This window comes from Coturnix japonica, chromosome 1, assembly GCF_001577835.2.
Source record: "Coturnix japonica isolate 7356 chromosome 1, Coturnix japonica 2.1, whole genome shotgun sequence".
NCBI lineage: Eukaryota > Metazoa > Chordata > Aves > Galliformes > Phasianidae > Coturnix > Coturnix japonica.
In genome coordinates this window covers 118936703-119040324 of record NC_029516.1, presented here as the reverse complement: position 1 = coordinate 119040324, position 103622 = coordinate 118936703, and the positions used below count along the sequence as shown (strand labels likewise).

General features: G+C 40.8%; 2 protein-coding genes, 2 long non-coding RNA genes and 1 other non-coding gene across 15 annotated transcripts in view; 2 read left to right on the top strand and 3 right to left on the bottom strand.

The window, feature by feature from the left end:
- Positions 1-4092, bottom strand: part of TMEM131 (transmembrane protein 131) — an 87143-nt gene extending 83051 nt beyond the window's left edge. Inside the window, exon 1 of the mRNA XM_015850938.2 lies at positions 3920-4092. Coding sequence (XP_015706424.1) covers positions 3920-4040 — 121 coding nt within the window. The 5' untranslated portion in view covers positions 4041-4092. The remainder of the gene's footprint in view (positions 1-3919) is intronic.
- A 5268-nt stretch (positions 4093-9360) lies between these two features.
- On the top strand, positions 9361-12789 carry LOC107307438. Of its 2 annotated transcripts, XR_004305753.1 has the most exons (3): positions 9361-10249; positions 10352-10409; positions 12342-12789. It is a non-coding gene; the product is annotated as an uncharacterized LOC107307438 (long non-coding RNA). The 2 variants fall into 2 exon arrangements; XR_001552405.2 differs by lacking the exon at positions 10352-10409.
- A 19988-nt stretch (positions 12790-32777) lies between these two features.
- On the bottom strand, positions 32778-35116 carry LOC107307493. The gene is made up of 2 exons (XR_001552422.2): positions 35025-35116; positions 32778-33235 (listed from the first exon to the last, which is right to left on the bottom strand). It is a non-coding gene; the product is annotated as an uncharacterized LOC107307493 (long non-coding RNA).
- Positions 35010-93672, top strand: VWA3B (von Willebrand factor A domain containing 3B). 10 transcript variants are annotated; one of them, XM_015850969.2, is made up of 29 exons: positions 35011-35220; positions 36845-36931; positions 38518-38742; positions 40748-40842; positions 43196-43446; positions 45230-45389; positions 48833-49002; positions 50834-50958; positions 56931-57044; positions 61356-61552; positions 62158-62312; positions 63544-63682; positions 65052-65183; positions 66916-67014; positions 68708-68890; positions 71250-71377; positions 72643-72812; positions 73650-73814; positions 75090-75129; positions 75244-75400; positions 79259-79377; positions 81532-81582; positions 83375-83594; positions 87579-87699; positions 87993-88117; positions 88460-88600; positions 89090-89187; positions 90312-90370; positions 93322-93672. In XM_015850969.2, the coding sequence occupies exons 2-29, from the start codon at positions 36892-36894 to the stop codon at positions 93483-93485; spliced, it is 3843 nt and encodes a 1280-aa protein (XP_015706455.1). In that variant the 5' UTR covers positions 35011-35220; positions 36845-36891; the 3' UTR covers positions 93486-93672. The 10 variants fall into 10 exon arrangements, with proteins under 10 accessions (XP_032297482.1, XP_015706455.1, XP_015706447.1 ...); XM_015850961.2 differs by having other exon boundaries at positions 90135-90370; XM_032441600.1 differs by lacking the exon at positions 93322-93672 and adding an exon at positions 92233-93268.
- LOC116652794 lies at positions 69378-69496 on the bottom strand. The gene has a single exon (XR_004306015.1). It is a non-coding gene; the product is annotated as a 5S ribosomal RNA (ribosomal RNA).
- Positions 93673-103622: the final 9950 nt, after the last annotated feature.

The following is a 103622-nucleotide window of genomic DNA, read 5'->3' as shown; positions in this document are numbered from 1 at the left end:
CTGCTATGAAGTCTGGAGGGGCTTTGTCACGCCGGGCACCATACAAAGTTCCATTAGGAGTTGAACCATCTCTACAGGCAAAGACACCTCAACCTGCCTCATGCAAGCAATGAGACCAGACACCACTAAAGGATAAAGAGATGCAAAGGAGGAAAAAAAATTATTTCTAGATAACACAATGCCATGGAGAATACGAGGTCTCAGCTTCCTGTTCACTGAATTACGATGCTTGCTTATATTTAATTCAGCCTAAAAATTTTGCAAATGCACATTTACTAGATCAGGTTGCCCAGGGCCCCGTCCAACCTGGTCTTGAACACCTCCAAGGACGGGGCATCCACAACCTCCCTGGGCAGCCTGTTAGTGACTTTCCTCATGCTTAACATGCTACTACTCCATCTACCACAGTGTTCACAGTTTGACCAAGGTAATTCTTTCTGGATCACATTTTGATTGATGTCAGGGTTAAAAAAGAGTATTAACATCAATAGCTGTGTGCTTATATTAGTTCTGACAGTAAAGTATGAGAAACGAGTAGTGTATGGGAAGAGTTTGTTACCTTATTGTAAGCATGTAAGCTTTCTCCCACATCAGCTTCCAGCATTAGCTTACTTTTCATACTCACATGAAGTATCCTGGGTTGCCATTTTAGATATCAAAAGCAAAAGAATCCTCAGGTTTAACAGCACACACATGGAAGACATTCGTCCTCAAAACATAATACTGACCATGGGGTTTAGAGTACTATTATGGCTTCCTTTACCTTACACCCAGAAGGATATTGTGCACTCCTCTCCACCAATTAAAACAACAACAAGAACTGCATGCTCAAATAGAAACTGAAAGTTGGCCTCAAACCACGTGGCAACACAGAATGTGGTAATTACACAAGAAAAGGAAGAGTGTACTACAAAAAGCCTGAAACCGTACTTGCAAAAGAAACTCTTATGTTCTATTTTTGCTCCTCCCAGATAACATGAGGTTCTTGGGGACTAAATGCACCATTTTCTTGTTGCTATTCTTTTGGGTAATCTGTGAACCCATAGCAAATGACAAAAACAAACTACATAACTTCAACTTTCTGCTCAGTCTCACTCATTCCTCAGTGACATACAGGCACTAAGGGCTCAGCCAGGCTACAAAATAAGAAGTAGCACATCACTTTTTGGTCTGAAACTGATGTTTAAGCTTTCCGGCCAGCCTACATACAGTTTGATCTGCTCTCATGTTTCCCCCACGTACTTTCAACATGTTCATACTTCTCTAGCGCAGAGAGCACGTAGAGCAATATCACTGTCCCCCATGAGTTCGATTCACAGTCTGTATACACAAAGGATTGGAGTTTTGTTTTCCATTGTTAGACAAATGGCAAAGCTGGTTATCTTCCACTTTTAACCTCCACCTCCTTAACTAACATTGGGGACCAGAAGCAGACACATCAACCTGGGATCCATCAACATCATCACAGAATCACACAGAATCAATTGTAGGGGTTGGAAGGGACCTCTAGAGATCATCGAGTCCAACTCCCCTGCCAAAGCAGGCTCCCTACACCACGTCACACAGGTAGGCGTCCAGGCAGGTCTTGAATATCTCCAGAGAAGGAGACTCCACCACCTCCCTGGGCAGCCCGTTCCAGTGAATCGTGATTCTTCTCACTTGTGACAACTCCTACTTGAGACACATGGAGGAATCATCACTCTTCTGTGCATTGGCTCCATCTTTCCCCACACTTTGCCCCACAGACATGCAAGATGGAAGGAAAAAAGAGTTCTCCATCTTCATTTTTCTCTTCCTTTTATGAGATTCTGATTGTTCTTCTCTCATTTCTGTCATCCATCTGATCCCCTTCTCTTATCGCCTTTTGTTCTGTAGCATCTCCTCTGGAATCTGTACCACACACACTGAGTGTCTTCATACAGTCACCTTCACCTGAGCTCAGCAGAAATAGGACAGGAGCAAGAATTCACTGCCTCAGTTCTACCTCCTCTCCACAACTTCCTTCCTGCAGCTCTAGTGAGACATGCATGTCCACATCTGAGGGATTCAGATGATATTCCTATTTTCTTACTTCCTGTTTTCAGCTACGTCCAACCAGCCCCACCCCCAACCCCCGTGTTTTTTGTTTTTAACTGTGCCTTCCTATGTTTGACGTCTCACAACCTAGTAAGAAAGGTGCTGAACAAAGGCTGAAACACCCTCCTCTCCCTTCCCTTCTCATGAACTACCGTTTCCTTTCAAGCTCCTACCCACTGTACAGACTGGTCCTTCCTCTTCCACGCTCAATTACTGCAGAATGCTGCAGAATGCTGCTCTGTTAAGATCAGCGGGACTGGATCTCACAAGCCACTGTCTGAAAAGGACTATTTGCCTTTTCCCCTTCTTCCTGGAGCTCCACATACATATTGCACTGAAGAAAACACTCGAGTTTTCAGTGGTGCCCCACACGTAAGCAAACCTAAGGAATCCATGAAAAATGAATTGGAGAAAAAAAATCCAGAACACAAAACCATGACTTATTAGTAAGTTTAAACATACTATTTAAAAGTCTACACCCAAAGGATAAGTCTTAAATAACAGGTTGTACGAACAGAAAGAAATCAGTGCAAACTCTGCCACTTTCTCAAAGGGCCTCAACCACAACCATTCGAACTCTGAATCCAGCACTGCCTTTGTTTACCCAGCAGTGCCAAGAGGCTGGAGAGAAAAAGCAGCAGCTCCTCCACACATCAACAAAACCATGTCACAGCAGAAGCTGTCACAGCTTCCAGGGCTGCATCAGTCCCATCACATCAATGTACGGCATCACTGACAAACCTTGTATACTCACACACACATGTGAAGGAATGCAACCAAAGTCAGAGTTAAAAATAGATGGTTCTGAAGTATTTGAATGAGAAGGTAGAAAAAGGCTTATTGACCTTTATTACGATACCTGCATGGTTACAACCCGTTCCATCCCCCAGGTCTGCTCTGGAGACACACTCACTGTCTCAGAATCACACAGATCACAGAATCACAGAATGAGCCGGGTTGGAAGGGACCTCAAGGATCATGTAGTTCCAACCCCCCTGCCTGGCAGGGCCACCAAACATACACATTTACTAGATCAGGTTGCCCAGGGCCCCGTCCAACCTGGTCTTGAACACCTCCAAGGACGGGGCATCCACAACCTCCCTGGGCAGCCTGTTCCAGGGCCTAACCACTCTCCTAGTGAAGAACTTCCCCCTAACATCCAACCTAAATCTTCCCTCTTTCAACTTAAAGCCATTTCCCCGCATCCTGCTAAAGCTCCTTGCCGAGCTCCCACTCTACGTCTTTCCTCTTCTTTATCCCAACTCTGCTTCGCTCTCTGCCCCCCCTCCGGTACCTCTCAGCCTCACTACGCCCCCCGCAGTGCAGCCCCGTGCTCGGAAGCAGCCCCGTGCCTCCCACCCGCCGCACAGCCACGCTTCAAAGCGAGCCGTGAGTCCGCAGCGAGGCAGCGCAGGAAGAAGCCACCCTCAATAACGCCGTGCCGTTCCGCTCGGGGCTCTTTTCTTCCCCTCCCCGCACCACGGAGCAAGACACGGCGACCCCCGGGCTTCCTCCGCCGGACCCCATTTGACTTTCGACCAAGTTCGGGGCGCACCCCGAGACCGCAGCCTCCTGTTCGCCTCGGCCCGGGCAGCGCTGGGAGCCGGCCGCGGGGCAGCCAACTCGACGCTTTTTCTGCTTTCTCCTCCCCTCTCTCCTCTTTAAAGGGCGGCCCCATCCCCGACGCTGTCAGCGAGGCCGACCATATTCCGTCTCGCCCCCTCCGGGGCGCGAGGCCCCGTGGGCTCCATCATCCTCCCCACGGCCAACAGCCGCAACCGCCGCGGCCGAAGGAAGAGAACGCTGCGATAAGAAGAAAGGACGGAAAACGAAGGGAGCTCACCTTCCTTCTCGGCCCGGGCCGCGTGCAGGAGCACCGCCAGGACGAGGCGCAGCGCGGCCGCCCCCCAGCCGCCGCATTGAGGGAAGGGAGAGCCGGCCGCCGCCTCCCGCCGCGCCGTCATCGCGCTGCCGCAGCCGGTGCGGGTCCGCCGCGTTCTCCGGCCGGGCCGCGGCGAGCGCGCGGAGGAGCTCGGGGAGGGGCGGGGCGGGAGGCGGGAGGAGCGCAGCGCGGGCACGAGACCCTGAGGGGCGGGAACAAGGGGGGGGAGGGAGGCGCCATTTTAAGTGTGGGCAACACGCTTTTTTCCTTGGCAGTGTTTGGTTTAATTTTTCTTGATTTTTTTTTAAATTTTCCCTCCTCGTTGTTGTTATTTTTTGCTGAGATTCTGTGGTTTTGTGCACGCTCGAGCCTGCCCGCGGCGCTGTTAATCTCGCCTCTGTGTCGCTATCCCGTCCTTGTGGAAGCTCAAGGGCTGCTCTCATTGTTTCCCCACAGACCCGCTCCGAGGTCTTCTCTGCCCGCTCTCAAAATGGAGACAGTGGGACTGCGCCTGCGCTCTGTCCTGCGGCACCCACCCCACCCCCCTGGCACCAGCGAGCCCTTTATGGGCTGAAATTATTCTTAATATCTAAACTGAACCCCTCCTGGCACAACTTAACGTGTTAAATGGCTCATTCAGTTGCTGTGTCCAATCCCCACCTCACCACAACCTCCTTTCGGGTCGTTGCAGAGTGCGATAAGGTCGCCCCTCAGCCTTCTCCACAATGAACAATCCCAGTTTCCTCAGCTGCTCCCCCATAAGACTTGTGATCCAAAGCCTTCCCAGCTTTATTGCCCTTCTTTGGATGCACTTCAGGGCCTCAGTGTCTTTCATGTAGTGAGGGGCCCAGCACTGAGCATGGTGCTTGGATGGGTCCTTGGACAGCCTGGTCTATGGGAGGGTGTTCCTGCCCCCACATGGGTAACTTTTGGGGATCCCTCCCAATAAACCCATCTGCATCACAACCTGAGGAGGAGCTTGAGGGTCAGTGTGAGAACACAATGGTATCCATCAGCTGAGGAAGAACACAACCTCCCGCTACCCATTTTAACAATATCTGTGGTCTTTGGATCTGTGAAATATGGGAATCAATCATTCACTTCCCAATCATTCACTAAGATCAACATCTTAGATTGGGTTTAAAGTTCTTAAAGATGAGGTCCTATTTCAGCTGCCATAGCAACGTAATAGATTTGGATAGTATGGTAGATCCAGAGTCTCAAAGGGACTGACTGATGTACAGAGTAAATAAAAATAAGTACATTTGTTATGGTTCTTACATAGTTGTAGTATATGCTGTTCTTTACTGTCAGAACACCCCAAAGGCACATTGAAATTGCATACATTGTTGTTTTCTTGAACTATGGCCGTAGCATCAGGTAAGTTTATTTTTGAGGAGAAAATGGAAAATTAATGGCATTGGATAAAAGTTTGTCACAGTTAACAGTGGTCATTTCCAGAAGACACTGCTTTGAATTAAAGGCCTGAGTGTAAATACTAATCTCTCACACTGCTTTTTTTTATTAACCACTGCGTTGAAGCAGCACATATGTGAATGAGAGACTTGAAAGCTCATGAGTCCCTCTTAACATTTCTCAGAACCGCTCAAACCACAGTAAATATGAAGCCAGATCAATGCTGTGAGCAGGAGCCACATGTGGACTTCTGTGGGGAACAGGTATGCGAATCAAGGAACATAAATCACACTAAGAACTTAGAAAGGCAAACAACAGTCTGTGAGTAATCATGATTTTACTTTATTAACAAGGCTTCTACTGTATACACATTGCTTTTCTGGGAAAATAAGTCAGCTTTTTTCTATTCTATTTTAAACTCAATGTTGCACAACTGAGCAGCCAGACTTTCTCATTCCAATTCATTCCACCTCTAAAATGAATGGGAACTCTAATGAAACTAAGACGTAAGGATGGTAAAATCTGCTTTTGTGTCAAAATGGAAATACCAACAGTGTTATTAAAAAAACAAAAAACAGAGGGTCTACAAAGTAAAGGAGAGAACAACTGTGAGTCCTGCCATTATGGTATGTAAGAATCTTACAGCATAAAAGTAAAGGCAGTTTTAATTATTTTATGCAGAGAATGTCTTTCTCAAAAGATATTTAGATATTTAGAAAACAAACAGCTCACAGTGCATATTCTTCCTTTCATCTTTATCCAGAACTCCTACTGTTTTCAGTCAAGAGTTCTGTGTGGAAAAAAAAAAACCAAACCACAATACAATATGGTTCAGTGTCTGTAAATGATATAGCAAAAGGCATTCCGTTAATTTATTTCTGAATTAATCTGGTTTATATTATTTCGTACAAGTTTGAGGCTCTGTGAGCTGCTTGGTTGATGTGTGCTGGGCATACAAATAGTAATGTTTGGATATCACAGTATTATATGAGCCTGTTGAACTCTATTTTTTTAATACAAGTCTCCTACTAAAAAATAACATAAGAAAATATTATGGAATGTAAGATATGGTTCTTTTTGAGATGTACTTCTGTAAATAAACAAACTGCATGAATTCCGAGACAATGAAGTTTGACAACTGACTAATCAGATGAAGAAATGCACAATTCCATTGCAGAACACGTCAGAAGGGCTCTGTAATGGGCAGCCTTAACTCTGTAGCTGTTGTCAATGTTTTTAGCATGATTGGTAAGAAATAGTAGACTGAACACAGGAAGGTGTGTGATTGGGCTACCTTCAGGTCTGCCTCCATCCCTGGAGGCACTGAAGGCCAGGCTGGATGTGGCTCTGGCAGCCTGGTCTGGTGGTTGGCGACCCTGCCTGTAGCAGGGAGGTTGAAACTAAATGATCTTAGAGGTCCTTGATCTTGAAGACAACCCAGGCCATTCTACCTATCATTCAGCATTGTCTACCCTAAGTGGAGGACTGTGTACTTGAAGACAGCAGTATTTACGGACCTAGAGTAGTTAAAATATTTCTCCTCTGAACGCCCAAAAGTCAGCTTCCAACTGTCATGGAAGCTACCTTCATTGAGAGTTTAAACTCTTCTTCTGGGCAACGAACCAGAACTGATAAAATAAGGGCGTGCATTTTCTGTCCTGCCATGTTTGCAGTGGACTCAGGAGGTTCTGGGAGAGTTGGTGGAGCGGTCACTTAGAAGCCAGAACCTCAATGGCTGCTGGTGTTCATAAGAGGTTATCTGTCAGACATCCATTCATTCTTCTGTCAGTACAAACTTACTCCTGGTAGCTTGTTTATTATTTCATGTTCATTTTAAATTGATTTAATTAAAAAAATATAAATATATATACTATTACTTCCTCTGCAAAGCACACACAAGTCTTGCACTTCGCTGCTAAGAGGATTTTCTGATATTCAGTCTCCATCCTCTTTTCCTTTACTCCTACTTACTCCCATATATAAAAGCTCAAGTATTTTCTCCCCATCTTCAAGGTTTATATTACCTAAGTTTTTGCTGACTGAATATATGCCTCCATCTACCTCTCCGTTAACAAAACTAGATGTATTTAGCTCTTTTAACCTTTTTCTATAAAACAGCTCTTCCGGATAATTCTTGCCACTGCTCCTTAAATTGCCTCATTTGCCTTGACATTATGATGGATTGCAGAGAAACGTTGCACATACCAGCATTCCATCTGCTAGGAAAAAGTTGTCCTTTCAGAAATGTTTCAGTAAGCTCAGGCTGCCAAAATGAGTTTGTGTCACTTAAATGTTTTGCATCACTTGGCTGTATTTTTGAGCTAGTACCAGGCATCCCAAAGCTGAGCTTACTGCTCTGTGAGTCTGTGCCTTATCTTTTACTTGTCATTACTCTGCAGCCCTGGGTACTCCAATGGACTTGTCAGCTAAAGTCAAACCCTTCAGCTGTAGACAGGTAGCTCAGGACTCCCTCTGCTTTAATCATCCATTACATCCAGTTAATCACTCAGGTGATCGTACACCTAATATAAAATCCAAGATACATCACAATTTCTGTTAAACCACTGAAAGAAAATACCCTTTAGTTCTTTAAGAATTTTACATCCTGTGACCTAAATGTGACCTAAACCTAAGCCAGGTTTAATTCCTCAGATAAGGGGATGATCAACTTCTTATCAGTCTTGACATTTATGACACCTACTTGTGCTGAGAACCTCCTTTCAGCATTACCATGATAAGAGCTGTGACAATGTGTGATTCTGGCTTACTAGATTCCTCATATAAAAGTAATTACACAGTATTTTGACCACAATAGTAGAGTTGTAATAGCACTATGGTGAATTGTGATGTGAACTGTTTTTGTAGATACAGCACACAGGAGTGAAGGGGTGCTGACCAGAGGACCCTGACAGGCTCAAGAGGTGGGCCCATGCTGGGCTGGAGGGCTGGAGCACCTCTCTTAAGGAGACAGGCTGAGAGAATTGGGGTTATTTCACCCGGAGAAGGCGCCAAAGGAGACCTTAGGTGTTCCAGCTACAGGGGCCTATAGAAGAATAGGAGTGGGATTCTTTACAATGGCATGAAGTGATAGCACAACTGGTAATGGCTTTAAACTAAAAGAAGGGATATTTAGATTGGATGCTCCTGAAAAATTATTCACGATGGTAAGATGCTGGAATGGATTGCCAAGAGAAGCTGTGAATGTCTCATCCCTGGAAGTGTTCAAGACCAGAATGGATGGTGCTTTGGGAAACCTGATCCAGTAGGTGTCCCTGACCACAGCAGCGGGTTGAATTTGTATGGTCTTTAAGGTCCCTTTCAACCCAAACCATTCTATGATTCTGATTCTATACATATTTGGAAAGTTACACGCAATAGACATTCGTCTCATTAACACATCTCTAATTCATGTTTTCCTGCTGCTTGATCTATGTCATGCAATTGCCATAGCACAGTCCCTCTCTCAGACTTATGATTCCAGCACCAAGAGTCTTGGTTGGTCTGATATGGGATGACCCATATTGGTTTGATATGTAAAAGGCAAAGGCACCTCAAGGAGTCTAGCTTGTATCCAGCTGTAGTTCAGTGGCATGAATTCTCCATGTGGAGTGACTGTGCATATCACTTTTGCTCAATCTAAATTGTTATCAGTATTCTTGTACCCTAACCATCCAATGCAGTGCTATGCAGTGCGACATAGTGAAGCTGGCAGATAAGGCAAAAAGGGTTCAGTCCTGACACAAAGCCCAGCCTAATGGAAGACCTCAACATCAGATTAGCTCTGTGCTTAAGAGCAGTATTGATGAAGTGAATTGCTCACATATAACCATGTATTCATCAGATGTCTTGCTAGTATGGTCCAGATTTGCCATATTGAGTTCCCAAGGGTGGACTATTGCAGCCTATTTTAGTTGTAAGCACAATTGTATGGCCTTGATAATGCTTGGCAACCTGGCAAAATTCCTTAACTGATGGTGTAGCCAATAGATGTTCCACTGTGACAGCAAGGTATGCCATATTTATTCCTCTCATACACTGATTTAGGAATGCTGGAACTTTGTAGCATGACGCTACTGTCAAGGCTGCTGTGGTTCCTTGAAGACCTGCAGAGCAGAAAGTCAAGGCTGTTGACATGGTATCACAGTGTTGTACCCACAGAAACATGGATAGGTGATAAATGTGCTAAATTCTACATGCTGATTTTTTTCTGTTGGAATAGGAGCCTTTGCATGCAGAAGCAGTCTAGTGATGCAATAGGACAGAGCAAAGAGGAAGAAACAGAAAAAGACTAGGCTTAATCTGAGGGCTGACCAACCGCCTTATTCAGTCCAAAGATACGTAAGCTATATTCCTAAGTTCCTCAAGCTTTCCAGAATGTTGAAACTTCTGATTTTTGGGGTTAGATGGGATCTCACCGAAATAGTGATATATTTGACTATGTGTGCATTTTCTGGTGAGCACGTCCAACATCACTGCATTGAGCTGAATGGAGCACTACATCAGAGGCAGTGTCACCTGTGTGTTCCAATTACTGTGTGGGCCACTTATCCTCAATGAAAGAAACCAAAGCCAGAGACATCCATGCATGGAGATCAACTTGTGGGAAGAGGTAGGATGAAATTTTTATGGTATAATCTGTTTAAATGCCTTAAAATTTGGAAGCAGATCTGTCTGCTTGTTCCTTCCTTCTGTGCTTTCGATGTTTCTTCTCCAGCTTTTTGCAGTCTCTTCTGGAGGAGCTTGAAGAGTTTGAGGATTACATTCTTCTCTTTGCCCTTCAGACAGCTCTAGATATTTTCTCCATCTGAACTGAGTCATATGCTACATGATATGAAGACTGAGTAGGTGAATGTCTGGATTTTCCTGTCCTTTCAGGTAACTCATATTATCATTGAAAATGTCATTCTTGGTATAGACTTTGGGTGTGCACTTCTTCTTTTTTGGTCTTATGTTGCGTCTTTCATTTCTCTTTCCGAGCTGGATTATATAAATTATGGTTCTTCACTGTTGGCTGACTTCCCTTTTCCTGCTGTGGGTAAGCATCTCTTTCAGTTCTGCATGTTAAAATAGAAAAAAAAAAAAAAAAAAAAAAAAAAACCCAAAAAAAAAACCCAAAAACCATGAGACCAAAAGTAGAGTAGACTCTCATGGTGCAGCTCTGTAGCCTCGAAAGGACCTTCAGTGATATTTAATTGCAATGGACTGATAGAAGTTGTTATAACATGTCTCTAAGTGCTTATGATCTCCTCTCTCACTCTGGGGAATAAAGGCTCTCAAGGAACAACGTAGGGATATTTATGGGTGAGAGTTAGTTCCGAGGTCTATAGACCACATCAAGTACTATCATTTGAGGCTGCGTTCCCTAAGTTTTGCATTATTTGCAGCCTCTTCATGTTCAGATAGGAGGGTTACCTCCTCTATTTCACCTTTCAGAGGAGATGCCAGGCCTTTCAGGGCAGGTAAAGGAGAAATGACACCAGCTGGTCTAGGATAATACAGCTCTTACAAGAGGCTGCGTTTGCAGTGGGGGGTTGAGCTGTCTTCAAACAGGTTGTAGCAGGCAGCTTGGGATCTGGCTACAGTTCCCACCCCTGTCTCGTCTGAATTGAATTAACATGTATTCCAGTCCTGCAAAATTGTATCCAGTGTCTACCAAATCTCAGACCTGAATAAACTGAGATGTGGCTGGGTGTGAGACATCCCAATCTTTTACTGTACAGGAGAGTACAGAAAGATTCAAAAGACAAAGCACTCACTTGGATGAAGAGCTGTGCTGGGTTAGTGTGCCAAGGAAGCCTGAACTGAGGCTCCTGAATAAGTGGTTGATTTTCTTGAAGAATCTTGTTCTCAATAAGAGCTGGCTGCTCTTCATCCAGGTGCTGCTCTCCCACCAGCAGCAGCCAATCTGTCAGCCTTCCCTGTCCAAACTGAGATATGGGTACCTTAACATGCATCAGGATGGAGGTGATGTTTTCTTCAACGAAAAGAATGGGGTAGAGTGGAGAACTCAAAACATTTTGGGTTCAAAAAAAGACAGAACATTTTGGCACCAATGCCCTCTTTGAAGATGAAAGGACCCTATACATTCCTTTAGGGGTATATCTACATGAATTAATGTGGATAGTTGCTTGCCTACTCTTACACTCTGAGCTACCAGGACACAGGCCAACTCTGATATGAAAACTGAAACCACTGTGCTTATATTTACCATAAGTACTCTCTCAGCAGGGCTTATCAACACAGTTCTTAGCTTTCTAGTCAGTGCAGCTACCTAATATCCAGATCAGTCTGGCCTGCATCCAGCCAGCTCAGACCACAAGCAGCTGCATGCAGTGCTCCACACAGACATATTATCCTCACTTCCATTTCTGTCTGGTGACTTACAGTAGGCAGGTATCACAGTGGCTTCTGCAGCAGTTGTACATGGCTAAGAACAACTGGGCAGTCATTCTCACAACTCCTGTGACAGTGACATCCTTGGTATTTAATTTCATGGCCTGTTCAATTAAAACTTAAAAATGAGAACATGCTGAAACTAAAGGGGAAAAAAAATAAAAAAGAAAACCAGCTCTAAGCTATTATTTATTTAAAATCACTTTGAAATGAAATTAAGCTTTTCAAAGATGAATAGGTTTCTTGTGGCTCCAAAACAAACAATAACAAAATCCAAGCTTGCTTGTGCAGCAGTGATTGAGGTGGTGAATGGTGAGGAGATGGTCACAGTGGGCTGAGCTGAATAAAGCATGCCAGCAAGTTCTTGAAAAACCCATGTAGGAGGGAGTCCTGCTGCAAATCTGTAGAGTGATATGACTCAGCTTCATTCAGATAAGGTTTTCGTAGGGAAATAAGAGACGAAACCTCTGATCTTGCTTGCTGTCATATAAAACAGGGTTATAAATGGTTCTGCTAGTGTCTTAATCATAGCTTCCAAGTAATTTTTTGTTGCCAACATTCCTTTGCGTTGTAGTGTACTTTGACACAGCGCTATTGCATGTGCTTCAAGAGAATTCAATGGCTCTTCAGTAAGAAACTTGATGCCTCACAGACCACCAGAGATGGCTGTGCCAGAAGGAAGACAGTACATGAAAAGTGGCCAAGTGGACTTCCTGGCTGGGGATCGTGCAGCTGGCCATCAGCCTGCTTTCATAGAAACAGAAGGAGCAGAAACATCCCCAGAGGACCATTTGGGCAAACAATGACAGATGGATCCAGGCAGTCCAGCTTCTCTCTTAAGCAAAGTCTGCTTGTATTGGAACTATTCAGAAAGCCACACCACGCTTTAAAGGAAACAAACAAATAAATCTACAGGAGAAAAAAGAACAAACCAAGACACCAAATTAGCTGCCAAAGTACAAGCTTGCTGTTATAACCAGCTGTTTAACAATAAAGCTGCAGGAAACGTTTGTTCCCTTGCATTTGCATAGTGCCATCCATACAAGATGGTCAGGAGCTGGAGTGGGCTGAAATTGACTGTCCAGGGATGTGGTTGAATCATTGTCCCTGGAGGTGTTTGAGAAACATTTAGATGTTGTACTGAGGGATATGGTTTAGTGAGGAAATGTTGGTGGCAGGTGGACAGTCGTACTGGATGATCTTGGAGGTCTCTTCCAACCTTCGTGATTCTATGATTCCACGATAGAAAGGTCATTCAGTAGCATAACCAAGAGTCCGAACCCTGCTGATTCTGCGATGTCCAGAATTGGCAGATACTAATCTCTTGATCTATCCAAAAAACCCAATTATTTTTCATCCCTTCTGGTTTACCTGCTTATTTTTTCCTAAAATATGCAGAAACATTCTTGTGTTCCTAAGTCTTGTGATCCATTTAGAGCCAGGAAACTGAGATACAGAACGGTTGTGCCGACAGAAAAGAAGGAAGAGGGAACACCATTGCTTTGAACAATGCTATTTATATAGAAGACCCATGCTTTTATAAATGAAGATATGAGAAAGCATATTTCTGAAAATACTGCACCTCTTAAAGTCCTACAGTGATATCCTGTGAAGTTTTCAGACTTGTTTGATGACTGGCCTTGGTAACTCCAGTGGCTGCTTATATAGAAAGCAGTGTAAGTTTCTGGAGAACAAGTGAAACCCGAATTATTCATAGTTTAATGTGTCATTTCTTCTCTTGCTTCATATCTTTGAATACGGTGTCATTTTTAGCTCTCCAAAACACACAGGCACCACTTTCATTTTTGCACAACTACATATTTTAAGGAGGATGTTTAAACAGCGCTGGCAACTTTGCATTTCTAAATGTTAACATTCTGGTTTTCACCTAAATAAAGCAGGGTTTGCAGTGGAAAACCCAGCGTGTAAGCTCATAAGTATGGTTAGAAAGAGTATGTGGAAAAATGAAAACATGAATTAAAAATATCCGTGTTAAACTTGGGCTGTAATGCCTGCCACAATTTTACTGTTACTGATGCATTTGCTGTGGAGAGCAGAACACTAACATGAGGTAAAAAAGCACAGGAATTAACTTCTAGCTATTCCAGCAGGGCAGAGCCCTGTGAATCACACTATGAAGCACAGATCAAATGCTCTTATGCAAACATCGTACTGTGTTGGCACTAATTCTCCATGCACCCTCAGAGGACTGATGATGTGGCATTCCCCAAGTGCACATTTGCTTTGTGTAACTGTGGGCAACCGCTCTCAGGCACAGTATGCTAAGTATAAGCATTTACATCCTCTGCTATGGGGGAGCAAAAATAGAGTGGGAAAAGCAAACTCTGAAGGTGGCCTCGTGCTTACCAGGCCACCTCCTACATGCCCAGTGGTCGTGGCTCCTCTAAGAGACAGGATGACCTCCCTCCTGCACACTTCCATCCGATCCCACAGAGATCTGGGCATGTCCTACTAGGTCTGCATCATGCAAGGACTTCAGAGCCACATCTCTGGCATCACCTGAGGCTTCCCAGCTGTCTTCTGCTTCAGTGCAGTGTTGAGGCCACATCTCCTGTTTCTCGTCAGTGTTTAATTTGCTGAATCAGTACTCAGTGAACTGATTCAGACCCTAGTGTTGGTGACTAATGCCAGACACTCCCTTCCTTCTAGGCACCACCTCCTCCACACTCCTTAACCCTGTTCAGCCAGGGAACTACAGAACTGGAGACCAGCTGTGCTCTCTGTTCACCATGGCTCTGCTCACCATGTGAACAGGTGGTGACAGATAAGGCCTTATCCCCAGGTGGTTAGTTTTTATTCACATAAATGTGTCAATTAATATCTGTTTTTTTTAAATTATTATTATATATATATAAGGTCTGTGTAGTTACAAGATCATAATCTTTGCACGCCCTATAGTTTACAGGGCTGTTCTTGAAAAGAGAGACTGGGTAGAGTGAAACTATTGTTGTTTCTCTCCTCAGTCAGATGGGATCAGATGTAGAATAAGGCAGATATCTTGGGAATTAAAACTAAATGATAGCTGTAGTTTTATTTATGAAGAGCGGCCTTATACCATGTAGAAGCTTAAGACTTCTAGGAACACTCTCAGTAAAAATTCTGGCCCAACTTCCTTATACCAAAGCATAACATAATAAAAACACAGAGACATCCTACTAAAAAAAACCTTACAACATCACCTCTGGGTGCTCTCTGTACTCCTGGTACAACTTTTCACTACTTTGTTTAGCAAAAAGCTAAAAGCACAAGCAGTGTGATCATTGCTGTGATCTCCATGGCTCCAGGAAGGCCACCGGTCTTTGCAGTCTCCAGTGTGAGACTGCCTGCTCAAGTCTAGGGGATATCACAAATTCTTATTCTGTCTATCAATGAGACTAAAATGCTTGTGCTGGCCAGACCCATCTGTTATGTGCAATTTGTGTCTTGAAATCTTCTGTGCAGAAGCCAATGGCATCCTCGACAAGTTTAAACCTTCTAAACCAACCTTCTAAAAAAGCTTCAGAGTTCCTCGGGCTTGGGCTGGATCTTTCTCTGTGGCTTTTCTTAAGTGTCTTCAGTTTTCATTTCTGGAGTTAGATAATTTATCATCCTCTGAAATGTTTCTGGTATATCATGAATATGAAAGTTGCTCTGCAGAATTTGCAGTCATTTGTGCTTTGCCTTAATTTGTCAACGTCACTGAAATTGGATGACCTGGGCTCCAAATCAGAACCAATGAAGATATTTTGCTTTTGACTGTAGTAAAGTGGGTCACTATTTTGAACTGCGTTTCTAGTAGTTATTTCAAAGCTTTGACTCATTTCTTGGAGAAGTCATGGAAGGTTTTTGGTTTGTTTTCTTCTTCCTTCATAGTTGCACTGCAGGAAATTCAAGACGATGCAGATGTGGCCAGGCCCCTTTCTACCACCCAATGTAATCCCTCACAGTTATCCACTAAGACAAGAAAATAATGTAAGGGCACGCTGTGATGTGTCACCCGATATTATAACTGTTTGCAGTGCTCAAATTCTTGCAAATTTAATGAAAATGGCACCTAATAGAACTTTAGCTGATACTTTTTGTCCCTGTGAATGTTTCCCTTCACCTTATACAAGATGGGATGTTTCACACTTTTTTTGCCAGGACACGCTGTGGAACATTTGGCTACTGTCCTTATGGTCTGGAAATGTTAATCACTTGTTTTATTGTTGTTGTTCTTAGAGCTCAATTTCTTATGCCTCGTGAGGCCGTATACTGACTAGGAGAGAACCTGACTGCGCAGCTGTAGTTTCAAATCCTCCAGCAGATCCACTTAGGAGTAGTATTGCACAATGACCTACTTCAGAGCTAGCAGAGGGAGTAATTCATCTTTGCCACTCCATACTCATCCTAGAAACATCTGAAGCCTAAAGAACTCCCTGAAGCCATATCTCTTCCTGCCAGCTTCCAGTGGGGGGCTTCAACACTGTTCCAGAGCACATTTATTCTGTCAAATAGCCCACAACCCCTTCTGGGCCCTTACATGAAGGCAACTTTCGCTACAGTAGCAGTAGAAATACTAATCACAATATGATCTGACAAACTTCCACAGACTAGAGGTTTAAAGGGAGATGATTTTCTTTCTGTGTCAAGCAATCATTAATATTTCCCGGTGCTCTTCTTAAAGTATGTTTTCTTCCCCTTTGTCTCTTAAGCATTTTCCATGGATCAAGGTTTCACCAAATCACAGCCCAATGGCACCTTGCCTTTTCAGCTATTCACTTCAGCAGAGCACAGTATGTGCCAGCTTTCAAGTCTGTTCTTTCTCATGAAGAACACATCTTAAACGCATAAAACTATTAGGGAGTATCCGGAGAAGGGCTATGAAGATGGTAAAGGGTGAGACATATGAGGAGCAGCCAAGGTCCCCTGTTGTGTTCAGCCCAGAGCAGTGTAGGCTGAGGGAGAGCCTCATCGTAACACACATCTCATCAGGAGGGGAGCAGAGGGGCAGTACCGAGCTCTCTCTTTGGTGACAGTGACAGGGCCTGAGGGAATGTCATGGAGGTGTGTCAGGGGAGGGTCAGGTTGGGGATTAGGAAAAGGTTCTTCACCAGGGCATGGAACAGGCTGCCCAGGGCAGTGGTCACAGCCCCAAGCTGTTGGAGTTCAAGGAGCATTTGGACAACGCTCTCAGATATAGGGTTTAAATAATAGGTGGTGCTGTATGGAGCCAGGAGCTGGACTTCATGATCCTTGTGGGTCCCTTCCAACTGGGTTATTCTGACTGTATGACTCCATTCGTTGCTGGTGGTGTGCCAACAACTCTGTAGCTCTTGGTTTCCTGCATGAGCCTTCCCTCCATTTGGGCCACTCTACCTCCTTTGGCTTTTGTCTCCTCATCATCTGCAAAAGTCCCATCTGGCTTAGGACCCCCTAAATAAATTATTTCTTTCAACTGGCTCATGGGATTCCTGGATGCCTATGAACATGTTGCACTTGGGCTTCCTCCAAAGCTTTAGTCACTTCACTAGAAATGATTCCTTGAAATGCTGCATCTGGTCTAAATGATTCACCCTGAGGCTGGGAATTCACAGCTGATACCTTTATATTTCTGACTCTGTGTTTACAGCTCATTCCACAGCTTGTCCACTGCATTACCGGTTACGTTATTTGTATTGGCTGACAACTACAAGTTGCCTTTGCTAAACCTTACCTAAGTAAATGGCAATACTAGACTTTCTGCTGGCCTCCCCCTGGGTACATCTTCTCTGCATATTACTCACTCTGAATTTGGCAGAGTAAGTTCTACTTCACTTAAACCATCTTCTGATCTGGGACATTTAGGGAACTCTCAGTAAAAGCTTCCTCAGTGCAAATAAATCTCTACGTAGAGGCTACCCTGCTTTTGAGTGTACTGTTTATTTGGCATTTCCAAGGAGCTGGATTTCCACTTTTTTTCCTTCCTCCACTTCAAGTGCTTTGTAAGTACACCACCTGCATGCAAAAAATTCACAGCAAAAGGCTTTTGCCTTTCCATCCAAAAGCATTGTCAAGATGCTGTCCTGCTGTCCCTTTACTCTCAGAGAACAATAGCTTAGTGACAGAAAGTTCTCCTTCTTGTGGACTACAGATATCTTAGGAAAAATGCTGCTTCTATTTTGAGGCTGCTGCCATGATTAAAGAGTAGCAGAAGGCAGCTGTGGAAAGGCAATACCTTTTGGAGGAAGTGCTCTCTCTGCTAATTATTTTAAACTACTTTTTCTCTTGCCCATCTGGAGGGGATTGGAGGCCACTGGGGGAAATAGAGTAGCTACAGAAGATAGAGGTAGCATTAAAGCCACGCAGAGCTTTTGTGCAGAGGAAGTCCTCATTAGAGCCAAAGCAATGACAAAAGACTCACATGGCTTCTGAGTCTGAATCCGGCTCTTGGGCTGGGACCTGGACCTGAAAAGTTATGCTTTTAGGTGACCAAGCTCGTTGCTAAAATACTCTCCTTGTTAAGCAAACAGCAACCAAGGCCGTATGCCAAACCACCTTGTCCTCACCGTCATCATGAAAGAACACTGACTCACACCTTTGCCAATCTGGTTTATGGTTGCCTTGTATCAGAGGTTAGGAGTGTAATCTAAGGCACCGGTTCAGGTGGGTTACCAATCCCTTTGCAATAAAACAGTTATTTAGACTTTGTCACCAGTGTAATAGATATCCTTAGGAAGAATCAGAATCAGAACATCAAAATTGTATGCAATGCCTTTTTCCCTCTTTTTTGACCTTCTAATGGCAAAGAAAACCTAGAATAATTTCTTATTGTCTCATTTAGCTTTACAAGCTCTGTAACTGTAGAATGACTTTTGTACAGCCCAACAGCTGACACACAAAGACAAACAACATTATTTTATCATTTCTGTGACTCACTTGACATCAGTCCACATTTAGTCATACTTCGAGGAGTATATGGATAGGTAGAGAAATCTGTTCTAGTTATCAAGCAAATGAATATTTTACTTCATTTTATTTATGGTCTGTATCTACCACTGTAATAAAATTTAAGGAAAGACTGAGACCAGTGACTTGCAATCTCAGATTTATAGGAGTCACTTTTTTTTTTTTTTTATTCATTTATGTCTGCCTTCCTTTCTCTGAAGGGGATATTGCTTAGTAAGCAGGGTCTTCTTGACTCAGGAGTAGAAATGTTCTATGCTTGGCTGAGACCCCTTCTCAGTGCTTGTTTCCTCCTGAAGGAAGGCTAATTTGCTTCATTTCTTTATCAGTTTAGAGTGAGTTTTTCCATCATTCCAAGCATGAGAATTACCAATCCCCCATTGCCAAAGCTATCTGAGATGTGCATGGCCATCTGCCATCCTCTGGGGCCATAGTACTGTGTGGATCCAGTGTTTTCCTTTTGCAGAGGTGGGAGACGATACATTGGCAGCCTCCAGCCCTGCTGCCTGGCACTCTGTGTGTCTTCTGGTAACCTTGCATACTGTAATCTTATCAATCAAATTCTCTGATGAAAGAGGAACCTACAAGGTTATATAAGGAAAAAAAAAAAGACCAAACTATAAATGCACTTATTTTCTAAAGTGATTGACAGCTCAGTCATTGCTCCTCTTACTCATCCTACCAACTTCTAGGCACTTCTTCAAGGAGTACTGTATAAAACCAGTATGCTGCAAAAAGCTTCATGCTGCTGAAAAACTGACTTAGGCATTTTTCAGTTCTTCTGTTCCATTATTATGAAATCAGGAGTGAATTTCTGGCTTTTCTGGCTGCTCTATTTAGAAATCTCTGCTGATATCCAACTGTGTCAGCACTAGTGAGAAGCATTATCAACCACAGCGTCGGTCTTTTCCCAGGTAGAAGCTGGAAAACAAAATTTTGCTTTCCACTCATCTTCCTCCGATGAGTTTCCACACCTCCATTGTCCCAGTTGACTGCTGATCAAATTTTGGGTGTGATCTTCTTTTGGATAAGCAGATACAGCTGAGGTTTTCACGCTGCCTGGATTCTCTAATTGGAAAAATCTTAAGAGAAACAGGGGAGGCTACCAGACCTCTTCCTGTCATCTGTAAATAATTTTCAAAGACTACAGAGAATATTGGAGACATGTCAAACTTTTAGAAACTTCAGAAAAAGAAATTGGAAGATCCCAATGTAAATTTCAAGTGTTGTGTGCTATCTGTCCTGGGAGGCCATAATGCAGATCAGGCCAAAAATGAGCCCATCAGTGCTGTTTTTTGTTTGTTTGCAGACAGAGGGTCATATATACCAAAGTGTAGGGCAACCTTGAATGTAAGGTGATGTTTCACTCTTTGATTTAGAAGAAAAAAATATATAAATAGTAATGTGCTGGAAATTCCCTAAATATTAAGCCAGAATCATCATATGTTCCACCCACCACCTCTTGACATGGCAGTTGCTGGTTCCATGTGAAGTCCAGAAAAATCAAAGCTGTTTTGGATCAGCAAATAGACACTGTGCTTCTTGAAGAATTGAAGAGTATTTCCAGGAAGATTTCTAGAGAGAAGTGTACGGAAATGTCAGTAAAGACTTCGTCAGTTAAGAACACATGGTTTTGCAGCTATGATAGATGGATAATGACCAGAATGCTGCATGATGGCAGTGACATAGTTTATGAGATTCTACAGCATAGCCCATACATGGGTGAAAACAATTATATCAGCAATTGAAGGTATGCCGTATATCTTGTGAGCCAGTGCTCACAAGTTTTTTTTTCCTTGCATCAAGTGATTTATGACATTTTCCACTCTTGCCCTTCTCCTCCTTTCAAATGACTGTGTTGGTAGCCATCATGGAAGTATTTAAGACCATAGGCTTCCTGAAGTCTGAAAAATAAAAAAGCAAACAAACCCATCTGGTATGTGTATATACATGTACATGCATACACCCATGGGTATATGTACACATGGTATGTAAGGGTGCGATCTGTTGTCTGTATGGAGAGAAGGAGGGGAAGGAAAGAGAAAGACTTAAACTTAGTCTACTTTTCTACTCTGCTGTTCTGTTCTGGGGCTACCAACACAAGAAGGACATGGAGCTGTTGGAGCTGATTCAGAGGAGGGCCACAAAGATGATCAGAGGGCTGGATCACCTCCCTGATTACGATGGGCTGAGAAAGTTGGAGCCTGCAGAAGAAAAGGCTCTGGGGGCCCTTATAGTGGTTTTGAAGGGGGCCTACAGGAAGGCTGGAGAGGGACTTCTTATAAGGGCATGTTGCAACTGGCTTTAAACTGGAAGAGGGTAGATTTAGACTAGATATTAGGAAGGAATTCTTTACTGTGAGGGTGCTGAGACACTGGAACAGGTCGCCCCACAAGGCTGTGGATGCCACCTCCATGGAAGCATTCAAGGCCAGGCTGGATGGGCAAGCTGGTCTAGAGGGAGGTGTGCCTGCCTACAGGAGGGAGTTGGAGTTAGATGATCTTAAACGTTCCTTCCAACCTGAACCATTCTATGATTCTATGATAATTTCTAAGCCAGTCTGATGAGTATTTGGAGATACGCAGACAGTTCAGAGAAGAATCGGGATGGTGCCAAAAAGATCTGTCTGCTCTGAGACTGTGCATGTAGGGCTGTTGCAGTCACTTGTTCCATGTGGGCAGCTTTTCATGTGGAAGCAGGTGTCCATTTCTTCCAGCACAAGGTCCCAACACTTCGATACGGCAAAGTCTTTTGCCTGCACTCCATTTTCCCAGTTGTAGAAGCAAAGTTTGCGTCATGCTCTGTGAGGTCAGAAGCTCGGGATCCAAAAATTGCATTCTTCTTCATGAGTAAACTTTAGCATGATCCCAGGTGACTCATTAGGTTGCCGTGTTGTAAGGCTGGGCCACTTATGACAACGCTCTCTTAAATACTGGCTGAGTTTTCTGAGGAGGAAATGTGTGAAGAGCATAAAAAAATGGCATCCTTTCAGCATTAAATATTTAAACATATTTTTGGACAAGGTTTGTAACTCTGTATGTTGTAGAATTTCTTATTTACCTTTTTTCCTATCTGCCAAAATAAATTTTAAGGAAAAAATAAAAAGTAAAATTATATATTTGTTAAGAAATAATCTTTCCATGCAGTATATTCAGACTTTTTTCATCAACTTGTCAGGATTGGTTTTTACCAAGCTCCTTTTGTGGCTATGACAAATTATGTCTTCCAGATCTGATTATTCATTAAATGTCTGCTGTGAATTTCAGGCTCCCTAATGCCTAAAATACCGTGCATGTTTAATGGGGCTAAGAATTAAAACGCGCTCCTTAATTTTATTTAATTTATGTCATAAAATCACAGAATTTATATGCTTAGGACTATACAGGACACATCAATTAACAGTGCTGAGCTAATTAACTTTTACAGTAATTTTTTTGATGGCAGTACATAAAGCTTCAGACCTGAAAGAAATGCCTGGACTGTTTATTGCTGAGATGAGCTTAAAAGGTTTGTTTTGATTTCAGGTGGGCGCATTTTAATCCAGTTTTGAAATAATTAATGAACGACTGTGCTTACTGCACGCATCAGAATGATGCAATGATGGAGTTAAACATTATTTTGGAGTATGATTTCCCACTGCTTCTTGAGTGGCATAATAAGGTCTTTGGAAGCTCACTTCAAGACTCTGAAACACAAGCATTGCTGGGCTATAATGAACTACAATGTTTTGTTCTCTAGCCATAGGCAAGCAGGATCAGGGTTCAGGTTCTTGCTAGCTGCTGCTCAGGGCTCAGTGCTGTTCAGTGCCTGATGTGTGTCAGTGTCTATGGGGAGATTCCCCAAGTTCCTATAGTTTGCATGAGAACTATGTTGCACAAACCGCAATCAGTACATTATTTTCGTGTGCCTCTTTCACCACAGAAAGTTATTTTATCCTTTCCGACATGAAGATGGCATCTCACACTTCCTTCTTTTTATTAAAAAAAAAAAAAAGAATGCTCGTCTCTGTATGGATGACTTTATTTTCTCCATTCAAGGTTAAGAGAGAACCTAAAGCGCATCTTTGTGCAATATTTGCATGAGAAATTATTTGTAGCATGCACGCAGCCACCTCTCAATTAGACTTGCTGGAAACACCCTCCCCTCTCAACACAGCAAAAATGTAAAAATAGGCCTCAGCATTCAGAGCGTGATGTTATCACTGCTGTCTTCATCAGCTCCAGCCCTGTCATTTATGACAGCTGAGCAGTTCGCGCAGCACAGGCTGAGAACGCACCAAGAGAAATACAATGTTGGTGACAATACAATTAGATTAATAAGCCAGCGGGAGGATGCGGTGTGAAAAACAAGTTTAATGGACAACACAATCACACAGAGTCATTGCAAGACATCATTTCAACTTCCCTAACTGTTGTGTGGTATACAGCCACTGCACGGTCCTCCCTTTACCATACCTACAGCAAACCACTAAGCCATATCTCCCAGCTCCCTATCCAGACGCCTCTTGAACACTGCCAGGGATGGCGACTCCACCACCTCCCTGGTCAGCCATTCCAGTGCCTGACCACTCTCTGAGAGAAAAAGTTCCTTCTTACGTCTAATCTAAACCTCATCTGATACAACTTGCGGCCATTTCCTCAGGTCCTATTTGATCTCCAGAAGTCCCTTCCAACCCCTGCAATTCTGTCATTCTGTGATTTTCTGTTCATTCTGTGATTTTGAGCTACAGCTACCGCGGGTGCTGTTAAAAAGACCTTGCTGACTGTTTCTGAACTGAAAATCAGACTTTGTAGGCAAACTCCTTTCAGGGAGATTAATGTTTAGTTTCAGTAAGTTACACTTCCTGCAGACCTTTTATCAACAATTTCTGTGGTTATTCCTTATTCTCTCCTTTTTCCCCCGTAACACTTTCCTCAATGGCATCCTGTTCTGCATGGGAGAACCCTCTTGAGGCAATCTCATCTTCCAGTTCCAGCAGTGCACTGCTGCTGCTTCACAGCTCGAGTCAGGCACGTGTAAAACAGCAGTTACATTAAAAATCTAAGAAATTGTTTTGTGTGTATTGGATGATTTTCCCTTCTTCAAAACCAGATCCCAATCTACAAAGGGCACTAGGACTAGGATCCAGTGGGAGCCATTGTAATATAAACATTAATTAAATGTGTGACAGTAATGACACACACGCCCAGCTCTGGTTCTCTGGTGTGAGTTACCCAGCCTCCAGCGCCTCACCATCTTGCTGGTGCTCGGCTTTGTTTGCGTGGCAGACAGTAGCTGAGAAATGCCTTGTTCTGCTTTGTGAAGCTGGTGAGCACAGCTGCCAGTAGTCACATAAATAAAATAGTGGGCAGCCAGATTTCTGTGGTACAGTCTGAGATGGAAGCCACCATCCAGCAAACAACAGGCTCTTACTGGCAGTAAAGTAATCCTTAAATGCTAGATCTCCATTGGCGCTGGACTGAAAGGACTCAGGCAAAAGCGCTGGCTGGCATTCACAATCTTCAGTGTGAATTTTGCCACTGAGGAAAGGAGTAGGGTCTGCAGTTAGGGATGAGTGCATTGAGAAGCGTGTCAGCTCCTTCCTCTTGCATTTTGTTTGCCTGATAATGCTTCTTTAGGAAACAGGAAGGCATCTTTTTGATTTTGGTTTTTTTTTCAGAACACATGCATTTTCCCGTGCTTGTGGAAAAGGTAACAAGCAATGGCCTAATTTAATGCAAATTGAAGGGATTTCCTAGTGAAGAATGGTAATATGCACAGCACTGCAGTGAGAAGGGAAGACCTCCACTGCAGCAGAGCTATAATCACCACATGCTTTCAGTAATTGCCAGGAGCTGGTGTTCATGATACCGTGTGATCTTCTATACAAAATCTTTTAAATCGCTCCCTCTCAGCCATTTTCTCCAGCCCTTCCCATCAGCCTTTGTTATCTCCTTCCCTCAGCAGCACGTCTTAGAAATGAATGCAATTCTTATAGCCCAGCATTCATGAAACTGATGGCGCAGACCCTCTCTAAAGAATAAAAAGGAGTGAACTGCAGATGACAATGGTGTGAAGCGGGCTGTGGACCCAACTCCCTTCCCTAAACTAAAGTGAGAACAACCTTACCCACACACTGCCTTGCTTCAAAGCAGATTCCTATATCTCACAGGTGATACTCCATGTTCACAGTTACTCCTCTTCCCATTTTCTCATGTTCTTCAGCAGAATGATCAACGAGGCAAGTTCAAAATGCACATAGATATCAAAAGGGACAGCAGCAAAGAGCACACAAGAAAATTTTAGCTGGCTTAAAAATATAGTAGCATCTTAATAATGGCATCTGGAAAGTTCCACAGGACTGTGCTAAATGAAGCTATCACCACACTCCTTAAGGTTTTGTCTGAGAAGTGTTTTTATGGAGGCTCTATGCAAGCATTAAGTCCCAGAGCTGGGCATTTTTGTGTTAATTTTACTGAGTGCGTGAAGATGAAAGTGATGACATTAGAAAACCATTAACATCTTCCCAATGGAAAAGGAAATGATAAGAAATCAGTTTGCAGTTTTCTATAGAAATATTCCAAGCAAAAGACAATGTAAAGGTCCATACAATTGTAATTAATTAGAATTAATTAAAATATTTAATTAGTTTTTTAATTAATTAAAACAGTTTTCAAAAGATCTGCTGCTGATGTGGGAATGAATAAATAAAACCAGGAATACTGTGTAGTTCCCTGGTCCAGAACACTCCATCTTAACTGTGCTTTGCAAATATTAACTAGTGGAACTGTGACATCAGTCTGAGATGAATGTCAGCATGTTTCATTACCATTAGTGAGAGGGAAGCAGAAACAAAGAGGGGCTGGGTGATCTGCATAGAAATAGAAATGTCCCGACGCACATTCCTTTCCTTCCTATGTGAAGTCGACAACAATGAACCGAAAAATAATGTCTGCATTGCACCTGCACGTACGTCACGTGCTTGTCAGTGTGCTATTTTATTCTGAACGTTAGCGCCAGCCAGGCCATACACCAGGCCATGCATAGAATGTTATTTTTATATATGCAGAAGTATGAAGCAGTAGCCTCTTTTTTTACTACTGCATGTTAAACTTCACCACAATTATTGTACTTAACATGCAAGGTAAATGACCAGTTTCTTAGACTGACCTGAGTAGTCAAGTAAATCAGAATTATTTAAATGCTGTAATATCTCTGGCTGTGAAAACAAAGAGCATTTTCTTCTTACAGGACACAATATTCTTTTGCTTCAAGAGAAGTAGAACAGATGTTTGTGTAGCAGAATAGCTGCTGGTCTTCACTTTGCATGTTTTCTAATATCTGAAAGCTATTCCTCTCAGGACAGAATGCGCTTTTGAGTTAATCTTCAACCAGAACAATAACACACTCTTCCAGTGAAAGTTTGGGTCTTTTCTGCGTACCTGGAGTGAGTGCTCACAGTTAATTGCTGAACCCCAAGAAGTAAAGCAGGAGAAATGAAAGGCTCAACTTTCCTCTTTTATTACCAACTGCTTTACAGAGTTGATTGTTTACCACCAGTATATATGAATCAGTTAAACATTTACTTTTGTGGTGTAGACAGGACAACGGTGTTTAACTCCAAAAGGAACAGAACGTGAAAAGTACAGTGGAGAATATCTGGGAAATATGCATTGTTACTGTAGATAGTTTTCAGGCTAACTAGAATTCACTTACGGAATTACAGTGACTTCTTTTGTTATTAAAAGTGCGTTTTACTGAGCAGTAAGTAAAAACAGAGGGAAGATATAAAGTAAATCAGAATGGTGAAAAGCCTGAAGGTGCTAATAGGCTGTGCTGGCTTCTGTGTTTCTCTGTCTGTCAAAAACATTAGTCTTCCCTTGCCAAGTTGCCTAAACCTCTTTCTTTCCCAGAAAATTCCTATGATGTACTTATGAATTCCAAGTATGAATATCTTCAGATTGATGGATATTACAGGGCAAGGCAAAACAAAGCAAAAGTAGCATAAAAATAAGCAAAAGAGAAGACCTCAACTACTCAGTAGTAGTTGTGTCGCCCCGTGTCACCTCAAAAGCTTGAAAATAACTTAACAGAAAGAATACAAATGATAAGAGCCAGCAGCATTTTTCTAGCTGGCTACATATCAAACTGGCTTTGGTGCTTTTTTTTTATGACTAAACCAACAACTTCTTTGGGGTTGAGACCCTTTATTTTATCAGCACAGACCAGTAACTGCGAACACAGCATGCAACCACAGCTTTATTTAGGTATTCCTTTGCAGTGCCACCTCTAGACTAAGTTTAACCGCATCTGAAGCCCAGCTAGATACCTGCAGGAAATGCAATAGTGGTGTGATTGCTATTTGCAGATGTGTTATACCGAGCACCCTGGGCAGCCTTGGTGGAACAAGGTCTTTAGTGCAGGATGCACAGCGTTGAGATGTGAAATGGTGGAAGGTATTGTTACAGTGCTACCTTAAGCAAAGCAGAATAAAAAGCAAAATATATTGCCTCAGTGTAGAAAAATAAGTCTCTTGGGCTTTCGCAGTCTTTCAGACAGATTCTCTCCTTATTTCTCTCCTGAATGGTGCTTTGCGTGGTATTTTTGTAATGATAAATTGATCCTAAACTTCTATGAATTAAGAAACAGGACACAAAGTTATTCATTTTATGGATGAGTAACAGCTGAATCACAACTGACTTGAATTGGCAGACTCTTAGAATCTCAATTCCAAGTTAAATTCCAAAACAAGAAGTCATTCAAGAGAAAAAAAAAAAAAAAAGAAAAAAGAAAAACAACCCAAACCCAGCTCTGAGATTTCCCATGGAAGGAGATTTTTGGCCTTTTTTTTTTCTTTTTTTTTTTTTTTTTTTCCCAGGGTAACATTCTGGATGACGTATCTGTTTTGTTCCTTGCAAGTTTTTCCTTAAGGCCTTTAAGCTGCCCAAAGCTCTGGCTCTTTCCCATGCTGTGACATGGGAAGGCCAGGAGCAAGGGGACTGACAAGAGCCTGATTTCCTCAGATGTTCAAACTGCTGAGAAACCCAGCTCTTGGAAGCCCTGGAAAAACCTTCCCAAGAGCATCTTCTTTGGAACCTGGAGCCAGTTGACTGTGTGATAATTCATGGGACAACGTGGACTAATCACAAGGGCCTTGTCATTTAAACACTCCAATTACTTCTTTTTTCAGCAGCAGCCTCTGCTCCTCTCCACATCCCACAGCGCATTCCAGGCCTACCACGTTAATTGGAAGTCTATTCCCGTGTGTGGACTTTAATTAGCACCTGAGGGGAACAGACTGGTGCCCTGACTCAGGTGCACCTCAGAGTGCTCCATAGGGTCCCATGGGGCTGCTCATGAGGCAGGTAGTGCCTGGCTCAGGTGCAGGCCTGCAGGGTGCTCCCAGCCACCCCCATAGAACAAGGGGCCCCACTGAGTGGCCAGCACACAACACAGCCCGGGGCCCTGTAAAATAAGAGTCATGCCAGCTCTTCCCATTATTTTGCTTGAGTAATGAGTAATATGAGTGGCTCCTGATTTTAAGTCTGTGAGCAATGTTGGAACACTGTAAAATCTGGGATTGTAGGCAGCCGTGTAACAAGTTAATAACTTCGGCTATTACGTGACTCATCTGTAAAATGGGCTGTGAGTTATGAAGACACACACAGACTGTGGAATATTACAGAAAATTAAGACTAATGTGACATAGTTACGATAGAAGTACTGGAGCGGGAAACAATGGGAAAAATGGGAGGGGCCATAGCTCCGCTGATTTACTTAATTACACTCCTGCACCCCATTCCCAAAAGCAGGGCACCAGTTGGTCCCAGCACCTCTTGCCAGCCCTTGCAGCCCTTACAAGGGGGGTGTAAAGCTCCTTCCTCATCTGTGTGTGCTGAGAACCCTCACTCATAGGACAGCAATGTCCCATTGGTGGTCATTGCAGAGTGATGCACGTCCTTGTCACGACAGGTCAAACCCCATGTGGCAATCTGAGGAGGGGCACAGCCCACGTTATCCATCACCCCAACAGCATCCCGGCTGTGCTGGCTGGCTCTGAGAGACACAGATGTCCTGCCAGCAGAGGCAGCTTAAGATCAGCATGTCAGCAGGTACTTCATGGAAGCTGTTATCTTTGAATTATTTCAAAACTTTAATACGTACAGGAGTAGGCAGTATATGATATGTTGTGAAGAGTAATTGAGGGTTATTCTAATTGTGCTCAGACTGGAAAAATAATTACAATGCACTGAAGCCTCTGACCTCTTCTGAATGAGCTCAGTGGTAGCAACAGTTTTGAAAGTGCTATAGGAGGAGAGAACTGATTTGATTTAGACACGAGGTCCTGCCTAAAAATACTCTAAGCAACACTTCCTTCAAAAATGAAGCACAGATAAATATGCAAAGAGGTGAAAAAACTGTCTCAAGCTCTTAACATATTTATTTTCTTGTTTTATCAAAACGGCACATTGGATTTTACCAACACCAAATCTATTGTTACAACTCCGTATGTTCTAAAATATAACATTAATAGTTTTAATGTCTCCTGAAGAATCTGATGTGACCCATGTGATCTGAAGGGGCTGTGTGTCTGCCAACAAAGAGAAAGCCAACCCTTACATACAGTCTTACATTCTACAGATTATTGTAGAATCATAGAATATAGTGATTTGAAAGGGACCCATAAGGATCATTGAGTCCAACTCCTGACTCCACACAGGGCTGCCCAAAAATCAGACCATATGTGTGAGAGTACTGTCCAGATGCTTCTTGAACTCCAGCAAACTCAGTTCTGTGACCACATCCCTAATGAGCCTGTACCAGAGCCTGGCCAGCCTCTGGTGAAGAACCTTCTCCTGATATCCAACCCAACACAGCCCCATATATACCAGACATACATAAATCAGATATTTTTTAATATGTGAAATAAATGTCCAACATACATTTTCCTGGGTAAAGAGTTATCATCTATGATACATGTATTTGTCCAAATACCTCCTATCATTAATTTATGTAGAGAAATTAATCTACTGCACAAAAGACAGGCCTGGTCAGAAAGCAACTCGGAATAAATGTTGGTAGCCTGACATGCCAGTCATTTATTCACAACCATTTCAAATCTGCAGAACTGCCCACGTTTCCTGCCTGTTAAGGGTGCACACTGTCTAGGTAGGTAGAGCACACACAGGTCTGGAGAAGTGGCTGCCTCACTCTCCCTGCTGACTTTGCATGGGATCAGGTGAGGAGCTGTGACTAATCCTGTTTCATCGATGATGGAGTCACCTGAGGCTAATCACATCCTGCAGAGAGGGGCCCAATGCCCAGCAGCATGACTCCTGCAAGCTTCACTTCCAGTTAAGACTTTTTGATAATGCCATGACATTATGGCCTAGATGAAAGCAAGTAATTTAGCTTAAATATTTTTTCAAGCTGTTCGCTGTCTGTTTACTGGTTGAGGACCAGATGAGTTCTGATTGACTTTATCTAAACTGGATAAAGCTGCTTTTACTGCTGTCCAGAACGTGATCTTCTAAGCAACCTGATGTAGCTGTAGGTATCCCTGTTTTTTGCAGGGGAGTTGGACTAGACAACCTTTAGGGGTTCCTCCCAACACAAACGATTCTGTGATCATACTAAAATTCCCAGCCTGTCCAACCTGGGAGCAGCTTCATTTATAGGTCTGTAGTGCTGAATTTGCTGCTCCTTGATGCTACGCACCTTGCAGAACTGTGCTTCCTTTCATCCATAGCCACTTCCTGCTTGCCCCCACCTGCAGCTGCAGTAGCTTTGGGGGCTGGTGCCTCCTTACACTGCCTGGGCTGTACTTTTGGCAGTGGTCTAAGAGTAGAATACCTCAAGTCTAGGCTTGATTGCAAGTCTTAACATGCCTGGTTCATTGTTATCTGCTCTGCAAGATGGGCAACTTTGAAATAGAGTATTTGCTTTTAACATTCGGTGGCTTTTGTTTGTTCATTTGTTTTCTGGCATTCTCAGCATTCCCATTTTTCATAGGTTTGGTCATGGTAGCAGGGATTTTTAGGGAATGCACATTACAGAAGGCAGACAATGTGACAGAAATATACGTAACACCAGTGTGCACTTAAAAAATAAAATGCAGTAACATCATTCCTTGTGTGTGTGTTGATGGTGTGATCTGAGCATGAATGGCAGGGTCGGGACACAGCTAGATTGCAATGAATGTCGTATGGCTTGGGGTATTCATAAATACAACCCGTCTGTTTTCATTATAAATGGATGTCCTTTGAGCTGGATTCAGTCTTGAGATCCTATCAAAAAATTGCCTCCAAGCTGGCTGGAATCCCAGGGATTCTGAGGTATCCTGTGGCTTTGTTGCACATCAGAGCTCCCAGAGCTTTCACATTATACTGCCTGCATAGACCTCAGTTTTTTGGTGGCATTCACCTCATTTACACAGTTCTTTACGAGTGCCCTGTGCTGAATCAGTTTCCATTAACCACTTTGTGACTGCTGCTTTTTCTCCTTAGAGCTTCAGAAGAGCCAAACCTTCCCTTACTGGAGGAAACAATTCATTTGCTATCTGCCTACTACATCACTAACTTTTAACTTGGGCTTATCCTAGTATACTCAGTTTGCTCATTTATTTGCCAGCTTTTGAACATTTCTGCACAATGTCAGATTTTTGAGCTCTTCTGGGACTCAATTCAAATCACTTCAGCTTAAACTTCTGTCCCTAAGTGCATGTGAACAATGTCCCAAATGCCTCTCTATGTTCAGCATTGCAAAATGTGTAAAATGGTGGAAAAGGGGCATCTGAACCCAAAGTAGGTATTAACAAATGTCTTCTTTGCTTTTATTTCAACTCCTCCACTGAAAATTTCCCCTCGGATGCAAATTGACCCAGTCCCTCTTTGTCTGTTGAGGAAGGCAGGAAGCACTTCCATGCAGCTTACACCCATGGTCCTCCTTCCAGTACAGCCTTACCAGGATGGGCACTGTGCCTGCCAGCATACTTCTGTGCTTGTGCAAGCAGCCACTTGGGAAGAAATGCAGGCAGTACAACTAAGGCAAGATCACCCTGCAGCAATGAGGAGTCAGCAGCTTTCATATCTTTCATCCTCTGTTCCAGAAGACACAAACACTCTGTAGGTAGCAGAGAGTGGCAAACCCAGATGTGCAGGGCTTGAAACTTGAAAGGTCATGGAGCACTGCTATATTTAGTTGTGTTTATTTGTTTGTTTGCTTGCTTGCTTGCTTTTTATTTCTCATTGATCCGTTGTGCACTGTCCTTAACAAAGATATCACTTCTGCTGCTTGAATTCTCCCTTCTCCCTGACATTGCACATCAGCCACATGCCCCTGAGCCCTTCTTCTGCCTCTGGCTTTGCCCCCTGAAGTTTTAGTTTACTCCTGTTGCCATTTCCCATCCTCCTTTCTCAGCAAATAGTCCCTATTTTTTAATTTCATGCCACTTCTCAACCATATCCCCTACTGCTTTTTCTCAAGGAGGTGCCTGAAGGGTGAGAACAACTTACACCCATACACCTTAAAGTGGTATTTAAAATACAGCATGCCTTCGGCTTGCTAATCGTTACATTCTACTTATGCTGATAGACTGAATTTTTATGTATGCACTTTCTGTAGCCAGTCACTGGAAGATACATACAGCCAGGACAGCATGAACCCAGCTTTTGTTGTCTTCCTTATCCCTTGCAACTGATTCCTTCATCCTCGAGAGGGAGTCAACAGGAAGTGTGACACTGCAGGGCAGGATGTGGGACAGCCCCGAGCTTCCTGGTGGAGCATCATTCCTAGTAGTACCCTGGCCACTGCCATGAGCAATCTGACTAACCCAGCACGGGAGACTCTATTCATACAATACCAACTACACTAGGTGCTGCATATGTAATACTCTGCATGCATAAGGAACACCTGCACATATGTATGAGATGTTGTTCTAATTTTCTAAAAGAAGAAGGGAAAATGTTGAAGCCGGAAAACAGAGAATGGATCATCTTTAGATTTTGGTTGGAAAAAAGGCATTGTAAAAACTAAGCAAACAGTTTCATGCTGTAAGCAGGAACACAGAGGAAATGCTGACATTGCCTATTTTCAGCCATGGGAAAAGAAAATGATGAAACTCTTTTATTGATAGGTGAAATATTCTCAAGTCAGGACAACATTATGCTTGCCAGTGCAATTCCAGGACGACGTTATGCTTGCCAATGCAATCCCAGTACTTTGCTTCATGATGCGGTCACTCGTGAATGACATAACAACAGCATGCTTTCCACCGTCTGTATCGCTGCATCATTCAGCCTAAAGGTCAGATGACAGCACAGCTCCACGGCTCTTTTTATAGCCTCAGTACAAGGGGTGAGGTCCTGCTCCGCAGTCACTTGGATCCCTGCCTCCTCTATTATCCAGCCTTACCTCACCCCGTGGCAGCATCTGGAGAACTCATTCCTCTCTCCAGCATGAGCTGAACGGTGAGCAGCGATCAGGCGGGGCTTCCACACCAACAGAGAGCTACGTGTATCTGATGTGCTGGAAGCATCTTGTCATCTGTCCTGGGAAGATCACTGCCTACAAAACAACAGCAGGTGATCAGGAAACTGGCAGGAGCTCCAAGTCACTTGCCAGCCTTTGCCCTGGGCTGTGTCAGGCTCTGTGTCAGCTCAGAAGTGCTGTAGCTCCAGTTGTTGTAAGGAATGTTTTCTTGCAACATGTGCTCAGGGCAGCCAAGCCCAGAGTGAAGGTTTTTGGCAGACTCTACATAGGCAGTCACAGCACACATAATCGCTTTTCTTTTAATCCATGATTAATACCTTTACAGACATTTAGGCATGAAGATAGATAGGCTTATTCTGTATAATGCAAAAAAAAGCTACCTAACCAATCATATTAGGTGTGTGATAAAAGAACTTCCACTGCTGGAAGAAATGGAAACAAATCAGGATATGTATTTGATTAATTTGGGGGCACCTACTTATAAACCCATCACACTTTAACTTTCAAGAGAAACTTTCAAAGCACCCTCCTTAACATCCAGGTCTGTAAAGCAGCTCGTGCTACTACAGTGTCTGAGAGCACCCTGAGAACACTCAGTACCTACTATTTTTAATGACCTAATGGGAAACTGTTTCCTGGCTGAGAAATAAATGTCTTTTCTATACCTCGGGGGAATAGTTGTGCAATCAAGAACCATTCGTCGAGTCCTGGCTCGTCCTCAAACCTTTGCTTCCAACTGCAGGAGAAGCTGGAACTCAGCTTCCAGCCAGAAAGAGGTGCTGGTAGCTGAGCCATTGGCCTTATAAGGCACTTCTCTGTCCTATCTCTGTTTATGACGCCGTCTCACAAAGCTGCAGCCAACAGTGGGACACGTGTGGAGTAACTGGGCCATGTGCTTGGGTTGGGGTTTCCATCTGAACACGGGTAGGTAGGTAAGAATGATTAGTCGATCCTACAAAGTAACCCATCTTTTATTGCTTTATGTTTGCATAAATAATGTTAAATAAAGGAGAACTTGTGCAGATCTGTATTGTTTGTTGCTTGGATGGAAATTATGCTGACAAATGAAAACATTTGTAGTCCAAGCACTGCCTAAACAAACCTGTTCTGTGCTTTTGGCTTTCTGACAGGAGCAGGAGCTCTTTAATATTGAGTTTGGGTTTATAGTATGCATTATTATTTTATTTTTTTTTTGCACTCCATTGGAATGATTTTCAGCCAGGCTTCTCCAGCAGCATGCTACATCTGCTGTGCTGCTGACTGGAACAAAGGACACACAGCTGGTTTTAGAATCACAGAATCATTAAGGTTGGAAAAGATCTCTAAGATCATTTAGTAAACCATTCACCTATCATCAGTATTGCTCACTAACCCATGGTCCTCATGTGCCACAGTGTCGTTTCACCCTGCAAGTGGCTAAGGAGCACACAGTCATTCGCTTACTCCCCCACTTCCCAGTGGGATGGGGGTGAGAACTGGAAGGAAAATAAAAATTAAAAAAAAAAAAAAAGAAAAAAGAAAAAAGAAAAGCAACTCGTGGGTTGAGATAAAATTATTTACTAAGATAGGGAGAAGGGTAATAGTTATGGCTATGTCTTTGTGTGTATAGCTGTCCCCTCCCAGCTCGCTGGGCCCTTTGCTAAGAATGGCCTTGGCTCTGTACAACACTGCCCAGCAGCAACTATCAACATCGTTGTGTTATCAACGTTGTTTTTCTCCTAGAACCAAAACATTGCACCACACCAGACACCATCTCAGCTGAAATTAAGGCACACATCCACACGGTTCTTGTAGTCTGTATCCTTAACAGAGGGGCAAGAGAAATAAATACATTAACAAAGGCTAATAATAAAACACCACATACTCAAGGTGTGGGGCTTGAAGTCTTGCAGTACCAGAAACCTCAGTGAGGTTTCTCCGCGGGGAAACGGACCAGAAACAGGCACAATACCCGACATGCAGGATCCAAGGGGGCGGGGAGGCCGGGCCGTAGCAACCGGGCCGTCTCCAGGTCAACAACAGGGAGGAGACAGCGGCCGCCATGGCACTGCCAGAAGCAGGTGAGGGCCGGGCCATGGGGGCTGTGGTGCCCCATCCCTGGAGGGGCTCAAGGCCAGGTTGGATGGGGCCCTGGGCAGCCTGAGCTGGTGGGGGGCAGCCCTGCCCACAGCAGGGGTTGGGGCTGGGTGGGCTCTGAGGTCCCTTCCAACCAACACCAGTCTGTGGATCTATGATTGTATGGGCTCAGCATGCACAGCCACTTCTGTGACAAGTTTGCAGCGCATGATGGGTGTGTGTTATGCTTGGATGAACTCATGCTCACCTTTTGAACATAGTGTGCTTTGGTTGAGAATCTGGGTTGGTGGTTTTCCTGGTTGTCGTCATTTCTGAACTTGCACACTTTTCCCAGAGCTGAGGTAGATTTGCTATTTTCCACTGAGGCCGCTCCATGGCCTTTCCAGTGCTTTTTTTCATGCAGTGCCAGCACTTCACACACAGGTGGTGGTTAAAGTGGTCAGGAAGCAGCGCCGGGCATCCAAAGCATAGGAAAATCTGTTACCACACCTCTGGGCATATGCAAAATGAGACTGTGTCTGGGATCTGCTCTCCACCTGAACTGTGTGTCAGCAGTTACCATCAGGATGCAGCAGTGCCACTTCTGCACTGCATAAGGAACGCCATGAGTCTCGCTGCTGGCACCGTCTGCCTCAGCTCCTCTATGGCAAATGTTCCTTTTTAGTGGTGGAATGCCAAGTTCTAGCCACCCAGGTGTTCTTATGCTAGCAGGCATCTCTGAATGCTCGGGTGTTAGGATGCACTGTAACTCCTGGCTTTTTAACTTCCTCCCTACCTTTCTTACTGTTAATGTCCTTACATATGAGGAGGAGAAAGTCTGGAATGGTTTATATATTTCTGTATGGGTATTTTAACCCACATGATGGAAATAAATATATCTACAAGAGGAATAAATAGCATGTTCAAATAGCATGTTCACTTCTACAAAATAAAAAATATATATATATATAAATAAAATAAAAATAAAAATAAAAATAAAAATAAAAATAAAAATAAAAATAAAGAGGAAGGAGGTTATGCAGCCCTGTTATCATTTTATCCCATTTTGGCCTGCATGACAGTAGCTAGCAGCTGGCCTATTGGTGCTTCATAAAAGTCCCCGATCCTTTCATTTTATTAAAACAAGAACCAAAATGCTATGTCTGAAAGCAGCACATGCAGCAAATATTTGCTACCTTGCTTCCTCTGGCATTTTATTTTCTATTCATATGTTGTCTTTCAGTCACAGTCAGGCCTTATACCACATACATGGACAGGTACACAGGCATAATTCTTTTCCTTTGTGAATCATCTTGTGGTCTTACAGGCAAAGTTATGAATCTCTTCACAAAACTGCATCTGAGATAGTGCCAGGATTACTCAGAAATGGGATTTTAGAAAAAGCAAGGTATCATACAAAGCAATAATAGAATATAATACAATTTACAATTAATGCTAACTTAAAGGGAAGGAAGAGAAACCATATGACCAATACCCACATTCCCGTTTCAGAGTATAAGCATGGAGTTTATTATTGCCTGGGCTTGTGTGCAGCTGGTTCCAGATCATACTGACCTGTTAAGGACAATATTTTAGATTATTATTTCTTATTTAATAACAATTCCTCAGGTTCTTAAGAAGAAAGCAAAGAGGAGCTATCAGTCGACAGATCCATCATGACTGGCAACTTGTTTAAGACACTTGCCTGGAGTGACTGTAAGTGTTTCAGGACTACATTTACACACATTGTGTGTTTTCCTGGGTGATGTAGAGTTTTCTTTGCTGAACTGTGGTGTGCATGTTGCTAGCTGTGTTGCTAGCATTCTGAAGCTGTGCTGGTCTCACCCATGCTCTTTATAGGGTGCTGTGCTGGCCTTTTTTTCTGAGGAGGAAACTGGGAACAACTGCTCAAATGAGTATAAACAGTGCTTGACTATATACAAAGCCTGAGCAGCTGCAAACCTTCACCTGTGTCTCCTTAGAGTTAACATCTGTCGTTACTGCTTCTGTACTGAGAGGAGGAGGAGGGCTGGTAAGATGCCAGCAGCCTCTGTCGGCATGCCAACCCAGCACCCTGCTGGTAGCGCTGCTGACTGGGAAGGAGCTGGTGCCAGCATATCCCATACAGAAGGCTCTCACTGAAGGATGATTTCTGAGAATATGTTTTCATTTCCTCTACGTGTGATTAACTGAGGAACAAATCTGTCTAATAAACCTTTGTAACCAGGTCAGTTGTTGGAGTATCTGATTTCAGTGGTGAGTTCTCCATGGTATTCCTTACCAGACTGAGGGTTATTTTTAGTCATTAAGAAGCACCCTTCTTTATGTTTTGGAGCCATTTGATCTGCACAGTATATTTACATTTCATCTGGCTTATGGTAAATGGGAAGTGGAGGGCTTGGATATTCCAGATAATGTTTTTGCTGGGGAAAATGGCCAGAAACATCAAATGTCCACAGAAAATAAACTTAGATACAGCAAGGGTATTTTAATTGAGCAGAGTATTTTGGGAATGAACAGGAAATACCAAAGTCCTCCTAGAGCCTCTGTGCTGAGGAGCAAGAGAATTACTGTTGTCACTTCCATTTTTGCCTCAGCCACTCTAGGCACTGATCTGCCTCTGCTCCCATTTTCAAGCGGAGATATCCCAGCCATCTGTAAATCAGTGCTGAGATACATTCATTGTTCTGCAGAACTTCATTTAAAAATGGACTTTCATGTCCAAGGAATCCTGTGTGTGCACATGATCCATCGCAGCCTGGAGCAGATGCTGCTAGTGCCATTGTTTGCAATTGTGATAAATGATGTGAGATGAGGGAGTTTCACCAGCTTCTCAAATCAGGATCTGCTGCTAGCAGCACTATTGCTTATGATAGATGTTGAACATATTGTTAAGGGATCCTTGTTTATTGTATAATGCTTCTAGTGTGTATGTTGTGATTCTCTGACACTCTTTGGATGCCTCCTACAAACTCTCATTCCCAAGATTTAGGAGAGATGTCATAGGAGCTGGAAGAAATGCCAATTGGCAAACTGGACTTAGCTTTGTTTGGGCTTGGATTTCAGCACGAGAGACATTTTCTTTAATGAATTGAAGGTGAACACATACAGAGGGGCAGTAAGTGTATGTGTAGAACTGAGAGCTGCCTTCCAGATTAAGACTGTTGCCCAGTATAACAAAGGAAAACAAGAACTGAGCTGTATGCATAGAGAGTACTGTGCTATATGGTAAAGAAAGCAAAGAACTGAAACGAATCTTTTTTGTTTTAAATGTGTTATCCCTTCATTTCTCTTTACAACAGATGCCTTTGATTCAAAGTACAGACAAGACCATGAGAATTTAAGTTTCCATGAGGACCACAAAAAGAAATCAGGAGAGAAGAAAAGGAGTCTGACAGACAGTCAGTGGGACATGGATGTACAGCCCCTCATTTCGTCTTCTGATTGGCTTCAGCTTCACGGGCTCAAGAGAAACAAATTGACTTTGTCTCAGATTTTGTCACAAATCGGATTCCAGCACAGGAAAGGTATTAGACAAATCAAACAAGCAATTAAAATAATTTTTTCTGGAGTGTATTGCTCATTTTGAACCCTTGTGTCCACTGTGTCATATTGTCTCTTATCTTACAACAGTGGCAGAAAGGGAAGCTGTATCCCTTGTTTCTGGTGTTGACAGTTTGGAGAACTGTGGAACCCCATCTCCTTTTGATCTGAGGACTCAGTACCCAAATGGCTTTTCTTACTGATCTGTGTAGTTGCTTTCTTTACTTCAGGCTCCAGTTCAAGTCCTCCGTAAGTTTAGCTATAGCTGGGAAAGAATGTGCAATGCTGAGGCTCTTAGTCTTTTGCCTGCATATATAATACCCCACGAGACTGCCCATTTTTAGATGGCAGATGTAATATACGCAGTGCCATAATCTGAAATCTACTAATCATCCAGGCTCGCCAACTTGTTCAGGAATATTATTTCCAGGAAACCAGCTTCAAGAAAGCAGTTCAATTTGATTAGAATACAGGCCGCTTTCTGTGCAAAATCAGGCTATAGAAAAATGTTCCTTTGCAGCTATCTGACAGCTGGAGGGGAAGAGTTTGCTAATAATTATTAATCACTGCCATAATAGTGCTTTGCAAGGCATGGTAAAATATTCTTTTCTTTGAAGAGCTTACTGCCTGAGAAGTAGGAGTTGTAATGTATTGCAATTGTTCTAGGCTGCATAATTTAAGATTTCAGCTGGCTCGTGGCCATGGGACATTCAAAAACCAGCCGTGCAGATCCTGGAATCCTGTGTGCTGTATATGAAGAAGAAGCTGCTACGCGGGGTTAATGCTGTTTCAGTGTAATTTTAGGAGCAGAACGTACTAACTTAGCAGGGCAGCATGCTGTACAGAATAGCTGCTTTCTGACGTTAAATATTTCCCACCCCCCACGTTTTCCTATGAGTGGAACTACTGCAGAAGATTTCTAGCTACTGAAAGAGCAGAGTGCGGCCTTTTCCTTAGTTGCACCCACTTCTGCACCCATTTAGTTGTGTAAGAGAACAGCATTATCTGTCCCTGTTTTTGTATTTTGTTTGATGAGCAAATATTTGCAAGTCCTGTTGTGAGGTAAGTGGATAATACAGAAGTTTAATTGCCTAAACCTTTCTTTTAGTAAAGCCACATGGATTTTTTTTTTGCCCGTAAATAGTTCAGTGTGCTTTTCCCCACACTTCTCACTAAACTGATAGGCAGAGGCAAGAGCAGGGCAGCTTTAGGAGGAGAAAGTGAACCAGGAGGCAGAAGCAACCACAGTCCAGACAGGATGAAGTCCTGCAGTGTATGAGCACAGCAGGCAGAGCAGGGTGCTGGTAACAGCATCCAATGACACTCCCAGGTGAGGTGAGGTGACAAACAAGCTCTAGGGTCCAGCTAGGGAGTGCAGCCAGGAACAGGAGATGGAGCCAGAGACAAGCCTGGAGACAAGGCTGTAGTACAGAGCTGAGAGATCCAATCAGGAGTCCTGCACCACCAGGACATGAAGCAGGCACATCTTGCCAAACAAGCAAAGACTGGGTGCCTAGGCCTGAGCACTCTGTGGGTGGGTAGAAGCCTCAGGCAAGGCTGTTCAGTGTAACCCAGGACTGTGGATGCCCTCAGCACCCCAACATAAACATAGGCAGAAAAAAATCCTAATTTGATGTCACTTGAATTTCTCTTAAATTTCTGAAATGTCCAGAGATCAATATGGATGCATGTGCCTCAGAAATGAATACTATGCATGCCGATCTGAAGAAGACCTGAAGGACACATGTACTTTGCTATGGGAGAAGATCCTTCTCATTCAAAGCCTGACATATCTAAAGAATCCTCATTCCTTTAAAAAGATTTCCCTCAATTCTGATTTTACACTTTCGTAGAAAGATATTAAGCGAAGTACACGACAACAAGAGCAAGAATTACTCTCCTTTGGACTGCATGTGCCTTAGAAGAACAGAACATTGTGAAAGTAATCCTGATGATTAATAACTTGTTCTTTTGTAACCTTTACTGTAGATTATGTGACCACTTTGGGGAAACCTGTGGCTTCTCGGTATGCAGATGGTCTATTTCCTCAATACACAAGAGCACACGATGGCAGCGTGTATAATGTAAGTGGAACTGACTTGTGGTAGCTTCCCTGTGCTCTTAGAACTTCTTATCTCTGTAAGCAGGATGATATGACTATTATGTCTCCCTGTGACACTAAATACATACATTTGTTGTGTGACAACTTCATCTTTTGATCTATTTTTTTCCCCTGTTTTCTGAAATATTAGTGATAGCAGTAGAGAAGCTAGATATCTTTTTGTGTTTTTCCTTGTGGAGTCTCACACTCTTGTCTTGGTGCAGCACTGCAGTAAATCTTTCCATATAAGAGGGCTGCTGTTTCTAAGCAACATTTACTCTGTTTTGAAAGAAAGAGCACTTAAAAAGAAGATGCTCAGCTGAGGTTTTGGTGTTTTTTTTAAAGTACTTGTAGTCAATAAAACAAACGGGGATGCTGAAATTAGACAACATAATGTACTGCCATTGCCAATGCAAAATGCTGCTTTGCTCAGTGCCAGTGGGTCACAAAAGGCTCTGCCCGGTCTATAGAGAGCTAGCTGGATCTCTGCCCGGCCTCATGTTCTACGGAATGTCTTAGTAACAGCTGCTGGCTGTCCCATTGTTGAGAGGATGGATCGGACTGAAGAGATACTCATGTGAGCTAGAAGGGGAGAGAGTTAATTCATAAAGGATTTTACAAAAACAAATAGCTTGTCATTAAAGCTCCTGGTAGCTTGAATCTTTTCTGAGGCACCAGGTGTAAAAATGGGAAAAGAACTATTTCAAGGATCCTTCATCCCTCATTTTTTATTACATTAATCCCATATGAAATATCTACATAACGTCTTTTAATCATAGGACGTATATGGAGCAGGGGAAAAGACATCTGTGGTAGTCTTAAAGTGCCTGTGCCATTATACAACATCTGGTGAGACCTCATTTAGAATATGGTGCATGATATTATGTGCAGTTACCACAGGGTAAGAAGCAATTCCAATTGGAGTAGGTACCTGGAAGACTTGTAGGATGGTTGGCAAGGGAGTGCTGGTCCTGTAAGAGGTCTTGGTTGATGCTGATGTATTTAGTTAAGGCCTAAGAAGACTGAAAAATGGTAGACTTAAAGCACTTAGACGCTTCCAGAAAGGCAGATTGCAGGCACAGTGAAGAGCTACTATTTTCTATGCTCAAAGTCATGCTAGTCCAAGAATAAACGGATGTGAACTGCCATGAATAAACGTAGACTGGATGGCCAGAAGTTTTCCAACCCCTCAGAGAAATGGGAATCTGGACTGGCCAATTAGAAGCAAAAGGGTAGGGCAAGAAAAGTGCTTTATTTTAAGATGGAATTTGATCGGTGCAGTGCAGTAAGCTGCTTTGTGAGTCTGGCAGTGATAGGAAACTGGACCTTCTGAGCGCTCTTTCCCAGGCCTCCATTCCTCTGCAGACAGCCTGCTGTATGTCTGGGAGGCATTTTACAGAGCCCTAGCTAACAATAAAGAGCAGTGAAAAACACATAGTAGAGGAACGAGTTTGCAGAGTGATTTCTCTCTGAGAAATATTCTTGTTTACAAACATTTGTAGCCCCAAGGTTTTGAATTAGTCCTGGAAAGGCAGCTGAAGGCAGAAGGTGGTAGGGAAATTAACTTAAATGGATCAGAGATATTGGGGATATATTTTTACTGGATTCTGCGGTGAGTTTTTAAGCCTACAGGTCTTTTTGCACAGCCAACATTCATAGATAAGTACATAAGGAGGGTCTCCTGGTTTTTGTGCTGAATCAACGTTTTTCTTAATTTACTATTATGACATGAGAAGTTTGAGTTGCCGACTGCATTTGCCTAAGCCCCTTCCCTTAAATAGTTAAGCTGTGATGTTGGGCATTGTTAGTGAAATAATAGCACAAATAGGAAGCCTTTTACATTTCCTTTCAAATGCTAAAGACAAGGTGGAGGTTGAAGTGCCCCAACAGCAAACTGTTCACTCCCTTGTATGGCTGTGCAGCGTTTTAAGAGCCAGTCGAAATTCTGATCTAAGAAGGTACAAAGTGTCTGTGTTCCTGTTTGTTCATCCATCTGTTCTGCAGCCCTTTCTCCATCCTCGCTCCTGTTCAGCTCACTCTAATTGCTCCGGTCTTGAGACAGACAAGGCAGACAACCCACTGGCAGTGTCCCATGCTTGTATAAAAAGATTATGAAAGGCAATTAGGACGAAATGCAGCGTCTTTTCTGTTACGGCTTAGATACGTTTGTCAAGTATTTGCTTCTGAAATAGCGGGAGAAAAATGGGTTGTTTTCACTGCTACCTTGGCTGGCGTATCTGGCACTTGCAAACCAGTTACTGCAGCTGTGCTAAGCTTGGGGCTTCATTTGTGTTGTTTTAATGTTCAGTTCCTCTCTCTCCCTTATTTAAATAAAGCTGACAGCCAAAAAAGAGCCGATTCTTCATTTTGTGGAACGTCTAATGGGAGCTATTGAGCTGTATCAGCAACGAATGGAATGGTTAACCAGTGAAAGCCGGCTGATATTTGGAGTGATTCAAGAACGGCACATTGTCATTGTTTCGGATTTTGGCACTGCAGCTCCAGCCGAGTTTGATCTATGCCGTGATGCACTTACTATGGTTCTTGTGGAACAAGTGGCACAAATTGCCAAATTTAACCTCATTCGGTAAGCAGAAAAGGAGTCCATGTCTGCCTGTTGTTGGAGAACAAGAGTCTGATATCATACAGATGTGTGTTTGGATAATGTGATTTGTGTCATGGCAATATGTATAGGATTTCCACCAAGTTTAACGCGGAGTAATGCTGAGTTTGCTGCTTCCATTTAACAAAAAACCATTGTTACCCTGAGGAGAGGATAAAGGCTAACAGAAACCAAATGGTTTTGATACAAGCCTTTCACAAACGTAGCACATGTAGAAAACCAGAAGGACAAGAGACGCTTTGCAACAGCAGTAATTCACTTCTGTAACGTGTCTTAACTATTATAAAGAGAAACAGTGAGGTCCCACCTGACTGCCTGGGTATTTTTGTGTCTTCAGGCAGTACAGTTTCTGCCTTACAGCTGAACATACACTCCCCCACGTACCATAGACACAGGCACAGTCATTTGTATTTCTATAGATTTCCATGGTCACAGAAATAAGTAGTAGGACTAGGAAACAATACTGGATTTCCATAACAAAAGACAAACGCTTGTTCTTTAACATGAGTAAATGAATCTGGGCTTAGTTACAAGTAGAAAAATAGAAGCAGCTATTCAAATTTATGCATCTTTGCACAAACTCTCATTTTTATGTAAGTGTTTGAAGTCATAAGCCTGGGTTTATGTATGTGAATGGAATTTTGAGACTATGAAAAAATGATGCACAAATTGGGCCATACAAATATGGAATAGGTTCCATAAAGATTACTTTCAACCACACTATGATTCTTAATGTTTTATGCATGCTTTACCCTATAGATCTGATTGTGTTTCCCTATATTAATTCTCTACCTTAAAGTACACTCGACTTAAATAATAGGAGATGATTTCCCTAGCTTACAAGAAGCACATTAAATAATTTCTTCATAGATAATGTGCTAAGCTAAGTTAAAATTGAGGCACAGTAGTTGTGTTATTTGATTTTCCTGTTTGTTGCAGGAGGGAGATGAAGGACGAATAGCTTACAAATTACTGCTTTGAAAGAATCTGAGAATCACAGAATCACAGAATTGTAGAGAAGATGTACTTCTCTTTAGGTTTACAAGGAGATATTCAGAGTGGTGCTTGGCAGAATGTCACAGATCTTGGAACCAGTTATTTTACTGGAATCTGTTATTTTTTTATACTTTTGTCTCTTCATATGTGCATACAGAGGTATACGTGCAAATATGCTTTGTACCTCTGTAATGCCAAAGACAAAGGGCATTTGACCAATTAAATACTGAAAAGCTTGCTTCATGAATCTTACTTTGATGGGCAAATGAAGATCAGCTCTTTAAAAAAAAAAAAAACAACAAAAAAAACCAGAAGTAGGTTAAAATGATCTGATATGAGGGCCAAGTCTGGGAAAGAGAAGCCAGATTGCTTTTGTACACCTATTAAATATATATATATATATATATACATACATACATATACATACATACATACATATATATATACATACATATACATATATTTTATAATAAATGTGTGATAAATAACCAAAAGGACAAACATGAATCAGGATGTGTAAAGTTCTGTAGCCCTCTTGGATGTGTTTTCAACAACTGGCTTAAAAAATAGTTATTTTTCTAAGAGTTTCATCTTAACTCTACTTTTATTGCAAGTGTAGATTTAATATATGTGGTTTATTGTTATTATTACTTAACAGTCCATAAGAATACTGAGAGTAGAAGAGCTCCGACATTTTGCTTTGTCAGTACTTTTCTCACTACTTTTGATTTATAGTTAATGTCACTTGCAGGGCTGCTGAGGATCTTATGAAGTGGCAAGAGAAATCTGCTCCTGTGTCTGAATATACCATAAAATCTGCTGTTAAGTGGCTCTGGAAGCTGGACCACACAACAGCTGCCAGCAGTACCACCTCTGCTGGAGCCCTGGTGGAAGCCATGAGTGATGGGATGGTAAGCTCATACATCTTTTCAGAAGCCTCAAGTAAATCCAAGAGTATTCGGTGCCAAACTGGCTACTGTGATTTGCCCCAGTGAAATGTGAAAGTAAATATTAATGGGAGGATTTGGAAGGCTTTTTCTGTGGTCTTTTTGTGCTTTTTTTTTGTTTTTTTTCTTTTTTCTTTTCCCCAACAGTAACTGTGTGCTACTTTTACTGATGGCTTTCCTCTGTAAATTTACTGTATCATGAAGGTCAAATCTTGTGTTTTCTTTTCTGGAGCATACAGAAAAATATACAGTCATTAGAGGAAAAATACCCTGACTTCCACTTTCTTTGCCATCTGTGTTTTTCAGGGCTTCAAGTTCTTGAAAATATTCCTAGTATCAACATTATTGAAGACAAGGAAAGCATTTTTATTTTGTTATGTATCCAAAATGCTTTTGAAAAAAATAATTGTACTTAAAATCCAAAATATTAAGTACAGAGATTTCTTTATGCATTTGTTGTCAGCAGGAGTCTTGAAATAGTTTTTTTCATCACCCAGGTTACAGCTATAATTTATTTCAGGGCAAAAAGACAAAGCGTATGCAGCTATTGTTACAATTGAATTCTGACTATTTTTCAGAGTACCGTACTGCATTATTCATTTAGAGCAGAAGTGACAAAACATAAAAGATATGTGCCATCACATGAGCTAGTCAGTTAAAAATGGTACTGTTGAAGAAAGATTTTATGAAATTGGCTTCTAATATAAATTCAGTTCCTGGCACCCAAATTCAATGGAAAATCATGTGGGTTAGGATCATTAGTTTTTGCTGCCATTAGAGTCCATGCCTGTGCACAGATCCAATCCTAACTCCCTTGTAAATTTCGTTGTGAGATGCTTTGTGAAAGAGAAGGTGGATTTTACTTGAGTTTCCTTCTTGCTCCCAGTGCAGATGAATTCTCAGCTGGATGAACCTTCCATGTTTTGAAAGTGATATTAGAGGGGAACTGAGTGAGGAGAAAATTGTGCAACAGTGACATTCTTTATGACTGCTTTTTACAATGTCCCCTTCATAAATTACGCTAGAATTTTCAGTTTGCAGTGTATTACAAATTTTCTGCTAAGAAACAAAAAGATGATATTTGGATTTCACTACTGTCTGGATGAAGAAAAGGCTTGTTGGACCTGAGTCTGAACACAGACACACAGAAATTAAAATTCTTCCAACAGTGAGGCATCTGTTATTTTTTCTAGACATTGGTGGGCTAATGGGTAATCTGGGGGAGCCTGTTTAGGCAGGTGATCCGTGTAAGACAGACTTTAATTACTCCTAAATACAGCCATTATCATTTATAACTGACAGTTCAGTTTGAGCGCAGGCTGTACTGCTGGCTGGAGGAGACCCCTTTCAGTCCTAGGCAAGACCTGCGTACTCACTGAACGGTCATAAATGACTCATTTCTCAGAACTGCTTCCGTCAACAGAAATTGCTCCAAAACAATAGCTCCTTTTTTCCCTAGACTTGGCTCTTCCTGTCATTCCATTAAGTTGAGTTTTTCTTCCACGTGTGGCAAGTCCCTAGATTTCCTTTTCTCATGACCTGTCAGTGCCAGGCTCAAGATCGCCATGCTGTAAGGCCTCAGTCCTTTGGGCTCTTCTTGCTGCAGATGCATCCATGGTGTCTAACTTTCAGTTCTACACAGGTGCCACTCTGCAAAATGTGGGTCACCCCTTCTAATGTACATCCCCTCCCATGTAAAGGTTGTGAGGATCTCTCTGTTGTGTATGGATTGCTGCATAAATTATTGTTTTCAAAATATGGAGGAATAAATGGAAAGGTCTGAACCTTTCCCCTCTGTTCTGCAAGGAACGCTTCCTTCATGGTATGATATTGCTGTGTTTATGTTTAAGTAGAGTGAATTAGAAATTTTGTTTATTTTCTTGAGGAGCTGGTTCTGCATCAGCTATTCCCAAGGAACTTCAGCATTTTAGAGACTGCAGAAGCAGGCACTTGAAGGAAGTGTGAAAATTAATACCCTTATTAAATACAGAGTTTATGAATTATTGGCAACCTTAGGAGGGAAGGGGAGAAGATGTGAATCTGAAGGAACTCAAAGAAAAGTGGTTGTGCAATCCTCATATGTTCCCCCAGGTCAGGAGCCTCTTCAGCAAAAGGAACCCCAGGACAAGAATGTTGTCCAAGGCCTGGGTTTCAGCTGGAAGAGCTGCATGCATGCTCTGACAACTATTTAGCTGGCTGAAACACAGAGGGAACCTTCCAGAACTGAACCAAAGCACAGATGTGTGCAAGTCTTGATTTATTTAGATTCTGTGCACCTGTTTATAAAGCTGATAAATGCTGTGTTAACTTTACGCTTTAATGGAAGATGTTCATTCTTTAACTTTAACATTTGTCTTTCAGTGATGCCAGGATACCTGGCTGACAACAGAGCTACTTGCTCCCAAGCAAGCACGGTCCCTTAATATAGGCCCTGACTTCCACATGGGATGCCCAGCCCCCTGTATGAGCCCTGAGAAAACCCAGGTGCTGCTGTGTTAATTTGTGAGGTTCCTGCTTCGAGAAAATGTCTTTCCAGATCTGACCAGTAGCCAGAATACTCCTCACCATATCTGAATGCAGATTTCTTGTTAAACAGCTACTGGTCTCTATGTATCAATAGATATGTACTGTGGGTATGCCATAGAGTCAATACACTATTCTTCCTGTCTTGAACATCGTTGTGGGTTAAATGTTGGTTACTTTTGTTGTTAATGTTGGTGAAAATCCAAGGAGCATATTTACTAGTTATTCATTTTACATGGTTATGTGCAGGCAGTATTAAATCCATCATAACGTAATATGCAAACAAAAAGCAAAGGGCATTTCTTCAACTTCTCTGTCTTCTTGCAATAATGTTTTCATAACATGAGTGTGTGTGTTCATAACAAACCTGTCAAGTTCCCTCTGCCTCAGAAGTATAAAAGATTCGAACTATCTGCAAATACCTGTGGTAGCATTCAATGAATGATGCATTTTTCCTTCTCAAAATATATGTTGCCAATGAAAGCGTGTCTGGTATTAATGTACATGTTGCTTTTTAGCCCTGGAAAGGCATCAGGATTGTGCCCTTTTCTTGGCTATTAACACAGTTGTCCTTCTTCACACTTTTCTCTGGTTTCAGTTAACTTCTGTGGGAAGGGGCTTGTTCTGGGCAGAATCAGGCTTGAGAGCTGTGGGCCAAGTTCTCTTCTCACTTTAGGAATTTTTTGTTGACTTCATCCGAACTGTTTGCAAAAATTAGAAGGAGAACTGAAAATCTGCAGATTTGGTAACTCACACAATGTATTGATTCTACCTAAGTTTCATACTGGTGCTCAGCACGGCACAAGGCTTTGAATGAATGCCAACTATCTATGTAAAACAGACTTCCCAATTCCTTATTTTGTTTTGTTTTTATTTTATGACAGATTGAAGCTGTTTATTACTTTGTGGTGGGTGACATTCCAGCGGACACAAAGCAGCTACTCCTTGAGAAGATTTCTGGTTGCCCCTGTCCAGTCAACACTGTATCTTTTAATGCCAGGGAAGACGAAACTGTTGTTTTTCTGAAGGAGCTGAGCCACTTGGCCTCTGGCAGGTATGACAAAGAAGGAGAAGCTTAAGATTTCAGCACTTCTGTTTTGCTGCTAGGGATACTATCTGAAGATACCTGAATATTATCCCTGTTTTTCTCATGAGGAAAATGAGACAAAGCAGCTCAGTAAGTGGTCTGGATAAGCAAAGGAAATAATCTAAGGGTTATAACTGAAGTACAGCATCTACTCAAACAGACCTTCTCTCTCCATCTATGTGCTTACTGGCTTGAAGAAGGGCCATTCCTTAGTTATATCCTGAATCATCTGTCATCTGCTCCTCTTTGAAAGTCTGAAAATTGTTTAGGAGAATGAGTGGCAACATAAAGTTTTCATCATATTGCTCTGTACTTTGGTAATATCCACAGCCACCAGCAAAGGATGTAGAGCTTTTTGGATCAAGTGTCATGCAGACATGTACTTGAAAGGTAATGCCTGTCCTAAATAGGCACTGCCTGGATCAACAGGAAATTGAAGTAGTGTTATCCATTAGGCCTTGTGTGAAACTGCAGTCCTATACCCTGCTTTTTCAATGTGGTTGGTGGAAACTGATATATTCCATATGGTTGTTGGCTACTTTATCCTGGGAACCAGCTGTGTGGCGAGAGTCAGCCTTCATCAGAATGGGATAATACAACTTCAATCTTGATTCTGATATCAAAATAAGGAAAACAAATGAGAAAACAAAAAGAGCCACGCTACCTAACTCTGGCTGAACATCAAGAGGCCAATAGGAGCTGATAAGGTGTTTTCTGCTTAACAGAAGTCGCTATACAGTTACAGAGCTGTGAAATGCCTGCTGTAGCGTTGTTTCACTGTTGTTTGTGAAGAGTGGGAAGGTCTCCAACAGTAGAAATATCCCAAATGACAGCAGAGCAATTGGTAAGATGGCAGCTGGTTAGCTCTTTCATAGCCATCTGTGTTTAGAAGTATCTTTTAAGAGGTGGAGTGTCTGCCAAAAGCCTAGACTGTGGGAAATTATGTTTATTCTGATATGTGTTTAAATGAACTGTGGTACCTCCACGATACCACATACATTATTGGTCACCACCTTTCATTTGGCAGTGTTTTTCCCTCCTTTATAATAGGAAAATAAATGTTTCTTTCATGGTAGAGAAAGAGGCAAAAAGAGTTGTGACAAGGAGCTCTAGGGAATTGTTTTGCCTTATATGATTCCCATTATCTTCACTATTTTTTTGCACTAATAATTGTATAGCTTTGGTGCAGAGGCCACAGATATCTTGCTGGTGGATATTTGCCAATAAGTGTCTAAAAGATTGTCAGCTTCCTCATGGGAATTGTTAAGATCATGGGTTTTTCTTGATTTAAGCCTGATTCTGGTGAGGTTCTGCTTTAGAAAGGCATCTTTTTCCTGCTCTGGGCGCTTGTCTGTTTTGAGAATGAGGGTAAATGAAGTCTGCTTGACTTCCTGATTGTATGTCGATAGTGAAATAAATGTTCCTGTTGGGCTTTGAACTGGAAGGATAATCTAATTAAAAGGTGTTAGTGTCCTCTCAGATATCTCGAATGACATGCTTGCTCAGCTGTTAGGAGCATTAATTAAAAACAAATTTCCAGATGATTGAAAAGGAATGTGCCTCAGAGTAAGTGATACCAAAATGAAGATTCAGGTAGAAACATAAGTGCATACATGTATATAAAAGTTTGGTAACATTCATAATATTGTTGTAATTGAACATTTGATTACCTTGGACAGATAAGGAAATAATTCCAGTGTTGTGTGTTGCTACGATCTTGCATATGTGACATTCACATTTAAGCTAGAAAAGTATTTGCATAGTTTACAGATTGGTGAAAACCCATTTTTTATTACAGATTCCATGCTTTTGTTGAGAAGAATTACTATAGAGATGCTACTGGACCTGCACTAAAATGTGAAGAAGATGGGAAAGGTCTAATTGCCCAGAATTCCAGAAAATGGAAAGGGAGAATGCCACTAGGTAGATAATTTAAAAACCAAATTGTGTTTTTAAGTGAAATTTCAAGGTAGCAATGTAATGTAGGAATTTGCTTAGTGTTAAATCAAAATAAACCTTCTGTAGGCATGGGTGGGGTGGGAACAAAGTTTGTAATGTGGAAATGCTGTCAGCGGGAAGGAGAGGGAAAGGAAAAGAGAGAAGTGAGGAGAGTAGAGGATGTGCATGTGAGAATGAAAGACAAGTAAAAAAGAATTAGGAGCAAGAGCATTTATTTCAGGGAGTAAAGATAAACACAGCAGAGCTAATGTCCTGGTGGTATTGTAGAAAGTAATGGCAGAAAGGGAGATGAAAGAGATACAAATGGCATCTGACACAACAGCCACATCAATGAGACCTAGTTCATGGCTAATACCAAAGAATTAAACCCACATATGGTTCGCTTCCTCCTCTCAAGCTTTGAATTTATCACAAAGACAGGCAGAGAGCACAGTAAAAAGAACTAGAGAGAAGGAGCAAAGAGAGAGAGAAAAGATTTAAAAAATGTGAGCTGAAGAAACAAAGAAGCAGAGGAGAAGCAGAATCTCCATTTTACAGTGAGTGGAGCTGGACAGAAAGCTCTCAGTGTGGTTCTTCTTAGTCACAGTGCTACTGACACTGGGAAAAGTCAGCATTACTATTCAGTAGGACTGGACCAGTGTGAAGTGAGTCTGTGTATGTCAAGTCTGATATCTTTATCAGCAGGCTTTTTCAGTTGAAAAAAATGTTTTTTCTTAAGTATCAGCAGATGTAAGGCCTCTTTTATCTCCTGACTCACATCCCCATTATACTGAGGGGTGTTAGTGTTAAGTTACTGTTAGCCTCTTTTTACTGCTAGGGAACCTATGACATAAGGTGAACTTAGTGACTCGCCGTTTTTAAATCTTGGACTAACTGTCCCATATTTTCTGGGTTGCAGTTCCTTGTGTATTAACCTGTCCTGCAGCATGACCGTGGTTATTCGGTATGAAAGAAACATAATGGGGGAGTCGAGGGGCAGAAGTAAGGGAGCAAAAGTGTTTAGGAGCCAAAAGCAGAGTGTACTTCAGAGCCCTTCCTCTCACTTCATACTAATTCAGAGTGCTGTAATAATCTCCTTCAGTCTGCTCCAAGTGCTTCTTTTTCAGACCCCATTTGAGTGTGTGGGGGAAGCTGGCTTCCTCTTCCCCCAGGCACCAGCCTGTTTCAATAGATGGGCCTAGAGCTCCTGTATGACTGGAATTACTTCCTCATCACTGTTTCTGAAGTTGAAAGCTGAATAGCTTTAATCGCTCAAAAGGGCAGTAATCTCCTTGAAGTGCATTGTCTGTTTTGTCTTATTGCTATTATGGAGTAGAATTTACACATTAAAAAGGAACACAATTAGCTTTCTGCATTTACTGGGTATTATAACCACACTTCTGACATCACTGGCAGCCAATCAGAGCCTTTGGATCATATGCAGAATCTGAAATCTTTTCAGAAAAGAAAATGTCCAGGAGACATTATCCAGGCCCGTGCCTGATGTCTCGCATTTCAGAGACTCCTTCAAGGGTGCAGAAGATGATAATAATAAAATTGTTGATTACTCACTGGTGTGTTCTGAAACTGGTTCTTGGGTGTGTGGCATAAACTGTACAAGGAAATGAATAGAAAATGAACTAGAGATCTAATCTTCCAAATGCGATGTTTCTTGGAAAACAAAGGGTGGCACAGGAATATTCTGATTCTGTTTCTTTTTGCACCGTAAATGCAACAGCTGGAAACTGAAACTCATCATTACATTTTATGGGCTGGAAAAACAAAAAAGGCAACAACGTTTTAAGGAAATCTGATTGTTTTCTGGGTATCCACTGAATAACACTGTTTGCAAATACAGGTAATCTTCATGCTCACTCTTTTTCATCTACTTAAACAAAGCAAGTCGGAAGCGAACTATTTAAAATCTCAGATAAGAGTTGAATTCTCCCCTGTTTTGCATCTTGAGCAGTCATTTAGAAAGGAAGCGTGAGAAACTGCCAAATAGGACATACGTATTTTTGATCTCATTGAATGAGTGCTTGAGATCAAATCAGGTACAAGCCAGTAAATAATTAAGGTGCTTATAGTGGCGGACTCAGTCCTACTTAATGCAGAAGAAATACTCTTACATAAAGCCTAATTTGGACCAATGTTATTCAGCAGTGATTTTCCTATTATCACTTCTGCCTATGTTCTTCTTCGTGTAGCTTCTTCGTTTGCTGCAGAATTAAGCAATGTTGTTGCGTAGCTGGAATTATAAGTGGAAGGGAGATGGTATTTAAGTTGGAGCTTGAAGTCCTAGAGTACAAGAGAGATGGTGGAAGCTGTGGTGAAGAAGGTTCTCCTTGAGAAGGGCCGCAGTTGTGTTACAGGGTTGGACTGAGAGGAGATAGGTGCTAAAGAGGGCTTGAAAAGCAGTGGTGTTTTGATCTAGATCCTGAACTGTATAATGGCTCCCAAAGTGCAAACAATAGTACATCTCTGGTCAGTATTTCTCTGTGTGGTGAAGTAGATTAACTGTATGTGTAAAGAAAATGTCAGTAGACTGAAGTCAGGATTTGAGTTATTAGACATATCCAAAAAGAGATGTATTTTGGTGTGGCCAGACTCTTGGAATATCATACCATTCCAGACTGTGTAGACTAACATGCTTGATCAGCTTTGAGGTTTCAGAAAGCCAGGATAATGACTGTATAGTAGCTGCTTTGCCTATGAGCCGAAGCAAAGATCATTGCCTCTGCGTTTTCCTCACTTGTGCTTTGTCCAGTCTTAGCAACCTAACCTTGGCCTGGCAACTCTCTTTGCTAATGTGTAAAGAGTGATGCAGATAGCTGCTCTGCAATACCACACAGGATACAAAGTTCATTTGCTTTGTCCGTTTGCCCAGGGGAAGGAGGGCAAGATGGGGACAGGGTGCCTGCTGTCTGACTTTGTAGGTGCTCAGGCAGCTGCCCTTCTGTGTTCCTCTGCAGGCTTCCCCCTCCAAAAGTGCATTTTGACATCCGGTTCTTGGAAGAACACTGCTGTCTTCTGCTGCCACGTAGAGGCTGAGGAAGGGACCAGCAGTGAAAAAATTGTTCCTGCCTTGCAGGCAGGCAAAGTTTACAATATATCCCACTCCATTTCATCTGGATTTTGCTTCCACACCTCAGTCAGATTATCAGAGAAATAAGAAAGACTTATTTTTTTTCATGATTTGCATCTGTGCTGGTATTTCCTTGACATTTCAAAGGCCCTGTCAGTTTCACAGGCTTCTTTTCGCATGGGCTTTTTTTTCTAAGCAGGTTTTGTACCTTGAATATGAAATGAAATGGGTTACAGTGACTCATCAAACCGGAAAAGTTTGTCTGCTGGGGAGGTAGGTGTGGAAAAGCTTCTTGCTTTAGTCTAATCACCTGATGGTATCAAATAACTGGGAAATGGAAATGAGGACGGTTCTGAGTGTCTGTGTATGTGTGTAAGTGCCCATGGCTTTCCACTTGGATGCACCGTTTTGCTTCAGCTCACACAAGTCAGCACAGTGCTCCTGCCCTTTATCTCAGGCTCTCCTGCCNTTACCATTTCATTCACTTTCTTCATTAACTCTTCAGCCTCTTCATTTGCAGCTCTCTCTTTCTGACGTTGAGCTCCCATCTTCTTCCTTGTTTCCATGGCCTCCGTTCTCTGGGGCAGGGTGTCCTGCAGCACAGCAGGCCATGCTTCACGTCAGCAGTGACAGTGGGAGCCAGCTAAGCTAGTTGATCTTTCTTGCAGGTTGGGGAAGGCAGAAGAGTGTTAAGGCTGCTTCCTTCATGCATGTCCCCTGGGTCACCCTGCTGCCATCGCTGCTTTGTGGCTTTTGAATTGGAACCTGCTGGCTGTTAAACCTCTAGCCAGCATAGCCAGGTGGTGGGCCCTTCCTCTCTGGGGATAACATGATGATTTAAGAGGTCTTTCATGCAATGCGGGCATCTAAAGGTGTGCCAAGAGGCCTGGAACATCTGGAGACTGCCCCTCCACAGTGGTGGCTTCTGGCTGCTTTTCAGTTGGTGGCCCCCACAGTAGCACAGCAGTGAGGTGTGAGTGCAGGGAACATAATGTTCGAAGAGAGGTTTGTTCTTTCTTCTTTCAGGGACAGGCTGTGGGGTGAAAGGCACAGCTGGAGGGTGTGACCTGCTGTGTGTGTGTTTGTGTGTTGGGTTTGGGGCTGTCTGAAAAGGCATGGCTTTTTTCTCCCACTTCTTCTGAGATGTGGAGGAAAAGGTGCAGATAGAGATGGGAACAAAGATGGAGGTGGAGGTGAGCTTCCCTTGTAGAGAAAGTAACTTTGCTTGCCACTGCTTACATCCTGCTCTTTCAGCTGACCCAACAAAAAGGTGTTGCCAGATAAAGGGTTTTCTAGACAACTTTGCAGTGTGCAGCTGTTAATGCCTGCATTTGTCCTGTACAATATGCTCCATTATACATATTTGCTTTGAAAGTGCATGTAGTTTTACTTTACTGGCCATGGGATTAATAAGGAATAAGATACTTTCTTGTGTAATACACATATCAGAGACAGTGCCAATAGTCCTGTAAATATGAGTAGTCCATAGCATGAGCTTAAGAGAAAATGAAGAAACACAATAAAATCACCAATATTATTCTAAACATAGTTGAAAATTTCTTCTTGATTTCAGTATTTTCAAACATAATGTTAAAAACCTCCATAAAATTAACTACTTGTAAATTAATAACAGACTTTGATATTTATTTTTTGCCTTTTATGTTGTGGAATGATTTACTTTTCTCATGGCTTTTGTGATGCAGGAGATGCCAATCTTTGTTGCAACAGAAACAGGTTTGTTTTTGAAATACAGGAAGGTCCCAGGAGATGGCAGTGTACAACAACACATTTCAAAATATTTCTTGGAAATTAAAAGCGTTTCACAATTAAAATTGAGTTCTTATTTAGTAGAACATTCTAATTATTATTTCAGGGAAGTTTATCAAAGAACAAAATGATCAGGTTTGTTTGTTTACTGCTAGCCTGCTTTAACACACGAGTTTGCATGTCTTATCTTTTACAGAGGGGACTACCGAGAGATATTAACCGAACCACTAGATGCTAAGATAAAGTTTGCCTTCTTCAGCATCTTCATGTGCACTTCAGTAGTAGGCTATGCTCTGCAATGGCTTGTAGTCTGCATTTGTGGTTAGGGTAGCTCATGATTCAGTTCCTTTTATGTATTTTTTTTACTGTAATACACCACACAGTTTTTTTCTATATAGTCCTAGGTTGAAATTTAAACTCAGTCTTGACACATTTTTAGTAGTATGTTATGTGGGTGTACATGGTGTCTCAGTTTCAATAATTGTACTCTACTAAATAAATACACATTTTAACCATTTAATCAGGGGAAGCAAATCTACTGGGATTAAGAAAATTTTGTGTCAGCTCCAGCCTTGTTGTTTGTTTTTAGCATTTAATTATGACTATCTGTTGAGATTTGTTAAGATGAATATCAACATATCTTACCAAAATTATATTGCATGCTCCTATGGGAAAAAGAGATCAAATTTTAAGGGAATTTATATACTGTAGGAGATTGAAGGTGTTGGAAACGTCTTCTCTTTAGATTTTCAGAGTTAGATCTAATATTCGGAGCTTGGTATTGCAATGAAGTCCAGAGAACAACATGTGAATTTCTTTGTGGAATTTTCTTATTATTTGGGAGTGTTAAAAGGGATTTCCTCCCATTGTGGGAACAGTCTGAGGCCAGCTCTGTAGGTTCATTCTAGCAGGCTAAACTCCTCTCATGTTCTGATAGCTTTGAGCCCATTATTGAATTCCTTCTAAGAACAGCACTTGTCACTTCATTGGAACCCTGTGAACAAGGTGATGCAGTAATACCTCGATGATTTCATGATAACACAGAAGTTATCAAAAGCAGAAATTGGTACAAAATGTCAAGTTCTATCTGTTATTCCTTTTGCAGTAGCTGGTGTTCGTGAAGATGTATTTTTGATCTGGAAAGAGTTGGAGGAAGCTAGGAGTACGCTGAGACAAGTTCAAAGAATTTTATCTGAATCTCATCAACCAGATTCTGCAGGTCGTATCATTTATGTTTCTTTTAATATTTACCATTGTTTCCATGATCAGTTTATTTTATTTATGAACAGTTTTAACTACATGTTGATTTGAGGACAATTTTCTCTGAAATAACTATATTTATATAAATATAACTGAAATAACTATATATATATAAATATATATAAATAAGTATATTTATATAAATATACTATTTTTAGCAACCATAGAGTTGCTTAAAAACCTGTATTGTTAACCCCTGTTTACAACTGCTTAAAAATTGCTAAATTTTAGCAGATAAGGCTAAAACTTTCATTTTAAATTCATCAATGAATAGCTTTAGTAATTATCTAGATTTCAAGATACTGAAGCTCCTTTTTTTGTGTGTGTGTGTGCTTTCTCTCTTTGCCTGGGCTGGTAAGTCTTTGATTTTCTTCTTAACTGTGCTGGGGAAAAACCCCATCATGATCTTCTGTGGACAGCCTCCAGCTTGACAGCTAGTTTATTTTGCTGAAAGGAGTGTGATTTGGATTTCTCAAAGTCAGAGGACTCAAGCTGATTCTGGATGAGTGCTCTGACAACCATTGCACTGAGCAACATGGAAGAAAATCCACATCTGTTTGTTAAACGAATGGTTTCCACCATCATGTTTGGCCTGGGATATGTTCCACTTGGATTGAACCTCAGTGAGGACCAAGCATGGCTGGTTTCCAAATCCCTGGAAGGGAGAAACTACTCAGCCCTGATAGATGGAGGTGCTCTGAGCATGCTCTGGAACAGAACAATGACAATGTGATAAGACTAGAGAGAACGGCCTCAAGTTTTGCCAGGGGAGGTTCAGGTTGGATGTTAAGAAGCATTTCTTCTTTGAAGTGGTCAAGCACTAGAACAGGCTGCCCAAGGAGGTGGTTGAGTCACCATCTCTGGAGGTGTTCAAGAAACATTTAGATGTTGTACTGAGGGACATGGTTTAGTGGTGAAATGGTGGTGATAGGTGGACAGTTGGACTAGATTATCTTGGAGGTCTTTTCCAACCTTGCTGATTTTATGATTCAGTGATTCGCTAGCAAGTTTATAATATTGAAAGGTTGGGAATCCATGAAGTCTAGCAAGCTTCAATGTTGAACTGAGTGACTGGTTTGTCAGGATCAGAGTTGTGGCTATCAGCAATTGTCATCTTCTGCATTAGCCCCTGGCTTTAGAATATTTACTTGATGACTGGTGGTATTTTTTACTAAGTTGATATAAAGTTCAGGCTGAATTATCTCATCTCATCAGTGATTTTGTGTAGCTCCAGTGTAGTTTATGTAGTGTAATTGCTTTTACTTTGACTGGTTGGAGGCTGGGGTTGGGCACCCTTTTCTGGACTACCTATTGAGGAACAATTTGTGCAGTTGGATGATCAGTCTCCTGAGCTCTTGGTATGCTGTGGTTGTGATGGTGAAGATTAGAAGCTGAGAGTTTTCTCTGCCTGAACTGGGTTTGAACATCTGACAGCAACATAAATCTGCTGGACTTAGTCTGCATAAATTCTTCCGCAAAGGCATAATACTCTTCTTTGTACTGATAATAGCATCTTCTGGATTAGCAGGGCTTTCCTTATGAAGTTAAACTGTTCTATCATAATGCATATGAACAAAAGGACCACAATAAAGCTGCAAAGGCAGCCCTAATTTGAGTGTTTACTTAAGTGTGTTTGACTATACAGCTTTAATGTTCTTGTAGTCTATGCCTTTGTACATAATAACTTCATAAACTGAATTAGAAGAAACAAAATAACAGCGTGATTTATTTTGGCAGTTCTTCAGCATTCTTCAACTTGACTGTTGCCCATTGATCCAAATAACTGCAGTACCTGCTTGTCTGTATTTCTTCCTGTTTTTGTCCTCTTGTTCCCTTTTTAAAATGCTCAGATGCAGAACAGTTTATTATGATTGTGGTGTTCTGCAAGAGAGGAAAAAAAGAGGCAACTTTTCTGCTTACTATCTTGATAATGCTCTAGTTGCCCGAACTGAGATATGACTTTTTATGTAAAGCGTGTGAAAGAAAGAAAATGACTATATCCTTTTAAAAATGGGGTGAGTGCATTTGTGACAGTTGCTGAGCTTGCTGTGTTAAGAACGACAAGCAATGAGAAAGCAAATGAATTTCCACATGAATAGGCTCTGCCCTTGCACCTGGACTGATGCTGTCTGATCTCTGTAGGTTTTTTTAGTTTAAATTAATATCTGTCTATATAGGTTTGTCTACAGACTCAGGATCTTAATATGGTTGTCACTAGCTGCATCTAAATAAACTAAGTGTTTATACTGCCTAGATCACTGACATTAATGCATGAAAAAATACATTCACCCTACTGTAAGACCTATTTATGAGTTATTTGGTTTGGGTGTATTTTATCAAGCTAGTGATGCAAAGCCCTTTATCCTCTTCCCTCTCTGATAAGTGAAAAAGGGAGAGCTGGCCTCCTCAGACATGGAGAAGGCTGGTCAGGCTTCTCACACCACTTGGGTCTGTGAACTTCTTAGTGAGGGATGGGGGGGAGCAAAATCCCTCCAAGTCTATAAGTAGAGCAAGTCCAAGATCACCTTGTGAGGCTGCAGTGTACAAGTCAATGGGGCCAGATGAATTGCATCCCAGGGTTCTGTAGGAGCTGGCTGAGTTGGTTGCCACGCCACTTTCTATCATATTTAAAAAGTGGCTGTCAGGTGAAGTCCCGAATGACTGGAAAAAGGAAAATATCACTCCTGTGTTCAAGAAGGGGAGAAAGGGAGCCTCACCTCTGTGCTAGGAGGATCATGCAGTGGATCCTCCTGGAAGAGGTGTTTAAGCACATGAGAGATGAAGATGTGATCTAAGACAGCCAGCATGGTTTCACCAAAGGCAGATCATGCCTGACCAGTCTGGTGGCCTTCTGTGGTGGAGTGATAGTGTCAGTGGACAAAAGAAGGACAACTGATATAATCTACCTGGATTTGTATAAGGCCTTTGTCATGGTGCCACGTCACAACCTAATCCCTAAATTGAAAAGGCACCGTTTTGAAGACTGGACTGTTTGGTAGATAAGGAATTGTTTGAATGGTCATAGCCAAAGGGTGGTGGTCCACTGCTCTATGTATAGGTGGAAACTGGTCTTGGGATTGGGCTCTTCAACATCTTTTTCAACAACTTAAACAGCGTGATTGAGTGTACCGTCAGCAAGTTTGCTGATGGCACTGAGTGGTACAGTTGATACAACAGAAGGAGAGTTGCCACCCAGAGGGACCTGGGTATGCTCAAAAAGTAATCACATAAGAATTTAATGAGGTTTAATAATTCCTTCTTTGTGATGATTCTGCAGCTATTTATATTCTATGTTCTCTATCTTCTCATAATTTTGCACCAGTTATAAAGGGATTTATTGGAAAGAATTGCTTGATAGGAAAGACAAAAAGCAAATAGTATAAACACAACAAAGTAAGTAATAAAGATGAGTCAGAAATATCCACTAACTCCAGAGAAGACAGTGCAAATGGAACAAGTTCAGAGCAATGTGTATCCTTCAGGGAATTTAGCTGCCAAACCTTAGCAGGTCTTTGCTGATCGTATCAGTTTAAACTTGACAAAATATAGATGATAGGGATGTCAGAGGAGCACAGTTCTGCTGTAGGTGACTGCCAAAATTAAAATATCTGCTATGAATCTTGAAGATGTGAAAGCTTCTGAACAGACCAAGTATGGAATATTGCCTATGTGACAAAAGGTGTTTTCCTTCATCTTTTGACAAACATCTGAATTCTTCTAGTAAACCACGCTCTCTCTGTTGTTCTCCTCCATTAATCTAGCAACCATCCTTGGGTAAATTTGTGACACAGAAAGTTCTAGTGCACAGTCAGAAAGTTTTTGGGGAAAAAAATGGAAACGGATAGTTACAGCTGATAATATACTAGGCATTCTTAATGGCATTTCTATCTTCTTATGCAGTCTATCATTCTGGATTTTAAGTTTGAGGAATATCTGGGTGTTTATTATTATTTAATTTTGTGTTTTACTCAGAACTGATTTGGATTATTTTTCCAGGTTCTTCAAATTAGTTTTGCTGTCAGAATTAGAAATGATTCCCTAGACGACTAAGCCCATATTCAGACAATTAAATCAATGACATAATCATTTTTGTTGATTTCAAAACTATGTGTTGGTGGTTGTGTACAAAATTGAAACTGCTTAGGTGCCTAACAAAATTTAGGAGACAAATTTGATATTTTTGACTCCAGTATCATAGCCTGTTGAAAATAGCATATCTCAAATGAACCCTACTACACATGAGAGTTTTTTCTTGAATTTCCTTTATTAGGAACCGAAGCTGATCACCCATTAGAAGAGAATAAATGTAACAAGTATTTGACTTCTGAGAAGTGGCTGCAGAAGTACGGCTTGAAAGCTCAGAAGCTCACAGTGTACGATGCACTCGCTGATTGTACATTTCGCCATGCAGATGGAATTGTTGACATCAAAACTAAACCAGAGGATGAATCTTCACAAACTGATGCTGTGAGTAGCATTAGTTTTCCTTCGCAGCCTGTGAATTGTTAGGGTTTTATTTGTTTTGAAACTTGAAATGTCTATTGATAGTTGAATTTATGATAAAATGTATGATCTTGTTATGTGTTCTTTTGCTAAACTCAGTTTATTAGTGGAATGAGACAAAGATAGTCATGCATTGTTTCAGAGGGCTATTTGAAATTGATTATTCCTGGTCTACATACAATCTGCAAGGAAGAATGAGGGCTGGATTAAGCAGTGCCTTGGGTAAAGTTTGTTCATCATCTTCATATTTCCTTAGAAGAAGCATTAGTATCTGCTTTTCCAGAGCTTGCAGGTCTTAAAATAAATTTGAATTCTTTTTTCTTCTATTTGTTTTTCTTGAGCTTTACCATCACGCTGTTCTGCAGGCTCCTGTTCTTGCAAGCTACAGGAGTAAAACTGGTTTCTACTGACTTGTTCTCGAAACAAATTCTGTGACCACGCTATTGTGCCCATTTCCTCACTTGATCATTTGTGATCAGCATTTACCTTTGAAGTCTGTTTACTAAATATTGTAGGACACAGCAAAAAAATGTGTCTTGGAACATGAAACCCGTTTTTCTTGGCTTTAGGAGACAAAGAGAAAGATAATTCATGCTAAATACTGCGACAAGTTTGTACATACCTTCTGGAAAGATGGATCTGTAGTTCATGTGTATGTTACTACAGAAAAGTATAGGCAGTATGAAGAGAAAATGAGGGCTGCTCTCAGACAAGTGGAAGGAAGGTTAGTGTTCTGTTACATAAAACATTTATATCTTTATATTTAACATTTTATATGTTACATAATTCCTAGCTTTCTTATCTACATAAAGAGATCAGAATGTTCAAAATGGATGTTGTAGATCCAAAAGGATCACTAAATATTGAAACCATGTTTCGTATATTAGGACAATGAGATGTCTCACTGATTAAAACAGGTTGTGAACTTTTGTTTTACTGCCACTTCTCCACCAAAATATAATAGTGTAATAATATATAATAAATATAATATTATATTTAGCAGGATCAGACAGAGTTCTGTTGTCCATTTTAATTTATCTTCATCTTGCTATATTTGGGATAAAGTTAACATATTGTGAAAAGAAAATCTGAGGTACAGCACCTTGGTGTGCTTATATTTTTGAAATCCAAGCCAAGATTACGGGTTTGTTGTTTAGAATAGTTTGTTTCACTGTTAAAATGTCTTGGTAGACTTCATCAAACACTGACTAACGGTATAATACCTGTCAGTAACAAATGTAATAGGTTCCTTTAAGTTTCTGTGATGCCATTTTTTTGAACCTCTGTGGAAGATGAGCCGTATTTTTTCCAGAGCCATTATATTTCCATCTGCTAAAATGCCTGTGTTTCAGAGTAGTCAAGTAGCTTATGACTCTCAAGGGAAATTAGATTTGAACCTGTTGCAGCCATTACTGAGGAAATGCTCTTGTACACAACCACATGCTTGCATGCATTTAACTGGCAGGCGTGCTTAAATCCTATTTAAAATGTAAAATGAAGTCTGTGTTTAAGGCCCTAGGTCAACAAGGCATTGAAGCATCTGTGTTACATTAAGACTCTTTAAAGTGGTCGAGTTCCTTACAGAATAGGTTCTCAAGTGGTTTTCTGAAAAGGGAGGCATTATTAGCATATGCTTAAATGATTTCTGGAGTTCAAGCTGGATAAGTTACAGGGGCAATAGATATAAATACTTTCTCATGGGATTTGCTAGCTCAAACTACTGGATAATTGATATTATAAAGTTGCTTTTCTTTTTTATCTGGTCTGTGTTCTGTTTGTCTCCAAATTCCTACTGAAATTAGAACACAGATTCGTTTTGCATTATTACATAGCAGCGGGTTATTGGCACATCAGAGTCAATATATTACCCATGAAAAAGACTGGTAACAGTGCATAAAGAACAGGAATAGAAAGCACAGCAGTACCATGTTTTACTCTTTTTCTTCCTTGCTCAGGATTAAGTGGCTTCAACAAGGAAGCAGAGGTCTCTTTGGGAATGTGTTTGAAGATGATGTCTATATTCTAATTGATACATCCCGGTCTATGATGGACAAGCTGCCACTAGTGAAGGAGAAAATATTTCAGCTCATACAGGTTTGATGAAGTGATGATTCTGATGATTGAGGAGCCCTTTAGAGTAGGCTGACCTTTTCTGGATGGCTGTTACCCTATTTTTCATTTCTGTTACCCTATTCATCATGTTTTGGAACTGGAATTCAAAAAATATTTTTAATGTCCTTTTTTTTTTTTTTTTTTTTTTAATTCTTGTCCATCTGTACAAATGTTTGAAAGAAATCAGGAGGAAAATATTACAAATTACTCTCAAAAACAATTATATATATATATAATTATATATATATAAGATCAGTAAAACAGTGTAATTAAAGACCTGGAATTTTCATTTTCAGTTTTTAGCAGTGTTTACCAATTCCACTGGCATGTTGTGGTATGTATTTCCTACTTCAAAGATAGAGAGCACAGAGCATTTTGAGTTTGCCTGTATCTTGCACAGTCATTCAGAACTCTGCAAATTGACTTGTAAGGTGCAGCAATACCTTAGTAGCAGTGTGTACTGAAAAGTGTGGGATGTTCTAGAAATCTACAGTGATGTTGCTTGAGTTTACACTAATAGTTGAGAGAAACTGCTAAAATGGGATTGACTCTTTTAGATCTCTAAGAAGTAACTGATAAAAATTAAATTTTTTCAATTAAAATTAAAATTTTAAATTTTAATATAAAAATTCTATCAGTCTAACACTGATAGCAATCATTATTAGAGCTAGAAAAGGTAGAACTGTAACACAGAAGTTTTGAGCTATGTGTAAGTAACAGGATGTAGTATGATGCAGTCCTCTAGGCAGATCAACCTAGAAAGTGATGAGATATTGTACCAGAAGGTTTCACAGGCAACTGTACATGAATGGTGATAAAAAGGAGTCAAAGATCCCAGGCTCAGGAAGTTTGTACTAGCTTGCACAACCTTCACTCCTTAAAACTTCTGTCCAAAAACAGCTTCAGCAAATTCTTAATTCTCTCTTGTTGTCTTCATTCCCCTCGCTGGCCTCTGCATTTAATTCTTGTTCTCCTCCACAAAATAATGTCTTTTTTTGATTGTGATCTCATTTTCCTTTGTTAAGCTGTCATATTTTCCTTATACCAATGTTCATACCTATGTTCCTTGCTCTCTCTTTCCATCTTAGGCATTTGCTGTTCAAATAGTTGAGAAATATGAGTAAATGGAGACTTAAACATAGAAGTTCAAATTATCTTCATAACTGCAGGCAGAAATCGTCTGTTCTCTGTCTGTCTCTTTGTGCCTATATGCCACAGCTAAGTATTATCATGAGTTATTATGATGTAATCAGCTACATATGAGTTAAATGAAGTATTGCTGGCCAGTATTTCAAGATCCAAGTATTCTTTCTTTCAGCACTGAGTAAAATCTAGATTTTGTCTCTTGCAGGAACAATTGAGACACAAAAAGAGATTTAATTTTGTGAAATTTAGTTCCCAAGCGGTGGCATGGAGAGAGAAACTTGCTGAAGTTAATGAGGAGAATTTGCAAGATGCTTGGCTTTGGATCAAAGGGCTTGAGGTAACATGGAAGCTAATTACCATGCAGCATGTTTGTACAAAGCTGTATTTGTGTCCTTTGTATGGTTGGGGTAATTTTGGATTCATGAGGTATTTTACATGAATAAGCTGAGAATATAAAGATGATAAATAAACTTTCGTAGATCTGAGTACAAGCATTTATTATACTGTCAGTTATTATCTTTTAATAGTGGTCTTGTTTTAAAGATTATATTAATTTTCTACTTACAGCCTGCTACATCTAATAGCTACAACACCAGCAAATTTGATTTCTTCATGAATGATGACAGTGCTCAGATCCTGGTTCTAAACTTATCACTCTTCTGCGGGCATACTGCCTCTATGAGGGCTGGAGCTGATGGACTCACAGCTGGGAGCTGATATGATAAAAACTTAAAAACCCCTTTGGAATTAATAATATTTAAAATGTGGAGGGTGTTTATAAATACAGTTGAAGCACATCAGGTGTTTAAAACATTGATATGGACAGTGTGCATTTGTAACAGTAGTTGCTAAGAAAATGAACAGCTTTCATTATAAGGTACATAGTCTTTTCTCTCATATCATCAGCATCACTGTTCTTTCCCATGATATAGCAGAAGTAGTTATGTTGCAGATCAGTTCCAGGCCATCTACCATTATTAAAAATAGCCAGGATGGGCGATTTGCATGTAATTACAGGTGCCGTGTGTCTTGAATTTTATAATGTGTGCTGAAATATTGGGAATATTTGGTATATTTAACATAGAGAAAATGGCTCAGACCAAGTATTTCATGTGGGTAGGTACTGTTAAGATTTTTCTATGGATTAGTAAACAGGATGATAAAGCATCTGACCTGTCATGTTACCTGGGACATATATTCTCATGTAGATGTAGAATAACCTCCTAGACTGTACCTCCTATTTCATTTTATCTGTTTTACCTTCTCTGCCAATTCTAGTAAAACTGTTTGCTGGAGTGATGAACTGGGAGTAGGTTTAACACAGTTAATAGGACTGAAGAAATAATTTTACCTTTGAACATAGTTTTACATGCATGATATTAGTGGTTTATATTTATCTTCTATAACACATTAAATACATGGATCCTGGGTCTCTTCTCACACCACTACAGTCCTCACTGCTCTGCATCAAGACTGATGCTCAGCGTTATGATAGCACAAAACTCCCTTTTAGGAATTTTGCTTTAAAAGAATAAGACCGCGACTCAATGAAACAGTTTTCCACACTGACAAAGCCTTAATTTGCCCTGAAATTTGGAAAGCTTGCATATTCAGTGTTTGAAAAGTAGAAATCTGAAGATATGAGTTGTAGTTTTTTGGTTCCTTTAAGCTGTGAAATGCATTTCAGTAAATGTAGAGTTGTATTTTCTCAAAAAATAAAAAAGAGATCATGAACTCTGCATAAGAGAATGACAGAAATTACTCAAACATAAAGATTTTAGGTATCTCATTATTGCTTTACCCTGTATTTTTAGTTATTACATTTCTTTCCACAGCTCATATTGCTGTTGCTCAGCATTTTATATTTTTGCACAATTACTGAATACCAATTTGGTACCGATTTATGCTATGTTGACACTTACTTTGATAAGTAAGAATTTTCACCATTTTCTTGCTAATTTCAGTTCCAGAATACCCCTTGAATCACTGTCATCATGAATTTAACTACAGAGAGAAAGAACTGGTAGCGTTTATAACTGCTTCTTCATTTGTTTCTCTTTGGTTGTTAGGTTGGAAGTTCCACAAATACACTCAGAGCTCTCCAAATTGCTCTTGCTGATGCTGACACTCGGGCTATTTATCTCTTGACTGATGGGAGACCTGATCAGGTATTTCTGAAATGAGAAAACAGAAAATGCAGTGGTGTGGTGCTACACTGGTAGTGTCAGAACAATGAAGCAAACTGTATGAGATGAATGTTGCACCTTCATAGCAGAGTGTCTTGGAGGTTGTCATAGTAATTCAAAATTGCACTTGAGATATATGTTGTTAGAGAAGGGATTTGGTTAGAGCTCTTCTCCCAATGTCTAGTCTTTGATGCATGGTAACATTGATCTTTCTAACTAGTTGATTTAAGGATCATTAATTGGTTAAACATGAAGGTTGGATCTTCACATCTGAACGTAGGATTTATATTAAAACTTGTGTAGGGCAGGTCTCTCATGAATCAAAAATTAAAGATAACAATGTTTGTCCTATTCTATGCTTGGAATTAAATATTCAAACTACCCAACATGCAGGAAGAGTCATTTCAAAAAAACTTTATTTACTAATGAAAATGTACCTTTGTTTAAATAGTACATATGAAGAAAAATCCTTACTTTATTTAGATAAACAACTGGGCTGGAAGGCTTATAAGATTAATTACTGAAGCATATTGCAGATATAATACCTTGATGATTTTTCATGTGTTTTCCAACCTGAGCAATTCTACGATTCAATTCTATGTTTGCATTTCTTCTTGTTCTGCTTTTCTTGATTAAAGGAAGATAGCCCAGGGTGAAGGGCTTCCAAGTGATTTGAATATCAAAACATAAACTTGATTTAAATTTACAGATGTGAGACTTTAACTTACATCTTTTGAGTGTTGTTTTTAATTCTAGGTTTATTTTTTAATGTTTTCTGCAGGCAGGTTGGTTGTTATTGGCTGTCACGTGTTAAAATTATCAATTTGTAACTGAAAAGTATCTGTATTGTTTGGCACTTCTGCAAGCTAGGAGCATATATTCATATTTTATTTGTGAGCAATTAGGCTTAACATACAGCTAGACTCCACATTAAATATTTTTCTGAAGAGAGTAATTAATTAATACTTTTTTAACCTATGTAATAGTTGATTTTATGACATAATTCTTTAGAGGGAAAGTGCAAAATGACCAAGATTGCCATCATTATTAAAGTTCAGAAAACAAACATATTGGAAATCTCATGAAAAAGCCAAACATATCAAGATTTATGACAGTGTATGAGGAGCCATTATATTATCAGAAGTTGGTGATCCTTCAACATTGTCTATAGATGATCTTAAACTTTCTCACATAGCTTTTATATCTTTATTGGAAGAGGAACACAAGCTTTACTTATTTCTCCACCTCTGTTATGTTTTCTGGTATTGAATCATCTTGTCATTGAAATAAATCAGCTTAATCAAAATATCAGCCATTTTTATCCAGTGATATACATGTAGTGATTCTAAATACCAATGTAGTAGCTTGATTTCCTTTGCTTTAATAAACTTTAGGACTTAAGAAACAAAGTGTGCTGATTATAATTTAATTTTAGTTTGATTAGAGAATCCTGTGCCCTAATGCATTGTCAGTGTTTCAATTTCAGTTTTAAATTAGCTTATTTCATAAAATTATGAAATAGTCAATTCATGCAAAATGCATATTTTTAACCATCTATACTTACCAGTGTCTAAGCAACAGTGTGGCTGATTTAATTCATGCAAGTTCTCCTTATTATGTTAAATTTGATTTAGATGCCATCTGTTTCATACATTTTTGTTTGTTTGTTTTTCAGCCCCCTCAAACAATTTTGGCTCAAGTCCAGCTTCATCCTAAAGTTCCCATTCATACTGTATCCTTCAACTGTGATGATACAGAAGCTAATAAATTTTTGCATGAACTCTCTACTGAAACAGGGGGACGCTTTCATTATTACAACGTTTATTCAACTGATCTTGGTGTTGCAACGTCTAGTGATGTGAGTAGTTAAAAATGTTTGATTCTTCATAGAATCATAGAATGGCCTGGGTTGAAAAGGACTACTGTGATCATCTAGTTCCAACCCCCCTGCTATGTACAGGGTCAGCAACCACCAGACCAGGCTGCCCAGAGCCACATTCAGCCTGGCCTTGAATGCCTCCAGGGATGGGGCATCCACAACCTCCTTGGGCAACCTGCTCCAGTGCGTCACCACCCTCTGTGTGAAAAACGTCCTCCTAATATCTAACCTAAACCTCCCCTGTCTGAGTTTAAAACCATTCCCCCTTGTCCTGTCACTATCAACCCTTATAAACTGCTGTTCCCCCTCCTGTTCATACATTCCCTTCAAGATCTGGAAGGCCACAGTGAGGTCTCCCTGAGGTCTTCTCTGTTCCAGGCTAAAAAAGTCTAGTTCCCTCAGCCTTTCCTCACATGGGAGATGCTTCAGCCCTCTGATCATCTTAGTGGCCCTCCTAAAAAAATAAAGCCTACAGCACCCGGTATTCCCAGGAGGTCTCCCATCCAAGTACTAACCAGGCCCGACCCTGCTTAGCTTCCGAGATCAGACGAGATCGGGCGTTACCAGGGTGGGATGGTTGTAGAATTCTCCATGCTGTTGAAGAAACCACAGGGCACATATTGCAATTCCACAGCAATTGCACAAACCAACCAAACAAAACAAACCCAAGCACATAGACCAAATTAATCCCTGTCTCATAAATAAACTTCTGTTTAAAATGAAACTGCTTTCTGTCATCCAAGTGAATGAGAGATTGCAGAATTGAGTTCTGCTGAAAGTTTGCTCTACAATAGCCACTAGAGAGAGACCTACGATGTGTAAAATTCCTAGAGTCATAGTTACTCTAGGAAGTAACTACTTCTAGAGAAGTAGTTAGTTCACGTATAACTTATGAGTTCAGTCTAACAATTCCCACTAGAAAATTTCTGAATGGACTAGCAGATATGCCCACTTAAAGTGTATCTTTTTGTAACTAAAAGTTAAAACTCCCTTAATTATCTCCACAAATTTTAGAAATTTTGGAAGTAGAAGCATGAGAACAAGACAGTAGCAGGCAGTTCAGAACTTCACAGATGCTAATTAAAAGAAGAAAGGTGTGAAAATACTCCGGGTCTTGAAAGATAGCAGAGACTGCACTGGCCAATTTGAGTGATGCTGCTGATGTGGACTGTGTGACATTGCACGCTGGAAAGATGAGTGCTAGAAACTGTGTTATCTGTGTCAGGCCTTTTTGCCCTGTGGGAGTTGTACAGGCATCGTCTTTGGAATTTCCTTCCTGTTTCCTGCTGTAGTCCAAATGATTCCCAGTCAGTTAACTTTCAATGTGTTCTCAAAAAAGTCCTTCACTTGCATTTTTCAGGACAGAATGTGTGATATAACTGATCTATAGAGTGACATCAGTTATTAGTTTAGTTTAGCTTAGCTTAGTTCAGTTTAATTAATTAATTTCTTATTCAGAATGAAGGAAACTACTAAACTACTCATTAAAGTATTCAGAAATATGACTGCTCACATCTCAGGGAGTATCTATCTGCCTTGTTAGGGTATGCTTGTCCTTTTTCTGAAAAGGAATAATAGCTTGAAAGACTGTATTGCCACGCACACATTCATCTTGTTCTGCTATAGACTTATTTATGCTTCCAGAAAGTGAATAAAACAAACTTTGGTTTAGGAAATGGGAAGACTACATGAAAAAATGCTGAACTGAGTCAAAAGTACTGTGTCCAGGCTGCCCCAGGCACAAGAAAGACATGGAACTCATGGAGTTCCACGAGGAGGACCATTCAGATGATCAGAGGGCTGGAGCACCTCTCCTATGAGGAAAGGTTGAGGGAACTGGGCTTGTTTAGCTTGGAGAGCAGAAGGCTCCAGGAACACCTCACTGTGGCCTTCCAGAACTTGAAGGGAGTGTATGAACAGGAGGGGGAACAGCTGTTTACAAGGGTGGACAGTGATAGGACAAGGGGGAACGGTTTTGAACTGAGACATGGGAGGTTTAGATTAGATATTAGGAGGAAGAAGTTTTACACACAGAGGGTTGGTGATGTACTGTAACAGGTTGCTCAAGGAGGCTGTGGATGCCCCATCCCTGGATGCATTCAAGGCCAGGCTGGATGTGGCTCTGGGCAGCCTGGTCTGGTGGTTGCTGACCCTGCACATAGCAGGGGGTCTGAAACTGGATGATCTTTGAGGTCCTTTTCAACCCATGCCACTCTATGATTCTATTCTTAATGATTCTTAAAATTATTTTTATCAAAGCTTTCATAGTTTCAGTTCAGTTCAGTAATGAAACTTGTTGGGAGTAATTGTAATAAAAATCTGATTTTCTTTTTGACAGAGTGAAGATATACGTCTGTTAAAACAAGAGATTGAACAGGGAGAAAAAGACCTAGAGAAAGTGAAGACTTTTCATGCTGAATGTCTGATGCTGGACTGTTATAAAGAAGAAAATAATACAGAGAATAGGTATGTCTTCACACTGCCATGACACTAACAGGAAATAGGAACTCTCTGCTAAGATTCTCCTTTGTCATTGTCTTAAGTAACCTCTGACACTGTTCTCTTTAAAGAAAAAGATTGTATTGTTATTTTTTTAATGAAATAGTCACACTAATGGAAATGAAAAATTTGGAAAAAATATATGAATATTGTGATTCCTGAATTGGTAATAAAATAGTAGGTAGTTTCAAATTATAGGATCATAGATCATTCTGAGTTGGAAGGGACCCTTAAGGATCACTGAGTGCAACTTGAATAGAATATGGAATAACTGAAATATTGGGATGGAATAATTGATGCAACGAGATGAAAATATTTTATTGTTTCTGGTAAAGATGTTCCTTCCAAACTAGAGAATTGATAAAAAATTATTGTCCATGGGTAGAGTTGGCTTGGTGCTTTATGACTAGAATGTTCCTCATTGGAATATGCTAACTGAAACAGAAATTACTTACAAATGAATTTGTTTAAAAGAGCAAATTGGCAAACACGATGGATAAAGTTCAGCTTACTTTGTCATGTTTTTGATCTTATACTGCATTTCTGTACGTTTGTGCCATATTTGTCTCTGCTTTTTATCAAGAGATAAGGAATCTCATTAAAAATAGTTTGCTGTTCAGCGTCAGATGAAGAACTTGTTGGAAGTCTTATGGTGCCAAGAATGGCAGTTCAAACAGAGGTCCTTCTACAGTGTAGTGGAGTCAGACTCCTGGGCCACTATGGTAAAGTTTTCAGCGTGGCTGATTAAGCTGATTTCCATCTGGGGAGCAAAGACAGACAGATTCAAACATGAAGTTAATTATAGTCTCTATAGGAGAGAAGCATTAATAAAAAGAAGGGAAGAGCTTGCCTGGTGCCTCATTCATCTGTGCAGTAACAGTACAAAGACAAAAAGTATGTAATCATACTTAGTCTGGTCTTTCCCCCCAAATTTGAAGTAACTATTACAGAACATTCTGACCTTATTAAAGCTGTGAGTGAGGGTAAAGGTAACAAAGATCTTTTAGACTCAAGAACAACTTTTAAATAGCTCAAGAAACCAACAATATTTTAATCTCCTTTGAGCTCCCTTTTGAAATACAAACTAGGATAACAGAGAAAATATTTTGCACCGTTGGAAACATTTGTATGTTTGTGTATCTATACTTTTTGAGGTTTTCAACTTAGTGCTGTATAAACCAGTGATATCTTACGCTTGAGGTCATTTACAGCTTGTTTCTTCTTTTTGTCAGTGATCAGAAGCCAACACAGACTTTGTCTTCAGAGACTGAACATGTGGAAGAGCACAGCAGGCTGTGCTGTGCTTTACAAGAGCCAGCACTGGGTCCACATCGGTGTACTGGATACACTTGGCAAGTCAATGGTGAGAATCCTGTTCGAAGGAAGAAAGCATTATTTGCAGGTATGACTGAAATGAACTGCAGCTTTTGTTAAAATTAAGTCGCTAGTTTGAAAATAGACTGTTTATAATAGAAAAAACCATCCCTTGCTGGGGAAACAGATGAAGCCTTTGATGAAGCCTTTAATTGCTATCTTTCTGAAATTCTATCTGATTTTTGCTTTTCACTCATAGAATCATAGAATCACAGAATGGTTTGGGCTGGAAGGGACCTCACAGCCCACCCAGCCCCAACCCCTGCCATGGGCAGGGCTGCCCCCCACCAGCTCAGGCTGCCCAGGGCCCCATCCAACCTGGACTTGAGCTCCTCCAGGGATGGGGCACCACAGCTTCTCTGGGCAGCTGTGCCAGCACTTGCCCTATCGCTATCTGACCTCCCTCCTAAGTTCCTTTTAAGTACTTACTTAACACAGACAAATGTCTATTTATGTTTCACAGACAGAACATTTTGAAGTCTCTGTAAGCAGTTCTTCAATATATTAAATGCTTAATTCTTTTCATACCAAGTAAACACGTTGTTGGTGAGAGTAAGAAGCTGGTCGATTTTTCACTAATTACCAGCATTTCTTGCAGTAATGTTTCTCCTTGCTACACTTGTAACACTGTTTTTTCTTTGATGTATTCTTTGTATGCCAGTTTGAATTAGGTTTTCCTGGTTTGGTGTGAAGAAAGTATTCACCCTTGGGAAAGTAGAAACTACCACTGAAGTAATGTTGCGTTTGAGGTCTTGTGTGGTTCTTTAAAAATTGGGACTGGATACCAACAAGGAACTCAGAAATCCCCAGCATGTGTTTGACAAACAAGCTTGCTGTTTCTTTCTTTCCTTTTCAACACCTGCAGAGCAAACAAAGACGAGTATGCTGCGAATCCTGAGCCGTGGAGTGAAATCAAGGGAAAAAAGCCCAGAGCAAAGAGAATCCCCTGAAAAAAAGAGCTTTTCTGTCAGAAAGAGTATGAAGTGCACAACTGTTTTGAAAGGCAGGTTTACACAACAGGAAGCTCTGGGTAGGTCAGCTGATAACATTTCTCCTGATATGTTTGCAATGAATAGTGCCTTTTTTGAGGAAAGGCTGTGTATACCCACAGTGAGAAGGACCAGAGCTCAACTGAGATGCAAAGAGCTGGACACACAAGAGGATATTGTAACAAGATCCTTACAATTGCAGTCATACTCCTGCCAATGCCAAAGCAGGTTTACAGCAGCTTAGTTATGTCCAAAGCATGTGTCAGCTATAATTGCACTGTATGCTAGATTGCTGAAAGGAGATCACAGTGACTTCTTATCAATGGGGTAAATAGTTCTTGAGAGTCTCTTGTCATGCCACATTAATATACTGTTGTGATACAGTAATTCTTAGTTTTGTACTATATTTGGGGCTAAAACAACCAATTTGCTACCAATATAAAAGGAATTTGAGCTTGTGTTAATGCATCTGGACAAGAAGAATGTGTTTGTGAACGTTGTTTATATAGTAAAAGTACTTCCAGTCAGGCTTGTATATATGTCCAGGTAGTTTTAATTTCTCTTGGTGATTCATGGAGTTCTAAACTTTATGGTAGATCTTGTAAGTTCTTCTATAGCCTCAACTATAATACTTAAAGATCACAGAATCACAGAATTATCAAGGTTGGAAAAGACCTAGAAGATCTAGTTCAACCATTACCAATACTTCCCAGCTAAATCATATTCCTCAACACAACATCCAAATGTTTCTTGAACACTCCCATGGTCAGTGACTCCACCACCTCCCTGGGCAGTGCATTCCAATGCCTGACTGATGTTTTGACTTTTTATGTTTCACTGTCTTACTTCAAGTCTTGTTTTTTGTATTTTACATACACATGCAGATTTTCATAGTAGTATATATGATATTATCTTTTCCTGGTCATTTCTTTAGTGATAGTACTTTGTACTACATTTTGAACTGCAGAATAGACATCAGTCTTTCTTTTGAGTTACAGGAAATGAATAAATACAACATTCCAAGTCTTCTTTTAAAATTAAATTATTCACCATCTACTTTATAGGATTTCTCATTAATTAATTAAGATATATGAGACATATAATAACGCTGTTACTATTGACCAAATACCAAGAAGCAGAGGAAACATTATTTTCATTGATTAATTTAGTAACTGAAATAGATGTTACTGTGTAGTCCTTATGACACTATGAGTAGGCTCAAATAAGTAAATTAGATTATTCCTGAGCTAGCATGTGAATGTGTGCTTTTGTGTGCTCAAATACTGTAACAATACAATGCAAATGTTTTCTTTCAGATGTGAAAATGCAGAAAACTAGGAAAAGGACATCTAAAAGGTATGTGTTCGCATGTGTAGTCACATCACAAAATTTGTAGTTTATGTTTCTCTCCAAAGAAATCAAAATTCTCAGGTGCACTTCTACCTTTGTCTTATAGTCTTTTGTTTCTAGTTCTCTAGATATCTCTTCCGCTCTTTGGTTAAAGACTCATGGCCTGATTGCTAGGCGGCTCACCATCATGGATGCCTTAGCTCCTACAGCTGTCCCACATAGCACTAAATACATCCCAGTTCTGGACAAGCATGTACTTTCAAAAGTATTTGATGAGGTAAAGCTTTTGTGTTGTTTCAAAGCAAAAATAAACCTTGGTATTGCTTTTAAATCTCTCTCTTTCTCCCTCTCTCTATATATATAGATAACTCACTTCCATAAATTTCATTAATTCACTACATTGTCTAGTGTTCCTTGAAGATAGCTGAGGTGCACTAAATGTTTAGTGTAATGTTCATTTATCTACCAGGAAGAACAACAATCTTAATAGTACTTCATGCGAGCTGTACTATTTACTTCTTGAGCTATGTATTTTTCTTTCACAGTTACCAGTGGATGGCAGTGTGCAGCCATCAGGTGCTCAGCAATTTCTTGAAGGTCACAGTCACTTCTCATTCATATTAATTCACCGGGGTACTGTATTCTAGGTCCATAAAGTTGTTTGGAATAACATGCAGGTACACAAAACCTACAAATGTAGGTTTGTTGCTTTTCGAGTTTTACAAGTCTACCCTAAAGATGTTTTAAAAAGAATTGGAATTCAGTAATTAAAATCTAATTTTGGTAGTTGTATAGAATTATGAGATTCTAGAGGTGCAAAATTCATGATGAATTATGTATTGCAAAAATGTAGATGCCATTCCCTTTAAGGGAAATCCCTTTTGTGTCAAGTTTCTCTAAATCAATTCTTATGAATGCTACGTTAGTCCTATGAACACATCGCAGCTCATTTTAAGCAGTGACTGATTTCTGAGCAGTCACGTCTTTCTCCATCTTCTGAATACAGCTACTAAGTAGGGATCTTTCTTCCACCTTTCTAAATGAAGACTCCTTTGAATACTTTCCAAACAATCCTGAGCTGCATTTGAACTGCTATTTGCAAAAATGGTCTTTGGAAATAATGGTCTTTGAAATTATTTCAAAACTGTGATTCAGCAAGGACTATGCTACATGTATTCTTATAATGGCATTTCATGTGAGTTTGTGCTAGACTAATTTAGCTGTTCAGTTTGCAGTGCTGCAGTCTTGGGGCAGAGTGGCTGAAGGACTGTGTGGAGGAAATGAGCCTGGGGGTGTTGGTTGATGCTTGGCTGAACATGAGCCAGCAGTGTGCCCAGGTGGCCAAGAAGGCCAACGGCATCCTGGGTTGTATCAGAAATAGTGCTGCCAGCAGGAGCAGGAAGTGACTGTCCCTCTGTACTCAGCTAGAGCTTGAGGAAGCGCTTTGAGTATTGTGTCCAGTTTTGGGTCGCTCACTAAAAGAAAAACATTGAGGCCCTGAAGCTTGTCCGGAGGAGGGCAAAAAGCTGTGAGGGATCTGGAGCACAAGTCTTATGGGGAGCAGCTGAGGGAACTGGGATTGTTCAGTCTGGAGGAGTCTCAGGGGAGACCTTATTGCTCTCTACAGCTACCTGAAGGGAGGTTGAGGTGAGGTGGGGGTCAGCTTCTTCTCCCATGTAACTAGAGAGAGGGCTAGAGGGAATGGCCTCAAATTGAGCCAATAGAGGTTCTGGTTGGATATTTCCTTTCCAAAAGAGTGGTCAGGTGCTGGAACAGGCTGCTCCGGGAAGAGAAAGAGTCACCTTCTCTGTAGGTGTGTAATAAATGTTTAGATGTTGTACTGAGAGACATGGTTTTGTGGGGAAGTATTGGTGGTAAGTGGATGGTTGGACTGGATGATCTTTGAGCTCATTTCCAACCTTGGTGATTCTGTGATTCTGTGATTCTGTATCCAGAAAAAAGTAAATCTGTTTGGAGACTTATCTAAATTACATTGTAGTAGTTCTGGATAAACCTTCGCTACAGAACCATCTGTGTTTCTATTGCAGGTTGTGACATCCTCAGTACAGCTTTCCAAGTTATGAATTTTTGACTCAGTGCTTTAACCAAAATAGTCGTGTTCAAATTCAACCAGAACAGGGAATCTTCTTATCAATCTAAACTGAGAAATATTTTTGCAGAGTTATTGTGCTTTAGTTTTGTCTTTAGAATTTCAAATGCTCTGATTTGAAACGAAAGCTGTTCTGAAACAAGTGACTTCTTTTGATATGAAAGTACTTCACTTAGAAAATGACAAAACATTTTGGCACTAAAAAAGCCTCCTTGTCATTTTTTTTTCCATCCGAATCCATCAAATTTCAGTTGAGTTTGTGAACAGTTTCCATTCTCAGAAATTACGCTTAGTATTTCAGATTTACTATTTGCTAGGAACACGTTCTGTTCCAGTTTTATTCTTTAATATTGTAAGAATCTGTTCAGATTTGTTGGTCCTCCGCAATCTATTTGGAGCTTTTTCCTAAATGCGTTTAATATGAAAATAAGTAATGCCTTTTGTACCTGGAGTAGCTCTGGAAATTTGTAAGGGAATGGCACAGAGGGCTTCTGCATAGTGAATCCCTACTGAACTTTTGTAAACTTGGTTGCAGTAACATAGCAAACAACAATCAGGGCATTATAAGGCTGGTTCTTTCAGTTTCTTGCCCTCCATCTTTTGAACTTCACCTGGAAATGACAGGTAGCCAGACTGCATAGCTCACAGTTGTGAGCAGAGATTTGCCTCATCTGTCTACTTCACTGGCACATTCCCATTAATCTTAGCTTCTAAGTGATTTTAAAATTAATCCAACATGTGGAGCCCTGATGTGGGCTGGCAGTGAAATGACAGAGATTTATAAATCAGACATCTTCTGGAAGAGAGATTTGCAGCTGAACAACCAGCTGCAAATAGGGAGTGGAAGTCACACTTGCTGGAAAAAATGGTTCTTCAGAAGTTATTTGGAATCCAGCAAGGTTGAGATGATTCAAACATGCACATATGCACACACAAGCACTGAAAAGTGCTTTTTGTTACTCCTTAAAGCAGTTTTGTTATTGCTTTATTTTCTGATTGCTTGCCTTGTCCCTCCTAATAGTGGTTTTAGTTCTATTTAATATCATCCATCTTTTTGACATTAAATCCTCATCTCAGACAGGCACTTGGAGAAGCTTAACATTCAGCCACACATACTGAAGACAGTTTTGGGGAGAGCAGCGTTCTCCACCTTCTCTATTTCCTTATATTGTTTCTCTTTAAAATAATCATCCTAACACTGGTAAATAAATGCTTTTCTTATTGGAACTGCTGAGCAATTAGAAAGGCTGAAGGATGATGGAACTTTGAACTGAGAGATGGGAAGGCATCTTTCTTCCTTTCTATCATCCTTTTCCACCCTTTTCTCAGTCTTTTTAAGATGTACTAAAGCAGTGAATTTGCCTTATGAGGATGATATGTTGTGAGCTTTGAGAGAGATGGAGGTTGCTGGTTCTGACCAAGCTCATTTAGTTCCCAAACCTTACTGCGGTCAATTAAGACAAGTTTCAGTGAGTGATATCCACCTTGCTCTATTTCTGGTGATCAGTGATCATTGTAGCCAAAAATCTCCCTCTCTCTGGCTTTGATTTCTTAATTCCTTAGAAAATGCAGTCTTCCAGGGTAAGAGTGTTAAATACACTTAAATGTTCTTTAAATCTACACTTCTATAACCTATTATATATGTCTGCTAGAATTAGATTCTAGTAACTATAAGGATGTGTTGTTTTAAAGCAGTGCAATACGAAATACGCTCTTAATATAGGTGTGCTTGTTTCCCTTTCATTATTAGAGTGAGTTTTTTAAAAGTACTGATTTAGCCAGAATTAACTAGTAGTAATTGTGATTTGTCCTGTCCTGCAATAATTGATTTGCAACTTCTGTGTGAAAGGACTGTCTCATTTCACAATATCTTATTAACTTATTGAAAATATGTTAATTCAGGCATTTCTTTTTGATGTTTAATCAACCTTGGATCCTCAGATCCTAGACTCATGGGCGTTCTGTTGTTCTGATGGAGGAAAAGTTGTATGATAAATGATGTCTTTCTCTTTTCCTGTACCATAGATACTGTCATTGGCCCATTTGAGCAGTGACAAGAAGCGGATCACACTAATTAATCCTCAGGCAGTGAATCTTGATGCCTATAAAGAGAAGTTGGAACAAGCAATTAAATCCTATGAAAGGCAAGTCTACTCATAAGAAGTGTATCCTATTTGCAGTCTAAAATCTTATTTTTCTTATGTAGTGAATACTTGCCAACACATTGTTTGCTTGAAGTTGGTAATTCCACATGTTGTCAACTCATTATCATCAGTGTCAAATCATTAATCATTAACATGTAAGAGAAATGTTTATTTTCTTTAGTCAAAATGAAGAATATTAAAAACAAACCCACAATATATAAAAGACAGAGAGATAATAAATAACATATTACTGTTTAATGACTAATATATATATATATATATTTACGTCTGGGAATAAACCTGAAAGTATTTTTTTCCAGAAGCACCCCTTTAAAACCACAGTGCTGGCAAGACTGTGACCTGAAATTAAGCTTCTTAATATGTAGACTGATAATGGCCTTCTTTTTGCGGCCAGCTGCCTAGCACCTGGCTGTGCTTGCAAAAGTGTAACTGAGGCACATATGAGATCACAGAACCATAGAGTGCTTTGACTGGGAGGAGGTTTAATGACCATCCAGTTCCTGCCCACAGTAGGAAGGTTGGGACATCTTCCACTAGACCAGCTTGCACAAAAGCTACATCCATACATTCTAAGCTGTATCTTTCTCTGATTTAACTTGTTTGAAACACAGACCATCTTTTCCTGAGGAGCATTTCCACAGTGCTGTCCCTTATCCCTCTCAAGTCTGCTGACTGAACGTACAATTAACATGTTTACCCTTGGAGCTCAATGAATCAGATCAATTTACAATAAATATAATTTGCAATATAAAAAATGTCTCTAATACAGTACATATGGAACAGCAACCCAGACAAACTCACTTTTCTGTAAATTCAACACTACTTTTCCAGTAATTGAACTTAAAAAGGCAGCAGTTCAGCTTTATGAATAATGACTAGTCACAAATTTATTCTGACACCTATAGTTGAGACAATACGCAGGTTTCAAGAACAGAAGCAAGCACGACAATATCTTTCCCATACATAGACTGACCTTAGCTTTGATTAAAGAAGTAGAAAAGTGTGTGGGGGGGGGGGGACGGACAGATATTTCATGCACTGACAAAGGGAGTATTCAGTACTGAAAATGAAACAGTCTGGGAGCTTCAAAACATGCGTGGTCTTTTTATAGCCAGAGGATTTATAAATGAAGTGGTTATGAGTGTGCGCATTTAGGAGCATGAAATAGTCAGTGGAGCATGCTGAGACTGCAGATTGTGAACAAGCTAAGTGATTTGCATTCTGGAAGTGCTTGGGTTTGACTTCTAATAGATACAATTAGCCAACAAGAAATTCATATTCATAATTTGTGCTAATGGCCCTTTTCACATGGAACAGTAAAACTAGCAAGTTTTTTATTTTTTAAAAAAAAGTCTAATGACTGTTATCTGATTTTTTTTTCTAACAATGAGGCTGTTCTTTTATTCCTAAAGGGAGTTTGTTTGTCTGTAATTGCAGCCATTAGGAACATCAGTAGAGCTTTATTTCTGTAGTTTAAAATGAAGTAATTGAGTGACGACTTAATTGTTTTAGCTGTTAATAAAGAAAGCTGTGAGCTAGATGGTCTAATAAGAGTTTATGATTTATGTCTAAAAAGCAAAAGCAGAAGGTTTGGTGGTGCTTTTAAACTCCATTGCTTTGGGATAATCACTTCTATTTGTCGGTCAATAATTTTTCTCTAGCCAGAATTTAATGAAGTAGAAACATGAATGGCCCAACTAAGGGGTTATCTTAGCAGAAAAAATACAATTAGCATTACTCTCCATGCTTCTGTAGACTACAGTTTTCTTAGACTGTTTAATTGGAAGAATTTAAGCAGCATTTAATCGGTTCTATGATTTGTCTTGGCTTGCTGGCTCTGAATAGAATCATCCATGCAAAATCCTGGCAGAAAGCAATAGTGTCTGCTGCTAATCCTTCCATGAGCCTGAAACAGTCACATTGCTGCTTGATGGAATATGCTGTCTTCCCATCTCTTTCAGCTGATAATTTCATAGCTGAGTGCTAAGTATACAATTTGATGATACCGCGCTCTTGGAATACAAATTATGCAGATGATTTAAGAAGCCGTATTTGTTTGCTGTTTTCACACCATCAGATGCACAAAGAACTGCATTCCCTTTAAAAAAAAAATTGCTTTGCTTTCTTTAACAGGCGCCTAAATCTACTTGTCTGGAGAGCCCTACCTCAGGAGGAAAGAGACAAGTAAGCTGTCACCCTTTTGTTTTCTAACTTACCTCTGAAAGGCTGATCATAAACATTTGACACTTCTTTTTATCACTATTTCTGTAACCATCTTGTTTCATCTTCAGATGTTTCATGCCTGTACCTTAGTTTCAAGAATATATGTGTGATGTGTTGTGATATTAAATTCTGGATCACCTTCTTGCAGCACTGGTTGTTTTTAAAGAAAGTGACTTGCATTCCTTTTGAACTGGTCAAGAGATTCTTAATCAGTGTGGAGTGGCAGGGCCTCAGGCCTTGAGTTAGATCTTCTCTCATTCAGACCAGGACCTCAGTTGCTGGTTTGTAAGTTACATTTTTAGTTACTACCATTACAGAAGTGATCCACTGTGGTATATCACAGTGCCAATTTGTAGTACGATAACTCGCTTGTTCCTGTATATTAATTTAGAAAACCAAAGACTGTGAAAATGGAACTGACATCAATGAAGGCAGCATCTGTTCAGTTCAGAAAATAAAGTGAAGATCAAATAATGAAAATGGAGTGAGTGGGAAATATACCAGGCAGAAAAATGGGGACAAACACCAGAAAGCTTCAAAGAATACTTGGGCTCATGAACAAAAATACACAGTTCTGTCATCAACAAGGAGAACTCTTATTCCTAAAAAACATGATCTGAAAGAGTCCTGAAAGAATTGGTTGAGGAGCTCCCTAGTTCACTCACAGTTACTGAAAGGTTATCACATGCTACCAGAGAAATTTGTATTTGCTGGAGAAGTAATAATGTGATTGAGTACCAAATATTTGAGAATTCAGTTCAGGAGATCCTGTAATTTAACTAGACATTGATTCTAGATGAATAAAGGATTCAGTAGAGAACAAGATCGAATAACAATACCAGATGGTATAATTTCATTACAAATAATTTCCTAGAGGAGTAGAGAGATGAATAATGAGAAGGAGTATGCAGTAGACATCACCATGATTGTATGTGCTGAAAAGACAGATGCATAAACGCATCTAGGTTTCACATTCTAAATGATGGTAAAGCTGTAGAGAAGAGCCAGAATATTGACTCTAATAACTTCAAAGCTATAAAGAAGTATTTAACTTCCAATTACAGATTTAAAGAATTCTACCTGTGCTAGGTTTTGGAAGTTTAGTTTGTTTGTTTACCATCAGAATGACTGTATCTGCTTCATATTTTCATGTATAGGTACTTTTATTTGTACAGGTTCAATGTGGCTCTTTAGTGTAGAGCGCAACAATGTTACCTGAATCCTGGATGGAAGCAGACTTGTGGTCATTGAGTAAAAACTGGGCAGAGCAGGACTGAGAAGAACAAGCAGCAGAAGATTCTCTCTCTTTTGATGTCATCAGTTAAGACTGATGTGACAAGTCAGGACTTAAATAGGGATCTGGTTCCATTTTAGACTATCTAAGCGCTTGCTACTTCATCCTAGCTGCTGCTCTACAAGGGACAAGGATTTCCATGATTTCTGCATCATATCATTTAGTTACTTCTTGATGTGTCAGACCAAGAAGGACACCTATTATGGCATCAAATACCTACACTCAGCCATTAGTATTGCTCTGTAGATATCTTTCTATGAGGTATAATTATGGCAGGTGCAGTTGTTTGGCTAAGCTGGATGAAATGCAAGAATCTGTGGCATGCAGAATATAGGTTGCATTACTTCCATGTCTTACTCTGCATTTAAAGTTTGAATTTTGGGATTCTATTTGTAATGTACTGTCAAAATAAACTTTTATCCCATGGATAATTATTTATACATTCATTTATTTACTAAGATTTAAGGAGGATGGGCCGGTTCAATACATGCAGCATAAGGAAGCTTTGTTGGAGGCTTTAGAGAATTTGGGATGGCCAATTTCCTATGAAGACGTCATACTGTTAGAAGACGAGATACTGGCGGCATTAACATACATGCAGCAAGCCTCTGATCTTCAGGAAGCTGTCAAAAAGGAAAGTGAGAAGAGCTCAGAATCACACATCAGCAAAAGCAAAAAGGTACGGATTGGAAGGGTATTTTTTTTTCTTCAGATATTCCTTTTCAGTATGTACTTCTGCAGTAATTTAGTTCTGTGCTAATACCTCATCCATCTGGCATTTAGTGTGACGTTATACAAATGGGTAGAGGGAATGTCAGTGGTTTACAGGCTGGTTTGGCCCAGTTCTATGAAGCAGGAAAAGCAGGTAAGCAGGTAAAAAGAGCAAGTTTTCATGACTCTTTGGAAGTACCAGGAAATCGAGAGTTCTAGAAATAGAAATATAGCCACAGAAATCAAGAGTCTTTGAGTAAAACATCAATATCTCCTCTGCAAGGGCAGCAGAGATATATGAAAGGCAATTGTGATACAAGGCTTGTGGTTGAATTAATGTCAGATAAACAGGGAAAAAAGATCTTGTGATATCAACTCTTTCTTGTAATCTTCTGTGGTATCTTTAGTTTGAAAGATAAAGAGAAGGGATGAGATTCGGCTCTGTACACAGACACAGAAGTTTATCTGTCCATAAAACATAGGCATCTATACATGTACAGGGAGCTAAACTCACACTGTTGTGAATGGAGCCCCAGCTGACAGGCAGTTGCATCTGGAGAGCTGTTTATCTCATCCAGAAGTGAACACCTGCTTTTGGGAAGCCAGAGGCTTCGCTCCCTTCTTTTAACACATTGGCAGAAAGTAAACTAAGTACTTGGTAACTGACTCAAATTTGAGAAGTTTGATGAATCTTATTTATATACATCCCCCAGCTGAACCTCAGATTTTATTTGGAAAACTACTGAGAGATTTACTGAGATGCCTATGGAGACTCTTGGAGCAACAAATATTAAGATATTCTGCACTCTGAGAAGTGTGCAGCCTAAGTACACTGAGTATACTTTTCAATTAGACTTTTGTGTTGTGAAATACACGTTCAGAAGACATAGATTAAAATGCTGGATTCTCCTGTTATTATGTTCAGGGTAATTTTGATAATGGATTGGTTCCATATTAACAGTTTTACCTTTAAATTATGTTGCATAATAACTTTTATAAACAGGAATTTAGGTGTGTGCTGTTAAAAGCCCAGAGAGCTCTTAAAACCTTACTCTTGATTTGAATAACTCACAACCTTCTGCACTGAGTTTTGGCTTTGCTAGAGAGTGAGTGAACTTTCAGGGAAGTCATGAACATCCCTTAAAGTTTAAAGAAACAGTTTGTCATTCCCCAGAGGTAAGATTTTCTGTACACTCGATGCTTTGAAATTCAAAGCACTTCTGAAAAATTCAAACCATCTCTTACTTGGTATCAAGTTTAATTTACCTCTAAAACATCCATCAAAAAGAGCTTCACTGGAAGTGCTGCTGCTCTGCAGAACAGCCGTCTAAGTAGAGCTGTCCTGTGATAATATTAAAATAAGTTCTATAGGAAGTTATTAAGGAAGAAAATCTCTCAAATGTCTTAACTTCTAAAAGAAGATGAATAAAAACAAGTAGAGAAATTGTCATAGAACTCCTATTAATACGTTCCTTTTCTTTTTCATTGTTTTATATTAGTGAGTGAGGGAGTTTTCTTTGACGAAACTTGAATGCAAGGTTGGCATAGATGCAATGAATTCTGAAAAAAATTCTATGGTTATATATGGAAATCATAATTAAATGATGATAATAGTTCCTTGTTGCCCTAACGTGTGAACAGAAATGTATCCACATACATATATATATGTGTACACACATACATCAGTGTGAAGACTTAAGTTAGGGGAACTTGCAATGAGCACAGTACCAAACTATGGTGTGACTTCTAAGCAGAGAACAGGTATGTACAATTGGGATGTACAATTACTTGTGAATTATGCCAAGTATCACTATGTGCTACCCAGTAGGACTTGCATAGTATGTTATGCGTGGAAATGTAGTGCCAGTATTTAAAAAAGCAATCTCTTATCTGACATTTCTCGACTGAAATACTCCCTTCTTTTCATTGACATCAACAGTAGTTCTCATGATGAGCTGTTGTTTTTACACACACTAACATAAGCTATTAAGAAAATTATATTAAATTGACAAGAACATATTACAATAATACAGTCCATGTATGAAAATAAATGATAAAGAGGATTGCAATTTGGTTTTTGGACATTTTGGTTCCACTAAGAGTTTACATTTTGAAAATGTTTTAGTATCTTCAATAAACAGAAGACGATTCATATCACATTCATCTGAAAATATTACGTTGCCTGTATAGTTATCTGATTGTTGATTTATCTATGCCGTATAATGCCCCAGTACAGAAGCAGAAGAAATATGTTCATTTGTTGTCTGTTGATTCTGTGCTTTTAGTGTTGCCTTGAAACACCACTGTGTGCTCTCAGACATGATGTGATTAACATTGTGCAATCGCTTATCCTGAGTCAACCTGCTTTAGGAGCTTAATCAGAGCTCCATCTTCAGTCACTGCTAATCTGCAACTGAAAAGCTTTAAGAGTGAGAGGCAGAAATGCAGATGTAATTAGGATTCTGTTTATGTGGAGGAAAAAAATAATTAAAAAAAATAGCAAAAAACCAGTGGAGCCATTTTAAAATGCTGCCAAAAGCTTTTCCAAGTGTGGTTTCTGTCTAAAAATGGGTATAGAAAGTAATCTGCCAGCTGAAATACATTGCATTACTGTGGCAAAATAGCAGATATGACACGTGGTGAAAACTGCCATTATGAGAGAGCAGAAAAACCCACAATTATCAACAAGGCAGCTTTCTAAATTGCTTTTTTGTTTAAACTAAGCTCAAAACATCTTAGTTTTTAGCTTTCGAGTGTTCCTAATTACCTTCACAAGTTCTTAAAAGAACCAGTAATCCTTTTTGGACGTCCTTGCTATGGGAGCTTTCTGTTTAAGCCTACAGCTGAATTAATGTTCTGGTTATCCTCCCTCTGTGCTCTGACCTTCGCAGTGTTCAGGATGCTCTGTTTGTTTCTGTCTGTGACAGGGAGGCTGTTGTAGTGCTTTGTTGAGAGAGGCTGACACCCATCTGCACAGGGTCATAAACACACTTATTATCAAGCAAAATAGAAAATGCTGAAAATTGCCAATTGCCTGATTGGAGGGCTAATTGTAGGCTGTATCCTGGTTTACTCAGTATTTGTTTCTTTGTTTATATATATTTTTTTACGTACTTTACTTTTGCAACAACAGTCCTGGTCAATGATATTCCTGAAATAGATGCTCTGGGAGTGCCTGGGTCAGTCACAGCGATACCTAAAGGCCGTGTGCTACTAAGAGGAATGGGTTTGGCTTCAGATTTCCTGGGCCACCTGGATTCAGCACTGCTTGAAGCCTTCACTGTGGGTGCTCACGCACTCTTTAACACTTGAACTAATGAGGGCTGCTGGAGGTTGCCCAAGTTATTAGTCAAGCATTACAAATTAGTTTAAAATAAATATTCAGCACCAGCTGTCCCTCTGGAGCCCGAGGAATGATGTAAATGGTTTAAATGGTTTACCCAAAGACCTTGTTGTGTCTGTGGAGTTGTAAGTCTTTGCAGTCAAAACAGCCTTTGCCAGGTTCAAGCAGAAGTTAAGTGCTCTGAAGGGCCTTCGTTTTAGGCTGAGCAGGAAAAACAGAAGTGGTGGTATAGTTAATATTCTGTAGGGGTAAAGAGTGAACTGGAAAGAAATATTGAATTCTTGAATATGAATTGTCCAACTTTGTGAACATTTTCCTACAAAAATGTCAGCCAGAGCCAATGATTCATCAAGGTAAATTTCTGCCTGAACACTTAAAATACAAGCATTATAGTGACCATATCAAACGAGATTTAATAGTGAAAACTCATGGGTAATCTTTCCAAGAGTGCTTCTGGTAATATAGATTGTTCTTTTTACAGCTACTGTGTGAATGATAACAGAGTCCACTGTGTTATATTGCCTAAGTTTTAGTTGATTCCAGAGCATAGCTTTGGGCTGACTGGCTGTTGTGGAAAAAGAAATGAAAAGTAGTTGTATCAAATTGCAGAGACCTGAAGAAGAAACTGTGAAGTCGAAGTCTAAAAAGCAACGAGAGGGCAGAGTATTTGTGACCCTCAGAAACCAAAAAGTGATTGCAAGATCAGACATCACAGGATTTTATTATCCAGGTATATATTTTTGTCCACATTTTAATTATTTACTGGTAGAACATTACTTTAGGTCATGTTTGGCTACTTTGTTTTAGTTTTATGGTGTTATTAAGGATGCTTTTAAAGTCTTTTTTATTTTAGGAACTAGTTTCTCTCTTGTCTTGGTACAATTTATCCTGGCTAAATGTGAGTGAAGAACGTATCATATAGATACATTTGAACTCAGTGATTTCTAACAGCCTATAGGATGTTTTTTTCCAGATGACAAGAGGTAAATGTAACTGTAGTATTTCATAGTGTTGTTCTTTTAGGAACTGTAATAAAGAATATCAGTTCTACCTGCGCACTCGTTGACTTCAGCCATGGGGAGAGCTGGGTTGTACCTCTGGAGTTCATTGTACCTGTGGGACGTGCCATGCCATGTACATATCTACAGGTGAATAATTGTTCACATTTTCTGTGACATCAAATACACACTCTTGATTTTGTCTCTTTGTTAACACAGAGAAAAAAACCATAGTGTATCATAGGAGAGTCTTTAGTGATAGCATATTTAAACAAAGTTAAATATGAGACATGCTGTTTTTTCCCCCTGTGTTTTCTTACTGATTTGGTGGAAATTAGGAGTGATCAGTACATGAAAGGACCAAATTCATTTTCTTTTTAAGATTCTTATTAAAGCACAGGAACACATCAGAATGATGATTCATGTAAATATTTCTTAATGTTGAATTTTGTGCCTTGTTCACAAGCTATGTGGTTCTTCCCTGGTGTGTAGGTGGGAGACTATGTATTTGCCAGAACCAGGACACAGACGGGGAACAATTATTGTTATGTGCCTGCCATTGTCATAGCAACGCCAGAAATGGGGAGAATGGGTGATAAACTCTACACAGTTCTGATGTTCAGCAACAGGAAAGTGAGTACGCCTAGAAGATGAAACTACTTTGGCAATAGTGTTATAATCATTCCATTTTTGATGAGGCAGATGTAATTTTCCAGGCTAATGAGCTCACTGCCCCATTTCCTGTCTCTAGTTAACCAAAGTAAATCGGAATTTGGGGCCCAGTGTAGAGCCTATGTAATAAATATGAAATGCAAGGTCCTGTAGGATAGTTCATTTAGTGGCTTTCACAAGCTTTGTGCTGCCAATGAGAAATACAGGGTTTTCATCACAGTTGGTACAATCCTCATTTCATCTCACTGTGTTTGTTTATAAGCCATTATGATCACTGTACTGCATTTTTCTTAGTGCAATATTAAGAAGGTGTACTTTGTACTTGAAAATGTTATCTTTAGAGGCTGGTTATGGTTGCATTAAACCAGTGGGGTTTTTTAATATATATACTTCTTCATTGTTTCCGAGCTTCAGATCTCAATTCAATGACTGTTGATGGTATTACTGCAGGAACACTGCGTAAGAAGTTGCCTTATTAAAATCAGCCAAACCAAATATGCCTTCTCCTGTCGGTATATAAGAATGGTGCAGAGGGTGGATTCTACAGTGTGAGTATGCTCAAATCTAAAAACATAAAAGTTGCTTTACGTGAATGCTAAATGTTGCACTTTGGGTTCAACTACACTTTCAGACTTCCATGGGTAATTCTCTACTGTTGCCATGGTCTGGTTTGCTCTTAATATGTAAGCAAATGATCCGACCCGCATGCATGTGCTGGCAATTTGTTGCTCTGTATTCATTTTGGAGACATTGGAGATATGTAATGGCAAGAAGTAGTTGCAGGACTGCCAAAATGTGAATTTCTACATAATGTATCCAGATTGTGATCACAGGTTTGGTTGTATATTCACTGGCCAGGTTGTAGAGCAGATAGTTGAGGTTAAATTAATGAAGAGGAAATAAAACGTTTCAAACAATATTGCCTGTATAATGTCTCTGTCTTTGAGGATAGTACTGTTCAGATTGTCCTCAAATTGCCCAAATTAAAGGAAGATGAGAAGTGCTTCCAAGCAATGTTATTTCAAATGCTTTTACTTATGTCTGATCAGCTGCATTTTAAAGACAACAAGGCCCAGATACAGAAAGGGACAGCGTGGGGCTTAGAGCAGTAACACCTGAGTGTGTGGCAGATATGAAAGTGGAGCTGAGGTGCCTTTACTGTATGGATGTATATTGAATGCCACAGTTTGTAGTGCAGAGTTTAAGGCAGCAACTGAGAAATGATGAAGACAGCTGAGCAGCTACAGAAAAGAGAGAGAAACAGTGCATGCTAGTTGAGGCTGTTCTATCCATATTTTGGAATTAGAAAGGAAGTTGATTGATAATGCACTTACAGCCTTGTAAAATGCTCAAGAGTACAGTAAGTCCTTCTCTTGTCAGCAGTGTAAGATGTGGGAGAGGGTAAAATATGTCATATTGAAAAGGATTTAAAATAGTATATGCTATGTGAGCTTATTGTATTGTATTGTACTGATGAGCTTCTCTAACTTTCTAGCCCAGACAAAGAGACTCCAGAGCCCTGTCTACACTCATCTTTGGAAAATGAAGGAGAAGTAGCAGAGAAATGTACTGTGAAGGGAAATAGGGGAAAACAGAAAAAGAAGAGGAGAGCAGAGGGCAAAAGACATGCCAAGGGGACAATGATGGACTCTGATCTTTTGCTTGTTTCCAGGAGGGAGGTAAAACACAGAGGAAAAAGTTCAGTGCCTAGCAGTGAAGAAGAATTTGAAGGTAAAGAATTAGATTCTAAGTATTAAGGACTAAACAGGTGTGATAGGCCTTAGTTTATCCCCATAAAATAAACCTGGGCTCCGTTGTGTTTTCAGGGTGTTAGACCAGTCTGCTTTCCCTTGTCTTATGTGATGGCATTCATCTACCTCCTTTTTGAAACCATTCTTCACACTGATCATTCTCTGCCTGTTTCCACATAAAAGGGAATAAATGAAGAAAGCATGTTCTGGCATATCCTACCTTAATTTTCCAAACATTCATAGGACCAGTGAAGATGCATCAAACTTAGTCCCTCCTAATAAGCATAGTGTAAATGTGAACAGGGACAACTACAGCTACATCAGATTGCTCAGAGTCCTGTCCAGTCTGATGGAGCATCCATCACCTCTCATCACCCTGTAAATACACAGTTATCCCAGACTCCTCTCTCTTGGATGTCTTGAGATGTGGATGCTGTGTAAATATGAAATGCTGATATGATCAGCAAAATCCTGTTACTGATTTTGTGCAGGTTGAATAGAAAGATGAAATGAGAGCAGTCAGTATCCATCACTTCAGTCCTGCCTAGCTTTACCAAATAATTGACTCTGCCAGGACTTCAAGGTGGAACGCAGGTTCAGTGTGCTGAGGGGGATCCCCTGTCCTCTACTGATTGCATCATAGATCCTGTTGGCTTTTTTTTTTCTTCTTTGCTTAAATTTCTTTCCATCTGCATGAGTTTCCTTAGAAAGGAGAAAGTCAAAGAGATGATAAAGATGTTAACGGGGTGTGGTCATCCTCACAGTTTTATCAGATACTCCCTGATATAATCTCCACATACGATTGTGTATTTATCCTCTCTGGGTGTAAATATTTGTCCCATGTTCAAACTGTGCTAATGATTTCATAGCGTTTTGTGTATGTAGTTTTGTAAATTATATCAAGTGTGCAACTGAACCTGTGATACACAAATCTGTTTCAACTGTTTATATATTTGTATATGTATATATATATATATATATAAAGTAATGTACCCTTGGTCTGTGTTTGGTAACTCATCCATGTGTTAATCAGCACATCTTCCTACAAACAATTCTGCTCACTTCATGTGCACATTTCTGTTGCATTCTGCAAGGAAGTAACTTCTGAACTTGAGTGAGCAGCGCCCGTTATAGAGATGGATTTTTCAGCTCACAGAAGTGACGTTCTTCTTCCTGTCTTTCTAGTCTGTTGTATAATTGCCTAAAATGAATGTTCTTCTCATGTAGGTCCTTGTTAATTTTCCAAAATGGTGGTCTAGTTAAAAACTGAAGCAGAAAAAAATTCTGAGTGAAGTACAGGTGTGATACGCAATAATGATCTGCAGGGCCTGACAAACCAGCAAATCACAGCTAGCAGAACCCAAATCTCTTTCCAGCTTACAACGGGATGTGACTTGAAGCAATTACACTGATGATTACTGTAACTGCCAATACGGGGCGGGTGGGAGACCTCTCAAAATGATCATTTTCCATCCTTTCCTGAGGCAAATCTAGTCCAGATGAATGGAGTTTGAAAGTGTAACAGCTGTGGCACCTGGCAGTGTGGGGGATTGGCTGCATTTCCCACATCAGGATTTCACATTATTTAGCACCCACTTGTTTTCCAATCTCATTCTGAAGATAGTTCATTCACCATTTGGAGTTATCGTTATAAAGCAGCACTCCCATCTGTTGGTCATGGCTTGTTTAATAAGCAGTTGATATCAGTCCAGCTATGCTTGCATTTGCTGCTTAGAGCAGCTGTGTGTTGTCAAGGGCTCCCCAGCAGCCTTCAGATTTAGCTTTTGTTTTTCTGTTGATGGCGCGTTACAACTTACCCACAACGGCTCTCTCCTTGTCAAGGCTGTCTGTTCATCTAAAGAGGAAACTGTATTAAAGCGGGAATCAGCTACACTGCCATAAAGATGGAAGCATACAGATATGGAAGGGAAGAATGTGCAGGTCCATTGACATTGGCACGTGCTGGTGAGGTGGGAAAGGAAAGGCAATTTTTTCCAGTTTCTTATAGCAATACCAGAACGGTTTGTCTCAGCATCTTGGGAAGGCACACAGGGAGACTGTGCACTATCCAAAGAAAATAAATGGTTTGTGAATAGTGTGTGATGGGGCGCACTCTTTCAACAGCATGCATCTTGTGTTTTATTTAAGGTAGCAGTACGGCAGCAGCAGCTTTCAGTATTTTAGTTCAGCAGTGTTATTGTACTGCAGGGTACAGATATAGTCAAGAAATATCCTGAACCTTCCACAGGTGAACTTCAGATTTTTGTCTCTTAGGTTGCTCAAGAAGCATCCAAATATGCCTTTTGTGTATCTAAATGCTGATGTTTTGCTTGTCTAAGATGATTTTCAAAGGCACACTTCTGATCAGATGACCTTGGAGGTCTTTTCCAGTCTTGGTGATTCTATGATTCCATGATTATCAAGCTCTTTACTTCAGGATTTTTCAGTGGTAAACATAGTCAACATTTCTAAAACTAATCATACTCATACCTTGTGCCCTACATGTACTCAATCTGTGTTGTTGCTTTCTCACCTTGTATACCACAGCTTTGCTCTTTAGCTACCTTCCAGCTTTATTTTCCACTGTACGTGTGTTTCTTATGATCATTTAAAACTTTGGATACTCATTCATTCCTCAGCAGTGGCCAGGAGATGGTTCCCAAGGAAGAGTTGGAACAAAGGTTGGCATGTAAATGCCCCATTTCCACAGGCTTAGAAGATGATGATACTTAAAGAGCAAACTGGGATGAACTTGTGAGAATGAAAGAAAAAAGTCAAGAACTATTGCTCTGTGGCCCTAATCATGGAGTCATTTGTTCGATGATAAATTGCAGGGTGTGTGCACATGTGTGGGGGGATGCTGGGCTACAATACCTGAGCTCTTGGAGGGTCACTGTTTTCTCTCACTAAATAGTACGTGTTCTCCCTTAGCACCTTCTTTCTCCATTTCATCGTCCTGGTGTTCGTCAAGGTGTCAAGATCTGCTGATGTCAGTTGCTTCAGGCTCACCAGAGCATCCCTGCTGCTTGTCCAGTCCTTCTGCAGAGGGTCTTCTGTGTCCAGCAAAAGCAACACCATCAACATTACTGCAGTAAACCCGGAGCAGCAAGGATTGTCATTGCAGCCTCAGCACCACAGCGCAGAACAAGGGAAGCTGCGATAGGAGTGCATGATGAGGGAGCTAGTGAGAAGTGGAAGTCTGCAGACAGGATTTTTAGCAGATGCAGCCGTGAAATTTCATTGCTTGAGTCAAAAATAAACTGACTGGTTTGTGCTAAAACACTTACCATTTTGCAGACTTACTTTGGAGATATGAAAGAGAAAATGCTAGAGGTGCAGCTGTGCTGCTGGAAAGTATCACTGTTAGAATCTCTAAACAACAAAGGTAACACGGAATTCACTTTGCAAGATAACATCTGAAATGGCACATGGCAGGGGGGACCTGTTTGTGTGGCACTAAAGATCCTCACCTCAATTGAAGTATGACTTGTGGATGCAGTGGCATTATCCTATGGTTTGTCCAGGGCTTTCTGTTCAGAGGGAGAAGACAGATTCTGACAATTTTTTGGCATATCAGTGTAGATGAACATTAAGAATTCTCACAAGTTTGACTTCAGATACCAGTGCAATATCCAGGTCAATGTATATATTCATGTTTTCAGGTGTACTCTTGACCAGGAGAGTACTATGCAGTGTCTGTGCAGGTAAGTGTTTCCCTGGAGAAAAATGACCTGTCAGTTTTAACTGAGCTTTTCATACTTGTTTCTGTCTCAGTGTGGAGAAAAAAAAGAGGCAGACATACAGATATTTTTACTTAGTAAAGAGAATTTTGGAGGTATAAACCAGAATGACCTTGCAGCCAGAACATTTTAATGGGATACGTGAGAGTGCGTTGAAATTTCTAGCGTGATTCAGGGTAGACTCAAACCTGAAAGAAAACCCTGCAGTTCAGAAATGGCTTGTCCTGGAAGCTGAAATTTGAATGGTTTGTGATAACTTCTGTTCTGTGGGTCAAGCTCCTTACCTGCTTCAGGGTGTCTTTCTCTTGGAGAATGGAGCTGGCACATACATGGAGTCCCACATCACAGCGAGTCACTGGAGGTGAAAAAGGAAAAGCCATAGAAATGTTGATAGAAAAGATGTCGTAGTGAACAGAAAATGAGCTCTTCCTCCAAAACTGCTTTCAATCACATGAACTTTGAAATTTAACAACTCAGATTTGTAGCTGAAAATGTGCCTCAGTCAGACTAATTCACCACTGCTTCGGGGCATGTGATCATTTCACCCGTGTCTCCTCTGTGATGAACCCGCGTCTCCTCCGTACATTTGAGGCTGAACCCACGCAACTCCAATGACGTGAACAAAATGGAGGGTGAGGCAATTTTGTGATTGCATACTGCTCAAATATGTGTGTCAGATGGATTGTATGCCACCCGCAGTGATGAAGACTGGGATATCCTTGTAAACATGGCTGAAGAAATCTTAACCTTAGAGTCCCGCTGGATGCGATATACATTTGTCAAGTATATAGATGGGAATACTTACCAAGTGCAGGATCAAAACTGGCAGCACAGGAAGTCTGAATGCTGAATTGTCCTTCTGCATAGAGGGGATGATAAATCACTGTTGGCTTGTTGTAGCAGCCATGTGCAAATACTGATTTATTACAGAAATATGGAAGGTAATGGATGAGTTCCTTTTTCACTTGCTATTAAGGATCCATTTCACTGTTCTTTTCTGGGTATGCACTCTAACCTCAAGAAGCACCTGTGTGGGATAACATATATTAATTTTCCCTATTGGGGCCCACAAGACTTTTTTCCTGCCTATGTTTGGTTAAGTGTTTTCTTGCATTGTTTCATATTAAACCTGGGAGTTGTCAGGGTGATTTATTTTTTCATTTGAACACTCTGGTTGGTCTGTTTGCACAGCCCAACCTCTGTCCTGAGCCCCACACTATGCTGCAGATGTACATGAGGTTATGTTTTCACATGCTTGTTTCTTTCCGCCAATCTGTTTTAAAGAGGAAAGTGTTATTATGGCAGTCTGTCAACATGACGGATTTTCCAATTCGATTTGCCAGATGGCTGAGCTTGACCAGGACAGCCTAATTTCATGTTGTGTCACTAGAGCATAACCAGATCATTGAACACCCATGTTGCTGGTTCCTCATATCTGCCTTCACATGTGCTGTAGTTTTTTATACCTTATCTCCTGCTCAACCCTTAAAATTTCCAGACAGATTTATTCTGCTTTGTTGGTCAACCAGGATCCACATGTAGTTGGCCATTGCAGAACTGAGCTTGCATTGATCAGCCTTGGTGATAAGCAGCCTTCATTAGCTTGGGGTCCGACATGCACTGCTGGAACGCTACAAGGAGGCTCAAAGTTAAAGCAGATCTTGGTTGCTGGTGCTTGAAACCAAAATGTAGGTTAGTGGTAAGTCATAAATATTTGCAGATGATGACTTCAATCAGAGGGTGGTGTGGCGGTGCCATAGGCCAGGTTGGATGGGGCCCTGAGCAACTTGATCTGGTGGAGGGCAGCCCTGTCCATGCCAAGGGTTGGGGCTGGCTGGGCTTTGAGGTCTCTTCCAACCCAAACCAGTCTGTTATTCTATGATTTCATTGTTCTGTGAATGAAGAGAGGTGCTTCTGTGGGTGGGCAGTCTCCTTACCTACTACCAGCAATCCCTGGAATTACCAAATGGAAAAATTACCAAGGGAAAACCAAACCTTTTACCAAGAGAAATGTGCGTGGAGAATGAAATCAGGCAACGTGTTGAATACAGGTGGGGAATATAGCTGTAAATGTTTGTTTTTCTCTGTACTATTCTTCACATTTTTCATCTTCTCTGCCTGTCTTCAGAGCCCGGCTTTGTTCTGAAAGCTTTTTCATACACACTGCATTCATTTACCACCCACAGGTGCTGCCTCTTTGTTCTTCCCTGTTGTTTCCATTGATCTAACATGAAAGTCACCTTGAATTGAAGGAGCTTTGTCCTTGCTATGCGTATAAAATCTCGATATAAAAATAATCGTACAAAATACAAGGGCTGGGCAAGGTTTTGTAAGGATTGCTGTTGTAGAAGAGCATGGATGCTGAATATGAGACATCCATAACAAAGGCAAGATGACACTGTGCTTAAATAGTTTTTGGCACATGGACTTAAACACATTTCATCCTACAGTTGTACTGTGAATAGGCTGCAGTGCAGGCAGCTGGGACTTAGTCTGCTTGTTCTCTTAATTAAACAGGTGTCTGAGTGCACTTAGTGCTGGCGTAACTAAGCAAAAAGAGAGTGACCCTTTATTATACTTTAAATCATATCTTGTATATTTTTATATTACATCCTATACATGTGCATACCTTGCTGCTTTGCCTTGTTTTCCTTGGATTAGCTTATGGGTACTTCTACAGGGGCTCGGGCCTTCTAGTGAGCTGTGCAGTAGGGTATCCATAGGCTTAGCTTATTGACAGGGTTAGGGCTATGGATAGGGTTAGGACTATGGATAGGGTTAGGGTCCTGGTGAGGGGAAGGTGGGTGTCCAGGATCCAGATTTAGTACCCAAGTGAACTGAGCTGAAGGAAAACCCAGTGATTTGGGGTGTAGATATGATGCTCATGAATACTACATCCACAGATAACCCCTGGCACCCAAAGGAGCTCTGAGCCCTGTCGGTGGAGTTGTTTCTTCTGGTGAATACATCAGGAACATCTCGGATTTGTCTGCTTATATCCATTATAGCCAAAAGTGACTGCCTGATCATTTGAAGAAGAGTGGAAGAAATCATTTTGTCCTTAGAAAACAAAGGCATACCTTCGGATGCCACAAAAGATGCCACTAAAACACTGAATGAGCCGCTGCCCAGAAGGTCACCAAGGGAACACTTATCTGCTCTGCAATGTGCATTGAAAAGCCATTCGAGTCTGAAATATAGTCATAAATGGCATGAAAACATTAACATAACAATTATTTGCACACTTTCTGACGGCAAGCCAGGTCTTTCAGTTGGGTAATAGAAACAGCAGCTTCCTGCCTGAGGAAGCAGCAGCAGATTGTTTGTACCCCATGGGTGGTAGGGCTCAGCTGCACTGGGGGCCTCAGGCTCTCCAAACACTGTTCTCTGCTGGCACCCATTTTCACCTGATATATTTGCTCTCTGTGTTTGTTCTTCTGCTACACTGGCAGAAGAAAGAAGCCCCCATGGCTTTTTTTCTGATGTCAGCTTGGCAAAGGAAATGAGAAAGGAAGTCACTGCCTCACAGAAGAGCGCTGGGCTGTTTGCTGGGATCTCAGTCCTGCCAGGAGCCAGATGCTCCCATAGCATTGCTCAGAGGCAATCGTGGCCCCTTGGGGTACCTAAAGGGACGGGAACTTATGGGGACGTTCAGAAATGCCCACCCACTTATTCCTGGTTGATTTAAGTGGCTGATGCACCAGAAAGTTATATAATTTGTTGAGGCTGGGAAAAGGGATTTGTATGCAATTTATTTCCTTATTTTGTTGTTGAAGAAAAGACACTGGATGGGTCCTTTGGTGTCCTCCATACAGAGCCGCAGCTTCACAGGGAGTGCCTTTTTTGCTATTTATGACAAACCCGACGTACCCTATAGAACTATAAAGTTTTCCTTTAGACTGACACCCTCTGCTGTTCACTCCTGCACATGATGCGTAAGCAGAAGGATTAAAGTAACTACAGATTTCTGTGCAGAACAGTGGTTTCTTGAGTACCGCCCTGTTTTTTGGTGGTTCCTGTAAAACAGCAGAGCAGTGATGTAGCCACATGACCTACCAATTGGAAAAGTAAGGAGCAGCAATGCCACTTCTCAGTAGTCCATACTACTTCTGGAAACACCTGCAGTTCCTGCAGTGTGAAGAATTATTCTTCACATATTATTCTTATATGTGAAGAATATTCTTATTCTTATTCTTATTCTTATTCTTATTCTTATTCTTATTCTTATTCTTATTCATTCTTATTCTTATTCTTATTCTTATTCTTATTCTTATTCCAGCACTTAGATGCTGCTGAGTGCTGGAGCCTTAGCTTAGCAAACAGCAACCTGTGAAGTCACTTTTCTTCCTTTCTTTTCCAAAATACTACATTGTTATTTGATGTTGTGTAAGTTCGGTGGAGTTTCATTGTAGATGGCAATCACTTCTGTTTGAGAGATTTTGGAGCAGACAATTATTTTCTCTCCTGCATTGAAACTACACACGTGAATGAGCTCTCACAATCAGAATCTCCAGCTAAAGGAGACATCTGGGCTGCACACCTCTGAATAACAGGAACACACAATTCATCTGCTGTTCGTGCTGCCATGTAATCAGATCGAGCCATGCTTTGGGGATGCAGCTGAGGCAAACAAAACATCCCAGCAGTAACATATCGTTTGCCACAGAAAAATGAAGCTCTAAAGCCCAAAGGACTCACAGGTTCCTCTCCTTGGAAGAAAGCTGCATGGCAATACAAGCTGCAGGAAGAAACTGCTGTGTGCTTCTTCCCAGCCTCTCAGTAGCACAGCAAAAGTATCCAAAGCTCAGCCTTCTTACTTTGGCAGAAAAACCTCTAGCACACACTGCTTTCTAGGAATCCCCATCTCTCTTTGCAAGGAAAGAGTTTAAGAATAAAGCTGAAAATACTATTTTCTAGGGGCACAAATCTTGTCCTTCAGCACTATTCTCCGTATAGAAGACAATAAATGGGCAGATGACCTTTCTGAATATTATCTGCCAAAACATTCCTTCCCGTTGTTACCAGCACCAACTCAGCCAATACTTGTTATTCTGTGTGTAGGCAGGTGCAAGCAGGGTTAATTCTTATCAGCTGTGCAGGATCTTAGCAGGATTAATCTCATGAGTTCTTCGGTCTCACTGCCAGCCTCTGAAGCTATTTCCAGCCACTCTCTAGCTCCTTCCCTAACTGTCAGACTTGCCGACCACCCAAAGTTTGCCCTGGGTTTCCTAAGAGGCATCAGAAGATCAGCAGCAGTCCCTTTGCAGGCTGCTAATCCTACTTACTTTAGAATATGAATACGTACAATTAAGTGAACAATATAGCAAAGGAGCCTCGTAGGAAAACTGAAGGAGAGGGCAAATTATCAGAGCTAACAATGGGTTTTTCAGGTCAGCCAGTGCAAGCTTTCCACAGAGCTCGTTCTATATGCCCCCAACACTGATGGCACACCGAGGCCCCTCTCTGTAGTATGTGTACAGCCCAGTAAGGAGCTCAGTCAAAACACAGGTGAAGTTAACAGAGGCATATTGACACCCTTACCTTGTTAGATCCAAACACAGATATTTATGAGTTGTGACAGGGATGTTTGCACTGTGTGATCACCAACACCTGACTGCAAACTGCCACCTGAGCTCCTTAGTGAGGCCTGGCAGTGACAGCTGCTGCCTACCCAAAGCATGATGAGAACAGCTTTGAAGCCTTGCTGTACGTTTTACATCAGCATCTCCTTTCCCTGCCACCATTATGTGACTGAAAATGCCTGTTTGGAAGAGCCAGGCTGCATCCTGACCAGTCAGGCCTGACACACACTTCACAGAAATTCCCTTGCAGAGAGCAGAATCGTTTTATTTTCCCTAAGAGACAGATCTGTCTTGAGAAGCAACATAAAATATAAACATACTTACGCACACCAGCAATCCCAAGCTGCTCACCTGGGAAACACTAACAAGGATGCATTTGCAAATCACGCTTGGTTGAGCAGCACTATACGAGAATTCACAGGAGCATCTCTCCAGCTCCCCACACACCTGTAGCACTCTGCACGGCTCTCTGACCCCTGTCTGTGGCCATGCTGATTGCATAGGACTACAGACAAGCTCGCAGGCAGGCCTGCAGGCAGTGGCAGCTTCCAGACCCTGAGCTGTGTGTTTCCCATCCCTCAGAGCTGGGTGCTCAGTAAGGCATCAGGCAGCCAAGGTCCTTATCTGTCTGGGCTTTGATCTACTCTTATGCAAACACATCTATTGCCTTGGCACTAACATCAAACTGTCTTCTTCTGAAAGTTTTGCTTGTAATGTACTGCGATTTTGCCTGTAAAAATGACTGGCTCCTGGGGACTAAGGGCTTTCCTTAATATATCAAGGATACAAAGCTCTGTAGGATGCTATCCACTGACTTCTGTGGGACGCAGAGCCCGCTGCTGTGGATTCTACATTTATTTTTATTCAAACCAAGGTAAAGCTCATTCAGCTGAGGTGAGCATTGCACGCAGCCCTACCCTCTCCCCCTTACTACACCTTATTACACATGCACCGCTTGAAGCCTTTTGTTTCTTATAGCTGGGCTCCAAATCATAACTCGAGCTGTTTAAATGCCAGCGGCTTTTTAAGGCAGAGCTAATCAGTTTTCCTCTTGGGAATGAAACCAAATGAGCTCTCCTCAGGTTTGCAGTTCAGTCCAATTATTGCAGAGATTTTTGTTCATTTAACTCCTTTGAAGCGGAACAATCCGAAGAAATGGGGAATGACTGCAGCGCAAACAGGAAACGATGACTTCTGAACTTGAAGAAAATGAGATTTTAAACAGCCTTTTTCTTCAGTCAGCATCCTGGTGGGGCTTAACTGCAAATCACAGCAGTCCTGGGAGAACTACTGGTGTAGTGGCTAATGCCTCTCATGGCAGAACCTCATCACCAAAGCCTCAGATCTGGAGAATGATCAACAACTAAGGTGCGTCAGGATATACAAAGTTTGGTACCACAGAGGCATTTGATTTCCCCAGCAGCTTAACACTCACGTACTTCATTGTGGAGACAGACCTCAGTGATTTGCCTCAGGTCCCAATAATTTTGTCACAGAGGAAGAAACTAGAGTATAAAGTGAGCACCTTTCATGTTTCTGCCTACACTAAACAGCTGCAGCGTTGCGTCTAACAACAGATAGACATTACTTGAGCTATTCTGGTTAATATTTGTAAGCTGGAAAATTAATCTTCCTTGAAAAGTGGCAACCGAGGCACAAAAAGCTTAGTAAAAAGAGCTAAGAGCCAGCATTCAGATCTTCTGCATCCCAGCTGGTTCCTTATTCAGAAGTCACTCCTTCCTTCAGACTACCTAGCAAGCAAATCCTGAGTGGCAGTAGGCATCAGTGGCAGAAGCTTAGTGTCTAATGCAACAAGTTCACCTCTCTTTACCTGCAGGTGAGGGATTGCCGGCAGGTTGATGAAGGTGATCCTTCCTCTCTACCCAGCATTGGTGAGGCTGTACCCGGAGCACTGTTCTGGGCCCTCCAGAACAAGAGATGTGGATGTACTGAAAAGAGTCCAGCAGAGGGCCACAAAGATGATGAAGGGACTGGAGCATCTTTCCTATGAGAGGCTGAGAGAGCTGGGACTGTTTAGCCTAGATGAAAAGGAAGCTCAAAATGAATCCCATCAGTGCCTATAAATACCTGAAGGAATGGTGCAAACAGGACACAGCCAGGCTCTTTTCAGTGTTGGCTGGTGCCAGGATGAGAGACAAAACTGCTCCACAGGATGTTTCCTCAGAACATGAGGCAGCACTTTTGTGCTATGTGTGTGATGGAGCAGCAGCACAGGCTGCCCAGAGGCTGTGGGGTCCTTGGTGACCTTCTGAAGTCACCTGGACATGGGCCTGGGCACCCTTCTCTGGGTGGCTGGAATAGGAGTTAGCCCAGAGGGACCCAGAGGTCCCTTGCAGCCTCAGCCATCCTATGGTTCTGTGATTCTCTGGTTTCTAGACAGAAAGGCATTGGTTAATATCATTAAAATATTATCATTTTTCTGGACTTCAAAATAAACTATTAAAGCTGAAATATAGGTATGGGCAGTTATGTTCAGTGAAGCCAGAATCAAAACACTATAAAACAAAATTCCTGGCACAGAAGCGAAACAAGAAAACATGAAAGACAGAAGTAGATGGCTGAAATTGAACAGGGCCTTGAGGGTTCGCAACACAAGAAATGAAATAAAACAATAGAAAGAATTCAGAATGGACTGACAGCTGAGGAATTTCACTGGGAAGTTCCATATAATTTTGAAGAGTGAAAAGAATAAAATGAGAACAAAAGGTATGAGAGAGAATTAATAACATTTAGCCAAGGAAAAAGACATGGAAGACTGTAGCATAAGGAACTGATATTTCTATCCTCTTTTTCTCTTTTATTCTGAACTCCAGATGTTCCCTTTCTTTTTGATTATAATTGCCAGCTGCAAGCTATCAGTGATGCTTTGCTGAATTTCAGACAGTGTGGAACAGAATTAATATCTATTCTGCATATAAAGCTACAAAATACTTTGTTGAAATCGGACGTGGTAATTCATGGTTACATTTGCTGTTATCATAGACCAATAATTTCAGATCAGTGAGGTGAACGATCAGCAATGCCTTGCTGAACATCACTACTTTGATGCCTGATGCCTTGCAGTTGTCTGCACATTGAACCTACTTGTTGATGGCTCTCAGAGGGCAGTTGTGATGATTGAACAAAGGGCTGGCTGGACTTGGGAGGAAAGTAGCATGGAAATTAAGAGAATTCTGGGTAGAAGGAATTCCATGAACTTTGCAACTATCTATGTTACATTTTGGACATAATTTCAGATATAATTACTAGGCACAGACACCGACGCAGTCTTTGGATAGCAATAGTCCTAATACCAATGTCTGAATCAGGCATCAATATTTAGAAAAGCAGTATCCAGCAAACAAGATTTTCATTTGGGTAAATGTATGTCAATGAATAGCATGCCCCAGCATTTTTAGGTAACTTTCAGAACAATGGTGCTGAGCAATGATAGCCCTTGTGCCTCGTAAGTAAATGGCACAAGAGGACCAGAAGGAGTGTCAGCTGGATAAGTAGCCCCCTACCTTTGGTTTCTTCTCACTTTGTGTGTATTCCAAAGCACACACTTTGCATCGATGGTGTAAAGGGGCTCTATTGTGTGACTTGGCCTGTAATGTGAGCATCCATAGTAAGCCTTGATAGACCTGAAGCAGGGGTGTAGGGGCAGAAATAGTGGTGATAGGCGTACAGTTGGACTGGATGATCTTGGAGGTCTTTTCCAACCTTGGTGATTCCATGATGAGCACAGCAAAGATGAGGGGCCTGGAGCATGTCCCTTACAAAGAAAGGCTGTTTATCTTGGAGAAAACTGAGAGATGATCACAGAATCAGAGAATGACTCGGATTGGAAGGGACCTCAAGGATCATGTAGTTCCAACCCCCCTGCCTGGCAGGGCCACCAAACATACAC

What these genes read in the sequence shown, in the direction of transcription:
- VWA3B (XM_015850961.2), top strand. Translation starts at nt 36,892, where the DNA reads ATGACTGGCAACTTGTTTAAGACACTTGCCTGGAGTGACT. An exon ending in CGGATTCCAGCACAGGAAAG is followed by an intron (nt 38,743 to 40,747) that starts GTATTAGACAAA and finishes CCTTTACTGTAG; the next exon opens with ATTATGTGACCACTTTGGGG. An exon ending in AGGAAAAGGACATCTAAAAG is followed by an intron (nt 75,130 to 75,243) that starts GTATGTGTTCGC and finishes TTTTGTTTCTAG; the next exon opens with TTCTCTAGATATCTCTTCCG.